This window comes from Myodes glareolus, chromosome 10 (genome assembly GCF_982192425.1).
Source record: "Myodes glareolus chromosome 10, mMyoGla1.1, whole genome shotgun sequence".
NCBI classification, from domain to species: Eukaryota; Metazoa; Chordata; class Mammalia; order Rodentia; family Cricetidae; genus Myodes; species Myodes glareolus.
This window is the reverse complement of record NC_142035.1, coordinates 10,784,702-10,911,365: the sequence shown is the minus strand read 5'-3', so window position 1 is coordinate 10,911,365 and position 126,664 is coordinate 10,784,702. Positions and strand designations below refer to the sequence as shown.

General features: G+C 47.1%; 3 protein-coding genes and 2 long non-coding RNA genes across 9 annotated transcripts; 2 read left to right on the top strand and 3 right to left on the bottom strand.

Annotated features, from left to right (window-relative positions):
• The first annotated feature begins 30,569 nt into the window (after nucleotides 1-30,569).
• LOC148120565 (uncharacterized) lies at nucleotides 30,570-32,217 on the top strand. Of its 2 annotated transcripts, none has more exons than XR_015739134.1 (3): nucleotides 30,570-30,699; nucleotides 30,880-31,146; nucleotides 31,737-32,217. It is a non-coding gene; the product is annotated as an uncharacterized LOC148120565 (long non-coding RNA). The 2 variants fall into 2 exon arrangements; XR_015739133.1 differs by having other exon boundaries at nucleotides 30,631-30,772.
• Nucleotides 32,218-49,712: 17,495 nt separating this feature from the next.
• Nucleotides 49,713-75,477, bottom strand: Adnp (activity dependent neuroprotector homeobox). Of its 3 annotated transcripts, XM_087910964.1 has the most exons (6): nucleotides 72,942-73,116; nucleotides 71,811-71,835; nucleotides 71,004-71,021; nucleotides 58,111-58,223; nucleotides 56,460-56,552; nucleotides 49,713-53,867 (listed from the first exon to the last, which is right to left on the bottom strand). In XM_087910964.1, the coding sequence occupies exons 1-6, from the start codon at nucleotides 73,107-73,109 to the stop codon at nucleotides 50,757-50,759; spliced, it is 3,528 nt and encodes a 1,175-aa protein (XP_087767090.1). In that variant the 5' UTR covers nucleotides 73,110-73,116; the 3' UTR covers nucleotides 49,713-50,756. The 3 variants fall into 3 exon arrangements, with proteins under 3 accessions (XP_087767090.1, XP_087767089.1, XP_087767087.1); XM_087910963.1 differs by lacking the exons at nucleotides 71,004-71,021; nucleotides 71,811-71,835; nucleotides 72,942-73,116 and adding an exon at nucleotides 74,938-75,477; XM_087910961.1 differs by lacking the exons at nucleotides 71,004-71,021; nucleotides 71,811-71,835 and having other exon boundaries at nucleotides 72,942-73,081.
• A 2,246-nt stretch (nucleotides 75,478-77,723) lies between these two features.
• Nucleotides 77,724-97,159, bottom strand: Dpm1 (dolichyl-phosphate mannosyltransferase subunit 1, catalytic). Of its 2 annotated transcripts, XM_048441154.3 has the most exons (9): nucleotides 96,972-97,158; nucleotides 93,713-93,812; nucleotides 90,880-90,913; nucleotides 87,685-87,761; nucleotides 87,438-87,463; nucleotides 84,420-84,515; nucleotides 80,728-80,796; nucleotides 78,684-78,798; nucleotides 77,724-78,270 (listed from the first exon to the last, which is right to left on the bottom strand). In XM_048441154.3, the coding sequence occupies exons 1-9, from the start codon at nucleotides 97,130-97,132 to the stop codon at nucleotides 78,166-78,168; spliced, it is 783 nt and encodes a 260-aa protein (XP_048297111.1). In that variant the 5' UTR covers nucleotides 97,133-97,158; the 3' UTR covers nucleotides 77,724-78,165. The 2 variants fall into 2 exon arrangements, with proteins under 2 accessions (XP_048297111.1, XP_048297112.1); XM_048441155.3 differs by lacking the exon at nucleotides 80,728-80,796 and having other exon boundaries at nucleotides 96,972-97,159.
• Nucleotides 84,917-87,420, bottom strand: LOC146892727 (uncharacterized). Its single transcript, XR_015004237.2, has 2 exons — nucleotides 86,683-87,420; nucleotides 84,917-85,195 (listed from the first exon to the last, which is right to left on the bottom strand). It is a non-coding gene; the product is annotated as an uncharacterized LOC146892727 (long non-coding RNA).
• Nucleotides 97,160-97,251: 92 nt separating the features above from the next.
• Mocs3 (molybdenum cofactor synthesis 3) lies at nucleotides 97,252-99,518 on the top strand. The gene has a single exon (XM_085696982.2). It carries the CDS (start codon nucleotides 97,415-97,417, stop codon nucleotides 98,789-98,791), a length of 1,377 nt encoding a protein of 458 aa, XP_085553108.1. The 5' UTR covers nucleotides 97,252-97,414; the 3' UTR covers nucleotides 98,792-99,518.
• Nucleotides 99,519-126,664: the final 27,146 nt, after the last annotated feature.

The following is a 126,664-nucleotide window of genomic DNA, read 5'->3' as shown; positions in this document are numbered from 1 at the left end:
TCCCTTGTTCCCATTGGATCAGAGACCAAGTTAGGCTCTGTGGAGAGAAGAGTAACAGAAGGGATCTGTGTGGGAGAAAACCAGACAGGCGTGGCTCGGGTCTACAAGGGAGGCCGATGTGGAGCTGAAGTTTGATGCAGGGGAGAGAATGAGAGAGACAGACAGACAGGCACACAGAAGGACCTCAGAGCAGAGCATCCTGGCATGGAGATGGGAAGCTGGGTGGGGCAGGGCAGGCGATGCTGAGCCTGAGACTTGAAGGAAGAGAAGAGCTCAGATCAGCGACTGGAGAGAGAACAGGGTCAAGGCAGAGAGCTAGGGGTCCCCTCTGGCGGCTGAATGGGGAGTGCCAGCCCCCAGGCCAGGCAGAATTGAAGCGTGGTACTGACTCAGGACCAGGTGAGTCGCAGCATGGCCGCGGGGGCCTTCCACGACAGAATGCCACTGTCTAGGCGGGGAATGTAACTCAGGTGGTAGAGCGCGTGCCTAGCATGAAGGAGGCCAGGTGCTATGTCACCTGGGTGTGGTCACACACTCCTGTTGTCCCAGCACTCAGGAGGTGAAGACGGGTAGGTCAGAAGTTCGAGGTTAATCTCTCAGATGGAGTCTAGGACAGACTGGGCTATATTGAAACCCTGTCTCAACAATGCCCCTGTGAGATGGCTAGGTTTGCAGGGCCTTCTGCGTGGTGCTTGCTGGGACTTGGCCAGCTCCTCTGGGCACTTAGAGCACTCCCCACCCCCTCACCGTAGCCTCAGGCCCACCTTGTGCCCAGAGCAGCCGCCTCCTTCAGGACATAAATGGAGAAAACTTCCTTGTTGGCCTCCACCCAGCACTACATTTGACTCTCCTTCCTAGGGCCCCAGTTATCCTGGACAGCCAGCTGACTCTGAGGACCTCAGCATCTTCCGTCCAGACTTCTGGACGGGGACGGGGAGGGGAGAGGGGGCGATGGTGTCTGGGGCTGGGTCTCCTGTCTGTCAGGCTCAGGAGGAACCTCCATTCCTCCTGCACACACAGGTGCCTATCACAAGGCAAGGGGAGTGGGCGGGGATGAGGAAAGCTTGGGTCACTTTCTCCTTCAGATACCTCTGTGAGAAAGAGTATTCCCATAATGTGGACTCCATGTTGGGGAGACTAGGGGGAGCCGTGAGAACAATGGTTAACCAGAGGGCAGATGTTCCCAGCTCCAGCTGCATGCTGTGGGGGCCATTCTTTGAGATTTTCAGAGGAAACTAAAGTCCTGCGCCTTGGAGTGAGGGATCTGAATCTGAGACCCTGGCTCCGTGGTGTTTCTGGTCTGTTCTAACTGATCCATCACACAGCTCGGCCCCACAGTAGTCCCTTTGTCGACCTGAGGCACTAGGGCAGGCTCAGAGGCATTCCTGTGGAATTTTCCACCTCCTGCTGACACTGTGACCTTGAACCAGCTCTCCTGCTGCTTGCTTTTTGGTGTTGTTTTGTTAGCCAAGAGGCAAGACCAGAGCTGTGGTGTTTAGGACCTGTGATCCCAGTACTCAGGGGGCTGAGACAGAAGGATCCTTTAGTTAAAGGGCAGCCAGGGTTACTTAGCAAGACTCTGCATCATTAAACAAAAGGCCAGACACTAAGGCCCGTGTCTGTAATTTCATCACTTGGGAAGTTAAAAGTATCAGGAGTTGGAGGCCAACCTTGGCTATGTGGTGTTTGAGAGTAACCCGGGCTATGTGAGATACTGTTTCAGAAAAACCACAAAAACATGGATTTTCCTTCCTTCCTTCTTGCCTCCCCAATCCCTGCCCTCTGTATCTTTCTCTCTTTTTAAGGTTAAAAAAAATTATTAATTGGGGGCGGGGGGGGGGGCGTGAGCACACAGTGTGGAGTTGAGAGACAACTTTCGGTAGTTGTGCCTTGTTTCCACCTCATACACAGTGTCAGGGACAGAATTTGTGTCAGCAGGCTTTTGCAGCAAGGATTTTTATACGCTGAGCCATCTTCCCCAGTGTGGCAAGCCAGTCTCCATGGAGGGGAGGTTCCCTCTAGTGGGGGTTCCCATTTAGGGGTTTTTAAGAGATAGAGATTCTAGCCTACTCTGTCCTGGAGCTTACTGTGTAGCCCAGGCTAGCTTAGAAGTTACTGTGCATAGCTCAGGCTGCCCTAGGAACTCCGTCCTCCCTGCTCTTGGCTTAAGTAATGAGGTTGCAGGTGTCCCCCTGCACCAGGCTGTCCCAAATGTTTGTAACTCACAAGGAATTCACCTTTTTTCACTTAAACTTAGGTTTTTATTATTATTTTGTTTGGTGTTGTTTGAGTGTGTGGGAGTGTGTACGGGTGTGCATGTGAGTGTGTCACAGCTCCGGTGTGGAAGTCAGAGGACATTCTGAGGGACTCTGTTTTCTCCTTTTCCCAGGGACTGAACCCACGTCCTCAGGCTTGATGGCAAATTCTTGCCCCTACTAAGCCACCTCACTTCACTCTGGAAGTGTGTACAGTGGATGTGGAAAGGCATGCTTATATTTTATAGCTTGGTTTATAATCTGCTGTGACATCATTTTCTCATTCAGCTTACCCCATGCTTAGCCATCTTTTGGGGACACAGAACCCACGGCCTCGCCAGAGTTTAGCAGCCCAGCCACCTCCACAGGTTCCAGCTTCTTTTCTCTTTCGGACACTTTTCAGTTTCTTCTGCTACCACATGCCCCAGCCCCCCTGACGGTCCCCAGTCCCAATCCTAGACCTAGCCTTTGCTCAGTGGACCCACTCTTTATTCAGTCTAAACAGGGTTTCTCTGTTGCTATCCTGGAACTTGCTCTGTAGACCAGGCTGGCCTCGAGCTCAAAAATCTGCCCACTTCTGCCTTCCAAGTGCTGGGACTAAAGATGTGCACCACTACGCCTAACCAGAGTTACCCTTCTGTCAAAGCGGACCAAGTAACGATGTCTGTCCGCAATTACAGGTGAGAGCACCGAGTCCTTAGTACCCTGGGACTGGCCTGGTGAAGTGGGGCAGGTCTAGAAGTCAGATGTCACCTCCAAGACCGGCACGTTGCCTTCTGGGATGTGATGGTCAGCGAACATGGGGAGCCACTTGGAGGAGCTGGGTTAGACACAAATCAGTGGTGTGCATGTCAAAGGGAAAGATGCAGGCAAGCGCTGGGTAGGTGTCAGCCTGTTGGTAGTGAGGACAGAGCTCCTAGGAGCCAGTCTCATAGACTGAGGTAGAAAGAGGAGGAGAAGATAGCACATGCTGGCACAGACCTGTCATTCCAGCTACTGAGGAGACTGAGCCAGGAAGGCCACAAATTCAAGGCCGGTCTGAGCAATCTAGCAAGACCCTGTCCCCAAATAAAAGACAGGGGCTGGGAGATGGCTGCGTGGGTGAAGCCCTTGTTGAGCAAGAGTGAGGACCTGAGTTTGGGTCCTAGAACCAACATAAAAGCTGGGCCCAGCGCTGTATGTGCAGAACTCTAGCCCTGAGGAGATGGAGAAGATCCTGGGGGCTCGCTGGCCGGGCAGCCTGGCTGAATCACTGAGCGCTGGGTGCAATGAGAGACCCTGCCTCAAAATGCAAGGCGTGGTGCACGTTTTTAATCCCAGCACTCGGGAGGCGGAGGCAGGTGGAGCTCTGTGATTCTGGGCTAGTCTGGTCTACAAGAGTGAGTTCTAGGACAGCCAGGGCTATGCAGTGAGACCCTTTCTCAAAAAATAAGGCAGAGAGCAATAGAGAAAGTATTTTTCTTTCATGCACACACACACACACACACACACACGCATGCACACATGCACACACACAGAGCAGTAAATAAAAACTAACGACAGCACCATGTGATGGGACCAGAGGGACCTGAGACCTTCATCGTGAGCCCACCACAGCTGTGCGAGCCGTTCATTCCATAAGTGCTCTTTGTATTTCTCATTTTCTGTTTTTCACCTCTACTCCTGCATCTGGGGCTCGCTGTATTTTACTTTGCTCAGTTGGGCTGGAGATATAGCTCAGCGGTTAAGAGCACTGCCTGTTCTTCCAAAAGTCCTGAGTTCAATTCCCAGCAACCATATGGTGGCTCACAACCATATGTAATGAGATCTGGTGCCCTCTTGAGGAACAGACCTGGTCAGTTGTCCTCATCAACTTAGACCATGAAACCCGATATGAACGAGTTCAACAGAACCGCCATACATGGGCCGCCCACACATGCCTCAGCAATGCCAGGGCATAAATATAATAATATATGATGCTCAGTCAGGCTTTAGGAGTGTTTCTGTTTCTCTTTTGTTTAACTACCCCAAATTCTTCACTGTACTCTGTAGCCATACCGCGTACGCTGCATCGTTCCTACCCTTTCCTCTTTTCACATCTTTATCCCTCCTCTTCTTCTTCCTTTTTTTTTTTTCAAGATAGGATTTCTCTGTGTACCCCTGGCTGTCCTGGAACTAGCTCTGTAGACCAGGCTGGCCTTGAACTCAGAGAATCATCTGCCTCTGCCTCCCGAGTGCTAGCATCAAAAGTGTGCGTCACTGCCTCTAACTTTCCATAATCTAGCAGTTTCTGAAATCTGTGCACCCGAACATGATTCCACTTCCCTCCTAACTACCTTACCTTTATCTTTCCCTTTCAGTGTCTCAGAACACTTCATCTTCTCCTTACCCAGCCCCTTGTCTCCCATTCCTAGCCTTATTAACTAAAAAATTGAGTATTATCTATATTATTTTTGCTTTTTAAAAATCCTTCCTTTTCTTTATGTGTCTAGATGTGCACCTGTAAGTGTGTATGTGCGTGTGTGCACTGTGGGAAGTGACCTGTAAGTGTGTGTGTGCACTGTGTGGGTGCCCATGAAAGCTAGAAGGAGTCAGATCCCCTAGAACTGGAGTTACAGGTGATAGTAGCAGTCATATGTGTGCTGGGAATTGAACTCAGGGCCTCTGCAAGAGCAGCCCGTGGTCTTATCCACGGAACCATCTCTCCAGCAATTATTGGAGCCAAAGGGGCCAGTGTCATTTATTGGCTCCTACGATGGTTGTGTAGTGCTGTCCAAAGGCTGTGGTTGCTGTCACAGTTAGTGCTGTACTTGGGGGGTGATGCGGTTTACACTAGGCACCCTGAGCCCCTGAACTGCACACTAGCACTTCCACAGCTCACACAAAGCACTTCAAATTCTTTAACCAGAGAATAGAGTTGATTAAAACATAAACCAAGCAAAGAAATAGCATCAGATGCGACACCAGGATGGTGTTGCATGCCTATAATTCCAGCACTCAGGAGGCAGAGGCAAGCAGATCTCTGTGAGTTTGAGGCCAGCCTGGTCTACAGAGTAAGTTCCAGAACAGCCAAGACTTTTACACAGAGAAACCCTGTCTCAACTCCCCCCCTCCACACACAATGACTAGAACAAATTTTTTTCCCCACTGTGCACTGGAAGCAAGTCCAGGCTAGACAGGCCCTTCAGTTCTTCATAGCTGTATACCTGGAGGATATTTCTGGATAGACATTGTCCATATTTGGTTGTTACCAGGGCTGGGAAAACTTCTAGCATTGTTCAAAGATGGGTGTTTGTGTAGCCTGAAGCAGGCAGGGAGTGGAGGGGTCCTGAGGTTTCTGGGTGCATGGTTCTTTTTTTTTTTTTTAGATTTTTTTTATTTATTATGTACACAGTGTTCAGCCTCCATGTATGCCTGCAGCCCAGAAGAGGGCACCAGATCTCATTACAGATGGTTGTGAGCCACCATGTGGTTGCTGGGAATTGAACTCAGGACCTCCGGAAGAACAATCAGTGCTCTTAACCTCTGAGCTATCTCTCCAGTCCCCCTGGGTGCATGGTTCTTGAAGAAGAAGGAACTAGGCTGCCAAGTGCATTATTATGGGAGTGGAGGGTGTGCATAACCCAAAACCCAATGGGTGTCTAGGCTATTAACTTCCCTTGCTTGCTCCCACCAAAAGTGACAAGAGAAAAACACAAGGAAGTTATACATATAGGTGGGGCCATCAGAAAAACACGAGATCACTTAAGTGGAACTTTAGAAGCCTGAAGGACTTAGAATAACAGATTTCAATTTCTGAAAGAGAGCTGCCGACCTGAGTATTATACCCAGCAAAGATATCCACAAGAATTGAAAAGGAAAAAGCACAAATCCAATGTTATTAACCAAGGAAAAGCCCCCACCAACCACCCTTTCAAGGAAAACAAAAATCTCAAGCAAATTGTGACCCCTGAGCCAACTCTACCCAGGATGGATACTTACAGGAATCCAGCAGACTGAAGAGAAAAACATAGCCCACCCATGAGGCCACAGGAAAGACTAAGCCATGCCAGAGTAATAGTTCAGCAAATGAGCATGAACAAAAGAAAACACCAAACACAACAAAACCAACAAAATGGCAGCAATCCGTAGACAACTTTCAGTAAAGGCTGAATTAATAATCTCATTCCCCCAGTAGAAAGACACAGATCTGTAGGTGGAGCAAAGTCAGAAGCCATCCGCGTCTCTGAGAAGGAAACGGATTGGGAACAAGCTGGAGCCACCCTTCTACTCCCTGACAAAACAGACATTCCAGTTCTGAACATAGAATAGTGCTGACCTCTGTCCTTGGAGAAGCCGCTTTCTGTAAAGGGTGGAGGGTGGTGGCTAATACACAGGCTGAACCAAAGAGTTGAGAATAAAAGGACTGTGTGCTCAGTCCTAAATACTGAATGTGACATCCATATCATCGACCCCCGCCACATGGCTCAGGGAACATCAAGCAAGAGCGGGCAGAAAGAATGGAAGAGCCGGAGGATGGGGAGGGTCTCTGTCTCACAGCAGCCGTGGTGACCAGCACAAGAACTTACTACCTGGCTAAAGATGGTCTTGGACCATAAAAACGATTCTAGCAACCCTGCTTGCTTAGGGTGGGCAGAGAGGTGGGTGTCTAGGCCAAGTTGGTAGGCTGGGCTTGTGTCTTAGGGTCATCCCAAGTTCAACTTGAGGGTGGGTCAGTTCCCATTGTGTGCAAAGTGTGTGTGTGCAGGTGTGTCACCCCTTGGTCCTCTGGCCCTCTGGCTGGAAGCTGCCTTCATTGCCTGCTGCATGACCCTTTACTTCATCAAAACCAGCAACATGTACGATAAGAGGGGGTGGGCACTCAGCAAGATGTGGGTGACAGCCCTCTCCATGTATTGCGACTCACTGGTCCCTGCTGTCCTCTAGGGAAGGGACTTATACAAGGACATGGGCCCCAGGGAGCCGGGATTGTTGAAAGACCACAAATACATAACAAGTTACACCCTGACCTATGTCCACACTGGACTGACCATGTCCACGTCACAGCATTCGAAGGAAAGATGGCCATCGTGAGGCCATCACTGTCCCTCCCTGAGGCAAAAGAAGGCTGGAGCTCGGGGGCTGGCTTCTGACATCATGCCCATGGCTACCTTGGAGCCCTAGTAGAAATGCAGGTTCCAGGCTGGGGAGATGGCTCTGTTTCTAAAGTGCTGGCCATAAAGGCCGAGTTCAGTCCCCAGAACCCATGTAACACTTTGTAAGGCTATGTGTGGTTATAACCTCAGCCCCAGGGAGTCAGAGACAAAGGATCCTGGGGCTTACAGGCTAGGAGGCAGAGGCAGGTCTGTCTCTGAGTTTGAGGCCAATCTGGTCTACATAGCAAGTCCCAGGACAGCCAGGGCAATATAGAGAGTCCCTCTCTCCCAAACAAAAACAAAACAACCCAAAGTGATCCCAGTGTGGTGACACATGCCTTTAATCCCAGCACTCAGGAAACAGAGGCAGGAGGATTCCCATGAGTTTCAAGCTAGCCAGGGCATAGTGAGAACCTGTCTCAAAAAATCAACACAAATAGGGTAGCTGGCACCTGAGGAGTGACGCTCAAGGCTGCCCTCGGCCTCCACACCCCGTGCACACATGTTCACAAACATCTGCACACACAGACGTACATACACACAGTGCGTGTTGCCAGACAAATGGAATCATGCTAAGGGGAGGAGTCTGAGAGCCGCATCTACAATCCCTACCCTGTGTGGGTTACATGTGAGCCTCAGCACCTAGCTGTTCATTGTGCGCGTATGTACGACCTCACCTTGTAGCCAGGGTGTTGGCCAGTGTGTGCTCTTCCTGCCTCTGTCTCCTGTTGACTGAGATTACAGGTGTGAGTCACCATACCTGACACAGGAATTGGTTTGTCTTTCTCTCTCTCTCTCTCTCTCTCTCTCTCTCTCTCTCTCTCTCTCTCCCTCCCTCCCTCCCTCCCTTCTTTCTTTTCTTTTCTTTCTTTCTTTTTTTTGAGACATGGTCTCATTGTCTAGCCCTGGATGTCTTAGAATGCACTAAGTAGACTACGCTGGTCTTGAACGCACAGAGATCAACTTCCTCTGCCTCCTGAGTGTTGAGACTGTGCATGCTCCCAGCTTGGCTCCTCACTATTAAAAAATAGAGTTAAAAATAAATAAATAAAATGAAAAATAGACTTGGTGGGACTGGAGAGATGGCTCAGCTGTTAAGCACACTGACTGCTCTTCCAGAACCCCTGGGTTCAAATCCCAGCACTCACATGACAGCTAACAACTGTCTCTAATTCCAAGATCTGACACCCTCACACAGACATACATGCAAGACAAAACATCAATGCACACAAAATAAAAATAAAGAAATTATTTTTAAAAAACCCAACAACCAAATCTAGCTAGATGTGGTGGATCTCTGTGAATCTGAAACCAGCCACAACTACATAATGAGGCCTTGTCTCAACAACAACAACAAATACCTACATACATATATCTATAATACATGTAATATACATGCTTATATCTTCAACTGGGCATGGTAGCTCCTTTAGAGAGGGTTCCAGGACAGCCAGGGCTATACAGAGAAACCTTGTCTCAAAAAAAAAAAAAAGCTAAAAAAGAAATAAAAAGAAAAGAAAACTTTGTATTAAAATGTGAATTTGAACCTGGCAGTGGCAGTAAACACCTTTATGCCCAGCACTCAGGAGGCAGAGGCAGGCAGATCTCTGCTAGTTCAAGACCAGCATGGTCTACAGAAAGAGTTCCAGGACCCCAGGACTACACAGAGAAACCTTGTCTTGAGTAAAAGAAAAGTGAATTTGAAGTTTGGATGGTTGGAAAGAAAATGGCCCCCAAAAGGAATGGCACTATCAGAAGGTGTGGCCCCATTGAAGGAAGTGTGTCATTGTGGCAGGCTTTGAGGTCTCTTTTGCTCAAGCTTCCCGCAGTGTGACAGTCAGTCAACCTCCTGCTGCCTGCAAGACTCTCAGCTACAGCACCACAAATGCCTGCATGCCACCATGCTCCCTGCGATGTTGATAACGGACTGAACCTCTGAAACTGTAAGTGAGCCACCCCAATTAAATGTTTTCATTTACAAAAGTTGCTGTGGTCATGGCGTCTCTTCACAGTAATGAAAATCCCAGCTATGATGAAGGAAGCTTCCTTTGAAAACCAAGAAACACAGATAACCCTGGCTGTTTTTCTTCAATACTTTAAGTACTTTGTGTGGGAAGCCCTTGGATACATGTGATTTGGTTGGCATTATTAATGAATATTAGCTATAATTATCAGCTTATTAATATTAATTCTGATCCATTAGAAACTGACTTAGGAAGAGATTTGGGGGAGTCTGTATCTGGGGCTTCTGTTACCAGGTGTTTGGAGCAAGGACTAATTCTTGATCCAGTAGATGATCACTGGGTGGGTTGGGGCCTGCAGGGGAGGAGGCCTCTGACTTGTTCCTGAGTGTGCCCTTGCGCAGGGTACTTGGAACCCTGGCCATTGAAGGGGTACAGTGACTGACTGGAAGAACCCCTCACACACTGCTTTTTGAATCCGGAGTCACACTTTGCTCATGTTGGAGGAAAACATCCCACTGTTTAAGCCTACAGTGACAGAAATGTGTCATGTGTGCGTCCAGGTGGGGCAGCCGGAGTTCCGTGCAGAGGACACGGGCTGTTGTGGGCCCCTTGTCTGCCTGTGTCCTGCTTCCAACAGACTTAGGTGGTCTTGAGAAGTCGAAGCCCAAAGGGGATGGGGTGTGTGTGTGTGTGTGTGTGTGTGTGTGTGTGTACATGTGTGTGTTCTCTCCTTCCACCTTTCATGGGTTCTGAAATCAAACTCAGATGACCAAGTGCTTTTTTTTGTTTTGTTTTGTTTTTTTGAGACAGGCTTTCTCTGTGTAGCTTTGGAGCCTGTCCTGGAACTTGAGGCCAGGCTGGCCTCAAACTCACAGAGATCTGCCTGTCTCCACCTCCCAAGTGCTAGGATTAAAGACATGCGCCACCACTGCCCAGCCTGGCCAAGTGTTTTTAACTAATGAAAAATATGGGGTTTTTAAAATTATGTCTTAAATCTTTAAGTTCTTGTTTCTGTTATCCAGTGTATTTGTTTGGTTGGTTCTGGGGATAAAGTGCAGGGCCTTGGGCATGCCGGGAAAGTAACAATTCCAGCCCTTGGCCTTTTTCTGGTTTCTGGCTTTTGCTTTTTGTTTTTGAGACAGGGTTTCACGTACCCTAAGATGACCTTGAATTCACTATGTAGCCAAGGATGACTAAACTCTTGATTCACCTTTTGGGTGCTGGAGTTAGGATTACAAGTGTGTGTCTCTGCTTGGAATGACTTTTTCCCCCTTTAACCAGAGTATCTTTCACTGAATAGCCCAGACTGGTCAAGAATTTATTTCAGCTGGGCGATAGTGGTGCATGCTTTAAATCAGACACTTACTTGGAAGGCAGAGGCAGGTGGATCTCTGTGAGTTCAAGGCCAGCCTGGTCTACAGAGTGAGTTCTAGGACAGCCAGGGCTATACTAAGAAACCCTGTCTCAGAAGAAAAAATATTTTAAAATCAAACTTCTATGCTGTGTGCTTCTGTAATACCAAGCAGATTGTTGCAAGTTCAAGGCCAGCCTGGGTTAGTGGTGGTGGTGGTGGCAAATGACAGGTAGGTCAACCTACAGTGTGTTCTAAAGGAGAGAAAGAGCTCCCTTGGATGAATTTGAAACATCTTTTGTAAATTTCGGGAACTGGAGAGATGGCTTAGTGGGTAAGAATGCTTGTTATACAAACACAAGGACCTGAATTCAAATCCCTATAACTCATGTCAAATGCTATGCATGGCCACATATGGCTATAATCCCAGTGATGGGGTGGGGGCAGAAACATGAGGACCACCAGGGCTTGCTGGATGCTGGCCCTGCTCCAGGTCCAGTGAGGGGCTCTGTCTCAAGGGATACGGACAGAGAAAGACTGAGCAAGACACTGACGTCCTCCTCTGACTTCCATATACGGACATACACATCTGTATACACACATCCTCCAGGCATTCAACACACACGCATGTGCACACACTTGAACACACCCCATATGCTCTTTAGTTTTTGTCAGCTGAACATAACGAGAGTCACCTGGGAAGAGGCAGCCCCAGCTGAGGAATTGCCTCCCTCAGATTGGCCTGTGGGCGTGTCATTAATGATCAACGGGGAGGCTCCTCCCACTGTGGTCAATGCCACTCCTAGGCAGATGGTCCTAGGTTATATAAGAAAGCGGGCATATTCCTCATGGTCTCCGCTTCAGTTCCCACCTCCAGGGTCCTGCCTTGGCTTCCCTTGGTGATAGACTGTGCTGTGCTGTGGCAGACAGACACCTTCCCATGATGCTTTTGGTCAGTGTTTTATCATAGCAACAGAGACTCTAACACAGCCCCACACAGACACACATGTGGCACATAATTAACAGTTAAATAGATTTTAAAAAGAGAAAAAACAGAAGCACAGACAACTTGAACTCTCATTTCTCTGTGTGTGTGTGTGTGTGTGTGTGTGTAGCTGGATGCACAAGCAATGTCAGAGAACTTTTAGTATCTCTCTCATCATTCTCCACCTTGTGTGTGTGTGTGTGTGTGTGTGTGTGTGTGTGTGCAGCTGTATGCACAAGCAATGTCAGAGAACTTTTAGTATCTTTCTCATCATTCTCCACCTTATTTTTTGAGGCAGGGTCTCTCACTGAACCCGGAATTCACCGTATTGGCTGGGCCAGGCTGTCTTTCAAACCTCTGGGACTGGCCTGTCTCTATCCTCCAGTGTTGGGATTGCATACCTGGCTTTCCATGGGGATTGAGAATTTGAACCCAGGTTCTTTCATTTCCACTGCAGGGCTCTTACCCACTGAGCCGTCTCCGCAGCCTGAGCCACGTTTTAAAGCACTTGAATACTGTTTATCATCAGCGACTGTATATCGACTGCTCTTTAGATTTGTATCATAAATTGCACAGTCTAGTGTGTTTTCCCGTACATCACACTTACGTGGTGGCAGAGGACTCTTCTCCTGCGCAGTGGCTGCACCCTGCAGCGTTCACAGGATAGAGGACGGAGAGAGTAAAGATGGCCGCCCAGCCTCTCAGTCTCCCTCGGTCCCCTCAATACCACTGACTTGGCTCATCCTCATATCTGAGCCTGGACACAGCACATGTGTGTCATCAGACCATCCTCTCCAGACCCTGTCCCCAGGGAAGCAGCAGAGGGCTTTCAGAGTCAGCCCCTTCTCTGTGGTACCCGTAGGAGCCGGGACTTCTGTTCACACCACCAACCATCACTGGCTGGAGGGACTTGGGCTCCGAGTGCAGAGGGATTTAGCTTACACTGATTTAGAGAATTAGCATTCTCATCAGCAGAGAGCTGAGCAGAAAGATAATTAAAACTTTGCCCCGGAATAGCTGATTCATTTGAATTTTGTGGCTCACATATAAAGGAGGAAGGCAAGGGGGAAGAACCGGCTCAATGTGCTGGGGAGTGACCCAGCAGCCCTGCCCTGTGCTTTTCCACCACGGACGTGGTCTGAGGACCTACTGTGTGCTGTTGAGGCACTGTGATAGTGAGAGAGGCGGTCTGCCATGGTCCTGCCCAGAGAGCCACTCAGCAAAACTTGGCCATGTTGATTTTCTGTTGCTATGGTAACAGGCTGCCAACACCTGGCTGGCTTCAAGCAGCATATAGAACTTAGACTGGAGATGTGGCTCAGTAGAGAGAATGTCGGCCCAACATACATGAAACTCTGGATTTGACCCCTAGTACCACACAAACCCAGAATACTGGTGCACACCTATTATTATTACATAAGCCCAGCACTCAGGAGGTGGAGGCAGGAGGCAGAAGTCAGTCTCAGCTATATAGGAGGTGTAAGGCTGGGGAGATGGCTTAGAACTCACAAGCAGGTCTGAACTTGGGTCCTCAGATCCCACATAATAAGTTAAAAGCATGCATTACATCTGTAAACCCAGGACCTGGAAGGAGGTAGGTCCCGCTCTAGTCATCCCTGGGAGCTCCCAAGGAGTCTAGCCTACTTGGCAAAGCTCTGGGCAATGAGAACGTTCCTCCCTTCTCTTCATGACAGGGTATTGCTATGTAGCCCAGGCTGGCTTTGAACTCATCAATTTCCTTCCTTAGCCTCCTGAATGCCCAGATGGCAGCTGTACCGCCACTCCCACTCCCAGTCTTAAATGACTTGATTCTTTTCTTCTTTTTTTTCTTTTCTTTTTCTTTCTTTCTTTCTTTCTTTCTTTTTTTTTTTTTGTAGTTTTTTTGAGACAGGATTTCTCTTTGGAGCCTGTCCTGGAATTCACTCTTGTAGGCCAGGCTGGCCACAAATTCACAGAGATCCGTTTGCCTCTGCCTGCCTCCCCTGGGATTAAAGGCACAGTCACCAGTGCCCAGCTAGATGACTGAATTCTCAGCGCCCTGTTCAAAGTTGATTCTGGTATCCTTCTAGAATATTTTCTGTGCCTGTGAGCCGTCCTTCCTGTCCCCTGTGTCCTGATTTTGCCTGGTTAATGCAGTGCTGGGTTTTGAACTCAGGGCTTTGTACACTAGGCAAGCCTTCTACCAGCTGAGCCAGATAACCAGGTCTGGGACAAACGTACATTTGTCCCCCTGCTGAGAGGGCAGGTTCAGTCTGGGTTCATGTCACCACTGTGCCTTGCTGGCTCGAGGCCCAAGTGACTGCCCTGTTACCGGCTGTCACAGAGTTCAGGACTGCCCTGCCCTCACAGTCAGTGTGATTTGCTGGTTGGAGTTCAGAACCCTCAAGCCAGCATGTGGAGGTTTATAGATGTGGTTAATAAAAATCCAGTGCCTTGGAGGGCTGATTTAGCCAGGACTGTAAGCATGTCACATGTAGGATTCCCAGCAACGTAAGGGGATGACTCCCATGTCCCAACCACAGCAGCTGGGGCACACAAGTGGGTCACTTAGGGTGACCCCTCGGTGCTAGCTGTTGAGACCCTTCCAGGGCACAGCCCCACTATGAGCCTGGGCCATTGCAGCTGATGAAGCTCATCTTCTTCTCTTAAAATGTGTATATGTGTATACAGAGAGACAGAGAATTACATACCTAAGTACTTATCTCATTTCTACACTGCCTCCCTTTCCTCCCTCCAGTTTATATGCACAGTGGTGGTTGGAAAAAAAGTGGCCCCCGCTGGGCATGGTGGCGCACGCCATTATATGTTGGAAGTATGTGACCTGCTTTTTAATTTTAATTTTGTAGGGAACTACAGATAAGAGATTGCCATGAGTCTTAGAAGAGACTTTGGGTTTTGAAACAGTTTGGGACTGAGATAGACTATGGGGATTTTTGAAGGTGGACTGAATGCATTTTTGCATTATGATATGGCCACAAGCCTTTGGGGGCCCAGGGAGTGGAATGTGGTGGTTTGCAAGAAAAAGGCCCCCAAGGCAAGTGGCACTAACGGGAGGTATGGTCTTGTAGAATATTATTTTAATTAATAATAATTAATTATTTTAAAAAGATGTGTTACATTTGTCATGCTGTATAAAGGTGTGTTACTTTAGTTGATGTTGAATTTGTTTAATTATGAAAAGTTGTTTTGCCTTGCCTGCCTAAGGCACCTGACTGGTCAAATAAAGAGCTGAATGGCCAATAGCGAGGGAGGAGAGGGATGAGTGGGGCTGAGAGAATAAATAGGAGGAGAACTCTAGTCTCGAGGAGAAGAACGAGAGGAGGAGAGAATGAGGGAGACACCGGAGCAAAAAGCCAGGCAGACGCCAGCCAGGCATAGAGCAGCAGTGAAGGTAAGATACACAGGAGGAAAGAAAAGTAAAAACCCCGAGCCAAAAGGTAGATAACAAGAAACAGGCTGATTTAAGTTAAAAGAGCCAGGTAGAAATGAGCCTGAGCCAGGCTGAACATTCATAACTAATAATCAGTCTCTGTGTCATAATTTGGGAGCTGGTTGGTGAACCAAAGAAAAAGCCTGGTACAGTGTGGCTGTTTTGGAGAAAATGTGTCTCTGGAGGCAGGCTTTGAGATCTCATATATGCTCAAGTCGTGTTCAGTGAGTCAGTCGACTTCCTGGTGCCTGCAGATTGATGTTACAGCTCCTTCTCCAGCACCATGTCTGCCGCACGCCGCCATGTTCCCTGCCATGATGACAGCAGACTGAACCTCTGAGCTGTAAGTCAGCCCCCGTGAAATGCTTTTTCTTACAAGAATTACTGTGGTCATGGTGTCTCTTCACAGCCATAGAAACCTTGACTAAGACATCGAGTCCAGTTAACGTTGCTCACATGCGTGTATTTAAGGTTGGTCACTGGGATTGGGTGACCCATCAGAGGGTCATCCCTGGTGTAGACTGGTTCTCCCTCCCTTAATAACATTGTCTGTTGCTCTTCACCTAGGGATGGGACCTAGGTGAGATTTCCTCCCGCCATGCTGGCCATGTCAGCTGATGGTGTCATTGCACAGGTCTTGTTTATGTGGTCATATTGTTGAGGTTTCCTGGGAGCAGCGTCCCTGTCGCATTTAGAAGACACCGTCTTCCAGCAGCTGTCCTGGACCTCTGGCTCTTCCCATCTCACGCCTTATCTTCCACGAGGTTCCCCGAGCCTTAGGTGTAGGGGTGTGTTGTAGCTGTATCATTAGAGTTGCCCCCCCCCCACAGTTATCTCTGTGCTCTGACCAGTTGTGATTTCTGCAACTGTCTCCATCTGCTGCAGAAAGAAGTAAAACTTCACATTTCCATCAAGAAAAAGAGTGTGCCCCTCCCCCAGCCCCAGCCACCAGAGAGGCTTTGGCGAGCCCCAGGCCTGTGCTGTGGGCAGAGGGAGTGTTGCTGGCTCCTGAGCCCATCCCATGGCTCAGATGGCCCAGGGGCAGCACAGGGCAGGCTTGGGGCCCTCTCCTGTCAACACTTTCCTCATGGCCTCGACCCCCTTCAGATCTCTCCAGCTAGCATTAGACTGTAAAATTGGAAAGGGCTGCTGGAAGGCAGGCTCCGGTCTCTGCCTCCCTGCCAGATGTGTGGGCCAAGAGGCCAGAAGGTGCCGTCTGTGCGTTGGCATGCATAAGAGTTTACACATACTCATATACATACATACACACAAACACACTCACTCATGCATACTCCCACCTGCAAGCACACTCTACACACAAATGTCAACACATACAAACACACACACACATTCCCAGTCTCTCTCTCTACACACACACACACACACACACACACACACACTATACACACTCACACAGTAGGACCTAAGCCAGCCTTTCAGCCCTGCAGATCAAAGCAGGCCAAAGCAGGTTCCACCATACTGAGTTCATCTGGGTCTGTGCCGAGGCTGCTCTGCTCCGCTCGCCCATCTTAGCGCTCACCCTCCCAGAGGCCCAGACGCTGGTTGTCCTGTGAGCCTCACCGAGCAGCTCCTCTGTGTCCAGAACCCACTGACTGAAAACACTTGGGCAGGAGTGTCAAGACCACGATGACGAAGAAAGTGTGTCTGTACGGTGACTTGGGGGGTCAGGGAGGGCCGCCAAGGAAGGAACGAGACTCATTTGAGGTCTGAAGAACAAACAAGGCCACTCCAGGCATGCAGAGAGGACTGTGGGGCAGAAGCAGGGACAGAGGTCTGGTGGAGGGAGAAGGAGGCTGGGCACGCCTGAGAATGCAGGTCGAAGGTCATGGACTGAGCAGGAGAAGCTAGCTGAGGCGTGGTAGGCACAGGAGGGTCTGCTCCATGTCCGGAAGAGAGGCCTTAAGGGAGCTCTGGCCCCAAACCTTCACTGAGCCTGCCCTGTGGTCTTTGTACTTCCCACCTGGAACAAGGGAGCGGGGAGGCGATGCTACGGTAGCCTGTGCTTTTAACTGTGCACACATGCACACACACTTGCACACATGCCAAACGTAGAGGAAAATGTGAAAAGATAAGAAGCTACTGAAGGGGGCTGGAGAAATGGCTCAGAGGTTAAGAGCACTGACTGCTCTTCCAGAGGACCCGGGTTCAATTCCCAGCACCCACATGGCAGCTCACAACTGTCTGAAACTCCAGTTCCAGGGGATCTGACACCTTCACACCAATGCACATAAAAATAAAAAGATAAATAAATCATAAAAAAAATTTTAAAAAAAGCTACTGAAGTTGTTGACTGTTCCTGAGCCTGCACAGTTTTTTTTACTTTTAAGATGTTTTTATTTTATTTTATGTGTATGAGTATTTTACCTGCATGTATGTCTCAGTACCGCTTGTGTGCCTGGTGCCCAGTGAAGCTAGAAGAGGCTATTAGATCCTCTGGGATTGGAGTTACAGATAGTTGTGAGACACGATATGGGTGTGGGAAGTGAACCTATGTCCTCTGCAAGGAGAGCCAGTGCTCTTAACCATTGAGCCATTTCTCCAGCCCCTGCACTGTTTTGTTTGGTTTCCTTTTAAACTGGGAATTTGTGGCTGTCGAGGACATGAGCTAAAGACCTTTCAGCAGGTATTTAACTGCTGCCCCAGCTTGGGAGAGGTAGAGACAGGGGCATCCCTGGGACTTGCTGGTCAACCAGTCTAGCTGAGTGAGTCAAGGTCTAGGGAGAGACCCTGACCCAGAAAATAAGATGGAGAGTAATGGGATGAGGTGTCTGATGCCGACCTCCTGGTCTCACGTGTGCCTTAGTTGCCCTGCGTAGAATGTTGCCCTGCGTAGAATGGAGTCTGACAACACGTTCACTGTGGGAACAGTTGGGTCGGCAGCCTGTGCTGTCACGGCAGGGTGTCTGAGAACCCTGGGGATCTGAGTCTGGGTGGAGGGAGCCCACTGGGAGTGGTTAGAAGTGTGCTCGGGGCTGGCCAATGAGACGTGGCCTCCTCTAGCTCCTTCAGGTCTTGATCAAGCCACTGGGCACCTTGCTCCCTCCCTAGAAGCCCATGTACTGCAGACAAAGCAGGACCTTAGCGCCTTCCCACAGGCCCTGTGGAGGAGGTTGGGCTTCTTCTGTAACACGGGTAGTGAGTATTACTTCAGCAGCGAAGCCCCTCCCCCCACACCTCCAGACTCAGCAGAGGAGAAGCCTCTGGAAACACGTGGGAAGGGGGTCAAAGGGCACTTTGGTTCTGCCCTGCAGACAGGACTGTCTGGGAGCCTTGCCCGGTCCTCTCGTCTGCACATGCCACCCACCTCCGTCTGTTCGCTTCTTCAGTTGTGGGACACGTGTGCCACAGCACACACGTGGAGGTCAGGGGACCACTGTGGGAGCTGGTTCTCTTCCACGTGAGGATCAGATTGCCCAGTGGTACCCAGTGAGCCATCCTCCTGGCCCTCCATGTATCGAGGGCCTATTGTTTGCCAGATGTTGTTGCCATGGCCAGCAGAAACAGCATTGCCCTCTTGCTGTCCATGTGGACTAAGGACAAGGGTCACACACCCAGGTTGTGATGAGTAGAATTCACCTTCCTGAGCACAGTTCAGCCTGCAGCCGATGGGGAGCAGGGGAGCTGGAAGGTATAGGCTTTCAAGCCTTCCTTCCTCATCTCTGTTGCCCTGGGGCCTCCCCAGGGAGACAAGGAAGCACCATCTTGTCCAGTCACTGGGGAGAAGCTGAACCAGGAAGAGGTGTGGCTGACACCTGGGGAATCTATTCCTGTGCCTACAGATGCTTTGGTTGCTACTGACATCGTGTGGGGATCCACGGATTCCAACAAATACCTCTGGTGCACAGGTCACCAAGGCAGAGCTATAACCAGCGTATGTCAGTAGAGCTGACGATGTCGCTGCTCCTCACACTGTGGTCAGGTTCCTGCCAGGCTCATCGCACCCCCTTCGGATGCTGCTGTCTTTGATACCCACCCCTGCAGTGTCCCTAGGAGGGCGCTTCCCCCACCCCCACTATTTTATACCAGAGGAGACCATGGTTGCCAAGGGCATGTAAGTGACAGGCAGGAGAGAACCTTGGCTTCACCTTCATCTACCTCACTGGCCAGTCTGGCCTCGTGCTCCTTGGATTCCACCTGCTCTGTTGTTCCCCCACCCGCCTGCCCCACAACCATGTTGTGTTGTCTGTCATGCAAGCAGCTCATTTACCATCCTCAGTGTCCAGTTACTGTGGCAGTGTCCATGCGCCCGGTAAAGGGTCTGGCAGTGTCCACGCGCCCGGTAAAGGGTCTGGCAGTGTCCACGCGCCCGGTAAAGGGTCTGGCAGTGTCCACGCGCCCGGTAAAGGGTCTACCTTTGAAGTCACAGGTTGCTACCAGGTGTTGCTCTCTGCATTAAAAAATTTCAGTCTCTTTATTTACTGCATTTAGTGTAGGTGTGTGTGTGTGTGTATCTGTGTGTGTCTGCACACATGTGCATTACATCATGCATGGAGGTCAGAAGGTAATATTACAATAGAGTCAGTTGTCTCCTTCTGCCTTTAGATGGGTCCCAGAGACTGAACTTGGGTTTCCAGGCTTGTACAGCCTTTACCAGTTGGGCCGGGTCACCACCACCACCCCTTTTGGAGACAGTGTTTCATGTAGCCTCTTCCTCTGCTGGCTTCCAATCTGCTGGCCTCAAACTCCTAATCCTCCTGCCTCTGCCTACTGAGTGCTGCAGAATCTGGCCTTTGTCAATGCATTTGTTTGGCCAGGCAGTACAACTAATCTGGGAGACCCAGACTTGCATTAGCCACCCCCCTACCCCGCCCCCACCCAATCTTGCAAGCTTGCTCACTTCCAGAGGCCAGTGATAGCTACCCGGTGCCATCCCTAACTCAAGGCCAGGAGCTGCTGCTGGAATCCTCTGGGATGGCCCTTCTGCAGCCAGTGACAGGGAAGTCATGAAAGGTTTGTCCTTCTTGTCCCTGAATTGTTTGTGTTCCTGGGTGACCACAGGTGGCTCTGGGGCAGTGGTTCTCAACCTTCCTAATGTGGTGACCCTTTAATACAGTTCCTCATGTTGTGGTGACCCCCAGCCATAAAATTATTTTCGTTGCTACTTTATGTCTGTAATTTTGCTACTGTTATGACTCGTAATGTAAATATTTGTGTTTTCTGATGGTCTTAGGCAACCCCTGTGAAAGGGTTGTTCAACCCCTGCAGGGGTCATGACCCACAGGTTGAGAAACTCTGCTCTGAAGAAACATCAGAAAGGGAAGGACAAAGGACTTGGGAATTACTCTTAACCTGCAAATGTCTTGACAGTGGTGGCCCGGGTCCTCCCGCCACCTGTGACATCCCCCATGCCACCACACCCACAGCTGCGCCCGGATTCTCAGACACAGAGGAATCTGAGGGTGGAGGTGAAGGTTAGAGCTGGGCGGGGCCAGTGCCCCCAGTCCCTTCTCCTGTCACGGGCTCATAGGATCCTCATGCTGGGACCTGCACCTCTCACTCCCCATCCCCCACTGCCTTACCCCAGCATTCCTGGAGAGGACCTGTGTGTAGGGACCTGTCTCAGGAAGCCTCCTGCCAGGGAGATGAGTCACAGGGCCCCTGATGCGGTCATGGTCCCCAAGGGTTTGTCTAAGAAAGGTGGAAGGCAGCCGCAGGTGTGTGTGTGTGTGTGTATAGAGCCCTGGCTCCAGGCTATCACTACTCCTAGGGTGCTGCCTGCAGCCCCTCACTACCCCCACAATACAGTCCTGTTCTTGTTTCTCTTTTACAAATGAAGAAACGGTGAAGAGTTGAGCGGTTCGCCAGGGAGCCGGTGAGAGACCCTGGGTCTGAACCTGGTCACTTGGATGTGGTTGCTGCTCTGTTTGCTGCCTGATGTTCTGAGCCCCAGGCCTGCCTTGAAGACTCCAAGACGGCTCTATCTTCCCCGCATCATAGCCAAGCTGCCATGCAGGTTCAAGTCCATGCTTGCCTGCCCTGGGTGGACACTGCTTCTTGTGTCCCAGAACCTCTGGAAGAGCAGCCAGTGCTCTTAACGGCTGAGCATCTCTCCAGTCCCGTGTGCCTCCACTTCAGGTGGGATACAGCACATCCCTTGAGAGAAGTGGCCAGCTGATGCCTTCGGAGTCCAGAATGAGGCCTTGGAGGCAGGACCCACTTCCATCTCCTCCCGCTCCAGGAGTAAGGCTGGGGATTTAGAGAACTGCTATTTTAAAATACTTTTTTTTAACTTAAAAACAAAAGTAGGTGGGGTGGCTGGAGAGACAGCTCCTTGTAATAATTAAAACGAAAGCAAACAAAAAAGCCACCCTCACCGGTTAAGAGCGCCTGCTGTGCTTGCAGAGAACCTGGTGTCTAAAGGTCTCCTGGGGCAGGAGGAGGAGGAGGCCGGAGTGGCTTCTCACAACTGTCTATAACTCCAGTTGGAGGGTATCTGACACCCTCACACAGACATGCATGCAAGTAAAAACACCAATACACATAAAATAAAAATTTATTAAAAAAAGAAGAAAAGGAGGTATAGAGAGGTTAAGTAACTAGCCTAAGGTCACACAGTTGGGTGCAAGGAACCCTGTTCTTAGCCTACAGCACCTTGAGAACTTGTATCTACTGGGAGGACCCCAGGAATGGCCAGAGGCTAAGACTCAGTAACAGCTGTGTCTAAAGGGGTCAAGTCTGGTCTTAGGGCATCAGGGATTGCCTCTAGGAAGGGCTGGGGACACAGAACGGGATGATAAACTCGTTACTCTTGGCCTGTGTGTGCAAAGGCATGGAGGTGCAACTGAGTGTGGAGCTTGAGAAGTGTCGGGAAGCTGAATGTTGGTGGGGGAGTCCAGTGTTCAGAGCCAGAGGCCGCGGGTGTCTCAAGGACAATGCGGGGGGGGGGGGGGGGAGGATAGAAGGTCTTCCAGCTGCGTTACCCAGCTTGAGACCACAGTCTGCCAGGTCTGGGACACCAGACCTCAACAAGCCCATTAAAGTAGCATGCTGTAAGTATATTACAAAGCAGAAAAGGGTGGGTTTACTTAGCGTGGCCACATCAGGAAGATAAAATAATCCAGGGACTTCCCAAGTCCTTCAGGGGTCCTGACCTGAGGGTGGGGTTTAAATAGAAAGCAAGAGATTTGCAGAACCCAACAGTTAAGGTGTGACACCATCCCTCACCTCCCATACCCCCACTCATCCCCCCCACCTCCCGCCCCCCACCCCTTCTCGGCTCCAGCTCTCATGCGTGGTCATCTGGTTAACGGTTACTCTTCCTTCAGATGACCAGTTCCCCCACCCCTCTATTGCCCCAGGCTTCAGCCAATTCTCCCAACAGGAGAATCCCGGGAAAGTTTTTATTTCTTAGGGTCTGTTCTTTCAATAGTCGGAAAGACAGACAGAAACAGGGCCAGTAGAATGTACTGATCGTTGCTAGACAGGCTGTGTAGGGCAGGAGTGGAATCCCCTTCAGAGCGGGTGGCACCACGCACAGATTTTCACCCTGGAGCTCAGCAGGGTCCCTGGATGTCCAAGGTAGACTCCTGCTCCTAAGAATGCCCTAAGCTGGAAACAGTTCATGCTGAGCTCTGAACTTTCCAGAACTCTCACTTCAGGGGTTTGGGCCTCTTGTCCAATTAAAGGAGAGGACTAGGTCAGAGCTCAGCCTCAGACAAAGAGCCTCCCACCCACAGAAGGTTCTGGTTTGTGACAGAGAGCTTGAGAGTCAGGCCTGTAGCTGCGCAGCCTCAGCTGTGCAGAAGACGAAGCCACCACAGCAGGTGCCGCCAGATCCGCAGCCTGCCTGGCTCTGCCCTTAGCTGGCGTGCTGGAGGATCACGCAGGAGCTCACGGATTTGTTGTAAACCTCTGTTTGTTTCTGCCAAGCCAAAATATCTTGTTCACGAGGTGTCACTTTGATTAATTGTCTCCAGGAGAGGCGCTTTCCAGGGAAGGAGACCTCCGGGACCAAGGGCAGAGCCAGCTGGGCCAGTGCCCACTTCCCACACGGCAGTCTGGCCATAGTGGCCTAGCCTGGACTTTCACCCTTGGTCCAAAGGGGCCAGAGGAGATCAGGAGGCCAGAAGATCCCAGTCTGCCTAGGAGGTCAGAGGTGCTGATGGGAGAGAGGACGCTTTGGCCACAACAGCTCAGGGTTGAGACCCCGAAAGCAGTAGGGAGATGGGGCCAGATTTTCCCCTTTAGGGAAAAAATTCAGACATCAGAACTTTTTTGTTTTCTTTGAAGCAAGGTCTTACTTTGTAGTCCCGCTGGCCAGGGACTTGTCACGCAAATCAGGCTGGCTTCAAACTTAGGAGTTTTTTGCTGTTGTTTTGTTTTGTTTGCTTTTTCAAGACAGGGTTTCTCTGTGTAGCTATACTGGAACTTACTCTGTAGACCAGGCTGGCCTCGAACTCAGAAAGACCTGTCTGTCTCTGCCTTGCAAGTGCTGGGATTAAAGGTGTGCACCCCCACTGCCCAGCCAGAAGTTGTTTTATTCATTTGTTTGTTTGTTTTTGTTTTTTGAGACAGGGTTTCAATGTTTAGCTCTAGCTGTCCTGGAACTCACTTTGTACACCAGGCTGACCTCGAACTCACAAAGATCTACCTGCCTCTGCCTCCCGAGTGCTGGGATTAAAGGCCTGTGCCACCACTGCTTGGCAGGAGTTTTATATTATATGAAGATTGGGGTTTGCCTAGCATGTTCAACCCCCAGCCTGCCTTGGATTGGGCATGGTGGTACACTCCTGTAATCCCGGCATTTGGGACGTGGAGGCAGGAGGATCAGAAGTTCTAGGTTATCCTCAGATTAGCGAGAGACGATTTTGAACTCCTGACCTTCCTGCCTCTCACCCCACCCCTGCAGAGGCCACTGAGACCAGGAGCATGGAGGAAGGGACATCTATCTACGAGGCCACACTAGCTCCCACTCACACCTCCCAGCTCTTAGCCTTGGCCCCAGCTTTTGACTTCCTGGACTACTCCAGACACAGGTGTATCCAGTTTATAAGGAACAGACTTCACAGCGTCCCTCTTCCTGCCTACGTTCTGCGCTGAGGTGGACCACAGCCTCCATCCTGACCCTGGTGACAAGCGGCAGGTAGGATTTGGTCCCAGCTGTGAAGTCCCCGTGAGACCTTGGGGGGCATCTCTCCTAAGCCACCATCTGCCCAGTTACATTTCTAGTACCCACCAAGGGCGTGTGCTCTCCCGAAAGGGTTGTGCACCCAGTAGGGACTTAATAAAAGCCAGAGATTTCTGACAGTGTCTAAGGCCCTTGCAGGACTTCCAGCTCTGGCTATTTCTCGGGCTGCAAAGAGCTGGGAGGGAAGCAATGGCCGCCGTGGGCAATGCTGCCTTGCCCCGACAGGCCTGTAGGAGTCGTCCTTGAGTGCTCAGCCGAGAGTCCCTCCCCTCCCCTCCCCCTATCCATCGGGTGAGAGGCTTCGCAGGGGCCCTGCTCCCCCAGCGGGGGCCCCTGGAGGGCCATAGGGTGGAGCCTGCCCGGGCTGGAGCAGGGAGGCCTCTTGCTCAAACACAAATCTGCCAGAAGAGGTTCCAGGCGCCCGCTGGCAGCCCAGAACCGGCTTCCTTCTCCTCCTGCCCTCAGCAGTCCTTGTGGTAAAAACGCAGCAGGACAGATGGCTAACAGTGAAGCAAAGATGGAGGGCCAGAGTCCCACACCTCCCCTGCACCCAGCCTCCTACACAGCCATGCTGGAGTGGTGACTTCAGAGGGGAAGTCTAGGAGCAGGCTGACTTAGAGAGCCAAAGGCATTTTAAAAAGTAGTCTTTGAGGGATTTTATCATATTTATTTGTGTGTGTGTGTGTGTGTCTCTGTGTTTGTGTGTGAGTGACACATACCACAGCACACCTGTAGTGGGCAGAGTACAATTTTTGTTTTGTTTTGTTTTTTGAGACAGAACCTCATTGTGTGACCCCGACTGGCTTGGAACCCTTGCTTTTATAGACCAGGGTGTGTCTTGAACTCACAGAGATTCACTGCCTCTGCTTGTCAAAGGTGAGCACCAAGCACCACCATGTCTGACTTGGAGGATAGTTTGTGGGAGTTGGATCTTTCTACCATGCGGGACCTTGGGAGGGTGGAACTCCATCTGTTGGCTTGACAACAAAGTCCTGTTACTGGCTAAGCCTCCTCACTGCTCCAGAAATATTTCTACATTGTGTTTTTGTTAAAACTTTGAGCAGAGCAAATTGGATGCCCTTGATGACAATGAAGAGATTTTATTTTGGGGGGCTATTTGTATAAACATACTAAGAAGTACCCCACCTTCTTATTTGGTGGAACACACTCAGCAACACCCTCTCCCAAAACTGTGTTGTCCTCTGATGCCTGGGGCTTTTGTGGTAGCTTGTGTGATTAAAGCACCCCACCCCTACTGGGATGCCCAGAACATCTGACCAGAAAGGTGTCAGACACAGCCAGACTCCCCTGGGAGGCCTGACGCCCACCTTGGTTATCAGTCCAGGTGATTGATGGTTGTGGGTAGTGGCCCAAGGCTAAGGGGACCCACCACTGCCCCTCCAGCTTCCTGTAGTAGTTCCCCAAGTGAACAGTTAATTCGCCCTTGCCTCAAAAGTATGAGTGTCCAAATTTGATTTCCAGACCCTGCGTTAAAAAAAAGAATGCGCAGCCAGGCATGGTGGCATGTGTCTGTGACCCCAGCACCTTGCAAATATCATCTTCAGCTATATAGCAAGTTCAAGATCAGTCTTGGACATATGAGACTCCAGTCTAAAAATAAAACCAGTCTGTAGGTAGAGTTTCCCTGTCCTGACCGGCTATTCCCAAATAACTGACTCGGAGACTAATTTAAATTAAAAATTAAATTAAATTAAAAAAAGCTCAGGCTTGTTACTACCTCTTATTTTTTAATAACTTATTTTTGCTTTATGTGTACTGGTGCTTTGCCTGCATGAATGTTTGTGTGAAGGAGTTGCAGTTGTTTGCCATGTGGGTGCTGGGAATTGAACCCAGGTCCTTTGGAAGAGCAGTCAGTGCTCTTAACCACTGAGCCATCTCTCCAGCCCCTAACTCTTACATTTAAATTAACCCATATCTCTTCAGCACTTGGCTCATGAGTTGTTGCCTCATTTTCTACATGCCCTGCTTCCTCAGAGGCTCCCGCAACTCCGCCCTTCTTCCCATCATTCCATTTAGTTGTCCGGCCCATAATTCCTGCATGGCTACCCGGACAATCAGTGTTTTAGTAAAACCAATTCAAGTGACAAATCTTTACAGTGTAAAAGAGGATTAGTACACAACTCCAGTCAAGCCGGGCGGTGGTGGTGCTCATCTTTAATCCCAGCACTCAGGAGGCAGAGGCAGGGGGATCTCTGTGAGTTTGAGGTCAGCCTGGTCTACAAGAGCTAGTTCCAGGACAGGCTCCAAGTCTACAGAGAAATCTTGTCTTGAAAAATGAAAAATAAAAATAAAAGTAAACAGGGAAAAGTTCATTCTCCTCCAGCAAGGCTGTCTCTCAGGAAAGCGGAGAGAAATGATGGATGTGGGTGTGGGATTTCTAGGGTTGTAAGCAGAGAGGTACCCAGGAGGAGGGGAGCCTGTAAACTGGGATGGAGGACTTTGAAATTCAGAACAGGTGCTTGTTGAGTAGGGATTAGGGAGACCTTGATATGCTAATGGAACCGCAGGTGTGTGCAAAAGGAAGCGGCTGAGGCCCCTTTTGCACCCTGTTAGGAGGATGCTTCCTTTTGCCAGCAGAAGCTGTTTTCCCAAGTTCCCGGAGGGGGTGCTGGCTTTTGTCCAAGTGCCAGAGAGGAGAGAACAGACTCCTGACAGTTCTCTTTTGGCCTCCATTTGTGCATTCTGGCACACACACACACACACATTGGGAGGCAGAGGCAGGTGAATCTGCCTGTGAGTTCCAGGACAGCCAAGTACTGTTAACACAGAGGAAACCCTGTCTTTTTACTATTATTATTATTGATTTTTCAAGACTGGGTTTCTCTGTAGGGTGTTTTGTTTTTGTTTTTTTTTTAAAAGCTTGTCCTGAAACTAGCTCTTGTAGACCAGGGCCATAGGGTGAAGCCTGCCCAGACAGCCCAGCTCAGAGTCAGGAGTTTTGTGCCTGGCCTCGAATTTACAGAGATCCTCCTGCCTCTGCCTCCCGAGTGCTGGGATTAAAGGCGTGCACCACCACCACTGTCCTGCGGAAACCCTGTCTTGAAAAACAAAACAATCAAACAAACAAACAAAGTTTGCCTTGTCCTGACACTTCTGTTGGAGTGAAGTTTCTATCTTTGTGACCCTGAACATATTTCTAATACCTATGGTTGACCTCTGCCCTTCACATGTATACACACATGAACACGGTAAAGGATCATTAAAAATTGCTGCGGGGAAACACTGCAGGGTTCCCAAGTGGTGGCAGGCAGGGGGCAGCGGGTCCCTAGGCAGGGACTGAGCACGGGACCTGGCCTCCGAAGGTGGCTGGTCCCAGGTGGCGTTCCATGTGGCAGTGGGTGAGAGACAGATGGATAGGCACATCATGCAGAGTGAGGGTAGATATTTATTAGGGTTATGGAGAGGGAAGGGAGAAGAGCGGAGGCGGGGGGGGGCGGGGGAAGAAGTCTGGAGAGGCAGAAGCTGCCTCTTCAGAAGAAGATGGAAAAGAGAGATTCAGGCTGGAAGCTAAAGATCAGCTTGCCTCAGCGGATGGGGGAGGGAGTGGGCATGGCTTGTCTCTTAAAGAGACAGATCATTGCAGACACATGGACACATGTGTATATAGAGTTTTTCCTCCCTGCCCTGAGACCGTATGGGAATCTGTTCCTCCCAAGGAGGATGTAAGGCTGGAGTTACTCCCACCCCGCAACTTCCTACTCAGCACCCCCACCCTGCTACCAGGTCAGGACAGGTTCTCAAGGTGGGCACACACAGCCCCACCCTGAACCCTAACATCCTTGTTAGGACATAAATGAACCCATATAGTGTGAGACCTGCTCCTTCATTGCCTCAGAGGTACTTGAGTTCCTTTTGTCTGTGCTTAATTTTTTACCAAAAAATTAAGCAACATGTCATTAACAGCGGGTTCCCTAGGTGTCGACTCTGGCAAGTCCTTTGTCCCTTTGCCAGACCCAGAGTCAGGGACAAAGTTCCTGTAACTTGGAAATTCCTAATAATGAACCCGGGAGCCCCCGGGAGCAAATGGAGTGAGAAGCAAGGGCAGGGAAGCTCCTATCTCCAGACCCCTAAGTACCCACTGGGACTTGGGCCGAGCACTGCAGCTCCCCAGCCTCCATCCCGCCCCTTCCATGCCCATGTCTGGCTATTCTTTGCGGTATGCACCCTGCTGCAGAGACCCTGAGCAGCATATCCCTTGGGTGTATTCTGGGGACTTTCAGGAGGAGCCCTGGTGGCAATGGTCCGTCCGTCTGTGCTTCGGGAGAAAGGGAGGCCACAGGGAAGAAGGAGGCTGCTAGCAGGTTTCTGGCATGACTCTGCCCAGGTGGCCTGCTGTTGCTCCCCCTGTCTGGCCAGCACCTCCTGTGAGCCAGGCCTTCCTACTGACAGAGCCAAGCCTCTTAATAGCTGAGAAATGTCCCAGAGCGGCTCCTCCTGAGGCACCTTGTAAATTACAGCTCGAAGCCTGCCCAAACCAAACCGTGCAACTGTGATTTAGTCTAAGTGTTCTCATTCATTTTAATTCTAAAAACGCGACAACATAAAACTACACACCTGTTCTGTTCACGAGCTAATGATGGCGTTTAAACCAAGCGTGAGCTCTGGGGCTGTAACAGTAATGAAATTAGCAGCATTCACTGAGCGTCGCTTTCTAAGCACCTTGCGGTTGAGTGGGGATCATACTCAGTGAGGTAGGTGCCTTCGGCAGCCTTGGCCTCCTGGTCTGAGAACAGAGAGAGTTTGGTAACTTGGCCAGAGTCACACTGCTAGAGAGAGGGCCAGTGGGCTGGTGAGATGGTTAAGTGGGTAAAGGTGCTTGCCACCATGTCTGCGTGCTGTTTGATCCCCGTGGGGCCACATGGCAGGCGGAAGAACTGACTGAAATTGTTCCCTGAACACATACACACTCACCACACACACACACACACACACACGAAAGAGATGGGGATCTTGGTAGTGGGACACAGTTCACTGAGGTGGGTGAAGAGACCCCACTCCTGGTACTAACTGCTCCGTGGGTGGGTGCCAGAGTGCAGATCTGAAGTCCTCTGTGACTGGAGTCTTCATTCCCACCCTCATTCTGTGAGCCACACAGGATGGTTTGGGGGATGGTGGGCGCCTCTGTGAGGCAACTTCAGCAATATTCTCCACACACCATCTCAGCTTCTAATGAGAGCATCCATAGTAGGAGGTGAGCCTGAAGACACCCTTCAGCAGGCTACGCTCTCTGCCACACTCCCTGAATTCTTCAGTTCTCTCAGTCCTGCCTTCCCCAGCCGGGCCAAGCTTAACTTTTTCATTCCCAGATATTCATTCATCCATTCATTCACAAACGAGGGGATTTTTTTTTTCAGTCTTTGTGGTGCAGGGTGGGAGTGGGCTTGCTAAGACAGCTAATGGCCCAGAGTCAGGAGTTTTGTGCAGGACAAAGGTCTGGAGGCAGAATGGTGTCTGGGATACGGGACCTCTGGGAAAGAGAAAGATGCTCGGTTTGGTAACTGTGAGACCTTGTCCTAGGGGTGTCCAAGGTGAGAGGAAAGTTTCAGATTTGCATGCAATTTGTAGGGGCCTGGGAACCTGGGTAAAGTGACTCATGGATGAATCCCACCCAGCTCTCAGAAGGCTGATGCAGGAAGATTATGAGTTCAAGGCTAGCCCGGGCTACGTAGTGAGTTGTAGGTCAGCTTGATCTAACTAGCAAACCTGATTCCTGCAGCAAATGCAGCACACCAGGCTGTGCAGGTGCCCAGGCTTATGCTGTGTGCTCATCGAATCCGCCAGTCTCCTTGGTCCCCCTTTTGCCTTTATGTATGTATGTATGTATGTATGTATGTATGTATGTATGTATGTATGTATGTATTTGTGAGTGCCTCTGGCCTTGACCTCTGCCTCCACCGCCCACCCATGGGTCAACCCCCAGGTAGTCTGTTTTACATCTCCAATAGCTGTACCAGGTTTTGGTCTTTCGAGACAGGGCCTCATGTAGCCCAGGCTGGCCTTAGGTTCCCTATGCCCTTGAGAATGACCTTAAAGTCTTACCTTCATGCCTCCACCTCCTCAGTGTTGGGATCCCAAGCCACCCTATTTGGTTTGCTTTTTAACCACCCGAGTCAAGATGCTCAGAGGGAACCTCGAGACAACCTTCTAGACTCCCCTTGCCTTCCTCCACTTTTTGCAACACCCATCGGCCCTCCATTTCCAGAATGTCACCATTTCAAACTGTTCTATAAATGGATCCCACAGCCTGGCATCTGCTGGGACTGGCTTTTTGTCTCAGCCGATCTCCCTGGAGATTCTCCCAAGATGCTGTGCGAGTTCAGTCGACTGGACGTTTGCAGGCGGAGTAAACAAGACAGACTGGGGGCAGGCGCTGTCAGGTGGGGATCTGAAGGTGGAATGCTGGGCCCGGAGGCACCCAGTCCAACCCTCCTGTAAGATGAGCCCCCAACTCACTTGGAACTGCTAAGTTATAGATGGCCTTCTCACTGGGGACAAAGCGCTGAGGTGGTGGAGACAAACCAGGGCTTGTAGTGGGAGGGGCTGGGTCCCTAGGGAGTCAAGGGGGCTTGGAGTATTTTCTGAACCTCTTTTTTTTTTTTTTTTTTAATCAGCTGACAGCGAGAAAGATGATTTATTGTACACAAGTTACAATTGGCCACAAGTGAGGACAGAACTAGTCCAGAACGCCATTGGTCCAGGGCAAAGGGCCCACAGGGCTGTTGTCATGACGGCAGGCAGTCTCTCGGTGGTCTCTGCGAGCAGGGGGTGAGGTCGTGGGTCCAGAGATTTCTTCCGACAGCAGCTCAGTCCGACTTGTACCAGTGTCCGGACCTCCAGCGTCCCTTACTTCTGCTCCTTCGGCCTTCATGGATGAATAGGCGAGTTTACTTGAACCTCTGCCTCATCTTTCTTCTCTTGCGCTTCAGCCTGCGCATTCTCTTCTTCCTCCCCCGCCCCCCCCCCCCCTTGTGGCGCAGGAGTGTCGAGGAAGATGGCGCTAAGGCTAAGAGCTGAACCTCTTTTCTTTCTTAATTTATTTTTATTTTATGTGCATTGCTGTTTTGCCTGCATGTATGTCTATGTGGTGTGAGGGTGTCAGATCTTGGAGTTACAGGCAGTTGCAAGCTGCCATATAGGTGCTGGAAATTGAACCCAGGCCTGGATATAGTGGGAAGGGCCTTGGTCCTTCCTCAGAGCAATGTGCCTTGCCCTCTCTGGGGATTGGCTGGAGGGTGGAGTCGGGGGGGGGGGGGGGGGGGGGGGAGGATAGGTGGAGGGAATGGGAGGAGAGGAGGAAATGGGAACTGGGATTGGCATGTAAAGTGAAAAAAAATGATAGTCTGTTTTCTTTTTTAAAAAAAAATAAAAGAAATTAAAAGAAAAAAAGAAAAACAGTCAGTGCTCTTAACTGCTGAGCCATCTCTCCAGCCCCGTGGACCCTTTTTCTTGATTCTTCCTCTCTTTGCAGTCACAGAACACTTAGAAGCCAGCACTGGGGCCCAGGACTTGTGTCCAGGTGGAAGAAGGGACGGGAAGCCAGAACCCTGTGCACGCCAGCCAGCCTCACCCTCCGTAACAGGCACAGTAGACTCGTGTCTCTCAATCTATCAGACTATTAAAACAACAGACCCTAGAGAAATGGAAACCTCATGCTGAGAGAAGAAAAAAGCACCTGCCACAAGAGAGATGTGTCTCTCAGAAAAGATTTCACACAGGTCCAGGGGATGAAGAGGCTGAAACCCAGATGCCAACAGGTCAGTGGTGGATGGGCCACAGCTGGACTTAGAGCCCACCTCTGCCCAGACTGCCTAGCTATGCGAATCCCTGACTTCTCTTCAAACTTTGATCTTACTTCCGGAACAGTGGATTTGGGGGCCTTTGCTGGATCTCTTTGTCCTTTTTCTCAGCGTGGCCACATTGAATAAATCTTTTCTACTTTCTATTTTAAATACGGTTCTTTAAATTGGTTTAGTGAGGCCGGGCGGTGGTGGCACAGGGAGGCAGAGGCAGGTGGTCTCTGAGTTCAAGGCCAGCCTGGTCTACAAGAGCCAGTTCCAGGACAGCTAGGACTGTTACACAGAGAAACCCTGTCTAGAAAAACAAACAAATTGTCTTAGTGAGGACAGGTAGCTGGGCCTGACTTAGGGCACAAGTTGTGACCCCTAAGTTGAATTACACACTGTTAAGCCACAGGAGTCTTGATACCTGGCTGTCCCTGTGCCCAGGGTGTAGTGGCCAGTGTTCTGCAGATCTTCAGGTTGTCTAGGAACTTTCCAGTACTGCCTGATGAGATGATACCTTCTGTGCAGGTTGCTGGGGTCAATGCTTAGGGAACCCCAGTGGCCTTCCTGTGGATGCAGGGCAAGAGTGTTTCCAGGCAGACTCTGAGGTTCGTGGTGAATGGGAAGGGGCCTTCCTAGAGCTGTCTCAGAGTTTAGAAAGATGGCGGGCCAGTCAGAGACACCAGTGCTCCAAGCCAGACAGCCAGGTGTGGTCCCTGAAGGAAGGACAGGCCCAGAGCACAGAGAAACCCAATTTTTGTTGTTGTTTTGTTTCGTTTTGATTTTTCTTTTTTGCAACAAGATCTCTTTATGTGCCCTGGCTGTCCTGGAGCTAGCTATGTAAACCAACATCCTGGAAAAGAGATCTGCCTGCCTCTGCTTCCTGAGTGCTGGAATTAAAGGCATATGCCACCATGAAGGACGGGCCCAGGAAGAGGCCAGTCTGAATTCCAGCCCAGCCGTGTGGTCCCAGCTTTCCCAAGCTGTCTCCCTTATTAAAAGCATGTCTGTGTTGCAGTTCCTAGCTCCGGGACATTGTGTACCTAGCAGACACCATGTGATGTGACTGCAGTTGCTTCCCACACCCTTGGGGCTCAGGGCAGGTACTAGGAGCATACTGGCCTCCAGCCAGCAAACTCAACAGTCTCAGGGAATAGCCGTGGCCACCTCAAGGCCCACAGGCTCCACAGGGCCTGCAGACAAGTTAGCCAGGTAGGGAGACTGAGGCATGCTGAATAGACAGACATACTAAACAGAGTTGTTGACCTGCTCCCTGCACCTCACAGGAGTACAGTCCTGGTGTGCTCTCTCAGGCAGCTGAGAGCTGCACCTCTGTTTTGTCTTCCTGTATAGCCTGGCGTTAGCCTTGAACTTACTATGTAGCCAGCTCATACTGATTTGAAACTTTCTCCTGCCTCTGAGTGCTGGGACGACATGCATGTGGCATGTAAGTGCTGGTATGACAGGCATGTGGCACCATGCTCTCTCAGCTTGAGCTTCTGAATGGAGATGGGCGCTGGATTGTTATTTGTTATGTCTCTAAAGATGGCTTTGAACTCCTGATCCTCCTGCCTCCACTTTGAGTGCAGGGACTACAGGGGGTGCCGCACAGTGCAGACCCGAGGCTGCGAGGGCATAGTCTCTGAGTGCTGAGGGGACCTCTGGGTCCTTGAGAAAGTTCATCCCAACCCCTTGGGGCTGCTCCAGGGTTGCCCCGACACTGCAGCCAGGCGGGGCTGGAATCAGATGCCAGCTACACCAGTTGAGTCAGTGGCAGTTATGGCCCAGAGATGCCCCCAGGCCTCATGTTCCTCTGTTGCAGAGGGAGATGAAGCTTGCCTGTCTCTCCCACAACTGACATTTCTCCCCACCCCAGGCAGGGGTGGCACCGCCCCACAATGGGCTGAGCCCTCCCCCATCAATCACTAATTAACAAAATGCCCCACAGATTTTTATGTGGCTGGATCTTATGAAGGCACTTCCTCAATCAAGGTACCCTTCTCGCAGATGACTCCAGCTTGTGTCACGTTGACATAAAACCAGCCCACATAGACGGGCAGTGGTGGCACACGCCTTTAATCCCAACACTTGGGAGGCAGAGGCAGGTGGATCTCTGGGAGTTCGAGGTCAACCTGGTCTACAGAGCGAGTTCCAGGACAGGCTCCAAAGTTACACAGAGAAACCCTGTCTTGAAAAGCAAAGCAAACAAACAAACAAAAGTCAGCACACCTATTTTTTCTAAAGATTTCTTTTATTTTATGTGTATGAATGTGTTGCCTGCATGTATGTATGCACACTGTGTGTGCCTGATACCTGAGGAGAAGAGGCTGTCGCATCCCCTAGACCTGGAGTTACAGGTGACCATGAGCAACCATGTGGGTGCTGGGAACCCAACTGGGTCCTCTGCAAGAGCAGTAACCGCTCTAACCCTCCAAGCCATCTCTCCAGCCTGTTTTTTCTTTTTTTTAAATACATTTTTAGAATTAAAGAAGCATTTTTTTGCCGTGGCCATGCTGTGGCCCGTGGGCTGTCACCGCTCTCCTATTAACTGCAGTACCTACTGTTGGTCCGGGTGCTCCTATCCAGGAGCCCTCAGTGGGAGCAGCTCCCCACAGTGAAGGGGGGTGGATGGGTGCTGCTGCCTTCCCTGGGGCCACTTCCTCTCCAGGACACCACACTGCTGTCCAGCATTAGTTAATTGTGTTAGAAACAAAACAGATCTTTGCCTCCTCCGGCTTCCGGTGGCGTCTCTGAATGTGGCTGGAGCTCGCCACTGTGCGGAGGAGTGGAGCTTGCATGTTCCTACAGTGTGCTCCTTCAGGACTTCTCTGGCCTTTTCCTCCCGGCTAGACAAGGAAGGCGGAAGAGAAAGGCGCCCTGGCCCCATCACAGTCATGGACTTGTCCCGGTGGGTGGCGCGTGGCTGAGGAGCTGTTTTCTGGACTATCCTTCCCACCTCCTCCTTTCTCTCTCCTGCTCCCCAGAAGCCAGTCTCTGAGTGCTTGAAGGAGCAGGACAGTCAGGCATTGGGACCTGTTGGGCTCTTGAGTGTTTTGTTTTGGGAGTGAAACCTAGGGCTCTGTGTATGCATACTTCTCTACCACTAGCCCTACCTCCAGCCCTGGGTTTCAGGGCATGGGATCTTAGCTCAGGCTGCTTCTAAACCCGTGATCCTCCTGCCTCCACCCCCTGAAAGCAGGGATTTGTTAATGAGTCTTTGGGATTTTTGTTTTGTTTTGTTTACTCAGATAAGGTTTCTCTATGTAATAGTCCTGGCTGTCCTGGAACTAGCTCTTGTAGACCAGGCTGGCCTTGAACTCACAGAGATCCACCTGTCTGCCTCCTGAGTGCTGGTATTAAAGGTGTGCACCACCACTGCCCAGCAAGTCTTTTGGGTTTTGAGATTAGCTTATTATTGTTCATGTACATGGTGTGTGTGTGTGTGTGTGTGTGCACCCGAGCATGCACGCATTGTGACCATGTGCAACACAGTGCTTGTGTGGGGGTCAGAGAACAATTTGAAGGAGTCACTTCTCACTTTTCTGCCTTTCTGTGGGTTCTAGGGACCAGGCTCAGGTCATCAGGGTTGCCCTGCCAATGCTTTACCTATTGAGTTGTTTTGCAGGTCCAGAGGAGTCTTGCTGCTGGAGGCCAAGTGCTCTGCCCATGCCATGACATCTGTGTGGCCGTGGTGACTCATTACGACAAGAGTCCTAGCAGCAATACAGTCAGGCTCGACAGAAACCCCGCTAAGTGGCTCAACCAGCTATGTTTTGTTTTTCCACCTGTAGCACAAAGCCCTGAAGTGGCCATTTGAGTTGTTCGGGTTTCTTAAGGAAATAGCCAGGGACATATACTTCTGGTTGTTCTGTTCTCTTTAGTGTGTGATGTTTGTCCTCTTGGTCTCAAGGTGACTGCAGCACCTCCAATATCACTACCGTACTCCAAAGCAGACTTGGTGAGTTTGATGGTACCACCCTCATCTGCACAGGAGGAAATTGAGGCTTGGAGGCTGTGAACCTCTAACTGAAGGAGGGCTCGGGGGGTTGAGGTATAACGCATCCAACTTGGAGTCAGGATAGTTATTGTCTGACAGTGGGGTGGGCTTCTCTCAAGCTCCCTGGTTCAGGGTGCCTGGCGACCTAGGGGGCAATGAGATTGGACCCTGGTGTTTGGCACTCCAGCTCTTGTGAGTGGAACTCAACTCCTGGGAATTGATCCAGGGGCTGTGGGTAGGAGGCTGGGCCCTGGGACTGACCCTGGAGCTCTCCGAGCCAGGCCAATGAGAGGGTTTCAAGGTTGAGGATGCTGGCATTGACCTGGGCTTCCTGCCTTGTCCCGCTGAGTCAGAATACATGGACCGCAGTGGCTAAGCAAGGGCTTCTGAGCAGATTACATTCAGGTCCAAGACCAGCTGGCAAGACAACCTACCCCCCACTTCTGGCAGCAGTGCCTGGTACCCACAATGCAGTGCTCTCTTGTCTGGAAGCTGGATGAGGGTGTGGCCATCTGTTCAGGAGGACAAAGCTCTGGGACCAAGTCTGGCCCAGCACTGTTCTTGTAAATAAAGTTTTACAGGGACACTGCCATGCCTTTGGGAGACAGGACTTTACTATGTAGCCCAGGTTGGCCTCAAATTCATAATCCTTAGGGTCTTGAGTGCTAGGATTACAGGCATATGCTGTCATGCCTGGCTCCAGCTGGGCCTGTGTTTGTGGATTGACTAAGGCAGCTTTGGGATCACAAGGGCAGAGTTCAGTGGTTGGGCCGGCAACCACATGGCCCACAAGGCTTATCATACCAACTGTCTGGCCCCTTGCAGACAGAGCTGCTGGCCCTGGCCTGCACAGAAAGCAGCTGTGATCAGGATTGTGGGTGGGGCTTCTCAAGAGTAAGGTGGGCTAGAAGAGATGGGGAAGGTTTGGTGTGTGTGTGTGTGTGTGTGTGTGTGTGTGTGTGTGTGTGTGTGCGCGCGCGTGGGGGACAGCAAAGGCCCTGAGGTTCGGGCTCTATCTTATTAGTACAGTTTCAGAAACTCCTATCTCTTCAGTGTCTGAGGCTGGCTTGTCACACCGTAGGACAGCCATTTGGGGGGTCTTTGTGAGAAAATGAGCTGCTTGGTGGTACAGTCCTCAGAAGCTAGGGGTGGGTGAGTGTGGGGAGGTGGGGGTGGGGTGGGGAGTGTTGGGGGTGCCTCTGAGCCTCTGTCAGAGGGCAACTGCCTCAGACAGGCCTTTTTGGGTCTGTGGCCCTAGCAGATCAGATCATACGATTTTCTAAGAGAAGCCAACTTGCAGTTGAGTTTCTGGGAAATCTGGTTTTTATCCATTGGCAATTAATTGCATTTTTATGAAGTCACGAAGGGAGCAGGCAAAGAAATGCCTGGTTTGCAGGCTTCTGGAGGTAGGGAACTTGGGGGTGGGGTGGGGTGGAGAAAGAATGGCTCGTAGGCCAGGGCTGAGCCCCCCTGGTGTAGCAACAGCAGGCTGGCTAAGGCTCCAGTGCTGGGCAGGATGGTGTCAGGTTTCTAGTCTTGACCTAGCCCACCCCTGAGCAGTGGAGCATTCCTGCCTGGGAGTCTGGGGTGGGGGTGGGGAGCCAGAGCCCAAAGCCTTCTGCAGTCAACCTGTAGTCCTCTCTGGGGAACTCAGGGCTGGAGGTGTGGCTTTGTGACTCTGTCATCCAGGAGCCTGACAGGTGGGTGACAGGCAGGAGCTGAACACCAGACTCGTGGTTAGGGCTTCCCTCGGTGAGGTCCCACTTGCCAGACCCGAAGAGGGTGATTGCAGCATCCTGGACCTGCCCGCTCCTGCGGGAGCTGGCTTTCACGTAAGCTTTCGCATCCAGGGGGATTTCCTATAGCCTCAGGCGGAGTCTGAGACTCAAGTGACAGCCGATTCTGGGCAACTTGGCTGAAGCAAAGACATTCCGTGGCTCCAAAACAGGAAAACTTCCAACGTGGGGCAGAATCGGGTCTTGAACTCCAAAAGCGGTACCTGGCCACTGTCTTGCCCATGGCCCCACTCTGTATCCATGGGTGCTGCGTTTCGTGACCAGGCCCTCTGTGGCGACACTCCTGCAAACTCTGGGAGAGTAACCCAGTGACCGCCTGAGGAACCAAAGGTAGCTTCTTATTGGACCTGACTGGTCACGTGCTCATCTGGCCCAGTAGCTGTGGGCCAGGGAAGGCTCTGCTGCTGGAGAGTTAAGCCAGGCGAGCTTGGCCAAGAGAAATTGGAATGCCATCCCAGAAGCGGAAGTGTACAGACCACGACAACTCTCGGCCTGCACCTTCTGCAGGAGGGCGTTTGAGGCCGAAGAGGACATGACGAAGACCTTTGGTTGCTCCAATGCAGCTTCTCCAACCACTTAGAATGGAGATCACTCCAGTATGATCCCCAAGATGGTGCCGGGGCGCTGCTTCCGGTGGAATAGAGCTACATCAGCCTCCACAGCCTTTCTTAGTGTCCAGGGTGGAGAGACCCTTTTGGAAAAAGAAAGCCAGCTTGGTTGGAGGGACTTGTTTCTGAGGAGATCCCCCTTCTTAAACTCACAAGCTCCAGAGTGTAACATTTGGTGGTGATGAAGTGCTCCTCCCCCAGCCCCTCTTGTCCTGCTTTCCTGAAGCCAGTGATGGCCTTTCTTTCCATTACCAGGAAAAAGCCTGGTGCCAGCCTGCCGAACTAGCTCATCAGACCTGAAGCAGGATCCTGGCACGAGCTACCAGGGCCTCCCGTTGCTGCTTCTGGGGTCCAGCCGAGTTAGGTCCAACTTCCTTTTCTCTTGGAAGTCTGTCTCCCTCTTAGTGGAACCATTTCTGGAAGGAACAGGGGATCTGGGAGTGGTGGCTGGTGGTGATGGCCTACTGCCAGCACCCGGGAGCGGGAGACTGGAGGATCCAGCATTTTCAAACCCAGCTTCAGCTAGGGAGTCCAGACCAGCCCTGGATACATGAGACCCTGTTTCAGCCCTCCCCAGCCCCTAAAGGGATCAAGGTGTTCCCGGTACAGGTCCTCTGGAACTGGAACACTGACTCTGGCCTGACCCTGATATTCTGCTGGAGACCACCAACCAGCCAGGCAAGAGGTGCCTGGTGGGAAATCTCCCTTCCCGAAGTTACAGTCACCATAAGCCCGAAACTGGTTGTGTGGAACTTCAGAGGTTCCAGTTTTGAAAAGCATGAGGTTGGCAGTCTTGTGCACGAATGAGTCCCTGGGGACAGACGCTGGAGACACTACTGGCCATCACGCACATGGATGTGAGTGTAGGCACACACACCCAGGTGTTCAGGCCTGGCCTGGAATGCAAGCAGTAGCAGGAGACTCGCACTGTCTCTCCAGGTCCTTCTCGGTCAGAGTTGGGGTTCTGGTCCTGACCAACACCTTAAGAGTCTTTTGCTGTGGTGTGGTCCCCATGTTGGTGGCCTCAGCTCTGGATGTGTTGGCGAATGGCTCTGGCTGCCATGGGCAGTGCTGTACAAGATCCTTGGACATATTGAGACTCTCTGGTGGTGGGGTAACTCCTGGCACCAGAGCAAGTGGATCCCAATTGTGACATGACATCTTGGCTTTTGTCATTCGAGGAGCCAGTGGGACCAGCACCCCTGACATGTGGGCTGCCCCAGCCATACAGGACAAAAGGCTATCTTCCTCTGGGTGCCTGGGAGGCAAAGCCTGAAGTCCCCTGACTGTTAGCATTCAGGGTGTGAAGGAACTGCACCGGAGCTGCTGGTGATTGCACCCCGACAGTACAATGCTTGCTCCTTGAGGGGTAGGAAGCAGCCATGGGATCTGACAGAGAAGCAAGACATGAATCAGCCTGCAAAGGCCTTTTCTGTCAGTCGCCAGGGCCTGGGGTGAGGGCTGTTGCAGGCAGACCTCTGCCTGACCCTGTCCCTTGAGTCACCCCACTAAAGGTATCAAGAGGTCCCTTGGGATCCAGATGGCAACCGTGCAGGCGAAACTTTCCTTTTCCTGTGTTAGGGTTTCTCAGAGGCCACCCATCCTGGCTAGGGCAGACTGGGTCTCCACAGACCTCTGTCCCTAGGTGCTGGCTTCTCTTCTGCAGATGGGCTTCTGGTTCGTATCCTTGCCAGCCAGGTTCCCCTACAAAGCTTCCACCTGGGCTAGACATCTGGAATTCCACTTAGAGGTTCGAATGCTCACACATGTGCCGTGTCATGAGACAGGGTCTTACTGGGTAGCTCTGGCTGACCTGGAACTCACTGTGTAGACCAGCCTGGCTCCAAACTCATAGACGCCTGCCTGCCTGCCTGCCTGCCTGCTTTGTTCTGGAACTAAAGGTGTGCACCTCCGCATCTAACTGCTGCTTCTTTTTCTTTATGAGTGTTTTGCCTGTGTGTAATTCTGTGCATCATGCACTTGCTTGGTGTCCATGGAGGCCAAAAAATGTCACCAGATCCCCTGGACTAGAGTAGCAGGCAGTTATGAGCCACCATATGGGCAGGGAATCGGACCCAAGGCTTCTGGAGGAGTAGCCAGTGCTCCTAACTGCTCAGCCACCTCTCCAGTCTGCATGTACATTCTTTTTCCTTTCTGTGTATGGGTGTTTTGCTTACATGTATGTCTGTGCACTATGTGTGTGCCTGGTGCCAGAGGATGTCAGAAAAGGGCACTGGTGGTGCAACCTTTAATCCCAGCATTCGGGAGGCAGAGACAGGCAGATCTTTGTGAATTCAAGACCAGCCTGGTCTACAGAGCTAGTTCTAGAACAGGCTCCTAAAAGCTACAGAGAAACCCTGTCTTGAAAAACCAAATAAATAAATAAATTAATTAAAATAAAATAAAAATACACATGCAGGAGGCTGGAGAGATGGCTCAGAGGTTAAGAGCACTGATTGCTCTTCCAGAGGACCTGGGTTCAATTCCTAACACCCACATGGCAGCTCACAACACCACCCCTACCAGACATACATATAGGCAAAACATCAATGTATGTAAGACTTTAAAAAAAATGCACATGCAGGCCAAGTGGTGGCACACAACTTTAACCCCAGCACTCAGGAGGCAGAGGCAGCATATCTATAAGTTTGAGGCTAGCCTGGTCTACAAAGGCAGACAGATCTCTGCGAGTTCAAGGCCACCCTAGATTACACAAAATTGATCCAGTCTCAAAGAGAATCAGAGTTTACACAAAGATGATCCCAGCACTTGGGATCCCATGCCTTTAATCTCAGGTCTAGGGGCGTGGGGACAGGAGTGATATGGCTGAGTGGAGAGAGGAATATTATAAGGTGGGAGGGGACAGGAGCTCAGTGCAGGCTGAGGACAGGATTGACCTTTCGGTCTGAGCATTGGTAGAGATAAGAACTCTAGTGGCTGGCTGCTCTGTTTTTCTGCTCTTTCAAGTTTTGCCACTAATATCTGACTCTGAGTTTTTATTATTAAAAACAATTAGAATTCGTGATACACTTTGGTTCTTAATTTTTACTGTTCTGTTCCTGTTACTATTGTTTTGGAGATAGGTTCTTACTCTGTAGACCAGGCTGACCTAGAACTCACAGAGATCCACCTGTCTATTCCTCCTGAGAGCTGGGATTAAAGACACGTGCCAACCATGCTGGGCCTAAATTGTACTGTAAATGTTGAAAACTGGAAAGTTGGCCCACCTGTTTCTTTTTATCTTTTTATCTATTCATGTATTTTATGTATATGAGTGCTCGATCTTCATGCACACCAGAAGAATGAACTTAACTCCTTTACAGATAGATGGTTGTAAGCCACCATGTGGTTGCTGGGAATTGAACTTAGAACCTCTGGAAGAAGAGTTCAGTATTCTTAGCTGAGCCATCTCTCAAGCCCTCAGCTGTTGTTCTTGCATGCAGAGGATGTGGGTTCCATTTCCAGAATTCACATGATTGCTCACAACTATCTGTACCTTATTTCAGGAGACCCTACACCCTCTTCTGACCTCTGTGGGCACCAGGCACACTCATGGTGCACAGTTATACATGCAGGCAAAACACTCATAAGCATAAAATCATCTTTAACCCCTCCCCCTTTTTTAGACAAGGTTTCTCTGTGTAGGTCTGGCTGTCCCAGAACTTTCTCTATAGACTAGGCTGGCCTTGAACTCAAGAGATGTGCCTGCTTCTGCCTCCCAAATGCTGGGATTAAAAGTGTGCACCACCACTGAGTGGCTAAATATTTTTAAAATAAATAAACTTGAAATAGTGCTGATTTTGGCTATCAGGAGCCTGGCAGATAGGACAGGACTCTTGGTTTGAGATCAGTTTGGTCTATACATTAAGATTTAGGCAAGTTAGGGTTACACAGTGAGTCTATCTCAAAATAAATAAATAAATGAAAGGTTACTGGCAGGAGTGATGGTTCAGCAGTTAGGCGTTTCCACTTGCCACTGCTCTTACAGGGACCTTAGTTTGATTCCCAGCACCCATGTCCTGTAGCTCCCAGCTGTTTGAAGTTTCATGGGATCCAATGCCATGTGGTTACAGACTTTTCCTGGGGAGAAGTCTCACCCCAGAAAGGGAGCCCTCCACAGACCAAAGGAACAGTTACACCAATGCCTGATTGTTGAACCAATGACTTTTATTGGGGGTAATAGGGTTACTTACAGGAGCAGAAATGACACAGACAGCCACATCACCAAAGGTCCACCCCAGCACAGGTGACAGCTCATGAGGAGGAACCTGGAGCACACTGCACAGCCCACAGGCAGTGCCACAAGTTGCATAGTGTCCTTTCCAGGTGCCTCAGTTGGTCTGATCATCCTCTTTCAGGTAGGTGGGCTGGTCTCAAGAATTTTCACTGTAGCTTGGCTGGTCGAAGAGTGACTCTCAGCAGTCCTTATTGCTTGCTTCTGTGAGGGAACGCCTACTGAATCTGGTCAGTTTCAGGTACTTCCTAAAGCTATTGAGCTGTTTGTCTGCTGCACAAAATGTTCCAATCTGGGAAGAAACTGCGACACATCACACTTGACATAGTTTTAAAAAATAAACCTTTATTTTTACTTTCATTTACTATTAATGTATTGTGTGTGCATGTGTGCCATAGCTTAAGTAGAGAGGGAAGAGGAGCAATTGTGTGAGTCAATACTCTCCTACCACAGAGGCTCTAGAGAGTGAACTTGGATGGTAAGGTCTGGTGGCAAACACCGTTACCTGCTTGAGTCATCTCTCTGACCCCAACAAAATGTTAATCATATTCAACACTCATGTTAGAAAGGTTTAACTGAATATGTTAACAGCATTTTACATAAAAAATTAAGAAAATGGACAAAGGATATAAGCAGGCATTCCACAGAAGTACAGACACTAAGGAACTTGACCATAGTGACTCTAAGAAGCCTGTTTTGATCCTTTGTTCCTGTGTGAGTGTGGGTGTGCACATGCCATGAAGCATGTGTAGCGGTTGGAGGACAACCCTGGGTGTGAGCCCTCACCTTCTGCCTTGTCCAAAACAGGGGCTTTCATTGCTGCTGTTTGCCAGTGTATGCGGGCCATGAACCAAATTCTCCAGCTTCTACTTCCCCTCTCACCACAGGAGCCCTAGGTTTATGATGTGTACTACAACACCTGGCTTTATGTGGGTCCACAGGAGTCCTCACTCTACCCATGGAGCCATCCCCTTAGTCCTAGTTTTCTGAATTATTTATTTATTATTTATTTTTTAGGTTGGGTCTCACTATGTAGCTCTAGCTGGCCTGAAACTCATGTAGTCCTGACTGACTTGAACTCAGAGATCTGCCTGCCTGTCTGCCTGCATGAAATCACTGTGATGGACCAGGAATGTCATTGAGTGCCCATTGGCTCAGTGGTTGGGCACTTACCACTAACTTATGTCCATAGCTTTTAGGCTGAGATGATTAAATTGCCTGATGGCCTTGCTGATGAATTTTGGTAAGTTACATCCTGTTCCCTGAAGATGGACACCCCCCCCCTTTTTTTTTTTTTTTTTGGTTTTTCGAGGCAGGGTTTCTCTGTGTAACAGTCCTAGCTGTCTTGGAACTAGCTCTTGTAGACAAGGCTGTCCTTGAACTCACAGTGATCTGCCTTCCTCTGACTCCCGAGTGCTGGGATTAAAGGTGTTGAACACACCAGTGGACACCATTCTTGTGGACTGGCAGTGTCTGCCAGAAGGAGGACTGTGTGGAATCCCACCTCTAGGAAACCAGCTCACAGACGTTTCAAAGAAATGCCAGTTGAGCATGGCTACTCCTACCTGGTCCCCGCTCCTTGAGGGGCTGAGGCAGGACAATTCTGATTTTAAAGCCAGCTACATAGTGAATTCCAGGCCAGACTTGGCTGCACAGTAAGACCTTAAAACAGGAACAAAAGACAGTGCAACTGTCTCAGTAAAGCCAAAGGCAGTGGAAGAGCACTTGACTAGTCTGTTCTGTTCAAGGTTCTGGATTTATCTTTAGAATTCAAACAACATAATAAAAAGATTATCCACTGTGCTTTTAATAGCAAAATGCAAGACAGAACCCAAATGTTTTTTGTTTTTTTTTTCTGAGACAGCTTCATGTAGGCCAAGTTGGCCTCAGACTCACTATATAGCAAAGAATGGCCTTGGGATATCTGACCTTTCTTCCTCCTCGTGACTGCCAAGATGACATCCAGTTCACTTGGTGCTGGGGATGGAACAGAGCTTCCTGTATGCCTAGCAAGTGCCCTTCCGGCTGAGCCACATCCCAAGTGTTCCCCAAGGGGGAATGTTCCTGTCCTGGTCCACAGGGTGGAGTGTTATAGAGTGGAGAAGATAGATCAGGAGTTCCTTATGAGCTGATACAAAAATATTTCCAAGATATGAAAAGGTAGTATATAGGCAAACTGAGCAAGCATAAGAAGGAGATGCTTTCAAGATAAAACTCAGTAGTTCTGTTCTGTGGAGTTCTTTTCATTGCTTTCTCCTTTCCTTTTTGGTATTTTGCTGTGTTTTCCTATTCAAAAACCTATTTCACTCAGCTAATCAAAAGTTCCTATTCAAAAATATCTGCCTGCAGATCAGTGGTGGTACATGCCTTTAATCTCAGCACTTGGGAGGCAGAGGAGGGCAATCCTCTGTCATCTGTCAGTTCAAAGTCAGTCTGCTCTATAGAGGGAGTTCCAGGACAGCCAGGGCAACAGATAAACCACGTCTCAAAAAAACAAAAGAATCTGCCAACAACTCCCACCAGGATATCCCATATAACATGGGTAGCTACAGGGCTGGGGAAATCGCTCAACAGCTGAATGCTTGTTTTTCCAGAGGACCCTTCCCAGCACCCACACTGGGCAGCTGACAACTGCCTCTAACTCCAGCTCCAGGGTATCTGAAGCTCTAATGACTTGATTTTTGTGGGCACCTGCATAGGGGGCAATATTAAGAAACAGTATCTGCACCCCAGGGGCGTGGCAGTTATTAAGCATGCATATGTGGGTGCTGGGAATTGAATTCTGGTCCTCTGGAAGAGCAGTACTCTTACAGGCTGAGCCATCTCTAAAGCCCTGACTATGTGTGTTTAGTTTAGAAGGACAACTGTCCAGATCCCTTCAGCCTTCCTGCACCTGCTGGCCCCAGTGGGTGCTGGATTTGGCATCCTTACCACTAAGGAGTTTACTCCAAGAAAACTGGTGAAGAGACACTTGGGCAGTCTCTGGTGTGGGATCTGCATACATGCACTCTCCAATTCTAGCTGTTGGCATTCTGGCTGGCATCTGTCTGTCCTGGCACTTGTTGCACTCCAACCAATCCCACAAGCAGTGTGGAGGGACTCAGAGTAGCCATAAGGCTGCCCAGCATGTGCTGCTCAGGAGACATACTTCCAGCTGGCAAGGGACTACAGAAGACGGAAGACTATAGAGTATAGCATTCCCATCATCTCTCCTATCTTTGATGCTCACATGGAGCTGGCTCAAACTTGTTTCTGATTTGTATCAATAGACTCCACCTCAGCCCCAGGGTAGGGACCTAACAAATGGCAGTCAGGACTTCTGTCCACTGTGCTGAGGGGTAGTGGCTCTTGGCTTCCAGGCTAACTCACTCCACCAAGCAATGAGTCAATTCAGGTATTTTGCTCAATACTTGCCCCTTCTTAGGATAGTGATGGAGATGCACCTAACAGGTGTCTGCCTAGAATGAAGGCGGGGCACTTAAGACCCTGAGCTGTTGTTGATGGCAGTCACCCGACACAGTCAACTGCTGTCTCCTTGAGCTTGAGCTAGTTCCCTGTAGGGAGGGTCCTGGGTATCTCAGAGATCTAGGGGTCAGAAAGGTGGCTGTGGATAAAGGCACTTGCTGAGTAGGCCTAGTGACCTGAGTTTGATCCCTGGAGCCCAGGAAAAGAACTGATACCATCATCCTCTGACCTCAAGTACCATGATGTGCCTGAGTTAACCTGGGTCATCACTGCTAAGGAAGCCAACTTGCCTGGAAAAGCACTGGAGCACTAGAGCCCTTCACCTTGCAATTCATCTCTAGTGCCACCTACCACGCCAGAGTTCAGCTGCTGAGTAGAATCAAGGGGAAAAACTTCAAATGGACTATAAGCCCTAGACCCCACTTTGATTTTCCTTCATACCATTTTCCTCCCTCAAATGAGATGAAGTCTGGGTATCCCTGGGCTTCAACTTAAGAGATCTACCTCTACCTTCTCCGTGCTCAGAGCCAGCACACGCTGGGGAGATGGCGCAGCAAGCATAGTACTTGCTTAGCATGCAGAAATGCTGGGTTCCATCCCCAGAGTCAAACAAATCTGCATGGTGATTGGTGCATGTTTGTCACCTAGCATTTGGGAAGTGCAGGCAAAGGATCACAAGTTGAAGATCATCCTCACAAAGCAAGGTAAAGGCCAGGATGCAGTGTTAAGACCCTGTCTCTTTCCTAAAAAAAGGCATGGATATTGGGAACAACTAAGGAGCTTGTCTTCCATGACTGAACCCTAGGTTTAATCCTTGCCCCCACACCAGAAAAGGGCTGTGGTTTCAAACAGGAGGCAGGAAGTTCAGTCAGAGGGTTTAGACACACCTTTCCAGTCTCAGCCAGGGAAACCTAAGTCAACAGATCTTCAGGCAAGGCTAAGGCTGCAGGGTGTAGCTGAGACTGGGAGCCGTGGGGACTCCCTGACGTTGTGGGTTGTTTTCCCTTGTCTGAACCTTGTCACCAGGCCCTGGCCTGGCCTCCCTTCCAAGGAGTATTATTCCCTTTTTGTCAGGGAGGAGCAGAGTGTGACAGCCTTTGGGGGGGGGGGCTCCCCAAACTTCCAGCTTTTAGAACTTCATCCCATCCCTGCCCACTACTGGAGGCCAGTCAGGGTGGACCTTTTCCAGAACCTGACAAGGGATGCCAGCCTGCAGCTGGATGTGCAGCCAGAGCAGCAGGCACATCTTGGAGGCTGCCCCAAGGACACAGCTGTCACACTGGGCTTAGCAGCCAGAACACTGGAAATGCACTTTTATTTCCAGCCACTTTATTAGCTCCCAAAAGGAGACCAGTATACTGGGGTATACATTTTTTTCTCCTCCTAAGACCTAAGGGTACACAGGATCGTAAACTGTAAATTCGTATAAATGGTCTCACACCTGAAGGTCCGGATGCTGCACTGGAAAGGGGGAAAGTCATATGAAGGTAATATCTGAATGGTGATGGTGTCTTTTTCTGTCTTTGCTTACAGAACTTTGAAAGTGCAACCTGAGGATTCCCAGGGGGAGTACTCTGACCACTTTTACCTCCGGTCATTCCCAACAGAGTCCTGAAACCACACTACAGTAAACTTGAGTCTTGAGTTCAAGTTCTAGCTGAGGGAAAAGTAGTCAGATGCTTAGTGGCAACTCTTGAAGATAGAACTGGGTGACATTTGAAGCCAGTTTCCCTGCAGCTGTGGAGAGATGCTGTTTTAGACGGAGAGTCAATTGTGAGCTGCCATGCTGGAATGTTGTCTCAGGCAATCTTCACCCATTATGTCTAGTCTTTGAGGTTTTCCAGATCTTTCATACCAATGTTGTATTGAACCAGGCTTCCAGGTGGTACTAGCTCTGAATAGCAGGTTAGAAAGTCACAATGGATGGAACCAAACACCGTTCAAATATGATCCTCTGCGAAGTTCAGTCAACATTAAGAAGAGATTTTTCATCATCTCACGCTAAGGGCAGAGAGCCACTTGGAGATTTTTGGGCCCCATTTTGGCAGTGAGGTAGAAGCAGAGGAAGGACTTGTGAGAGGGATCACTTGATGAGTAGCCAGAATACTCACTTCTTCAAATGGTTCAGCTGGTGAATTCCCCATCTTTAAATACTTGACTCTCACCATGCCAACAGTAAGCACTGAGATCAAATGACCATACTTAGGCAAGTGATCCTCTGACTCTTGCTACTTGTATTTCAGAGAAACAGTTGGGACGAACTGATGGGAGATGCAGAGAAACAGCAGTCTCCTGCAATTGTGAACTAATATTTACAGTCACAAAATTTCAAGCACAAAAAGGCAATGACCTCTGGGATTAAAATTTCTTAGAAAAATCTATAGAATCTTTAAGCTTAGAGTTCCAGGCGGTTTCTAAAGTGCAAAGTGGCAGCCTGTGTGGTGAAGGTGAGAGACTGTCAGATTCCACCGAAAGCAAACAGGAGTGATGGGGTTCTTTCAAAATGGCTTTTATTGAGACACATTCAGAGCTTCGGCATTAGAGTTTCCATTTGGGAACCCATTTCCATTGCGGTGGCTAAACCCTTTTTGGTGCTGGAGGTCTCACACCCATCCATCCACTTGGCAAGGCAGCACCAGAACTCAGCTGTGATGTTCAGACAGGGCAAGACCAACCTCATTTCCATGCTACCTGCAACCATTTTATTAGTGTTCCTTGCACATTTTATGCTAAATTCCCAGAAGTGGGAGGTGGCTTAAATACCAGCTGGTGTTTCTGATTGGGTGTCTGTAGCATGTAGTGATGAAGATACTACTCTCTGAACCATAGTTGTTGCACACATTCATAATGTATCCTGGCAAGACTGATTTCAGAAAGCTCATGCTAGAATTGTACATTTCTGCTACTAAAAGCTTTTCTTGGAAAGAGGTTCAGGAGTCCTGGAAGGTAGCCTGAATTCTCTAAGGAGATGTTGCTGAGAGATGGCTGACCTACCCTACCCCAGTATGGAGAAAAGTTCTAAGCTAAATGCTAGGCCACTTCTGCCTCTTTACTGCATTCTGAATTTAGCCTGGTCTTGGAATTCCCTGCGCAGTAAATCTACCAGCTCCTTTGGTGCCAGTGCCCCCAAACGTGTGCTCTCCAGTCTTTCTTTTCAGAGCAAAATGGCCAAAGGACTCGAGGCAAAGCAGTTGCCTGTTTGGTACAACTGTTGCCATAAGGCGGGAATGAACGGTATGTTGGGAAGAAAGACCACCGGGGGCCAACATACTTCTATCTGTCACCATCAACATTTACATAGACCCAAGTTTTGCTCCTTATCAAAGGGGAACAGAAAACCTCAAGGATGTTTACTTTTGCAGCAAAAGGAAACATATACACACATGAAAACAATTTATAGCTGGCACCTGGAGAGAGAGCATACTTTAGGCAAATGACAGATCGTGGTTTCCCACAAGTTTTCTTCATAAGCGTGGCTTCCATCTCTACTCAGGGTGCTGGGGCATCAAACAGCATAAGATGTAATGGACACACAGGGCTGTCTTGTGTAATAAAAGCAAATATTTACATTAAGCACAATACAGCAATTTATTTAGATGCTTAAAATGAATACAAAGGGAAATAAAGACCACAAAATCATACATACTACAACAGTGTGTCATATATTAGATGGTATAAATGAATACACCCAGCGGTGCTCAACTAAAGAGGAAACTAAATATCCCAAATGTAGCACTCAAACCGTGCTTGCTGCTCTGACACAACACTCTTACAGATCTAAAAGGTGTCAAAATTAGTAGCTGTAAAATCAATTCTTGCATGTTATTTTAGCTTAAAAGGTCTCAGAAAGAGATCTGAAATATCAGTTTTGACAACTGTAATGTCAAGGATACTCAGAACAAGAAAAAAAATCCTATAATACAGGAGAGTCCAGATATATATCTTATGTGGCTGGCCTCTGTTGCAAGATTGTACAAGGTTATGTGCAAAAACTAAGTCTGTCCAAAGGTCCATACTATCGCAGGGTCAAGCTTCTGCTAGGTAAACTAGATATAGCATTTATCACACAGCAAGGGCAACACTAAAAACCAATCTATGACGGGCACACAGTAACAGTGTCATAAGCATCACTTGAGGTCTAAAAGACTGTACAAATATACATTTCAACTATTCAGAATGAATACATGAAAAAAGGTCCATGTTCCCAAGTCTACTAGACACACTGGACTGGTAGCATGTATGCCCGCCCTGCACTACTATGTGATCAGGGTAAGGCTTTCCCAGGACAGTCAACCAAACATCTTACCAAGGGAAAGAAATGCTGGAAAAGCAAACAATGAACTGCTTTTCCCTGTGGCATTCATGAGCCGCCAGCTTATTGGTTTTTCACACTTCATTACTGAATCTACCAGAGAAGGGTCTGAAGCAAGATCAACCAATCACATGTCATAGACATAGAAATAACCATTGGGACTGTAGAGGTCATATGTCCCCAACAGCCTGACCGACCAGTCCTTGCAAGGCAGTGCCAGTTAAAAGACAGCTCTGCAATCAAAACAGAGGTCCAAGATGCAACTTGGCCCATGTGCTGGGGTGTGCCAGGCCCCTCAGGCTTGCTGGCTGCTCAGTTTTACTCCAGTTAAGCTGCCATGCATGGGATCAGCAACTCCGTCAGTCATGCTGTCAAACTGCTCCCCATCCTCACTGTCAATTGTGCTATTCTGCCACTCAATCTGTGGGTTTGGTAAGCGCTCTGCATTCTCAGATGCATTTTCCCACTGTGACTGGTCCTTGGACCAAAACCCTTCAACTTTTCCATAGGAACTATTCTTCCATTTCAACTGCTCTGTGTCATCTTGCACCGTAGCCTTTTTTTTGGCAGCTGGCTTACTGCTCCTTGCATCTTCACTCTGGGAAGACTCATCAGACCAGGTTCCTGGTTTCATCTCACATGTGTTATCCTCAAAGTCAGAGATCTGTTGGGAACCAGGTCCACTCTCAGATGGTGAAGCACCATCTTTCCACTCAACTACATCATCTTGGTCTACCTCACTGTCAGAGGCATCATGCATTAGTTTAGTTGGCTCCTCAGTCAAATGGATAGTTTCATATTTTGAACCATCCTCCTCCTCTTTTTGGTCTAGCTTCTCAGATTCCAAAGCATCCTCAGGAATGACCTTCGGTACATGCTCCTCTGGATTATCACTAGGAATTTTAGGCTCAACTTCAAAGACAGGGTCAAAAGGGCTGTGGCTTCCATTGGATTCTTCTTCTAAATGCTCAAAACTATCTGAGAAGCTGTCGTCTTCCTTCCCAAGGCTAAGCTTTTTGTCAGCAGTCTTACTAGCATTGACTCTTGAGTCCTTCTCGTCATGATTTTCAAACAGCCACTCAGCATCAAAGTCCATCTCGTGTTTGACTTTATTTAATTCTTTCATGTTAAAGCCTAGCAGCACACCGGGCTTGTACTTCTCACAGTCACGAACACACTTCTTTCTCTTGTTACTGAAGTGGGAAGCAATGTCACTCTTCCACAGCCATAGACTGGCGGCTAACTTCTCAATTTCTCTCCTGGAGGGATAGGGCTGTTTGTTGAAGTATTTTGTGAGGAAGCTTTTCCTAGCTTCGTAAGAATCATCTTCATGACCCTTGGGGTCTAAAGCTAAAACAACAGGCTCTTCAGGCTTCTCTTCAAAGCAGCTGGGAGAATCACTGTCATCCTCCAGCTTTCGCTTTTTTAGCAGAGGAAACTCCACCTGTTCATAGGTGCGCTTCACAGGAGCCAGGCCTGGAGACTGATTGAGCCGAGAAGGTGCGTTTGTTTTGTCCTGGCCATTCTGGGTTTTTCCAACACCCCTGCAGTGGACTAGATGCAGAGTGATGGTTGAGGCTGTCATGTTGCTAGTATACACACCAAGGCAATGGATACATTTGTAGGTTAGCTTTTTCTCAACTGGATGAACTGTCTGAATAACTTGGTGTCTTTCTCGTAAATGATGTGCAAGTGCATCAGATATGGGTCCTTTTAGGATTGAAAAGCAAAGAGGGCAAAGGGTTTTCCCAACATCTTTTTTATAGGGCACTGCAGCTTGAGGTGAACTTTTAACAGGGACATCTGCTTTTTCCTGAACTTTTGGCTGTGGCTTTGGAGGAACCGGGGCATTATTTTGGGCATGGTAAGCAACTGATTCGGCTGGGGCATCCCTCAGGTTGTATGTGGTCACCAGGAGATGGATGTTGGTGTGACTCCCCTGTTGCAATGTCAAATCAAAGCTCAAAGTAGAATCGGTTTTAGGTCCCATCTCTTCATCAATGTGAACCATTCGCATGTGTGCTGCCATCTTTTCCACATCATTGAAGGTTGAGCGGCAATATGGACAAGACAGACCATGAATTAACATATGGTTGAGCAGGGTATCTGTGGGCAAATAGCGATTACAATAGAGGCATTTGCTAGTAAAATTGTGTATTTTCATAATGTAGTTAGCTACTGCTGGGACTTTCTCAGCTTTATGTTCCTTTTCAAAGTGAACACTATAGACATTCTCAGGAAAAAGCTCGTTACAGATTGTACATATTTTCCACTTCTGAGTAGCACAATGGTTGCTTGGAGGAGGGCCTGTGGCTGCTGGTGGAGGTTTAGAACCGGATTGACCTAATACTCTAGAAGCCTGTGACTGAGACACAGAGGGAGACTTCACCTGGCCCGGGGGTAGAGAGGTGGTACTGGCAGTCTGCAAGGAGTACCTGGCCGCTGCTGGGGGCCTCTGCTCAGCACCAAGCCCATACGACCTCCCATTTCCACTTGGAAGTAACTGTTTCACAGACTGAGACTGCTGAGGGATGGAAACTGGAGCATTGCCACCTAGACCCAGTCTAACTGACTGGCCAACACCATAGCTCTGGCCTACAGATTTGACTCCATAGTTGTTTTGCTGCAGATGAACATTGGACATCATATTAACTCCTGCTGAGTTTAAGTTAGGCTTTGGTATTGACAATCGATTCACCATCTGCTGTGATGGCAAAGACCGGACATTTCCAGAAGCAAGGGAACTGATTCTTGGTGGTAGTCCCATGCCCTTTTTCTCTTGAGGTTTGGGAGCAATTAGCATCAAGGGTTTGGCCCGGGGAACTACAACATTTGTGTGCCCAATCATGGCAGTGACCTGATAGCCTATCCGTTCATGGTCCTCAATGACATGCTGTACCAAAGCTTCATAGGACTTGGGCATGAAAAGGCATCGCTTGCAGTGGATGTTACACTCTTCTCGGGCATTTGCACCCAGGGGGACAGCACCATTGAGTGATTTTTCTCCTGCCTTTGCTATGTACGGTGCTGCTACATGCTGAAAATGTTCCCTGTAGATGTGCTTCCTGACAATCTCATATAGAGGGTCTCGGTAAGTGCACTTCTTGCAGTAATACACGGCTTGCTCTACACTGTCAGCCTGCTTAGGTTTAAGGCCATCGTTTTTGTTTTTATCTTTGAAAGTGCTGAGGCTGCTACTCGGTGCGCTGGAGTTTGGAGCATGAAATATTTTAATGTGTGTTTCCAAAGTCTTTTTATCTGCATTGAAGGTACAGTAAGGGCAATTAAGGAGAATCCTATTTTCAAAGTCTTCACTATGAACATTCCGGAAATGACTTTTGTAGGCAGAGAAGAATTTTGAGGAAAACGGACAAGCACTGCAGCAAAAAGGTTTTGTCCGATAGTCCTAAAAAATAAACAAAACAAAACAAAATAGAAACCAGAATGAGAAGGCCACTTGAGGCAGGTAGTTATAAATTTTAGGCACCTCCCCCCAGGGATTCCCAGAAATTCTTCAAGGCAATGATTTTTAGGTTTCTCCTGCCGGAAAACTAGAAAGAGAAACTCAAGGAACTCAGGTGCATTTTGAACCAAATACCTTTATTTGTGTCCCTGTGTAAATTAAACTCAGTGCTAAGTTCTTGTCAATCCTCTAAAAATGGCTAGTCATATTTGCTGGCTGGTTTCAGAGAGATGTCAAAAGCAATAAAAACAAAACAAAACAAAACAGGTTTCATGAAAAAATATTTCATCACTAAAAACAACCAGCATAAAACCATGTAAATCCCTCAGTCTGTGGTTCAGTAATCTGCTCAGGCTTCACACACGGGAACTCATAGGTCCATATACCTTTATAAGCAATACAGGTATACTTTTCTCTTTCCCGCCATCCAACAATTTTCATTAAAAAAAAAAAATTCTACAGTTTCTTCTCCAATCTAAAGCACAGTGAATTTAGACTTCGGTGTGGATCAAAAGGCTCCAGACTGGAAACAGTGGCCTCTTTCTACTTCTTCTCTGGCAGAGCAGCTTCAAAAAGGCCAATAAGGACTGGAGAGACAGTTCAGTGGTTAAGAGCACTGGTTGCTTTCATCACAGGGGATCTGGGCTTGATTCCCAGCAACTACAAGGTAGTTCATGCAGTTTCATGGTATTTTCTTCTGACCCCTGAGGGCAGCAAGCATGTACACAGCACACAAATACACATTAAATCAAACACACATCAAAACTTTTTTTTTTCCCCTTCAAAAATGCCAATGAAAAATCAGATTACGGTGGTGTAGGCTTTTCATACCAGCACTGGAGAGGCAGAGAGGCAAGTGGATCTTTGAGTTTGAGGCCAGTCTGGTCAGGACAGTTTCAGGACAGCCAGGGATACAAAGAAAAAACTTTCTATCAAAAAACACCAACCAACCAACAAATAAATGCCCAATGAATTAATTAGCAGCTACTTTAATTCAGCTAAGAAGTTATCTGGAGACTGTCTTATAGACAGACGGCAGAGTGTTCAGAAGCCATGGTGTACTACAGAGCACACTGACATTAGGGATCAGTTTTCAGAATTAAGACGTCAAATAGGTAAATATATACATGAGAAGCAGTCATCTTTTCTTGTGTGTGTTTCATGAACTGTTTTGAACCAAAAGGAGTTTCTCTGCATTCTTTCAAAGCTCCTCAGGTGATGTAGTGGTCTATGTCTTTAATCCCAGTCCTAAAGGCAGAGACAGGTAGATTTCTGAGTCCAGTATAGCCCAGGTTAGACAGACCCTGCCCTCAAAACCAAACATTATCTAGGAAGGCCTTCTCTTAAGAATGCTGCTCAGCAGCTTTCCGTAGGGCATTAAGTAGAGTTCAAAAGCACAAAGTACAGAATTAGAAAGGGAATTCACATCCACTTTTTCCCACAGACAGAAATACCATTTACAATACTATTGTCATATTTTTTCTTTTCTTTTCTTTTTTGGAAACAGAGTTTCTCTGTATAACAGTTCTGTCTGTCCTAGAGCTCACTCTGTATATCAAGCCAAGCCAACAGAGATTTGCCTGCCTCTGCCTCCTGAGTGCTGGGATTAAGGTTGTGTGCCATCTCCACCTGGCCTATTATCACATCTTAATTATGGACACACCAGCATCAGCAACTATCCTGAATGCAAAGGTACAAAAAAATGTCCTGTCACTGCCATTCTAGGGGATCACCTACTACAGCATCTTATAAAGATTAGGTGTCATCAGAGGGATAAAGAAGTGTAAATAGAAGGCTGAGTGTAACCCAGTGGTGCTGCCAAACGCCTCTAATCCTAGTACTCAGGAGGCAGAGGCAGGCGGCTAAATTGGAGGCCAGCCTAGTCTACAGAGTGAGTTCCAGGGCAGTTAGGGCTACAAAGAAAAGTTGTCTCAAACAACAATGAAACAAACAAAAACACTGATCTTGACTTTTCTCTAGGAAGCAAGGGCAGCACTAGAGACAGAACAGCACGTGGGTGGCTGCACACACAATGCTGAAGAGTGTTCCTTAGAAATAGAAGCAGAAAGGCACCATGGAGGGAAACTCATACACCACAGGTTCCCCAACTTTGCTATTTCAGTTTTTTTGAGACACAATCTCATTTGCCCAGGATGGTCTCAAATTTGTTACACAGAATGCCCCTGACCTTTTGATCCTGCCATCAACCCTCAAGCACCGGAATTAGAGGCATGTGCCGCCAAATGTGGTTTATGTGGGGCTGGAGATCAAAACCAAGGTTTTGAACAGGACAGGGAATGCTCCAACTACTGAGCTCCAGCCTTGGTTCCAACTTTAGAAATTTAAAAAACAAAATTTCTGTTCTTTCTTTTAGCTTGAAGTTTCTATCTAGCAACAAGCGATACCTCAGGGGTCTCATACTCAGGAAAATGGGATGCCCGCGCTATTATTCTTTTTCCAGGGTGGGCCACTGCCTGGTCAGAGCTGTCATCATGAAAGGCTCAAGTGGGAAATGGACATTCCTAGGAGACTTACCTGATTTTTTGTAAGTGAAGGGTCCCACAGTCCTACATCCTCCCATGTAGTGTTTTTCAAATAAAAGTCATTAGGTTCAAACTGTTTAAAATCCTAGAAAAACAGTGAGAGAAATTAAAAAAACATAATGGTATCAAGCCCAACCTGACTTGACACCTAAATTCTACCTCTTTAACCAGTGTGAAGGACACAGGAGGGTCAACCACTGAGAACTAATGCAGTGGGGCCGAGGCTCAGCAAATGTGAAAGGCACATGGCCAGGATTCCAGAGGAACTGCCCAAGTGCAGATGGGAAGACTCTAGCCCTATAGCAGCTCTATTAACCACGTAACTCACCAGCCACAACACTGGGTGGAGGAGGGGTGTGTGCTAATAGCTCTGGAGGAGCAAGAGTCTAGCTTGGCAACACAAACAAACAAACAAACAAACAAATCAATAAATAAATAAATGGAAGGAAGGGTGGATCTAGAAGAAAATTCAGATTTTTAAACCAAGAAAGTAAGCAACATGCCGTTCAATTTACACTCTAATGTGAGATCCCCCCTATGACTAAGAAGAAAGCAGCGTGAATGGTTCACAGCTGTTGGTAGAAAGTTAAACACGTGTAAACTTCAGAGTACCTATTAGCTCTAGCGGGAGGAGCAAACCCAGTACAGGATAGGAAAGATACTTGACTATTTGCATATCTATTTGGAAAGGTTTCACCCACCCCCAAGTACAGATCCACGTGTCTCTGAAGAGTTACTTCCACCCTGGAACAAATCACTAGAAGCCCATTTTTGAAAAGCTTTGGTTTCCAGGATACACCCCTGACTACTCTGAGTGGGATTCAGGAGAAGAGACCTTGTTCATGAATGAAATATCAATTCTACCCGACCCGTATCCTTAGCAGTTGTTCCATGCCAAGCATTGTGCTGGGCAGTAGTATAAATGACTAAGCAAGGCCACTTTAGTCTGGCCAGTAGAAACCTAAACTGTGGGGGAAATCGCTTTAAACGCTTCGGTTGGAGGTTGGGTCCAACTAACTGTAAGATCTGTAGCAAGGTGATCTGGACAAGGAGGAGACGCCTCTGTCTATCCCATGGGGCTTGAAAAAAGCTCAGAATAAAAAGGCTAGGGAACAGTCTGGAAAGGCCAAACTGCTACACAAGGGCAAGATAAGTCTTTGATGGGTCAGAAGGCTGACAAATGCCAAATCCTAAGGAAAGAGATGACAAACACCTAGACAACCATGCCTCAACAGTCAGGTCAATGGAAACACCCAGGCTTATGAGAAGGAAAACAGGCTCTGCAGTCCCCAATGCCTCTTCCCTAACTGTGAGCCTGAAATCACTGCTTCCATTTCATAGACTGGAGATAAGAATTCCTAGAGTCCCCTGAAGTTATTTCAAGGACCAAGTTCATATACAGTTTTAAAGCACCTCTTGCACTGTCTGTGTATATTTTCCATGCTGTAACTGTTTTTGCCTCAGGATGCAAAGATGAACACACTTCCAGGAAAGGGAGTAAGCTCTACTAAATAAGAAGGTCTCGTGAAGCTGAAAGTGCAGTTAAATTCACCCTCACACCTAACAGTGAACATCTTGCCCATGGACACAGTAACGGTCAGAAGCTGAGTCACATTAAAATTTAAAAATGGCATGCTACTTACTTCTATATGTTCTTTACAGTATTCCAACCCAATGTCACTAAGTATTTTTTTCACAGTTTTCCGGGCTTTTCTTAAACTGCCAAGATTGTTGACAGGAAGTTGGAACATAGTTTCTATTGGAAAAAAAAATTTAAGTCAAAGTCAAAACATGAACAACTTGTCAAAGTTACTAATTCCACTGATGACAGGATCCCAAACCCTGGCTCCTTCAGGTGAGAAGATGTACTCATCTAGTATATGGAGCACTTAAAGCAGGCAGACAGGCAAAAGTGAGTGCTTGTCAGCCTTTCCTATCTTGTTAGAGGACATTTTTACCACGAGTCTAGACGCACAAGTCTGATTAGGCTTTAACAACCCTTTAAGAGATGAATTTGAAGTTGGAGAATGAAACAGCATCAGTTAGCTATCTCAAGTCAAATCAAGTGTGTTTCTCCTTGTGATGTCGGATCTACAAAACTAGAAAGCCACTCAGAACACCACAGCGTCACAGTACCGCACAGCGCTGAAGGGAAGACTTTGCTTTCTGAAACGACAAGGTGACAACACTCTCACAGAAGCAACATGACATTCAATGACTGTTTCTATCTCCTCAAATCGAAGTTCCAAATGATGGATGGTGTGATCTGTTCCTTAGGTGTCAACACACCTGGGCAAAGGACTCATATGGGGCTATGGCCGAGATATTAGATGGGGAAAGCCATGCTGTGGCTTCCGAGCACATGGTGACTGCTGTAGGCTTTCTGGGATCTCTTAAAAAACAAAATGCTTGTTGAGTGAGTGTGTGTGAAGCATGTAAGGAAATCAAAAAGCTGTTTGACTCTCCTAAACACAAAAGCAGAAAGAAATGGAGACCCATTTTCCAAGTTTCTTAAAAACAAAAAGTACTTGTGTTTTAGAAAACTGAATTAGTACAATTTGAGGTGAGATTTTTTAAGTCTCTGAATATGACCTAAACTGTTTAAATAGTCTAAATTCAACATAATTTTGCAGAATAAAGTAGCTTTAAGACCAAAGTCAGAAAAAAAAAAAAACCACGCCAAAGCACCAGCGGTTGGGATTTAACAAATCTCAAGTTTTCTAACTATAACCATCACCTTTACCGGCCGCAAGCCTGAACCTGGGGATGTTCGTGTACACAAGTCCCAGACACTCTAATATAAGGTACCAAAGTTTGCTGGGTCTCCCAACATTAAAACAGTCACTGAAAAGCAGCATCCCCAGCCTCATCATTCTTCAGACGAACTCCTGTAAGTTGAAGACCAGGGACTAGAGTGAGTAGTCCTTCCCCAGAAGGGCAACAAATTATCATTTCTCCTTCATACTCCCTGAGCCTTATACCAATCCAAGGAACAACGTTTCAATGAAAATACTAGTCCATGTGAATTACTACATATGACATGAAAAAGGACTCAAAGGTTCCCTATGTTTTTTTCCTCAGGCCACTATCTTTAAGTACTTAAGGGTCAGGCTGGGCTAGGTGATAACACATTGGCAACCCCAATCCCAGCACTCAGACGGATAAGGCGTGAGGACCATGAACTAGAAACCACCTATACCCTAAATGAAACAAGTTGGGCATAGTGACACATTGACCAAAAATAAAACAAAACAAAATAATAATAAAAAAGGAAGTTCAAATCAGTAGTTGGTTCCAGAATTTATTCATGCTACCCATCTAATTTTTGTTTAAAAATGTGTAAGAAGAACCCCTCTCCCCCAGCCTCAAAACCTTTTTGAACTAGAAACCTCAACAAGGAGACTGTATTTTAAAAACAGAGAGAAAAAACAAAATCCCTGCAATACAGAGTGGCAGAGTGGTGGTATACTTTCTCCCCTTTATCAATGGCCCCCAAGCCCTGCTCAGCCTTTTGGTATGTTATGCTGGCAGTGTCTAAGAGGTCCTTACCAAGGAGACTGTCCTTTCAGCACAAGGTACTTAAAGTGCAAATTGTCCAACCTAACAGAACTGCACTCTTGTTCATCTATCACTTCCAGGACATCTCAACTTTGCAGGTCATGCTGCTGGGAGCACACAGTAGGCCCTCACGCAGCAGGTTTTACACACAGCTTTGTTGTTCAGCCTCAGTTGGAACAACTGCCACAAATGATGTCTTGTCAGTCAGGACTCAGGTGAGGAACATCTCTGCAGTACACAAAGCTGTTAATGTGCTGGAAAGCAGAGAGGGAAACGCCCGAGGCAGCAGTCTTCTCACTGTGCCCACATCTCTTTCTAGACATATGAGTAAATGTGTTTAAGCTTTGTTGCCACCCAAGTCTTTGCACAATCTACAGGCAGTGGAACACAGAAGTGAAATTAATCAAAGGAAAAATGGGATTGAGGAGAAGTTTGTCAAAACATTCAGTAATGTCCCGACAACCCAAATTAAAATACTATATAAATTCAATTGCTAAATTCTATAATAATTCTGGGAGCAGACCAGTTAGTTCAGTTGGTAAGAACATGGTGCTAATAAAGTAATTTTGGGAACGCTCAATGCGAGTGTCTTAGTCACAGCCATGTACTAACCGGAAGAGATGCACTATATAGGCTGACCTCCAGCTCACAGACCCTGTTTGCCTCTGGGGTGCTGGACTAAAGGCATGTGCCACCTCTCATCAACTTCTGAGAATGATTTAAATTTATTTTGAATGAATGAGTCACACTCCATTCTCAATCTCACCTATACCTGAAGAGGAGGGCAGGAACACCACAGTTTAACCAAGGTCAAATTCCTACTTTTTTGTTTTATTAGAAAGCAAGAGTTTAATGGCTGCAATGAAAATCTGAGATTCATCTTGGCCCTAAGGCTATATATAATTAAAACCATGTAAATAATATAGTATGCCTGATCTCTGCACCCCAAATTATCAAAAGCAATTACTTCAAACGCCAAGAGGGTAAAGAAAAGACAGTCCAGCTGTAGACCAACCCTGTACAGGGACAAAGACCATAATCCAGTATTGGTACTGGGTAATACTGAGCAGGACCTATGAACTGAGAGACTAATTACAGCTTCTACCTGGAGAAGGATCCAACAACAGTGACAGTTTAGCTCAAAGAAAGGTCTACAGACCGGAGAGGAATGAGAAGCACTAGTAGGGATTGTCTAAATCAGGGTCCCTGCAGAGCCACCAAGTCAGAATGGCACCAATGACCCTTATTTTTAGAACTACAGAAGATCAAACAACAAAAACAAAATGACAGAATACAGACGGGCTGGCAACTCTAGAGTAAAGCAGTTGTACAGTGTCCAGGAAGCCATGAATTTAATTCCCTGAATCACAAACAAACAAACAACCCACAAACAACTCCATCAAGTAAAACAAACAGAAAGGAAGGAACCTTTACAACTAGGTGGAAACATTTTGTCTGAGTACAGCAAGAAAAAATCCTCAACCAATCAGTCCAGGTTACACTGAAGCTACCTGGAGGATGTAACAGTGTGCCCTTAAAGCCATCTTGTTTCAATATGCAGTAAAAAAAAAAAAATTATGTACTTCTGTATATGGGTGGTTTGGTCTGCATGTACATTTGCATACCAAAAGAGGGAACTGGATCCCAAGGGACTACCATGTGGGTGTGGGAATTGAACTCAGGACCTCTGGAAAAAGGGCTTTTAAGCACTGAGCCATCCCTCCAATCCCCTCAATATGCACTCTTACTCGATGTTTCTAGACCTCTGAGTATCCAGGCTAATTGAACAAACTCCAATCGCAATATAATAGTCAGTCAATTAACCATTCCCCACTATAGTCTTTCTCTTTCACCTTCTTATCTTAGCCACAGGGATCTAACACTTCTCTATATAATAATTTAGTCCACAATTGGTGGTGAGGCATTATCTATAATCCCAGCACTTGGGAGGCAGAGACAGTGGAGCAAGCATTCAAGGCTAGTTTAAGCTAACTATATCAAGCTAGAGGTTATGAGAGAGGCAATCTCAAAACAAAAACAATAACAAAAAACATGGTCACATAGGTGAGATGGCTCACTTGCTGTGCAAGCCTGTAGACCCGAGTTTGCTCTCTAGAACCCATGAAAGAACCCACTCCTGAGATCTGCACTCTAATTTTCAGATACACTACACTTACACTAAAGAAAATACTAAAACTATTCTAGGATCTGCATCTGAAGCAATGAACACATAGGCTATTTAAAAAAAAAGATTTATTTTTATTTTATGTGCATTGGTATTTTGCATGTATGCATGTCTGTTTGAGGATGTTGGATTCCCTGGAGGTAGTTACAGGTAAGCTGCCACCGGGGTTCTGGGAACGAAACTCATGTCCTCTGGAAGAAGGTTAGTGCTCATAATTGCTGAGCCATTACTCCAGTCCCCATACCTTATTTCCTACTAATCCCATGTTTGAATTAAAATACCAGTAAGGCTTATATATTTGCACTTACCTTGTATAGGGTTTTTCTTCATAGCTCTGGCTGTCCTTGAACTCAAGATACCCACCTGCCTCTGCCTCCCCAGTGCTAGGTTAAAAGACATGTGCCATTACAATGTATTTGTATTTTTTTTTCTTTGTAAATAAACCCTACAAAGCCTTGCTAGAACATTTCACATCTAGCAAGTCACCCTATCAAAAGGCTCCTTTCAGTCTGGAAGCGATCACCTACCACTGGGAAGCAGCTCATCCTTTCCTGTCAGCATGGGGAGAGCCCTTCAGCGGCTCTGACAGAAGCTGCTCTAACATCTTTCCCTCTATCCCCCTTCTCTACTCACCAGTGACTGATTGTGGCCACCCAGGGGCAGAATGTCCTTGATTAGATAAAACTGCAACAAGACAGATAAAATAGAGTCCAGGAGCTAGAGAGACGGCTTAAAGGTTGTTTTCCAAGAGGACCCAGGTGGGATTCCCAACACCCACACAGCAGTTCACAACTGTCTGTAACCCCAGTTCTAGGGGATCTGATGCCCTTTTAGGGTTTCTGAGGTCACCAGGTACAATATAGTGCAGACATGCAAGCAAAATGTCCACAAACACTAATTTAAAAAGTGAAGAAAAATTTAAGTCTAGGGTTAGCCAGTTGGTTTGGTCAGTTAAAAAAAAAAGATACTTGTCATGGCGATTTGAGTTCAATCCTTGGGACCCACGTGATGGAAAAAGACAGAACGCACTCCTGTAGTCAATTCTCTGACCTCCACACGCGCCATGGCACCCGCAATAAACAAATGTATTTAATTAAGCCTGTGATGACACAAATGTATTGTTTTCAGAACTGTTAGCCATCAAACTGTTAGCCATCAAATAAAAGACATTTCCCTCTTCTTAGCTCTCCCACCTAACTGATCAATTCTTTTTGCCAACCCTTGTCACCTCCTCAGTGATCTTCAAGTCATTCCTCAATAGATTTGTCAATTTTCCTGGTTGGCCCCATGTGAACCGCTTACTCTGGATGTGACAAATGCAGGTGACAGAGAGCGACACTAATTCTAGACATTACTTTAATTTACAAGTAACTAGGAGAGAAAATACCATACCTGAGGTGCTGTGCCAGAAACACCACTGCCACAGCTGCACCAGTCCTAAACCCAGTAGTTCAATCAAGAATCTGCACACATCTAAGGTCAGCTAGTTGATCCCATAACATCCAAAAGAGAACAAGGGTACAGCCAAGGACAAGGCGTGCTCTCACATCAGCTAGGATGCTAATGGCCACTAAGTAATGACACTGAAGGTTCTTTTCCTTTTTCTTTAAAAAAAAAAAGTTAAATTTGTGAATGTAGGGCACACACGGGCAGATCAGAGAACGGCTTTTAAGAGTGGGTCTCAGGAATGAGCCATCTTGAAGAAATCTTTCTATTCAATTCATAATGTTATTGTTTCAGAAACAGAAAATGGTATCCCTGACAGTTTTTCTTTTCTTCAGTGCTAGCTGAAATCCAGTGTCTTATACTCTACCACTGAGCATTACACCCTCTCCCCCAAGCACGTGACAACTTTTCAAAAACCAAATGTCTTCTATCACTCTAAACTACTGAACTGTATGCTATAACTGAGAAAGCTGTTACCAAAGCAACAAAACCCCAAAATATAAAGTAAAATTCTTACATCTGACAACACAATATAGAATCTTTTAGATTTTTATGCACATTAATTAAATTTTCTTTTGTGTTAAGAGACTAGACCCATATTATTGCATAGGCTAAGTGTTATACCCCAATAATGTTTTCCTTTTTATAAGCTATTTGGGAGAGCATGCCTGTAATCCCAGCATTTGGAAAGTGAAGGAAAGAACACCAGGAGTTTAAGTCTAGCCTGGACTACATACGACCTGATCTCAAAAGACAAATAATCTACTACCAGAGATGGGTCAGCAGTTAACTATACTTGCTGCTCTCGCAGAAGACAAGGCTTCACTTTCTAGCACCCACAGAGTGGCTCACAATCACCTGTAACTCCACTTCCACAGGCAACTGGACAACCTCTAGTGGCCTCCCTGGACATTACTTCACGCATGTGGTACACATACAGACAAACACATATTACAAAAAAAAAAAAAAGGCTGGCATTGAGATGGTCAGTGGTTAAGAGCTAACGGCTGTTTTTCCAGAGGTTCCCAAGTTCAATTCCCAGCAACTACAAGGTGGCTCACAAGCATCTATAATGTGATCTGATACCCTCTTCTGTCACGCATGACATGCAAATAGAGCACTCATATACTTAAAATACATAAACATTTAAAAGCAAAACAATTCAAGGCCAACATCAACAACATATGTACGCATAGCCCTGGCTGCCTTCCTATGCTCAGAGATCTACCTTCTTTTGTCTCCTGAGTGCTGGGATTAGAAACTTGTGCCAACACACTCGAAGCCTGAAGGAGATATTTGTGTTTTTTTTTTGAAGATAGGGTTTCTTTCTCTGTGTAGCTCATGTTGTCCTGGAATTCACCCTGTAGACCAGGGAGATAATTTTAAACAGTAGTCGGTTGGTGCTCAAAAATCTGGGGAATCACTGACGGCTCTTAGTCAAAAAGGTGATTACTATACACCTGTTAGGATTTTCTGGAATAGGATGAGTCTCTAGAGTAATATCCTGGATACAATCTAGAAGGAAGATCTTGGCACATATACAGAACACTCTAGACACTGTTAGTGAGTTACTTTGTGGAAATAAAGCAAATGGAATCATCTGTCTGGGTGGCCCCAAAACCTTTAAGTACTAAACAAACAAACAAAAACAAAATAATTCTAGCCTGCTTTCTTGGCAAATTGGCTCCACTTTTAGACACCAAGAGCAATGCATTGTGTATCATTAACAATGAAGGCCTTAATGCCCTCTGCCTCAGAAGAGAGATTACAAGTTTGATCATGCTTTTGGCAAAATTGAGCATGTGAATTCGCACAGACAACCCGCAGAAAAATCCCATGTGTTGAATTTAAATTTCACTCTTCATTTCTTTGTAGTTGTTTCAGTTTAACTTCAATAGAAGGGAAAAGTGAAACGGGAGCATTCTCAAGTGCACAGACCCTCACAACTTCTGCATACCAAGAAACTACCCAATGATAAACTACTTAGCGATAACCTGCTCCTTACATTAACCATCAGCAGTTATCAAAATTACAATGACAATGTTTTAGCAGTTTTCATTTTAAATGATCACCATGGGTGATTTTAAACATTCAAATTTTTTGTTGTTACTTCATAATTGTAATTTTGCTACTGTTAAGAACTGTAATATAAATATCTGGTATGTGAACCCTTTTGGGGTTGAGACCCACAGGTTGAGAACAGCTACCCTAAGATATAAGACATATTTCCTTATTCAAGACAAATACCACCCATTAAAAAAGACATTCTTGACATCCCCGCCACCTATTATTAGTGGCTGCTACAAAGCAGGAGCTCAAGAAACAGACCAAATGAACAAGGCTTTGCCCGCTCAAGGCTCACAGAAAGGACACCCACAAACACCAACAGTAAAAGGAGTACAAGTCAGAAACATCTTCAGAAGTAGTAGCCGCTGATGGGGCCTGCCTCCAAGCTAGTGAGCATGGTCGTGGTGCCACAGGCAGGGAAGTCAAGTCCTAGCAAGTCCTGCACTGAGTTTGAATGGCCACCCTGCAAAGGCAAAGTTGGAAAAGTGGGTTGATGATTAGATAGGGGCCCTGAATGTGAGGTTACAGTCTGGTGCCAGGTCTACTTACAGGAAAAAGAAAGCCACACACACCAACACACTAACATGGGTTTTTGTGTGATTAAACCCAGACAAGTCAGGCAAGGACAAAGTTATATTCCCGATACTCAAGAAGTGACATTTTAAAGGCACTTTAATAGTTTCTGGTTGTCTGTGATACCAGAATTAGATGATGTGAAAACCACTCAAGGCATTGTTAAGACCATTCAACTCCCTCACTCTCTTTCAAAGGTCTGCGAAGCTACCAGTGCATTAAGTGTGAGGTAAGAGAGTGAGAGCGCAGCAAAAGAAGGGCACAGAACTATTTCAGTTGTGCAACTTATAGCAAAAATTTAAAAATAAAAATTTTTTTTTGAGACAGTCTCTATGTATACATAGCTGGTCTGGAACTTGCTTTATAGAACAGACTGGCTTTCAACTCTGCTGACATTAAAGGTACACTTGTCTTGAATCAAAATTTTTGTCTCTTTCGGTAGGACAGTTGTGTTTACAGACCAATACATATCTGGTTTGATATATAGACTTCAATGTCAAACTTCTTGAGAGAGAGGGTTGTTAACAAAGCTGCTATTTGCTAGAAAATTGCTAGAAAAGATGGTAAAATGCAGTAAGCGACTGAAAATCTACTCAGGAGCCAAATAGATCTGTGTTGAGTTCCTTGCTCTGTCACATTCTAGCTCTGTGACCCTAAAAATGTCACTTAGTCTTTAGAAGTCTATTTCCTAAAGTGATATATGACAGGGCTGGATAGAGTGATCTAAGCTCTTGCAGGACTCAAGCTTGGTTTCCAGCACTTATGGAACCAGATATGTTTTTCTAGACTCTACAGGCACCCACAGAAATATAGCACATGCTCACAGACATACAGACAAGCACATTAAAAATAAATCTAAATCTTTGTCCAGTGTGGTGGTATATAGCTTCATTCCAGCAGTTAGGAGAAAGAGGCAAGTGGATCTCTGAGTTTGAAGCTAGCCAAGACTATACATTTGAGGCCCTGCATCAAAAGAAAAACCACACACAATCCCACTGTTCAAATGTCAGGATTAAGCCAGGCCAAAACAGTTCTCATTATTTCCTGAAGCCAGATCAGATACTTTGAAAATTCTAATAACCTTGTAGAAAGCCTAGCCTATCTTATTCCTGAGAACCAGCTGTAGTTGCCACAGTAACATCTCTCTGTAGACAGTATAATATGCACCTGTACTCAAAGACACACTTCAGTATTTTTTGGCAATAATTTAGGCAGACTTATCTGAATCATTCATGTTAGCACATTCTTGTCTTAACATCCAGTGGTACCTCAAATGCTTATCTAACGGAACTTTTGCACACACCTCACACCTAAATAAGTAACTTTTAAGATTCATATTCCCACCAAGGAACAAAGTGAAACAGAGACAATGTGAAAGGTGAGAAACAAGGTCTTCCCTTAGCCCCTCATCAATTTAAGAACTATTATTTTATTTGAAAAGATGACATCTCAGTGAAACCATCTTTAAAAAGAAAATCTGGATGAGGACGCACATTAAGAGATAGATGTACCTAGACTTAGTGCATGATAGGGAAGGCACCAAAACCCATCTCATTGTAAACATGACTGTACAAGGCAGGGACACATCAAGAGTAGTCAGATGCTTGGAGACACTTCCTTGTCAGTATAGTACAGTGACAACCTGCTTTAAGAGGAATCTGAAATAAAGCAATCTGAAAACTCAGTTCATCTATGCACAGCAAGCGCTCACGAGAGCAAAGCATCCTTGTATCTCAAAGTTGTGTGACTAAGTTATTTTAATACTCTTAATTTATCTATCAAAACCACTCAAGGAATAACTTTTCACAGCAATGAGAAATTATTTTCTGCTGTGCTATCAAGTTGTTTTTCTAAACCACCCCTCAGAGTTAAGGCATGTTTTTGAGTCAGGGTTTTGCACTTCTCAGGCTGGCCTTTAACTTCTCATGTAGCTGAGGAAGACCAGTAACTTCCCATCTTCCTGTCCCTACTTCTTGGGTATTGAGAGTACAGGAAAGTCATGTATACACACAGGGATTCTGCAGTGCTAGCAATTCAAGGCAGCCCCCCCCCCAACCTATTGGAATGTAGCGGTTTTCACCACTTGCTGGCACAACCAGAGGCTTTTCATTTGCCTTTTGTGCCTGCTGTTTTTAATGATTTGGGACACTTTTTGCACCAGAGCATAGCTCACCTTTCACAGGAGTAAGAACTCTATCTACTCAGAATTCACAACTGCAATTTAAAATTTAAATAGAAGCTGCACAGCACCACATGTAAGGCTTTCCTGGTATATTGTTTCAAGAGACCAATCACAAAGCTCTCCAGTCAGCAGCTCCTACCAGAGAGAACATTACAGACTCCCACAGGAAGCACAGGCTCAGTAGAGTTCAGAAGGAGAGGACAAAAGCTGCGATTCTAAGCAAAGTCACCCTCAGCAGAGTGAAAGTAGGAACCAGACAACCCAAAGCGTTGGGGGAAGCAGCAGGACCTAAGCAAGCTTCCCTTTCAGACCTTGGCCAGGTTAACTCCAGAAGCACTACTGCAAACCACACATCTCACACCCAGACTCTCGCTGAGGTGTGACCTGGTTAATCAGAACTCATGTAGGTCCATGAGTGTAAGTAGACAGCAGACAACAAGTCAAGAGCTTACAGAAGCGTCTAGTGTCCCAAGCACTGCTGGAAAGATGGCTCAGCAGTTATGGCTTCTCTAGGACCCAAGTTGAATCCCCACCACCCACAGTTCATAACTATCTGTAACTCTAGCTTCAGGGGATCCAACATCCTCCTTCCAACTTCCACACGTATCAGGCATACACACGGTTCAGACATGTACAGACAAAACACCCAGACACATAAAATAAAATAAAAAATCCAATAAATAAATAGCCTTAAAGTGTTCCAAGCACAGGCCTGGACATCTGACAAGAGCCTGTGGCTCACTACATTGATGTACATAGTAGAACTTTGATTCTCTACTTAAAAAACAAAGGTAGTGTTCAAATAATGGTTTTTTAAACACTAAAAATCCAAACTGATAAAAAACATTTACATTTTACTCTTCTTTTTACTTATTTTTAATTGTGTATTCATGTGTGTCTGTGTGGGGGTGAGGGCATATACCTATGGAGACCAGAAGGTGGTGTTGGATACTCCGGAGCTAGAGTTACAGGTGATTTTGAGGCCCATGACAAGGGTACTGAGAACTCTGGTTCTCTATAGGAGGACATATCCTTAACCACTGAACCATCTCTGCAGCCCTAATCTTACTTATACTCTAAAATTGAGTAATGGTTCCCTATCCCTACCAAAGGCTACCAGGCATGTCACATGAGAATTGATACCTAACTCCCACCAGGAGTCAATGACAAATCTATACCCTAACCTAAGGAGAAAGTATCATGATGTATAGAGATTCAGCCTTCCTTCAACAGTTATATCCCAAAGTCTTATGCACTCTTCTTATTTCCCAAACACAGTTCTGGGTCATTGTGATTTCCTTCCCAAGTTCCAGGACTGTTCTACCAAATAAGGAAGGGAAAGATAAGCAACACTAGGGAAACATGGGACTGCCTCTCAAACGGCAAAGGACTATGATCACACGTGGAGATGGAGGAACCTGAATAGTAAAGTACTCATCTTATACTTTTCACTGACAAGACGACTGTGGCTCACATTCTGTCTGAGACCACCCTTCCCGCCCCACACATCCTCTGCACAATCAAGTTGATGTAACCACCACTAATTTTAGGAAGCAGGCTAATCCGTTAGAATCTTTCCTTACAATGGGACAGAATATCTCACTAAATTGGAAGATAGAAAGGCAGGTCAGTGGTAAAAAGGGCAGGTGGGAGGAGCACTAAGACACTCAAAAACAAGGAACAAACGCCAACCCTCTACCTGAACAAGGTAAGTACACAAAAGCCCATGGCCACAAAGCCTGAGCAAGACTTGGATGGCTTACTTAAGTGGGAGTTTCCACAAAAAGATAGGAAACGCCAATTTGCAAACAAGTCAATAACCCTGCTGAAGTATCCATTTGGTTAGCTAGCATTAGCATATACTAACTTCATAAACCACATTTCCATACTGACAACATGATAAACAATACAAACTTCAGCAAGGGATGTGACATTAGCTGCAGGGGCAACAGCACAAGTCTTTACAAAACCCAGGGAAAAGTCTTCCAAGTTTATGTAATAGCAACAAAATGTCAAATTCTTTCAGTCTCACTAAAACTATCCACATTAGGGAGCAACTTTCCCCCTACATGTCTTCTGGGCAAGCCAATGAAAATTAAACTCTTACTGAAAAGTATTTTAGCTTCCAAAAAGTACAAGAGGCTTTATGACATGCATGTTTTGACTTGAACAAGTAGCTTACTGTAAAACAGTCAAGGACACTATGGGGAAAACAACAAATGAGCTTCTAGTATTAAAAAATTAAAGTTTCAATTTTTCTTTATGTCATGTTAAGAATTACCAGAAACCACATTTCTAATACTTAAATATTTTATTTGTATTGAGAGTGACAATCATTCTCAACTCTTAAAAAAAATCCCGTTTTTTTAGCTGGGTAAGAACACATTCATATACACCCAATTAATGAACTCAAAATGCTAGGGCTTCAGCTACAGTAATGCAAAAAAGACATCACTTAAATTTGTCAAGTTTTTCATTCTTTTAACTACCAAATATTAGCCACTACTTTTTCATTTATAATAAACCAGCTATTTCTGCTATAACTTCTCACAACTGAATTTGTATTGCAGATGCCAACATTTAGATAAACAGCCACCATAATTCTGACTATTTTTGTGCTTTAAAGACTGAATACTTTTTAACAGATATTTAAGAGATTTGCTACAAGGAAGTTAACAGTTTCATCTGTGGTATACTGTATACATCTACACTTTCAGTAATTAAACTTATTGGTCAATTACTTTTAAGCTTTTGTGGAAACAAAATCTATTCAACATTCTCAAAAATTTTTTTTCTGACTTTTGTTTAAGGAGAAAAAGAAATCTAAGCAAAATTAGTCCATGTGGGTGTTTTATAAAACCAACCGATGACTTCAAAAACCCTATTGACAGCATTTCCTATGCAAGGTCTTGAGAACCAAGATTTAAGAACTGGTTATTTTCAACACCCAGCAGAACAAATCAAGATAAGAAAGTTAAACAGAATACTCACTTTCCCACTCTAGTCAACTGAAGCTGTTCAGAACATCCTTAGTTCATAGACTATAAACCTCAGCTTTTACTGGGCTAGAGATGGCTCAGCTCTTAAGCACACCGCAGCTGTTGCAGAGGACCAAGCTCGATTCCCAGCACCTACGCGGCAGTAACTCTTAGTTCCAGGGGAATCCACTGCTCTCTTCTGGTCTCCACAGGCAGTGCACGCACACAATGCACATAAGTACATATAGACAAACACACACATCTAAAAACAAATTTCCACTTTCAAACTCAAACAGTGTTAGCCCTCCCCCCTTTTCATGTCAAACCCAGTTAACTGCTCAAACTGAGGAGTACTCACATTCTCACAGCTCACAAGGTTCTCTGAAGGAAAAATGACCACCACAAAGATATGGGCTAGCACTATATTTCACTTATTAGAACAAAATCACACCCGCAAACATGTCTTCAAACATATATTCAAACTTTATTATTATTCATTTTAAGAATTAGGTAACTAGGGCTGGAGAGATGGCTCAGCAAGGTTAAGAGTATTGGTTGTTCTTCTAAAGAACCCAGGTCCCATTCCCAGCAGCACCCACAATGGCAGTTTACAATTGTCTGTAACTCCAGATCCAGGGGGATCTGGCATTTTCACATAGGCACAAACTCAATGTACATAAAAAATAATTCGTTAAAAAAACAAACAAACAAAGCTATCAAATAGTAGCTTACAGGTCAAAATGACATGTCTAACAAATACTAATATAGTATGTCAAGATCCCTAACAAGCCTATTTGTATTTAATGTTGGATCCCGTAAATATGAAAAATGAGTGAATGAATATAGTGTGAATCCGATGCAGTCTCTTAGAGCAATACTGGCAGCAAGGCACCTCCTTTTCACTCAGTAAAATGTTGCTTGCTGGTAACTAACAAGGAGAAAAAAATCATCTTCAGGAACTAAATGGCTAACTATATATCATATATATCCATTTGGAATGCTGTAAATTTATCTTGGCATGTCTATGTAGGAGGTTTGTACTAGTAGAATAAAGTAGCCACAGGTGTATCAACACTCACTGTCAAAAGTCCCAAGCAAAAACAAGTTGCATGGAAATCAGATCAAGTCCAGGGCTCCTACCAGACTGTCTCCATTTCTACCCATGATCCATTCTTCCCAGTCCCTTTGAATCAAGTAATTAAGGCTTTCAGAAGCTTAACAAGCCTTGAGTTTAGCTATTTAAAACTCCATGTCCAATAGTGTAGAATGCAAATGATTATAATGACATCATCAAGTTAAAATTTTCTCTTAAAAGAGCCATATTTCTTAAATGTTCAGAACCTACTACTGCAACCAGCTCTAAATGGTTCCTTAAGGAACGTGGCTAAGCTAGAATTTTGGAAGTGTAGGTTTGGTGGTGACCAAGGAGGAAGTCTCCAGCTTCCCAGATGCCGCAGTCCCCACCCTCCAAAATGATATACCCACCGGTGTGAATTGACAATGTAGTCCAAAGAGCAAAGCGGGAACGGAGTCCAGATCCTCAAAAATGGCAGTACAGGGAATAACCACTAGGCCACCTATCAGTTCAGTACAAAAAGTGCAACCCTGTGCATCACGGCATAAAAGTTGGGGCCTAGGTTTCATACTGTGCATCTCACACCTATGGAAATAACAACAGGAGTAAAATCTACAGAAATCCACACACCCTAAGAAAGTGGGTGTGCACTAAGACTGGTGTCAACACTTGCAAAGGCAGTTGGCTTCTGAGATAATGTACTGCTGGAAGGCTGAAGTTGGAAGGCAACAAAAATTTGCAATCAACTCTACTAAGTTAGACAATGAAGAACTCAATAGGGACCTGATGTTTACCAACAAAGCCTTGCAAATCATGACACCCATCTCTAAAGGCTATGAAAATCACCCCCCCCAAAACCTTTCAAGAATGACTTTTCACTCTCAAAAGAGTTGGAGAGATTTGGACTGACCAGTGTTACTTCAAGCCCATTACTTGCAGGTTTTAAACAACTCCCTTTACCACCTGGCCTAGGAAAGAGAAGTCGACACATTTCAACCTTAAGGTGAAAGGATTCTTGAGAAAGGGAACCTATGACCTAAGGATGTGCACCAAGATGACTGATCAGCAACCAAAGTTTGAGGGTGAATAGTTTGGAAAGAGTAAAAAGGAACTTTCCAAACGTTGAAGTGACTTTCTTAATGAAAATCTCTCTTTAGACTCACTTAATCCTTCGCCATGTTGCTGTCAGCTCAACTAAGTGCAAGTCTTGCTGGGCCCATTTTCGCGTGGTCTGTAGAAGGCGCTGTTAAGCACATCCTGTTCTAGTTCTGGGGCCCTTCCCCCCCCTCTGCAGCCTTACCCAATGCAGAGAATGCGCCCCCTACTGACTCCAACACTCACTGCCTTTAACCGACTTGGCTGCGGTGCATTTTGGGTGGGGGCTGATATTTTCTTCATGGCCATAAACCAGAAGCAACAATGCAGATTTATAAAGAAACTGCACAAAGCTATCCAAGAGACACCCCCCCCCACACACACCATTTTGAAGGTTCAAGACACAGGCACAAGAAACATCAGGGATGGGAACTGGGCGTCTGGGGCTGGACAGCATTAAAATGGCTAACACAGGAAACAGTCTGGTTCTTTTTCCCTCCTAAGCCTTTGTCTGTGAAATGGGGTTATGACAAGAACTGTCCAGAGGAACTAGTGGCTGAAGAGCACTGAGAAGATACTTGGGGTGTGTGGCAGGGAGCGAGGCTAAAATGGGTATTAGACTCCAGAGCCCGAGCTTCGACAGAAGAGGAAGAGAAGCAATCGCGCCTTTTCTACGAGACAGGCATCCAGGTTGGGGGGTGGGGGGAGAGAAGGGTAGGCAGCCCAGAGGAAAGAGGAGGCGAATAAGAGGGTGCTCAAAGAACTACTCCCCATTCATTGCATTCGACAAACATCTTTTCGCGGCTTTCTGGATTTCCATTTTCTGACTGCAAAGTTGAGGCTCAAAAAAGCTCTAAAAAGGCAGTGCTGACCAGGAGGCCGAGATTGAGAGCAGGGCTGGTGAAGGACTGTGGTTGGTAGGATGGGAGGGAAGCTGGCATGTTGTTGGGGTGGCAAAGACTTTCACTCCGTGCCATGCACTCCCCGCCCCCCGGGCCTTTCCCCTCCCCCCCAAGCCTAGGGTGGGCAGACCTGGCAGAAGGCAGGTTCCGGGGACTGGGGGCGTGCGTGGGGGGAGAAGGGACGGGAGGGGATTAGTTCTGGGGGGGACGAGAGAGCGGGGTACTGCTGGGGGCGGGGTGCGGGAAGATGCCACTAGCCGCAAAAGCCTTGGGCGGCCGGCGGCCTCGCGGGGCGGAGAAGGGGGTCGGGCTGCAGGAGGGCAGAGGCCGGTCCAGAGCGGTGTGTGCGCGCGGAGTACAATGACCGCGCCCGGGGCCGGAGGCTGACAGGGCAGGGCCGCGGGCTTACCTTGGCTCGGCCTCGAGGCGTGCGCGGGGCCGGCGTGCTCCGGGGCCCGGCGGCGGGCGGGCGGCGGCACGGCGATGGCGGCGAGGACGCGCCCGGGGCCTCGTCGCGCGCGGGCTCCGGCTCGAGCCGCGGCCGCGGCTGCTGCCGGGGGGCGCGGCGGGCGCAGCAGAGCGGCGGGCGGCGGCGCGGGCAGTGCAGACAAAGGAGGGGCGGAGGGCGGCGGAGGGCGTGGGGCCGCGGCTTCACCGTCGCGGGCGGGCGGCGACAGCCGCGCGGCTCTTCGGCGGCGGGGACCGAGAGAGGGAGCTGTGTCTGAGGAGACGCCAAATCCCCCCGAGCGCGGCGGGAAGGGGGAGGGGGCCAAGATGGCGGCGGCCGGGGGGCGGGCGCTCAGCTCATGGGTCCCGGCGGCGGCGGCGGGTAGACCGGGTCGGTGGTGGTGGCGGCTGCGGCGGGCGGGGGAGGGGGCTGGTCCCGCGTCTCCCCTCAGCAGACAATACAAGCGCTTCGGTGCGAGTCCCCGAACCTGCCCTAGCCAAAATGGCGGCCGAGAAAGAGCGGAAGTGACGTAAGATCCTCATTAGCATAAGAGGACTCATTGTCCAGCTAAGAGGGGGGGGGGGGCCGGGAGCCAGCGCCCCCTGTACGGGGACCCCCCCAGGGACTGCAGTCCGGCCCTCTGCTGTGCGGACCCTTACTTCTCTTGTGGGCGGGTGCCTTCAGCACCCCAGCCTCGCCTGGGGAGATTATATAATCCCCACTGAGGGGGAGCTCTCGCGAGAACTTGGAGGATTTGCCATTGACCCACTAGGAGGCGCCGTGGATAATGGCCGCAGTGCGCTCTTGGGTGCCTTCCTCTGGCCGCAGCGCCGCCGGCGGAGGCAGAAGCAGTGGGCCGCAGCACAATCAGTCAGGTGGCTGTGCTGGGGATCCCTGCGCGGGCCCATCTGGGCCTGGACTACATCTGGAGGGAGGGTGCACGGGCAGCCCCGAAGCTCCACGTGCTCACAGAGCGTGCTCTCACAGGCTGAGAGGCAAGGCGATGGGTTGAGCCTGATGCCTCCAGCCTTAAACGAGGTGTGATGCCCTCGAGCTTCACACATTTCTCTTGAGATGACATAGCTCTGGGGCCAGCAGCTCTTCCAGTGGACTGGTGTGGGATAATGACAACGGCTCAAGATATTCTTGCGAGTCATCAGATGGCCAACTTAAAAGAGTTGAGGCCATTGGATTGGCAATGCCTAAAGGATGAAAAGTTCTGGCGCTCACCCTCTGTAGTCATAGTTCTCCTACAATTTGGGCATACATGGATTGTTGACTTTGTCTCTTTGGATCTGCCCCAACCAACACACCATGCTATCATCAACATCCTTGAGTCCACTTTAAATGAACAGTAATTACCCTAGTGTATATGGATGGCTAAACGCTCTGAAAAGTAGCAAGTGAAGTTGTGAAGGACTGGCCACACCCACTTTTTCCCCTATAGGTGGGCTCCATACTTCTTTAAGTTACAAATTTGGAAGAGCCTGACAAACTAGATACAGCTCAGTGTCTAAGAGTTTTGTCAGGAAGTAGAACAAGCCTTCATCCGAAACTATTATTTTCTGCAGGTATTACAATGTATATTTAAAAGCATAATCAATGGCTCAAAGGAAAACAAGGGATAGAAGTTGTTTGAAAGAGGTGGGGTAAGGCCTTTCATCAAAGGCCTAGAGTTCTGGAACCTACACAACGTAGAAGACAGGCAAAGGGAATATGAAATAGGCAAAGTACACTGTGCTCTAGCTTTCCTTAGATCCTCAGATTTCCTATGGTGCCTTTGAAGCACAAAAGGTACTGGATTCAGATGGAGGGGTTAAAAAAAAAAGACGTCACCAGAATTAGTACAAAAATGCAGCTAAAAATTAGGTATCATCCTGCTGTAAATGACTTCTGAATGGTGGTGTTCACTGCTCAAACATGCCCAGTCAAACTCCAGCAGTGACAGAGTGACTATGAAGCTAAGAACTGAGACACCTAAGAAGACCAAAGTTCCTTGCTGCAATGAGGTGTGAGGTAGCAGTGCTGTGTCCACAGTGACTTCTGATGTGGCTACTTAAGTTCTGCTCCATGTACTTGACATTGAAAATTTAATGCTAGGTTCAGGAGAACAGATAGATTCCTACCACTCAAGAGGTGAGGGCAAGAGAACCAGTAATTCAAAACCAGTCAACTACAGAGGAAGTTGGAAGTTAGCTTGGGGTCTATGGTACCCGGACTCTGTTCACTAAATGTGATTATCAAGTAACCTAGAGACAGTTTTCTTAAAAGGAACAGGCAATCTATCCCATGTACTTATTCAAAACCTAAATCATGTTGCATGACCAGAAAACTATGCTACAGATAGATATTCACTGACTTTTAAGAGTTAGAAAAGGTTGATAATGGAGTACCTGCCCCAGTTGCATGGAGCAACTTATCCTTCATTTTAACAAGTACAACATTTTTCTGGATGAAGAAAAATAGTATACATTTGTGTTATGGTGGCAAGTTTGTGGAGGTATTGAAATAATGTAAAAACAAGTATTTTGATATTAAAACAAGATAAAATAATATTCTTTCCAACAGAAGTTAGTGCTCAAAAGGAAAAAGAGAACACCAGCTCTGAGCCAACCGCTGCCAAGCTCTTTTCCACTTCATAATGTACACTTTGCAGTTTGCTTTCAGTGGACAAGCATTCTCACCAGGCTAAGTCTGCATGCAGAGAGCACTACTTTATTTATCTGGTTCAGAAATCTGAGATGTACTTTAAGGTCAGAGATTTTATTTTATTTTTTCCAGTTCATACATAAACTGCCTATAATTGTAATAACCTTCCCTTTCTATTATCAGGGTAGAAAGAATATCAACCTAGTTATACAGAATATTTCATATTCTTTTTCATAGAAACTCTGCACCAACATATCTGATGAAAGCAGCAACATTTTTTTTACACAAAACCTATATACATTTATTTATAGGTCTTAATACAGTACAATGTACATGAAAATTGAGAACACTGCTCATTAAACCATTAGCTTTAAATTTTAATTTGAAATATAAAATGGAGTTTCTCCAGAGAAATGATCCGTAGGAAATGCACCTTACCTTTGGCTCATGTGTTAAAAGAACATTGATAAAAATCAGTGACTTGGGCTTCTCTTTCTTTTAATTGAAATGAACACAGAACTTATAAGTGAATAGCTTCTTTTATGTCGTAGCAAAGAGAGTCAATAATCCTTTCAGGAAAGAGACTATTTCATTTCCTCCCAACTTGGATTCACCATAAACTCGATCCACAAATGATATTGGAACCTGGTTAAAAAATACACATACATTAAAGTCAGTCTTCAAGTGATGGCATCACCAAGTTAGGATTACAGCATTACAAGAGCAAATCCTCAACCTGCAGCACCAGTCTGACATGGACATTGATAGTCGTAGTTCTTCAAGTAACTGACCTTTAGAATATTCATTATCTAAAAATAAGCCATCTAACCCAAATCTATAGTTGTCTAAGAAGCACTGATCCCCAATATGATGTTTGTCCATTCAAATGTCAGTTTGTATTTCCAGAAAAACCACACTTAAACCCATCTGAATGTTCACATTGTAGTATATAGACACCCCAAATAACCAAAAGTCTAAGACACGGACAACTCAGCACTAGGAAAGCTGTGCTTTTGTAAACCTGTTTCTGGGGAGTAGGACACATAATAGTCACTCACCTCACCGATGGTGTAATTCAACTGTCTTGCTCGAACGATCATCTCCATCTGAAAGACATAGCCTTTGGAGACACATTTTTCTATTAATTTCTGTAGAACTTCTTTTCGGTACAACCTGTAAGAAAACAGAACATTTATGAACACATGGACATTTGCCTGTCATCCAGATCCTGAACTCACAACTCACTGGTGTCTGTAATCTAACTCAGTAGTCCCTGCTGCATAGACAAGTTCTTAGAGTTTGTGATCATGTGTCTTGGGCAAGAAGTACTTGCTAAGAGCCTGGAATACTTTTGAAAATGAGTTATTTGTAGCACAAATAATAAAACCCCAGACACAGATATTGGGGTTCAACCTGAAGAACAGAAAAGCAAAGCGGCCAAGCCACTAGAGAAACCTTTTAACTTTACCAAATCTTCAGACCAAAGGGGTGAGCTTGTCTCCACAAATCCTCAAACTCCACACTCCACTGACTTCCTTCCTGCCTTTTCCCCTTTATATTCCTCTCTCTGCTCAGCCATATCACTCCTTTCTCTACCTCCCTTGTCCTGGGATTAAAGGTGTGGGATCCCAAGTGCTGGGATCACCTTTGGGTGAGCTCTGTTTCTCTTTTAGACAGATTTAATCTTGTGTAGCACAGGGTGTCCTTGAACTAACAGAGATCTGGTTGTCTCTGTCTCCCCGAGTCCTGAGATTTAAAGGTGTGAGCCACCACTCCCTGGCCTGTATGGTTGACCAGTGTGGCTGCTTTGCCCTCTGATCTTCAGGCAAACTTTAACTATTAAAACACAAATATACCACTATGGTTCTTAAAGTCTTTTTGAGATTTATACTATCAGATATTATGAACTATGGTAAATTAGTCACCTGATACACAAACACCTGTACTTTTGAAATTACTTTTGAAGTGGACATGCTGGAATGGCAGAACTGACAGATGAAGTTATTACATGTACCAAAGTGATGAGCAGCCCAGCAGTTAGCAGGCTTGACTACATGGATTAAGGTCCTGAGGACAATGAGGTAGTCCCAGGAAAAGCAGCTAATACTATAGGTGAGCTAGGTTAGACTAGGCATCACAGGATGGAGGCCAGTCAGCAGACTTCTGTGAACAACTGAGGTCACAAGCACTTGCTGTATGCAAATCCCTTAGGTCAAGCACACCTTGACATTCAAGCACGTAGCTCACTTAGTTTATAAAGTAAGCAGGGGAAGACAAGTGGGGAACAGAATCCAACCCTTTTGTTCAGGAAATCCAAGCAGCAGGAGGCATCAGTCTTTAGAAGGGGTTTTACTTATTTAAAACAGTAGGCAGGGAGGCTACCACCTCTTTTTAGATTTTAAGTCTCTCTCTCATGTGCACACACATGCACGCTGAAGTGACAATTTGGCATAGCTATATTCTCTGAAGATCAATGGAAGGGAGTCATCTAGATACTAACTCTTCCTTCAATCTTACCCTAGGTTCCTGTATCTTTTAGATTTTAAGCATGGGTAAAATAGACTACACAGACTCATTTATAGAAAAGCAGGAATGGTAAGGGTTGCAGGCTTTTCTGTAAAGGATGCTGTGGTTGGGATATGCACATGCTGTCCTCCAGAGTGCACCAGTAATAGCCATGCTTCCAATGGGCAGCCAAGCCCAGCACTGAAGTAAACAAGCATGCCAAAGCCCTATATTTGACTTGGAAAGCAAGAGTCTAACACACTGCCTTTAACAAGGTTCTCTGGAGTTCCAGTCTGCTGACCAATCAGGGTGTGGGATGTTGAGACAGGATGTTGAGGGTCTCTCTATGTAGCCCTGGCTGTCCTGCAATTTACTATGTAAACCAGGCTGGCCTCAATCTCTGAGATTCTACTGCATACCTGCATACTGGGATTAACATGCTCATCTGGGAAAGCAGTTCTCCTAACAACTTCTCTCTCTCTCCTCTCTGATTTTCAAGGCAGGATCTCTCGGTGTAGCCCTGGCTGTCCTCAACTCATATAGATCTGCTGGGATTAAAAGGCCTCTTAACAGCCTTTTAAAGAAGAAATACTGTACCTGAAGCTTCCTGTTAAGTCTGATGCTCCCGGTCTCAGCAAAACCTGAGTTATAAAATTGGCCCCACGGCTGCCAAATAATCAGATTTTTCTTATTAATATATTTAGTAACAAGAGAAACAATGTCACAAATTCTAGTCATTAATAAATGTGATATCAGTTTCACACAAAAGTTAATTCTCTAAAACAAAGAGACAGTGCAATGAGATCTGACACTTTTCAGGAAAGAGTAGAATTTTTACTTTGTATGTAAGAAAGTAAGATAGAGAAGAAACCTGAAAGTGACTGCCCTGCCTTCAGGGGCAAGATTGCTTACCAGCATATATACATAAAGGCCTGGGCTCCATCCCCAGCACTGCATGGACAGGGGTGGTAATGACTGCCGGGGTTACAAGAGACACCGAGTCTCTCTTACACACACACACACACACACACACACACACACACACACACACACGAACACACAACTCACTTCTCTATCTCCAAACAAACTTTAGATAGGAAGAAAAATAAGTCATTTAAATCTATAAATGCTTTGACAGAAAAGATTTGATAAAGTTTGTGGGTAGAAAAAGATAAAGTTTCATAAGAAGTGTCTTTTTCAGATTTCAGTAGAGACTGACTTTACATCGCGCATGGTGGCTCAAGTCTACAATGGTAGCACTCAGGAAGCTAAAGCAGGAGGATCACAAACTCTGAAGAAAAACAGCATAAAAGCGGGGTGGGTGGTGGGGTGTGCTCCAGGTGTTATCTGGATACCATACATTGTACTCTGACACACTATACACTGACTTAAACTGGAAATGTATTCCAGTTTTTGTAGAGAAATTAAAAAAGCAAGGTGCTGGGAAAAGTGGGTGGAGTGGTGTTAATTCCATTAAAGGGATCATCCCATTATATTCCCAACTAATCACCTCCCAAAGACTCCAGAACACTGGGGTGGGGGTGGAGGGTCTCCTCTAACACTCAGTCCACAACAATGGCTCTAGACCAACAGAACCCACTGCTATATTAGCATTTCAAATGGCGTCAAGGGTCTGAAAAATGTGACCTTAGCAGGGTGGCCATTTTAGCATCACAGGTTCAGAAAGGTTTGAGGGTGGAGCATCACATTCCAAAGCCCAAAACCAAGGCTTCCTTAGGGAAAAAACAAAAATAAATAAAAGAAATAAACAAAACACCCCAAACAAACAAACAAACAAACAAAAAACCAGGGCACTGGTGGCATTAGGGCCTCTACAAAGCAAATCCCAAGACAGTCAGAGCTACAAACCAAACCAAAACAAACCAGACACCATAATGTCAGAGACAGCAGCTGGGATGATGGCTACCAATGAACATTTTTCTAGTTTTCAGTTGCATCTAAAATCTGTGATACTATTCCAAGACACAGTGCCTTCCTCTAAAACAGAAGCTTTAGAGAGCTTATGTTACATTGTTGTGGCACTTTAAAATGAGAATGAAGTTGTGGTACTTTAAAAGAGAATGACCCCACAGATTTATACATTTGAATACTAGGTTCCTAGTTGATAGAACTGTTCAGGAAGAATTAGGAGGTGTGGCCTTGCTGGAGAAGGGTGTCACTAGGGGTGGGCTTTGAGGTTTCAAAAGCTCATGAAAGGCCCGGGTCAGTCAGTCCTTTTCTCTCTGCTCCAACTTGCCCACCTGCCTGCCTGCCTGCTGCCATGCTTCTTCCTGCCATGATGTTCATTGAACTGTCAGCAAGTCTTCAGTTAAATGCTTTCCTTTATAATTTGTTATACTAATGGCGTCTCTTCACAGCAATAGAATACTACTGAAGACAGAAGCGTCTGTCTGTATTACTGTGTAAGATTATTTTTGGTTTGGGCTTTTGTTTTGTGTGAGACAAAGTCTTTTACCCAGGCTAGTCCTGCCCCTACTTCAGTGGCTGGATTAGAGAAATGGGTTGTTACATGTAGTTGATATGCTAGGGACTGTCAGGTCTTCCTACATATTAGATGATCATCTCCAGCCCGCAAACAATGTTTCTATTTTGTTTTATTTTCTATTTATTTAAGACAGAATCCTGTTATGCTGCCCACGTTGGTCCCCAAAGCCTGTATTTAAGTCACCCTCCTGCTTCAGCCTCTGAATATGGGGGGACAATAGGCACCTGTCACACTGCCCAGTGATGGTGGATTTTTAATGGACGAGTGGAATCCCTGTATGACCTTGAATTAGAATGTTTTGATTAAAATGTGTTAAGTCACTTAATCTGTGTTTGAATTCATTATGGGCCACACTAAGGAGACCTAGGGGCTATACATCACAGACAGTAACTACTATTATCAGATGCAACTAAATGCCATGACTAAAAGGTCAGAATGTGCTCATGATTAACTTCCCTAATTTTAATTAAAAGGTGAATGAATGAATGACCAAGTTCAAAATGCCTTTAGAGATTAATATAATTTATTTTTAGCCTCAGTTGAGCCTGCCTCCAACCTCTGGAGACTCCCGGTCATATAGTCTGTAGAATGGGTTTGAGAAGGCCAGAGTAGCAGTGTGTGTTCCTTTCCTCCTAAGATTTCAGTGTTTAGCAGTATTGAAAACTACTACTTATCCAATCTCTTTATTTCACAGAAGATTAAGTCTCTTAAATGTTTTAAATGACTACCCCAAGATTCCACAACTAAGGTGAACTTAATCTTCAATTAGATGAGGCAGTGACAGAAGATATTACTGGTAGGAACAACTCTCTCCTTCCTATCACCCTGACAATGAGTGGGGTACACTGGGTATCTAAGTTTCTTATGGGTCTTCACACCAAGAGCCAGACTATTATTCCCCTATGTGTTTAAAGAAACACTGATCTACTGCTAGGAGTCCTAGCAGCAGATGAAGGGCATGGGGGAAATGGCTCAGGCATAAATGTGCCGGCCTCAAATGCCTAAGACACCAGTGGGATCCTCAGAATCCTCACTCAAAGACAGGCAGAAACCCCATCTCAAAATAAAAGGTGGAAGGTGCCTGACACCTAAACACCTGTGTTGCAATGCCCCTGGCCTGTCTAAAACACACACAGACACGCGTACACACAGAAGCAGCCATCAGAACTGAGATGTCCCAGTCAACCAACAGCACTAACCGCCTGGTGTGTGACCTGCTATTTTAGCCAACCCTGTGTTGAAGGAAGCGAGCTGCAGGTTCAAGGCCAGGGGAAGGCAGTTGAGGGGCTGCCAGCCAGCCCATGGAATCCTACTCAACTTGGAGATGGGTTGTCAGATAGTATCAGAAAACTAGAATGCTGGCTATACGATGAGCAAGCCTTTAAAAAAGGCAAATATACAAGGTAATACAATATTGAGAAACATAATTTTAACCAAGGTCTGTCTGACTTAAAAGCTGCTATCATCAAGTGCTGGATTTACTAAACAGTTATTCCCAAACTGTATTGTACAAAACTGCAATCAAAACAGTGACTTGACTGTTGCAGACCAGGGCTATCAATGGTTCTAATACAGTGCTGATTTCTCCCCAGTCAAAGAAAAACTCTTGGCAAAGGAAAAACTGTAGGTAAGACCTTATCTGGGAAGTTTTGTCATCAGTTATAGCCTGATCCTACAAACCCACCAAAGGCCCTAACTGTGGTAATCCAATCCTAGAATTCCATCTACTTTTATAGTTCCCCTGTAGAGAAATCACATAACATGTACATATACACACATGTACCTGATTAGCTTTCTTTTCAAATCCCAGCCATAAACACCCCCATTTCCTTTGTAGCGAGTTCCAGAGACAATATCAAAATTACCCTCCTTTTGTTTCCTGTGGGGGAAAAAAAAACTCAATTAGATAAAGTTCTTAGGCTTTCAGCAGGCCATCTTCACAAACCTCACAGTCATGTTTTAAGGGAAGCAGAGGCAAAGCATCAAGTCAAACAGATGTCTCGACTGTCCAAATGAGTCTTTCAAATCTAAACTGATCTTGAATTTTATTAAATTTTTTTTTTTAAGTTTTTTGAGACAGGGTCTCTCTTGTGTAGCCCTGCCTGTCCTGGAACTTGCTCTATAGACCAGGCTGGTCTTGAACTCAGAGAGATCCACCTGCCTCTGCCTCCCGAGTGCTGGAATTAAATGTGTTTGCGCTAACATTGACTAGTGAGTTTTATTAAAAATTTTAAAAAGTTTTATGTGTATGGGTGTTCTGCCTGCCTGCATGTCAGCATACCATGTTTGGCCAGAAGAAGGAGCTCGGTCTCCTGGAACTGAAGTTACAGACTGGTAGTAAGCTGCCACATGGGTGTTGGGAATTAAACTCGGTCTTCAGGAAGAGCAGTTAGTGCTTGTGACCAGTAAGCCATCTCTTCAGTCTCTTTATTTTTCTTATACTGAAGCATGAGCCCAGGGATTCTATCTGCTGACTGTACCACATGCTGGCTCCAAGCCCTTCTCCACTGCCCAGGCCTCTTCTGCAGGAAAGGGCAGGAACCTCCAGGGTTGTTGTTCCTTATACAAAACAACAAGACATCCATTTTCCCACTAAGAGTTTTGTTGTAATCATTAACTTACAATCCAAGTAAGTATCAGCATAAATCAATAGAAACCTTTCTGATTCTTAGACTGGGACAAACAACACTAATAATAATAAAAACAAGGTCTCACTATATAGTCCAGGCTGGCCTTAAATTTATAGCACTTTTCCGGCCACTGCTTCAGCAATGCTGAGATTACAGTCGTTGTCGCTGTGCCCAGTGCTTCACCTTCCCCGTGTTGAGACAGAGTCCATGTAACCCTGGTTGTCCTAGAATACTACGTTGACTAGGCTGGCACTGAACGACAATGATCAGTTCAGTTTGCTTCTGTCTCCCTAGTGCTGGGATTAAAGGCTTGTGCCACTATGTCTAGCAAGTCCACTTTTTTTTTTAAGACAAGATTTCTCTGTAGTTTTGGTGCCTGTCCTGGAACTAGTTCTTGTAGACCAGGCTGGCCACAAACTCAGAGATTCGCCTGCCTCTGCCTCCCTGCTGGGATTAAAGGCATGTACCATTTTTGACACTTGCAAAAATAGTCCCATTCAACTCAAATACTGGTTGTTTTTTATTACCTTGATAGAAGCTAGAGTCATTAGAGAAAAAGAAACCCCAACTAAGAAAATGCTTCCATCAGACTAGTCTGTGAACAGGCCAATGGGGTAGTTCATGATTGATGATTGCTGAGGAAGAGCCTAGCCTACTGTAGCTGGTGGCATCCCTGGGCAGCAGTTTTGAGGTACATAAGAAAGCAGGCTAAAAGGTCAGTTATACAGTGTTCCTCTATGGCTCCTGTTTCAGTTCCTGCCCTGACTTTTCTCAGTGATGGCATGTGACCTGGGATGCAAGATGAAATAAATCCTGTTGTCAGGAGTTTTTTTGGTACCGCCAGCTCCCTGATAATGACACGAAGACTTATCAATTTGGTTCAGGCTTCTTCCCAACTAGCTCCTCTAAGTTAAAGTAACCTGTTTCTATTAATCTACATTCTGTCACGTGGCTCTTTACTGCTCCTCCATTCTGTATGTCTAACTTTCTGTGTCTTACTGGCAAAATTCCTGAGCCTAGATTCATCCCCTCCCTTCCCCAGTTCCTCTCTTCCTGGAAGTCCCCCATAACCTCTCCTGCCTAGCTATTGGCCATTCAGCTTTTTGGTAAACAAATCACAGTGACACATCTTCACATAGTATAATAAAAAATTCTGAAACAAGACCCTCTCCTCCCTAAGTTGCTTCTGGTCATGGTGTTTGTCATAGCAATATAAACCTGACTAGGACAGGAACTGTTTTCACTGTCTCACCTCAACAGAATCACAACCAGTAACGCCAGAATTAAATTTCTTTAAAATAATCAGCATGCTCAGACTTTCAAATGGAATATACTAAAATGGCTAAGACAAAGCTCATGCATCTTGATGATGTATTCCCACACTTACTTCCTAGAGAGGCTCTGTCCATGACTCACCTCCTTCAGCAGCATCACACATGTCCAGCTTATCATTTTACTGGTTTTTTAAAAGCCTCCACCTCTGACAGACTTAACTGGTGACAGGCACCTTCACGATCCCAACAGGATGGACTTCTCTCATGCTTTACTGGCCACATGGAAATGATTTCCTTTAATTCCCTCTTTTAAGCTGTGGTCGCTGACTGACAATGCAGTGAGGGATTACATTGTGGAGTCAAGATGTCTAGAATCCTGGTACTCCTGGACCAAATCCTATGGTTTATGGTCTTTGACTATAATAAGTCAAGCCTAGTTCTAGACAACAAGGACTTCATCTTTTCCATGTTCTGAAAGAAAAGAGAATAGAACCACCCATTGATGGTTCCTAACAGCTCCTAACATAAGTCATTTAGTCACAGGTCTATATTTATGAGTTTCAAATCTCTATGTTAGTTAAATTTTTATAGAAAAGTTAAAGTGGCATGTATATTTTAAATGAACAAACAAACTGAATCTTAAATTTCTAATATTAGGAATATTAGAAACAAGGCTGAAAAGATGGCTCAGCAGTTAAGAGCAGTGGCTGTTCTTCCAGAGATTCTGAGTTAATTCTTAGCAATCACATGATGACGTATAGTCCATCTGTAAAAGGATGCCCTCCTCTGCTATGCAGGGTGCTCACATAGAGCACTCATATGTAAAATATAAATTTAAAAAAAGGGCTGTTTCCCCACCACCACCACCAAAAAAAAAATACTAGAAACAGTACCTACCTGATAAATTCAGGTATAAATTTGGGCTGAAATTTGGAAAGAATAAACAGTAAGTCAGCAACATATGACAAGTCTCATAAACACCTAATCAAGAAAGGCAAACTAGGTGTGGTAGTGCATACCTGTGATCTTAGCATTCAGTGCATAAAGTAGGGGAATCCCCGCACTTTTTAGACTAGTCTAGATGACATAGTAAAGCCATCTCAACATAGAATAAAACAGAACAGAGAGTGGGGAAGCCACTTACATGGTGTGAGAGGTCAGCATCCATAATGATGACATAGTTTCCTGTGGCATGTTTTATTCCATGAATATAGGCAGTTCCTAAAAATGAAAGTAGTTAGACCCATTAACAAAAATAACCAGAAGGGCTTGGAGAGCTGGCTTAGCGGTTAAGAGCACTGGCTGCTCTTCCAGAAGACCTGGTTCTAGTCTCAGCACTGATATGGCAGCTCATAACCACTGTAACTCCGGCTTCAGTGGATCTGCTGCCTTGTTCTGGCCTCTGCAGACAATTCATGCACATGAGCATAGACATACACAGAGGCAAAACACTCATATATAAAATTTGAAAAACAAAAAGCCTGAAAGGCTTAGATCTACATTTAAATAGGAAAAGAAATCACTTTGCATCCTAAAAGCAAACATCTGTCTTCAAAAAGTGACCCTAACCAGCTGTTAACTCTCCACGTTCAGCAGGGCTTTACCCTTGTATTACAAAGAGAATCAAGAAGATAGTTGGCCACCCATCTTCCATTCTGAGGCCAACTTAAAAAACAAAAACCCAACCACCCTTATATTTAAAATTAGCAAAAAAAAAAAAAGTTTAATACAAAAGTCTCTTTTTTTTTTTTTGAAGGGGGGCTAGGTGGGGGTTTCATTCCTTGAACTCAGGAGATCCTTCTGCCTCCATCTCAAGCTAAGAGCCATTATGCCAAGCTTCCAAAGTTTCAGATTATATAAACATCATTAAATGCTTATGCTCCCTGTCCCCCCTCCGCCCAAAAATAACCCCCAAACACCAAACCTTCTTGCTAACGCTTTAGTGTCTTCCTGAGACAGAGGCCAGGTTTCTCAGAGTTCCATATGTACACATCAGATTCTAGCCACGCCATCTTAACTATTTCTTAAACCTCAAACATATTCCAATGACCCCCCCCCAACACGTCCTGGCCCTCTAACAAGCTACTGCGCAGTAATGGCACCAGGTGTCTGACTGTGCCACTCACGCCCAGGGAAGGCTCTGAATTCCTGTTTCTGCCAGCGACTCCCCACTGTGACAAGGCACACTGCTTGTACAGCCCTAGCTCAATCTTTCACTACTCGGCCTCCACCTTCCTGTTGCTCTAGGCATTACCTTCTGGTCCCAGTTTCATTTCCCAGCCAGTTTCCCTCCACTCCAAGTCAGGTTCCAAAGAGCTGTCTACTGAAGGTCAACTTGCATTTTGTCAGGCACACTAGGCCCCCCTAGAACACGTGGACAGGGGCCCAGCTATCATATTTTGCCATATCTGTGCAGAGTCTCCCATTCAGGGCTTGCCTGACTAGCTATATTGGGATGACTGAGAACCCCTGCACTCTCTATCCCAAGCACCATCACAATCCACAGCAGCCTGGTTTCAATGACTGATACCAGTTGAACATTTCAAAATGAGAGACTTCCTGACTTTTTTTTTGGAGACAGGATTTCACACTATGTTGTCTGGAATTTGTTATGTAGACTAGGCTGGTCTCAAACTCATAAAGATCCACCTGCATCTACTTCCGAGTGCTGAGATTAAAGGCATGCACCACCAAACGTGGTTAGGGAGGCTTTTCAACGTCCCAACTCCTGAAAAATGACATGTTTGAGATGTAGAAATTCCAAGTTTCTTATCTGAACCTTGTACACTGTACACAGAGGCTAGTGTCACAGTGTGGACAGTTACTGAGATCAATGAAAGCAGAAACAAGTTTTAAAGACAAAACATCACAAACATCTAATTTAGAGTGCTGAGCTTTCCGAACAACTCCGACTGACTGACTCTAATGTTTTCACTGACTGCTCAAAAACTCTGGCTCTTTTTGGTGGCATTTTCCAGATCATTCAGTATCAGAGAATCCATGGATTTAGAAGCTCAAGCACTTGATGCTGCTAGCAAGTTCATTCTTCAGGACAGAAACCTTTTCTTTTCTCTTATCCATGTGTGTTTGAAGTATGCATGCTTTCCCTCTTTGTGGGAATGAGGTATGCATGTGTAAGCATGTGGAGATCCGAAGTCAAACTCAAGCCTTCTCTTACCTCATTACTAATGCAGGGTTTCTCAATCAAATTCAGAGCTCACTGATGTGCCTAGTCTCACTCCTCGTTCTGGGGTTGAATTACATACAGGTGAGCCACCACATACACCACATACACCCAGAATTTCTGGAGATCTGAACTGTGGCCCTCATGTATTGGCAAGTACTTTCTTTAACTACGGAGCCATGTCCCCAGCCTTAAGATAACAGCTTCCTCTGTTAAGGACTATGAATCGAAGGCATTTCAAGTTTCCTCTCAGAACCACTGGGCTCATCTGAAATACTCTAGAACAGCGAGCGGTTTTCAAACCACGTGGGTCTCGACCACTTTGGGGGTCAAACAACCCTTTCAACAAGGATTTAGTATCAGATATCCTGGCATACCAGATATTTACATTACAATTAATAACAGAAGAAAAATGTTATAAAGTAGCAATGAAATAATTTTATCATTGGGGTCGCCATGACATGAGAAACTGTATTAAAGGGTCAAAGCATTAGGAAGGTTGAGAATTACTGCTCTAAAATGTTCTGTTTAAGGTGAAAACCTTTTCATTCTTAGAAATAATCACCTTTTAGACTTACCATTTAAAGACTTTGCAAAGTATATAACTGGTCCCAGATGTATATCCTCAGACACATTCCCTGGCTCTTCCTTTATCCAAGCTACATTATACAGAACCCCACTTCCCAGGTTCTTGTCACTTGTGTTCCAGAGTTTTGGGAGGCACAAGTAAAGAGCGCCAGGAGAAATCAGGGACACCTAAGTAACCCCCTCTGCATGGCATCTAGTGTCAGCTGAGCAGCTCCACACCCACCTAGTCCTTCCTCTAAACTAACCAGGTTTCTGAGTCCTATCCCTCTGTACCCTCCAGCCTCCTGCCCACTGCAGCCCCTCACTAGTCAGTTTTAAATCAGGCTTCTGAACAATGATTTCCTTGTTAACTAGAATCCCTGTACTAAATATCTGATTTGGACAGAATTACAACGGCTTATGGTTCGCTGAGTCGGTCCTGATTGATACAGCCAACCCAAGTAAAACCATTAGGATGTCGTGGAGATCACTCAAGGTTGACTGTACTAGAGTCTTTTTCCAAACTGGGAAAACAGTGGCAAATATGACTAGGGCAGGTAACAGGAAAGGGTTAAAGCCCCCACCTACCAAGGCCCAGCTTTTTCTCCCGTGGTCTTAGGAGCTGCAAGAAAAAGAAACAACAAATCAACACAAAAAGACAAAAATATTTTAAATTTTATTTTACTCCTATAAATGCATACTCAAGACTATAGTTTCAAGAATCATTTCTTAAGTTTGTTACTATAAGTGCAAAATCATTTAAAAAGATTAGTTGACTTTATTAGACCTTGAAGCAGAGTATATTCAACATTTTTGCCCAAAATTAAAAAGGCGTTTGGGGGCTGGCGATGAAGCCTACTATCACGGAGACCCCAACCCTTCTTAGCACTGTGTAGACTACAGTGTAATACCAGCAATCCCTCTCCCTCTCCTCAGCACTGTATAGACTACAATGTAACACCACCAATCCTGCTCTCCTCTGCACTGTATAGACTACAGTGTAACACCACCAATCCTGCTCTCCTCTGCACTGTATAGACTACAGTGTAACACAAGCAGTGCCAGTGTTTGGGAGGCAGAGCTAGGAGCCAGGAGCTCAAGCTCAGAAAGGCTGAGCCAACCCAGACATTAGGATGCCTATATCTAACAACAAAGCAAGAAAGTAGTCATCACGCCAGCTAGTTCAACAGTCTCTCTGCAGCTCTTTTCTGTCTTCTGTATTCCTTTACTCCATCTTCCTCTTCCATGCAGCTGCCAAGACTTACAGTTTACTCACCCTGAAGTCTTCTTTTAAACCTTAAAAAAATTGTCCTCAAACTTAAAACAAACAAAACTCTAAAACAACAGAAACAACCAGTCATAAAATAATAAATACGTGTTAGTTATTATAGTTGTAAGGTTTACACCTGCAGTTCCAGCACCTGGAAAGCTGAAGCAGGAAAAGTGCAATGAGTTTCAGGCCAGCCTGGGCCCCGAGGGGGGTGGGAGGAGAAAGGAGGACTGTCTGGCTATCCAGGGAAATAATGATTATAAATGCAAATTTTCTCCTTGTGTTTTGTTCGTTTACTGTTGAGACAGGTTCTGACTATGTACCTTTGGCTTGCCTGAAACTTGCTATGTAGATCAGATTGGTCATGAACTCAGAGATCTACTTGTCTCTGCCTTTTTCTTGAGTGTTGGGACTAAAACAGTATACCACTACATCCAGAAAGGTATGTGTTGAGGCCACCATGGACAACTTATTGGTAAGACTCTGTCTAGAGGGTTGGGGATACAGCTCAATGGTAGAATAGAGCATCTGCCTAGCATATGAGGCCCTAGGTTCAATTCCCCATTACCACAGGGAAAAGGCTCTAGTTTTCCTATGTTGATCAACTACCATTTCTTAAAAGACAAGTATCCAGAGAGTCTCCAGAGGCTATGTTTCTCTGACAATGGTTTTCTATCCAGAAAAGGGACAATGTTGTCCCCAAGGGGACAAATAACAATATCACATGCATTTTAGGTTGCCAAGAAGGGAGGGAAATTGCTACTGGCATTGCTGTGGGACAATGGTCTTTGTACCCTGTAATAAATTATCACTTGTATTGGTTTAAAATGCTGATTGGCCAGTAGCCAGACAGAAAGTATAGGTGGGATGACCAAAACAGGAGAATTCTGGGAAGAGGAAAGGCTCAGTCTGCAGTCATCACCCAGATGCAGAGGAAACAAGATGAGAATGCCTCACTGATAAAATGTACCAAACCATGTGGCTAACACAGACAAGAATTATGGGCTAATTAAAGATGTAAGACTTAGTTAATAAGACGCCTGAGCTACTAGGCCAACCAGTTTATAATTAACGTAGGCCTCTGTGTGTTTCTTTGGGACCGGGTGGGACAGAAACCTCTGTCAACATAGCGTCTTGTGGGTAGAGGCCAGAGATGCCACTAAACATCTACAATAAACAGGGCAGGTTCCCACAGCAATCGTTCAGCAATATGTGCTAACCAAGAAATCCTGGACTGTAATGAACTGCAAACACAAATGACACTGCACAGCTAACACCAAAACATGTTTTATAAATCTGTATTCAGATAGCTTTTGATCCAAGCTATCCAAAGCAGAATTCACAAATAAAACAATTCACAACAACTGTTAGTGAAGCCAGGTGTTCATGTGTGTTTGTGTGCTGGGGTTACAGGCACCTGAGTTGCCTGATGTGGGTACTAAGATCTGAACTCAGGTCCTTATAGAAGAGCAAGAGCTTTCTCCAGCCCACATACCCCTCTCTCACCATCATACTTAAAATCTATAGTAAGAATATCTTCTACAAATGAAGCTTGGAACACCTTTTAGTAATTATATTAAAAATATCTTCTAGTAAGATCTAACTCTGTTTCAAAATGATATCGAATTCATGAAGCCACTATAAACTTGCCTCTGTGTCTGCCCAGGTCGCTCCTCCAGGAGCACAGGCCTATGGTGGAGTGAGAATGTCAAGTCTGGGATTTTGAGATTCTGGAAGTATTCCCCCCACTCACTCTATAGGAAGAAATGTAACTGCCTCAAGCCCTGCTGTCTCTCTGCCAACAATCACCTTTTTTACCTACAATTTCCGAGCTACAGGCAGTACTGTGCACAAAGCATATGCAGGCCCAGAGAAGGGAGTGAGCAAGACAGAAACCCAAGAACCATTTCCTGATCAGTTCTATAACATATCTCCCAACACAGTATCATATTTCAATGTTTTAAGAAAATTTATCTTTAGAATCCATCATAAGCCCAGAGGTAAAGCCCACTCTTTTGTTGCAAAATTACTACTAGTCTACATATCAGATACATAATTTTGATCTCAAAAGGGTCTGTTGCCTCTCTTCTTTCCAGACTTTGCTCCTTACCACCCTTCCCCAACAGAGAAAGGAAAGGGTCTGTGACTTACAATTCTGTCTGGCCCATAGATCTTTTCCAGTTGTTCAGCAACTTCTCTTGTCCCATCTGGGCTTCCATCATCTATGATTATAATTTCATAGTTGATCGCACTAAAATAAAATTTAAATTTATATTAATGTTGGGTGATAATCTCTCCAATTTTTAAGTAACTTAAGTTGAAAGTCAGGAGAGTCAGGATATTCAAGGTCATTTCAGCTCTAGTGACTTTCATAGACAGCCTGCAATACCAGAGACCCTATTTCAAAATAAACAAAGCAAAACAATACTTTAAATGACACTAGCAAATTTACATTAAAAAAACCTGAAATTTATCTGACTTGATTTCACTTTTATTTTTATTTTTTTGGTTTTTCAAGATAGGGTTTCTTTGTGTAGCCCTGGACCAGGCTGTCCTGCAATTTAAGAGACCCACCTGCCTCTGCCTCCAGAGTGCTGGGATTAAAGGTGTGAGCCACCACTGACTGGCTATTTCACTCCTAAATTTACTTTCCATTATATTCACAGAATAGTTTCTACTCTAAAAACCAATGAACATTTGTTGTCTTGAGGATAAATCCTACCTGCTGTACACATAATCACCATTACCCACCCACCCCCTTTTACATAAGACATAAAGGGGAAGGAAAAGGAAGCAACACCTTCCTCTTGCCCCTGTTTGGTTGGAAATCAACCAGGAAACAACAGACTGTTAAAGGTTGTGAAAGTTAGCCCCGGCAAACTTGGCAGGGAAGAAACAAAACCTCAAAGTCAAGAACAGGTGCAACAGGGACTGGGGAGATGGCTTGGTGGGTAACAGCACTTGTTATACAAGCAACAGGACCTGAATTTGGATCTCTAGCAGCTACAAGAATGGGTATAACTAAGCACTCCTGTAACTCCAGCACTGGGGGTGGGTGGGAGATTGAAAGCCTCCAAGTAAGAAAAGCTCTAAGCCAAGAGAGACCCTGTTTCAAACAATTCAAAGTCGAGAGTGAAAGAGAAAGGCAGCAGGTGTTCTCTGCTCTGCTAGCCTGTGTACACGCCCAGCCCACAACACACACACGAGTAGGGACCCTGACCACAACACAAAAGATGCTGATTTTGGAAAAAGGTACATCACAAAGTGAAGCCTTTTTTTGTTTGGTTTTTTTTTGGGGGGGGGGGTCTGAGACAGGGTTTCTCTGTATAGCTTTGGAACCTATCCTGAAAACCAGGCTTGCCTTGAACTCAGAGATCTGCCTGCCTCTGCCTTGATGCCACCAATGCCCTGTTTTCTGTTTGTCTGGAGTGCTGTGATAAAGCGTGCTCACCACTGTCTGCTGTGAAGTCATTCTTAAGCAAAATTCCTCCATTCCTGATTTCAAACAAGCCAGAGGGTCAAATAAATGAAAAAAAAAAAAAAAGAACCACATCTGAGATGTAGCTATTCCTATTAAACCTCATTTTGATTTCAGAACATCCACTTCATTGGCAGAGTTTCATTCTCTAGCACAATGGACTCCCAAACCACAAAAAAGGGTACCCCAGAACTTTAGAAGCTGAGGCATTCCAGCACAGACCAAGGTTACAATGTAATGAAAGGGAGCAGGGAACTGGAGTGGGGAGGTACAGAGTGTTGGACTCATAAATTAAACAGGGCAAAAATACCGTAAAAACAGTATACAAAGTCAGAGCATATCAAAATGTTACAGTTAAATTCTCTAATTTGGAAAAAGCTGGCAGAACCAATTTAAAAAATAAAACCTAATGAAAAAAGCATGTTATTACCCATGGAAGGGCCACTATATGCAAACTGATTTTTATTCAGATATAATCAAAAGAACACTCCCAAGCCTGGCCAGTGGTGGTAGCAAGCCTTTAATCCCACTTGGGAGGCAGAGGCAGGTAGATCTCCAAGTTTGAGGTCAGCCTGGTTTATAAGAATGAGTTTCAGGGCAGTCAGGGCTACAAAAAGAAACCCTGTCTCAAAACACCAAAGACTTAAAACAAAATGAAAACAACAATAGCAACTCCAAATACACAAACAACATAACAACATCAAGCCCAGCAATCCTGACCCTGAGTGGTGGTGCAACCTTCAGGTCCATCCAGCATTTTAGGAGGCAGGCTGTTATGAATTCCAGGCCAGCCAGGACTACGTAGTTCTGAGAACTTGTCTCAAACAAACAAGGCAGTGTATGGCTTTTGCCAATTAGTATGGTGAGTTTAAGTTTTCTGGGAAGATAAACTACTCATCAAGCATTTTGTTTTGTTTTTCTGAGACAGGGGCTGCTAATGTAGCCCTAGCTGAACCTGAACTTGTTACATACAATCTGTCTGCCTCTGCCTCCTTTGCACCACCCAGCTTGGCATTTTTCTGACTGCTAGACAACATGGGCACAGCATCCTCGTTTGTCTTTTAAAAGCCAACAAACAAACAAAAAGCTCTGGAAACAACCTGTGTTCTCTGACACGACTAGTCTAAATAAACAGCGCTCTGCTACGGCATCCTACCTAACTTGCAAAATTACGTTTGTGTACGCTGATAGGAAAAGATCGCCCAAGATTACCACAGCATGATGCCACTCATCTGGCCGCCAAACAACTGACTCCGTACTGCTCTCAGGAGGCATTTCACTTAGTTTAACTTAGGAGACCTTTATAAAAAATTGCGCTAACACTTCCAATGTCAAAATTCCCGTTCCTAAGGGACAGGAATGGGGCTCAGTAGAACTCTGCCTAGCACTGAGCAAGGCTCTGTGTTTCTGAACACAGCAAACACACAAACTAACAAGATCCAGTTCCTAATGTTGGTGCCAAACAGCGCTGCGCTGGGCGAGGGTGCTCTGTGCCTGCTCATCAGCACTTCCCTGACAGCGCAAACATCAAGCTTACATAAGCGCTCGGCCCCGGGGTGCGGGCGAGAGCGCCGGCTCGGGACGCCCGGCTCTGGCGGCCGATAGTGAGCACCTGGAGAGGGATGAGGTCAGGTTTCAGCCTCACCCCCGAAGTAAAAGCCGAGCCAGTCCTTTCAGGAGAAAGGCGGGGGTGGGGGGAGCGGAGGCCAGAGCGAGCCGTCACTAGTGAAACGCAGATCTCGCAAGAGACCTGGGCGGGAAAGAGAGACGCACGGGAGACAGCCGCGGGGCTGTCCGCCATGGCTTTCCTCGCTGGGGAAAGCCTCGAGCAGGCTCGGGCGGGAGCCGAGGCCTGGCCTCGGTGGGTCTCCTCGTACGGCCAACCGCCGCCGCGCAGCCCGAGGCCGGCAACGCGCGAGAAGCTTCTTCTACCTCTCGGAGAAGCTCTTCACCAGCAACCACACGATGAGTGGCAGGTTCTCGCGCTCGTTGTAGGTGGGCAGAAGGACCGAATACTTGTCCTGTCGCGAGGAACGAGCCTGCGGCGGCCGGTGAGACGCAGCACCGCGGCGACTCGCCCCCGTGGAGGCCATGACGGGTCTGCGCGAAGCACCGGAAGCGGAAGTGCGTCACCCGGCGTGGAGCGTACCAAATTCCGGGGCCCGAGAGAGTCTTGGCTCTCCTAGGCCTCATTGTGGTTTCCTGGAAAGACTCCGATTCTGCGACTGTTTCAAGTCGCCTCCGAAGGTTTCCTGAGGGAACACCCATTCGTTTCATGTCCTCAAGCTCTAGGAAGCGTCTTAGTCTTCCCGTCGCTAAGAGATGGGTAACCGGAAACGGAAGTCACTTCCCGGCTACTTCCGGAAGAGACTGTCATGGCCGCCCAGGAGGACGTAGCGGCGTTACAGGATGAAATTGCCCGGCACGAGGAAGAGCTGGCTTCGCTGAAGCGGAGGCTGACTGCAGCTCTGGCGTCTGCGCCGGAGCCCGAGCGTCCAGTCCCGTTGCCGCCGCTGCTGCCCAAGGTCGAGCTGTCGCGGGCCGAGATCCTCCGCTACAGCCGGCAGCTGCTGTTGCCGGAGCTGGGCGTGCGCGGTCAGCTGCGCCTGGCATCGGCTTCGGTGCTGGTGGTGGGCTGCGGCGGGCTGGGCTGCCCGCTGGCGCAGTATCTGGCGGCGGCCGGCGTGGGCCGCCTGGGGCTGGTGGACCACGACGTGGTGGAGACGAGCAACCTGGCGCGCCAGGTGCTGCACGACGAGGCGCGGGCCGGCCAGGCCAAGGCTTGCTCGGCGGCAGCCGCGCTGCGCCGCCTCAACCCGGCCGTGGAGTGCGTGGCGTACGCGCGCGCGCTCAGCGAGGCCTGGGCGCTCGAGCTGGTCCGCGCCTACGACGTGGTAGCCGACTGCTCGGACAACGTGCCCACGCGCTACCTGGTGAACGACGCGTGCGTGCTGGCCGGCCGGCCGTTGGTGTCGGCCAGCGCGCTGCGCTTCGAGGGCCAGCTGACCGTCTACCACTGCGACGGCGGTCCCTGCTACCGCTGCGTCTTCCCGCGGCCGCCCCCCGCCGAGACGGTGACCAACTGCGCCGACGGCGGCGTCCTCGGAGTGGTGCCCGGCGTGCTGGGCTGTGTGCAGGCGCTCGAGGTGCTCAAGATCGCCGCCGGGCTCGGGCCGTCCTACAGCGGCAGCCTGCTGCTCTTCGACGGCCTCGGCGGCCACTTCCGCCGGATCCGACTGCGGCATCGCCGGCCCGACTGCGCCGTGTGCGGGCAGCAGCCCACCGTGACCCGCCTGCAGGACTACGAGGCCTTCTGCGGCTCCTCGGCCACCGACAAGTGCCGGGTCTTGAAGCTCCTGGGCCCCGAGGAGCGGATTTCCGTGACCGATTACAAGCAACTTCTGGATTCTGGAGCGCCCCACGTGTTGCTGGACGTCCGTCCTCAAGTGGAGGTGGACATCTGTCGTCTGCCGCACGCCCTCCACATCCCTTTGAATAAGCTGGACCGGAGGGATGCTGACAGCCTGAAGCTCTTAGGGGATGCCCTCCGGGAAGGGAAGCGGAACTCTCAGGAAGGGGTGGCTCTCTCTGTGTATGTGATCTGCAAACTGGGGAATGACTCCCAGAAAGCTGTGAGGGTCCTGCAGTCCTTAACGGCAGTGCCAGAGCTAGACTCTTTAACCGTTCAGGATATTGTAGGGGGACTCATGGCCTGGGCCGCCAAAATTGATGAGTCGTTTCCACAGTACTGAGGGAGCCGCGTGCAGGTCACATGGATGGTTGTGGTAACTCAAAGATCTTCAGTCATGTAGGGAAGAGCCTGGGTCCATGGCCTCTGAACAAATAGACTCTTGCAAGGAGGTTTTTGAGAAAGCAGCCTAAAATTGTTTGAGAGCTGCCTTGTGTCTGGGGCCCTTCTACAGTGTGCCTTCAGCCTATAGTGTGGGATGTAACAGGGTTTTTGTTTCCTCTCTGTGGCAATCAAAATGCTCTCTGGGCCATCCATTTTATATCTGGAATTAATTAGGACACAGTTTTACTTCCTCTGAGTCTAATTGGATTACTCACAGATGGTACACTTGCATTCAGCCCATTGAGGTATTCTTTGGGAGGCTGGAGAAGTGACTTAGCATTGGCTGCCCCCTCCCAGAGGGGATCACTCTTGTGCTGGCTCACAACTGTCTGTAGCTCCAGTCCCATGAGGTCAGATGTCTCCTTGCCTTCTCCAGCACCAGGCAGGATCTTGGTGCATAGACATACATGCAGGCAAAAACACTCATAACGTTTTAAAATCTAAAAAAAAAAAATGTTTAAAAAAGATATTTGAGTCTTATTTCTAATTAAAGTGATAGGATATACACTGTAGACATAACTACAGAGTCTTTCAATTATCTGGAAATTAGTCATTCTAAAACCTGCTATGAATATCAGAGTGCAATCTTGGTAGCAAAATAAAGGAAACTGATTTGTGGACCATCAGCTTCCCTTAGAAGTTGCTAGCATTTTTCTAGTACTTAGCTTCTGTGCCCACCGTAATGCCCTACACATGAGACATTTGCGTAACTGTGCATTGTGGTTGTTCTGCTTTGGAATCTTCTAGTCCAAGTCCCATCCTTTTGCTCCTATCCCTTTGTCTACTTTGATTTCATCCACTTTATTTCTGAACTTTTATGTAGGTGTTTTTATATTTGTTTACAAAGTAAACAGTTTCACTAGGCCTGTTGGTGCAGGTCAGTCTACCCAGCTACTCTGAGGCTGAGGCAGGAGGATCACAAGTTCAAGGCCTATCTGAGTGTGTTCAAGGTCAGCCTGGGCAACCGAGGGAGGCCTGTCACAAAAAGTAAGAAGTGGGTAAGAGTGTAGGTCAGTGGTAGCAGGCCGAGGAGTTTGGGCTTCATTTCCAGTACCACAAAATAGTTCAGTGAGCTGGCAGACAGTCCACACTACTTCCAGTGTGTATAACAGGTCATTGTTTTTCGAGGCAGGGTTTCCCTGTGTAGCTCTGACTGTCCAGCCCTCTGTAGGTCAGGCTGGCCTTGAACTCAAGAGATCCACCTGCCTCTGCCTCCCAAGTGCTGGAATTAAAGCCGCTCACCACCAGTGCCTAGCTTCTCTGGCAATTTTTTTTTTTTAAAAGGATAAAAGCACCGTAGCTAGAAAAAGCCCTCTGCAGGCCTGAGTTACCTCTTTGAAAACACTAATAGTTGTTTTTTTTTATTTTCTTCTTTAAATAAGAAAGGGATTAGTAAGAGTCAAAACTAGGCCACACTTTACTTTTGGCTGTGAGACACTGCCACACTGACCAGGTTCCCTGAACATCATGTGGGCTGGAGCAGGTGCACCAAGACTACTCCCAGGTGCCATGCACCTGCACGTCTTTGTTCTGTAGTCTTTCATTTACTTTGAGACGGCCTTGTTTGCTGTCCAGGCTGGCAGGCTTGTGCCTCCATGTCAGACTTCTCTGCTGTTTTGATGAACTGCTGATGGCAAGTAATTTTTTTAAAATGTTTTTGTAGGTTGGAGAACTGGCTCAGCAGTTAGGAACACTGGCTGCTCTCCCAGAGGTCCTGAGTTCAATTCCCAGCACCTACATGGTGTCCCACAACAATCTATAATGGGATCTGATGCCCTCTTCTGGTATGCAGATGTATGTGCAGCCAGTATGCCCATAAACATAAAATACACAAGTATAAGCAAATCTCTTTTAAAAAATTAAGTGTTTGCAACTGCCTGGTAGACTAACCAGATTTAAAGTGAAGGCATGGGAAAGAGAGTCATAAAGGTAGTTTTGGAATTTTGCACTTGTGGTGTTTTATGCCAAATTAAATCCATGAATTATTTCCTGGTAGCAGCAGGAGAGAAGAGCCAAATGGGTTAGGTTTAAATCTACTGGAGCCTTGCGGTGGTGACACATGCCTTTATTCTCAGCACTTAAGAGGCAGAAGCAGGAAGATCTCTGAGTGGCCAGCCTGGTCTACAGAGTGAGTTCTAGGACAGCTAGAGCTACATAGAGAGACCCTGTCTCAAAAAACAAAGCAAAAAACTACGGGAAAGTGGGGTCTGGAGAGATAGCTCAGCAGGCAAAGGACCCAACTTCAGTTCCCAACATCCACATGGTGGCTCACAACTGCCTGTAACTCCAGTTCCAAGGGATTCAACAGTGTATTTTGGCTTCCGTGGTGACTACACAGATGTGTGCAGCATGTATGTAGGCAAACACTTATACAAATAAAATGAAACAAATAAACCTTAAAAAATAAAAAGAGGAAGAAATCGGCTTCTTCCTGTAGTTGGAACCTGAATGTTGCCTGCAGAGGAGAAGCTTTTTTAAGGATGGGCAAGTGCTGGTGTGGACACAGACAGGACAGGTGGCCCCTTCAGCATGTGCCCCAATCCTGGACATGTCCAGCAGGCATCACACCAGAGAAGGTACAGAAAACACACCAGTTGAAAACCACACGGAGACACACTCCCTGGGAATTGAACCTAGAGCTTAATGCAACTAAGCAAGCCCTCTTTCACAGAGTCCTCTTTCAAAATTATGATATTCTGAGCTACGGTTTCACTAAGTTGCTCAAGCTTTTCACAAGTCGAGCATACTTGTCACCAGCTCTCTCTTAGACAAAGAAGCTCGGGGATTCAGGTGTCCCTTTCCCCTTCCAAACCTTCCCCCATTCAGAAGGAGACAGCACAGGCAGTGAACCTATAGGGAGCAGTCACAGGCTCACTCTCCAGACAGGGTCTCACTGTGTAGCTCTGACTGGCATGGAACTTTATATGTAGACCAGATCGGCCTTGAACTCAAAGAGACCTGCCTGCCTCTGCCTCCCAGTACTGGGACTAAAAGATGTGCCATTATGCCCAACTAACAGGTTCTTTATTATGTAACTCATTTCCCAAGGTGTAGCCACACTCATTAAGATGCATCAGACCCTTCAGACTTATTACTCTGATTATTAGGTCTTCACTTTAAGTGTCCAGGGTCAATAACTTCTCCCAGGGCTTCTGTGTGGTCATAGCTAATCAGATTCTGAAATGGCTGCTGAACCCCTGGTATTTACAGATGGGCCAACAGTTGAATGGGTCAGGGTTAATGCGTAGTGAACTGTGCTGCAGCCAGTGCAGCCTGGATAGCCAAGACTGGCGGGTGTGTGTGTGTGTGTGTGTGTGTGTGTGTGTGTGTGTGTGCGCCGGGATTGAGACACGGAAGCTTCTTTTCAGGTGGAAGAACAGCAACCTTTATTTTACCCAGCAACCTTTTATACCTCTGCTCCTGTGGAGACCCACTGGCCAGAAAGAACACAAACATCCTTGTCAATTACAGACCACAAGGAAGTTCCGCTGTAAGTCAGGGGGAGTGAGGGCAGCTGGATCACGACAAACTGGACAGAAATTAGTTTACATCTGGGGACTGCCACTCAATTTAGCTGTCATGACATATGGTAGGCCACAGGCGAGGCCCACAGAATACATACCTGTCTATACCTGCTGCTGCTCCACAGGCAAAAGGGCTTTGGAAGAATGTTCTTGAAGCCTAGGGGCAGTGAGCAAGTGGGTAGAACTGCTTTTGCCTCTGGACTCTGGTTGTCCTTCCTCATTAGACTCAGCCTCAGCCTCCATGTAGCTTCCCTGAAAGTTTCCACCACCTTCTGTTCCCCAGCAACGGACTCTGAAGTGACCAAGGCAGACACACTTTGTGCTCTCCCAGAGCTCCGGGCACTGCAGAGGAGAGTGAGTCCTTAAATCCCAGGGACAGGGCTGGGTAGTGGTTGTGCACGCCTTTAATCCCATCACTCGGGAGACAGGCAGGCGGATCTCTGTGAGTTTGAGGCCAGCCTGATCTACAGAGCTAGTTCCAGGACAGCCATAGCTATACAGGAGGCCTCTAGTACTCTCCATTCTTATTTCTTTGAGACAAAAATCTGTCCCTCTCCCTCCCTCCCTCCCAGACTGACCGGCCAGTGAACTCTAGGGAACTTTTCAACCCTAGAGATACACACTACAGCGACGGCTTTTCATAAGGTTGCTGTGATCTGAACTCAAGTCCTCATGCTTGGCCAACAGGCACTTTCCTCACAGAGCTACCTCCCTAGACCCTTGTTTTTGCTTCTTTGAAACAATGTCACACTGTAGCTCAGGCTGCTCTGGAACTCACAATGTTACTCAGGCTTGCCTCAATCTTACAAAATTCCTGCTGCCTCACCCCCCGCCCCCCCAGCACCGGGATTGACTGGTGTGCCCACCATGTTAGACCATTTTTCTTGTACATCCTGAAGTGCCTCAGCCCTGGGCTGGAGACGCATGCGCTCATCAAGACAAAAGCTACTTAGTATTCTGTTTTGAAAATGAATTGCCTGTTATTCTTCCCACCTTAGGTTACACTGAGCTTTGTTCTATTGCTCTTCAGAGGTTTGGGAGTGGATTAAATAAACTCCGATAGGAAAAACCAGCAATAGATCCAGGTTCTAATAGGAAGTCTTTATCATAGTCCCTGGGTCAAGTTCGTGTCCAAGGGCTGCCCTGTGCTTTGACAGTGCAAGTGCACTCAAGTCCCAAAGGGTAAAAGGCTGAGCGCCAGTGCCCTTGCCCTGTGAGTTCTGAGATAAAAGCAGCCGAAGTCCAGATTCATTTTCCCTAGTTGGTTATCCTGTCCAGTCCTGGCGGTGTGGGGTCACGGTGCCAGGCGGAGGAGAAAATCTCACAGCAGCAGCCCAGGCTTACTCTCCCAAACAACAGTGTCAGCATCTTAAAGGGCAAGCGAGCCTATGGGACCTCTAAAGGGTGAAAGAAGGGAAGCAAGCACAATCAAGGCCGCCTCCCTGCCCATCACTACCCAAGGGCGCCTCCTCCAGCCATGAGCCCAATCAAGGCTGCCTACCTGCCCATCACTACCCAAGGGTGCCTCCTCCATCCCTGAGCACAATCAAGGCTGCCCGCCTGCCCATCACTACCCAAGGGCGCCTCATCCAGCCCTGAGCAGGAGCCTGAGCAAAACCGTGCTTTCACTACCTGCTTCTTGCAGAACCCAGACCCACAGACGGCGTTGTTAAAACAGCAGAAAGCCACGTATGGGGCCCACACCTGCGACCCACAAAGGCAGGGGGATGACTGCAAGTCCCAGGCCAGTCTGGGGTAAATAGCCAAACTGTCTCAAAAACCCAAAACATGGAGCTGGGAAAGATGGCTCAGTCTGTGAAGCGCCTGTCTTGCGCAAGAGCCTGAGTTTAATTTCCAGAACACAGATTAAAAATAGAGGCAGGTGTGGTGGTGGGGGTGGTGGTGGAGGAGGTGTGTGTGTGTGTGTGTATTTGGTTTTTCAAGACAGGGTTTCTCTGTGTAACAATCCTATCTGTCCTGGAACTTGCTCTTGTAGACCAGGCTGGCCTTGAACTCACAGAGATCTGCCTGCCTCTGCCTCCCAAGTGCTGGGATTAAAGGCCTGTGCCACCACCATTGGGTGGTGGTGTGTGTTTGTAATTCAAGTGCAGGGAGCCAGATCCCTTGGGCTCACTGGTCAACTAACCTTGTCTACTTGGCAAAATCCAGGCCAGTAAAAGACCCTGTTTAAAAGGGAGGAGGACGAGGAGGAGGAAGAGAAGAGAAGGAAGGAAGGAAAGAGGGAGGGAGGAGGGAGGGAGGAAGGAAGGAAAGAAGGAAGGAAGGAAGAAAAAAACAAAACCTAAAGAAATGTTGATGGCTCTTGAGGAATGATGCTTGAGGCTGTCCTCTGGCTTGTGCACATGAGTGCACATGCTCAAACACACACATGTACATACACACTGATGTGCACACACTCATGAACACATGAAATGACAACAAACATGAGAACACGTGACAACAGAAGGAAATAACACTGTCCCCAGCTGTCTTCATTAGGGTTTCCATTGCTGTGAAAAGACACCATGACCAGGGCGACTCTCATAAAGGAAAACATTTAGCTGCAGCGTTCCATGTACAGCTTCTGAGGTTTAGTCCTTTATCATCATGGCGGAGAGCATGACAGGGTGCAGGCAGACCTGGTGATGGAGGAGTGTCACATGCCGATATGCAGGCAACAGGAAGTAGTCTGCCGTGGAACAGTCTGTACACTGTGTATATGTACTACTCTCATTGGTTAATAAAGAGCTGATTGGCTGATGGTTAGGCAGGACAAGGTTAGGCATGAGAACCAGGTTAAGAGAATGCTGGGAAGAAGGGCAGAGTCGGGGAGTCATGAGGAGTCTCTAGCCAGACTGGAAAGAAGCAACATGGGAAGTTCATAGATGAGGTAAACAAGTCTCAGAGGAGCACGTCTGTAGGCAGAGACTGCTCATTCGTTCCGGCTGCCCAGACCCAAAATAATCACACAGAAACTGTATTAATTAAAACACTGCTTGGCCAATCACTTAGGTGTATTGCTAGCTAGTGCTTATATCTTAAATTAACCCGTCTCTATTAATCTGCGCATCACCACAAGGTTGTAACCTACTGGCAAGGTTCTGGCAGGCTTCCGCGGGTGTCTTACTTCTTCGGTGGCTACGTGGCATCTCTCTTACTCTGCCTACTTTCGCCCAGTATTCAGTTTAGTTTTCCTACCTAGCTCTATTTTGCCCTGCCATAGGCCTAAGCAGCTTCATTACTCATTAACCAATAAAAGCAACACATATACAGAAGGACTTCCCACATCACACATAGATGAAAAGAAATGGGTTAATTTAGGGTGTAAGAGCTGTCTGGAGACAACCCTAAGCTATTGGCTGAGCATTTATAATTAATAATAAGTCTCTGTGTGGTTATTTGGGAGCAATTGCCAGGACATAGAGAAATTCCGCCTACAACTATCTCACTGGGAGTAGCTTGAACATAGAAGAAGCCCACCCTCACAGTGACACACTTCCTCCAACAAAGCCACACCTACTCCAACAAAGCCACATACCCTCTAATAGTGCCATTCCCATTCAAATCGCCACACCAGCTTTGCCAGGAAGCAAGCAGTCTGTGTCCAGCATCTACACACACATGATAACCTTGAAAATATAAGTCTGGTTAGAACAGAACCAAGATTTTGGGCTCCCAGGCTGCAGATCGCCACAGTGGCTGCTTACCTGTGCCCTTGCAGTGTGCCAGTGATCATGGGAAATCCCTAGACAGAGGACATGGCCACGTAACAAATCAAGGATGGGGTGTACTGTGGTAATGGCTCTCACCAAAAGACGGCTTTTGTCCTTGGGCGTTCATCGTTGTTCCTGAAGAAAATAAAAATCTGTATGTTTGTGTTAGAGTCTGCACTTTCCAGTGGATACCCACGCCTGATTCAGGCTATGCGCTTTCCCGAACTTGGGCCCACGAGAATGGACGATTGTCCTGAGGGTTAAAAAAGAGACACATACAAAAGAGACCTTTGCTCATTTACCAGAGTAAATGGCCCTTTATTAAACTCAAGTTGGGTATTTATACCAGTGGGCAACCAGGATCAAAAAGGCAAGGCCTCCTCCCAACAAAAGCAGGAAGAAGAATAAAGGCCCCAGTAAAGGAAAACTCCTCCCACCCAGAGGGGGCTGGGGAAACTGGCCTTTGTGGGAGTTTTTCCCCAGGCAGGTGGTCGAGGGTACAAGGCAATGCCAGACAGATTAGATGGGCCTAGGCGCCTGAGCTTCTTTGAGGCAGGTTGAGAAATTACCATTTTAAAGTAAAATAGATCCCTCAGGCTAATGTACCAGGCTGTAGCAGAACCAAGGACAGAACTAGCAGGAAGCTTAGCTGGTTAGTGTAAACATTATTTGCATCCAGTATTTTGGTCTCAAGGATCAGGGAGGACAGGGTCCCACATGTTTGTGTATTCCTTTTTCAGAAAACAGTGGCCCAGAAGTTTCCATTTGGGGGAAAAGTTTTAAAATATGAAGGTCTTCCCAGGCACGGGGGTGCACACCTTTAATCTCAGCACTCAAAAGATAGAGACAGATGGATATTTGAAATCTAGGCCATCTTAGTCTACAGAGTGAGTTTCAGAACAGCCAAGGTTATGTAGAGAGACCCTGACTCAAAACAGCAAAAATAAAATAAAACATTAGGGTCTTTAAAAAATATTTTGATCATTTCTGACATTTGAGGGAAGGAACTTGGTTGAAATCTAACTAAAAGAACTACCCTGTACAGAATGAGAGACACTGACCCCACAACAAACCCTGACAGCAATGTCTCCTGGAAGTTGTGACCTCTGGGTCAAAAGAAACTCTGGCTTCCTTGTTCAAGGTCCACAGGTCACAGAAGGAGTGCTGTGTACTCGCTTCCTTCTCATGATGCAGAGATGCGGTGGCTTCTCTGAGCACCAGACTGCAGCTAGCAGTTGGATCTAAGCCAAATCCACTTCTCGGTGAACAGGCTGTTGGGGCAGGGCCTCCTGCCACAGGTACAGCCATCAGGCTATGGGGAGGGGAGTCCAACAGCTGGATCTAAGCAGAGTCCACTTCTCAGTGATTAGGCTATTGGGGCAGGGCCTCCTGTGACAGATACAGCCATCAGGCGATGGAGAGCCCTTTCTGTAGGGGTCGTCCTTCCACGCCACCCACATCCCACGAGTTCCATATTGTCCTAGGGGTTAAAGCACAAGACGCACACACACAGATACAGAGTTCCAGTCATCCTCAAGAAGAGAATGCCCCTTTATTTAACTAAATCCAGGGTTAAAATACCTTTGGCCCCAGTAAAGGAAAACTCCTCCCACCCAGAGGGGGCTGGGGAAACCGGTCTCTGTGGGAGTTTTTCCCCAGGCAGGTGGTCGAGGGTTCAAGGCAATGTTAGACAGGTTAGATGGGCCTTGGCGCCTGAGCTTCTTTGAGGCAGGTTGAGAAATTACCATTTTAAAGTAAAACAAATCCCTCAGGCTAATGTACCAGGCTGTAGCAGAACCAAGGGCGGAACTAGCAGGAAGCTTAGCTGGTTAGCGTAAACATTATTTGCATCCAGTATTTTGGTCTCAAGGATCAGGGAGGACAGGGTCCCACAAGTCCCCCTTTTATATAAAATATGATGACTAGCACCTTGTCTTAGGTGGTGATGGCCAGGCAGACTCTTTACCCATCGTGGAAAAAGTATTCCAGGTCAAAATACCTTTCTGTCTTAGGTCAGAGTCTCCTCCCATTCAATCCTTACCCGTCTTTGGTTACTAGTCATACATTGAGTCCAGCCAGATTATGCTGAAAGATATTTTGAGGCGAATGCCAAAAGGACTTGACCTGAGTAGTCCTGACTCTGGCTTCATGAGATCATGAATGTCATGCTCCAGCATATACAAGCATTCCCAAAGGAGATTGTGCTTTGGCACAATCCTGAAAACTCTGCTCAGAATAGAGCCCCTTTAAGTAAGGTCTCAATAGCACTGGTGTAAGGTCCCTGGAAAGCTAACTAGAATAAATGACAGCCAATTAGTAAATTTTGTATTTCAGGGACCATGAAAAACAGTAAAAATCCTATTCTGTGACCAGCAAAGGTCAAAAAACCATATCCAATCTGTCAAGATTAAAATCAGTATCCAAATTCTTAATTTGAACAACCATGGCATTTTGCAACCTGCTTTGAAGATACCCATAGTGCTCAGCAGAAATAGCTGACAGGATAAGAAAAACTGATAGCAAGCAATAACTGACAAATCAAGGAGAAATCCAGCAGTACAGCAATTGTACAGCAATAACAATATAGCAATGTACAGCAATAACAGTACAGCAATAACTGATAGAACAAGGGTAGGAGCTGGATCATTTTTCAGGAACCTGCCAGCTCTGCAGCAATCAGGTCAGACAGCTCCATAGCAGAGGCTTTGACCTTAGGCCTCTGGACAGATGAATCCACAGCATGAACAGTACCCAGATGCATGTCAGCATTCCTAGAAAAAACATAAACAAAACTCTTCTCCCAAATTAACATTTAAGAGTACTAAAAAACTCATTGTAAAAATTCAGCACAGTCAGTACTGGAAGTAGGCTGGTCTTGAACTTAGAGACCTGTAGGTCTCTGCTCCAAAGAGCAAATTCTATTGGCCTGTGCCATAGCAACTGGCCTAAATATTGGTCAGAATTAGCCAACCTCAAAACATTATTTTTTTTTTATTGGCCTGCACCATCATAGCAGGTCTTGAACTGGGCTGAATGGTCAGCTCCAAAACATCTTTTACAATCAGTTCCACCTGGAACTTTTCCAGGGGCAGAAAATTATTATCTGATCCAGTACATGAGCACTTACACAACTGGACAGAATTATAAAAATTGCTACCTTTAATGGGGGCACATTGCCTCCCGCCAACATTAGAGAAATAATTAATAGGATCGACATATCTGGCTACAGATTTGGAAATCTTTGTCAGTCATCAATCCATATAAAAAATATAAGGACTCTATAAATTAGTCCTCCAAAGAGCAATTAATCAAATAAAAATATATGCAACAAATTTAAACTGAAAACTCTCAATAGACAAACTTAAAATGCCTGAAAGACATTTAAAAAATCCTCAAACAATAACATCTTTAATCATTGGAGAAGTGTGAATCACAATAACTCTTGACTCTACCTTATCCCTTAAACATGATTACGATCAAATACTGTTTATAACTTGTACTTAAGAGAAACTCCTCCACCACTGGTGGAAATGCAAACTGGCACAGTTTGGATTTTTAGGAAATTAGGCAGCAAACCATCCCAAGATTTAGCTAATCTCTTTTGGGTCTGTAAAACCTTTGAATCTATTACAGTCTCCATTTAAAACTGCTGAAGCTGCACTGCACAGCGGGGGGCGGGACACAGACCCCTCCGCTCTGTTTGCAAACTGTCACCTGAGTTTAGGCAGACGGATTTTAACTATTCTTTGTACCACCAAGGCCTGGCTATTGTCGCTTTTTGTGGGCCGTGTGCCCATGTCTCTCCGCCCTCTTCTTGGGGCGCGTGTCCAGCGCTCCCCTTTCTGCGTTGCCGCTTGGCTTGTGCAAGTTCATCGCGCCCCCATCACCGTCGGCTACCTCGGCCGCTGTGAGAGCCCGTGCACGGTTCTGTGACCCGCATTCAAACATGCATGGGAGCTTTCTAGTCTCCCTGAAAGACAAGCTCTGTGAACTGTTCTTTTTTACCCAAAAACTCTTAATAGAACTCATAAACATCTTTTGAATCTTCTCTCAGCCCGTTCTCCTCAACCAAAATTAAAGCCCCGTGCTAGCAAAGCCAAGGATTGAATTCTCTCATAAAAATTAGGCAAAATATCACCTCAAGAAGCAAACTGTCGTAATGAACTCTCATGTGGTGCCATCTACCTTAAAATATTGGTGCTTCTCCAAAAGCACTGTCAATTGACCTCAATAGGCCTCCCGGTTCCGAACAAGAACAGAGATACTTACATTTCAAAATCCCAATACACCCTTCTGGCTAACCTTTTTCCTTTCAGGGTGACCCCATAGGTTTACCTTTCCAGAAACTCGTGGCTGCTTCTTCTTCGTATCCCAGTGGGGCCTCCATCTGTAGGGGTCGTCCTTCCACACCACCCACATCCCACGAGTTCCATATTGTCCTAGGGGTTAAAGCACAAGACGCACACACACAGATACAGAGTTCCAGTCATCCTCAAGAAGAGAATGCCCCTTTATTCAACTAAATCCAGGGTTAAAATACCTTTGGTCCCAGTAAAGGAAAACTCCTCCCACCCAGAGGGGGCTGGGGAAACTGGCCTCTGTGGGAGTTTTTCCCCAGGCAGGTGGTCGAGGGTTCAAGGCAATGTTAGACAGGTTAGATGGGCTTCTTTGAGGCAGGTTGAGAAATTACCATTTTAAAGTAAAACAAATCCCTCAGGCTAATGTACCAGGCTGTAGCAGAACCAAGGGCGGAACTAGCAGGAAGCTTAGCTGGTTAGCGTAAACATTATTTGCATCCAGTATTTTGGTCTCAAGGATCAGGGAGGACAGGGTCCCACACCTTTCAGCATCACCAGGACCTGGATGAAGTGGATGGATATGCCCTCAGCTGCTTCGTCCTGCCCACACAGGAGCCATGTCAACTTGGTCACCACCTACTTCCTCCATTTATTAGTTACTCTTCTCATTGTGTGATCAAATACCTGGAGAAGCAACTTAAGGGAAGAGCGGTTTAACTTTTTTCTTTTCTTCTTTTTTTTTTAACGATCTGTTTTATGCACGAGTGTTTTGCCTACATGCATGTATGCATGTGAGTATGTGTATGGTGCCAGTTGAGATCAGAAGAGGACATCAAATTCCCTGGAACTGGAGTTACCAATGGTCGTGAGAGAGTGCTCTTAACTGCTGAGCCATCTCTTCAGGCCCCCCCCCCCCCCCAGTGTTTATTTTGATTGACAGTTTGAAAGAGTACAGTCCATGGAGGTGGGCAAGGCACACCACTAAAAGCATGGGGCATCTGGTCACATGGTATCTGTTGTCAGGAAGCAGAGAGCTGACAGGAAGTGGGCTGGAGATGAGTCAACTGTTAAGAGTGCTTATTGCTCTTGCAGAGCCACAGAGTGGCTATAACTCCAGTTCCAGGGATGTGGGCTGTCCTTCTGCGCATGTGTTGCTTTTACTGGTAGATGATTAAAGCTGTTTTGGCCAATGGCTTAGTAGAGTAAAGCCAGGGGGAAAATCCGAACATACAGAGAGAGAGAGAGAGAGAGAGAGAGAGAGAGAGAGAGAGAGAGAAGGCGGAGTCGAGGAGACTCCATGTAGCTGCCGAAGGAGAAAGATGCTAGAACCTTACCCATAAACTACAGCCTTGTGGAGATACATAGATTAATAGAAATGGGTTAATTTAAGATGTAAGAGCTAGCTAGAAATATGCCCGAGTCATTGGTCAAAGAGTATTGTATTAATAAAGTTTTTGTGTGATTATTCAGGTCTGGGTAGCTGGAAAATAAAGATCAAGTTTCTGCTTACATTGAGGAGCTCCAGTGTCTTCTTCTGGCCTCTGAGGACACCAGGCATGCACACAACACACACATGCACACAGCACACACATGCACACAGTGTGCACATATTCATAGTGCACACATACACATAGTGCACACATACAGTGCACATATACACACAGTGCACACATACATACAATGCACACATACTCACAGTGCACATATACACATAGTACACACATACTCACAGTGCACATATACACACAGTGCACACATACATACAATGCACACATACTCACAGTGCACACATACTCACAGTGCACACATACACATAGTACACACATACTCACAGTGCACACATACACACAGTGCACACATACACATAGTACACACATACTCACAGTGCACACATACTCACAGTGCACATATACACACAGTGCACACATACACATAGTACACACATACTCACAGTGCACATATACACACAGTGCACACATACACATAGTACACACATACTCACAGTGCATACATACACACAGTGCACACATACACATAGTGCACACATACTCACAGTGCACACATACACACAGTGCACACATACACATAGTACACACATACTCACAGTGCACACATACTCACAGTGCACATATACACACAGTGCACACATACACATAGTACACACATACTCACAGTGCACACATACACACAGTGCACACATACACATAGTACACACATACTCACAGTGCACACATACACATAGTACACACATACTCACAGTGCACATATACACACAGTGCACACATACACATAGTACACACATACTCACAGTGCACACATACACATAGTACACACATACTCACAGTGCACATATACACACAGTGCACACATACACATAGTACACACATACTCACAGTGCACATATACACATAGTACACACATACTCACAGTGCACATATACACACAGTGCACACATACACATAGTACACACATACTCACAGTGCACACATACACACAGTGCACACATACACATAGTGCACACATACTCACAGTGCACACATACACACAGTGCACACATACACATAGTGCACACATACTCACAGTGCACACATACACATAGTACACACATACTCACAGTGCACATATACACACAGTGCACACATACACATAGTACACACATACTCACAGTGCACACATACACATAGTACATACATACTCACAGTGCACATATACACACAGTGCACACATACACATAGTACACACATACTCACAGTGCACATATACACACAGTGCACACATACACATAGTACACACATACTCACAGTGCACATATACACACAGTGCACACATACATACAATGCACACATACTCACAGTGCAATATGCACACAGTGCACACATACACACAGTGCAGACATACACATGCAGGCAAAAGAAATTCATGTACATAAAATAAAAATAAACTGTCTTAAAAAGCAACAACAGCACTTTAAGCACTTTAAGGCCCCCCTTTGGTGAGATGTCATCCAACCAGGCTCCATTTCCTGGTTTTCACAGCCTCCCCAGACAGTATCCCTATCTGGGGACCACATATTGCTGCACCTTCAGGGGACCTTCCCCATACAAGTCACAACACTCCCTATGTCACTGCGATGCATGCACCCCTCAGGTTACAGATGCACCTGTCCACAGAGCCCAGTGCCATTCAGCACGTATTAGTCTTGTTCTATTGGTACAGGTAGTTTTCATTCTTCCTGGGTATGACAATTTATGCCTGCATATTCCAGCCACTTGGCAATTGGGGGTAGAAAAATCACATGTTCCAAGTCAGATCCAAGACTACAGAGTAAAACTTTGTTTTCAGAAAGCTAAAAGTGGGGACTGGAGAGATGGTTAAGCAGTTAAGAGCACTGATTGCTCTTCAAAAGGACCTGATGCCCAGTGCCCACATGACCATCCACACCATGTGTGATTCCAGTCCTCTAGGAATCCTGTGCTGTCTCCTAGTCTCTGTGGGAACCACATGCATAGGGTACACATACATGCAAGCAAAATGCCCATACACATAAAAAAACCCCAAAACGGCTGGGCAGTGGTGGCACATGTCTTTAATCCTGGCACGAGGGAGGCAAAAGCAGATGAATCTCTGAGTTCAAGGTCAGCCTGGTCTACAGAGCAAGTTCTAGGACAGCCAGGGCTACACGGAGAAACCTGGTCTCACACCCCTCCAAAAGAGAGAGAGGGAGAGAGGGGGGAGGAGAGAGAGAGAGAGAGAGAGAGAGAGAGGAAAAGAGAAAGAAAGAGGGAAAAGACAAAACTAGAAAGCTGTTTAAGCGAGAGTTCTGGTGTGTCTGGTGTGCACTCTTCACCTCACCCTTTCCCTGTGTCTTTGTTAGGGTTTCTATAGCTGTGAAGAGACACCATGACTAAGGCAACTCTTATAAAGGAAAATATGTAACTGAGGTGGCGGCTTACAGTTCAGAGGTTCAGTCCATTAGCAATATGATAGGGAACATGGCGAATAGGAGGCAGATGTAGTGCTGGGAGAAGTAGCTGAGAGTCCTATATCTTGCAGGCAGCAGGAAGTCAACTGAGACACTGGTTGGTATACTGAGCATAGGAATCCTGAAATACCACCCCCAAAGTGACACACTTCCTCTAACAAGGCCAAACCCACTCCAAAAAGCCACACCTCCTAATAGTGCCCTTCTCTATGAGATTATGGGGACCAATTACATTCAAGCGACCACACAAACTGTGTCCTGGTGGAGACTGAGTCGCTAGGAAGTGAATGTGCTTACGTTTCTGGCCTCTCACCTGCCTTGGTCCTTTTCAAGGCCCTTGGTGGGACTTAAATTTTGTTATCATAACTTTATAATAATTTTATTAAAGATGGCCCCTAAATGATAGAAGCATTCCATAAGCTCAGTCATGTCCTGTTCCTAACTTTTAACAGATCCCTGGAGGGCTTATGATGACTCCCTGCCTGGGCCATAGAAGTGGAGCGTGGGAGCCAAGCCCAGAATGCTTCCACCGCAGTCTGTTCCTGATCACGGATTCCACGTGACACACGGATCCCACGTAATGCTGCCTCAGGCTCCTGCTGCCTTGAATTCCCTACTATGACGGACTGGATCTGCCTACTGGAAGCCAGAATAAACCCTTCCTCCAACAAGTTGCTTTTGTTGGGTTATTTTTATCACAGCACCAGAAAAAAAATTCTGTCCTGGCTGGTTTTGTGTGTCAACTTGACACAAGCTGGAGTCACCAGAGAGGAAGGGCTGCCATGAGATCCAGCTGTCAGGCATTTTCTCAACTAGTGATCAATGGTGGGGAGACAGCCCATGCTGGGTGGTATGTGCCCAGGGTGTACCCCACCATTTCTAAAGTAGCTCACCTGCTTTCCCTCAAATCTCATCCAGGCACAGTTTCTGCCTGTCCAGCACTTGGAGGCCAAGATCGAATCGAACTTAAGGCCTTGTATATACTAGGCAAGTGCTCTACTGCTTAGCACACAGCCCAGCTTCCAGCCCAAAGATAAACTTTATTTATTTATTTGAGGGTTTTTTTTTAAAGAATTTTATGTTTGGGCGTTTTGCTTGCATGTGTATCTGTTTACCACGTTTATACCTGGTGCCAGCAGAGGCCAGAAGAAATAATTGCGTCCTCAGGGACTGGAGGCACAGATGGTCGTGAGCCACCACATGGGTGCTGGGAAATGAACCTACGTCCTTTGCAAGAACAACCTGTGCTCATAACCACTGAGCCACGTCTCCGGCTCTCTATTTTTCTGAGACAGGATCTTCTGTGGCCCAGGTTGGCCTTGAATTTGATGTGTATCTGAAGACAACCTTGAGCTCCCCATCTTCTTGTTCGTGCTGGCCTGTGGCATCATATCTGATTAAAAAGGGATCCGAAACAGATAAACTCTGCCATGAGGTGCGAGAGTAAAGGTCAAGTTGGATGCAGAGAGAGTTGGGGCTGGTTTTCTGCTGGGTACCAGGTATGGAACAGTAAACAAGAACCAGGCGGTGGTGGCACATGCCTTTAATCCCAGCACTTGGGAGGCAGAAGCAGGTGGATCTCTGTGAGTTCGAGAGGCCAGCCTGGGCTACAAGAGCTAGTTCCAAAGCTACAGAGAAACCCTGTCTCGAAAAACCAAAAAGAAGAAGAAGAAGAAGAAGAAGAAGAAGAAGAAGAAGAAGAAGAAGAAGAAGAAGAAGAAGAAGAAGAAGAACAACAACAAGAACAAGAAGAAGAACAAGAAGAAGAAACAGTAAACATGAAGGAAGCAAATGGAGGGAGGGCAGATTGGTGGCATCTATTGTAAGGGGTGACAGTCAGCCTTCAGAGGTAATATTTGAAGAACTGTCTGGGCATGGAGAAGCATCAGGCTGTTGTGGAATGTTTTATTCTTTTGGCTAACTTAGGGAGCCCGCCACCCAGCTCCCAAATAAATCACACACAAAGACTGATTCTTAATTATGAAAACCTGGCCTTAGCTGGGCTTGCTTCTTGCCAGTTTGTCTTATTTTAAATGATCCTGACTGCCTTTTGCCTCTGGGCTTTTCTCTTTCTCTATTTCTGTGTACATTTCTTTACTTCTTTCTCTGTGGCTTGCTGTGTAGCTGGTTCCTGGAATCTTTCTCTCCTTGTCCTCTTGTTCCTCGTTCTTTAGTCTCCCAGATTTCTCCTTCTTTTTATCCTCTCTGCCTGCCAGCCCCGCCTACCCTTGCTCCTGCCTCGCTATTGGCCGTTCATCTCTTTATTAGGGCCATCAGGTGTTTTAGACAGGCGCAGTAACACAGCTTCACAGAGTTAAACAAAAGCAGCATAAACAAAAGTCACACACCTGAAAATAATGTCCCCCAGCTTCGAGCCCCCGCAGAGCTATGAAAGCTTGCACAGGTCCTGGTTTGGGGTCTGACTTCTAAGTGGAGGTAGGAATGGGTTGGGAGGAAGCCAACCATGGATGTGGAATGCTTGTGAGCGACCGCCCAACTGTTCCCTGCCCATGCAGAAAGGCGCACAAACACACACACACACACACACACCCCACAGGAAATAAAGAGCTGCAGAGAGAACATCTCCCAGATGTGCAAATGTGTGTACACTTAAACTGGGTGTGGTGTGCACACCTGGAATTGCAGTATACGGAGGTGGAGGTGGGGGCAGGAAGATCAGAAGTCCAAGGTCACTGCTCCAACGTGTAGTGAGTTTTAGGCTATTCTGGACTATATGAGATGCTCTTTCAAGAATAGAAGCAAAAGCACAAATAAGCCAGGTGGTGGTGGTGCATGCCTTTAATCCCAACACTCAGGAGGCAGAGACAGGAGAATCTTTGAGGCCAGCCTGGTCTACAGAGAGTCCCAGGACAGCCAGGGCTACACAGAGAAACCCTGTCTCAAGCCAAATCAAACCAAACCAAGCCAAACCAAACCAAACCAAACCAGCCTCTATGCTTTTAAGGCAATGTATGGAATCTGGCTGTTTACCAGCAGGGTGGCTATTTACGTCCTGATCTGAGTTGTAACTTTGAAAACTATCAGCAGGTGGCAGTAAAGTGCAAGGAATGAACTTGTCTCAATGGCTAGGCAGGGGAAGCCTGGGAACTTCAGACTATTACTTGTCCAGGTCCATTAGTGTATGTGCACTAAAGAGAGAGGCACAGGAACATGAGTGTAAATCAATAGAGATTGCAGAAGATGTTTTAGTTTGGGTTTCTAGTGCTGAGACAAAACACCATGACAGGTCAGGAACTCAAACAGGGCAGGCACCTGGAGGCTGGAACTGATGCAGAGGCCCTGGAGGGGGCTGCTTATTGACTTCTTCCCATGGCTTGCTCAACCTGCTTTCTTATAAAATCCAGGACTACCAGTCCAGGGATGGCCCCACCCACTGTGAGCTGGACCCTCCCCTATCAATCACTAATTAAGAAAATGCCCTACAGGCTTGCCTATGGCCTGATCTTATTGAGGCATTTTTTTTCTTTTTCTTTTTTTTTCATTTATTTTTGTTTTATGTACATTGGTGTTTTGCTTCCATGTATGTCTGTGTGAGACTGTCAGAAACCCTGGAATTGGAGTTACAGACAGGTGTGAGCCACCATGTGGGTGCTAGCAATTGAACTAAGAACTTCTGGAAGAACAGACAGTGCTTTTAACTGCTGAATCATCTCTCCAGCCCCAGGAGGCATGTCTTAATTAAGGTTCTCTCCTCTCAGATGACTTTAGTTTGCGTCAAGTTGACATAAAACTAGCCAGCACAGGAGGCTGAGGTATTTTCACAAGCAAAACCCACCCTCTTTCTGGGGTTCTGTAAACCAGGGCAAGCACATGTAGTGGCATTTCATTTGTGTTTTAATAAATAAAGCTTGCCTGAAGATCAGAGAGTAAAACAGTCCCACTGGTCAGCCTTACAAACCAGGCAGCAATGACACACATCTTTAATCCCAGTAGCCATGCTAGCTTGCCATAGAAACCAGGCGGTAGTGGTGCATGCCCTTAATCCCACAACTAGAGAGGATTATCAGATGGGAGGACATAGCTCTCAGCCTCATTCTGAGGTTTCCTGGAGGCAGGCTCTCTATTTTCAGACTGAGGTCGAGGTAAGAGCCAGTGACTGGCTGTTTTGTTTTTCTGGTTTTCAGGTTGAACCCCAATTTCTGTCTCTGAGTTTTTGTTAATCGTGCTACAAGTACCAGGAGGTGGAAGAAAGGAGAAACTTTGAACAGGGTCAAGCACTGTGGAATCTCATGTACCTGCACTTCCCACTCTGGGGAAGAGAAAAAGGTAGGAAGGGGTGTTTTTCTATTCTAAGAAGGACCACATCAGCCGGATGCCTTTAATCCCAACACTCGGGAGGCAGAGGCAGGTGGATTTCTGTGAGTTCGAGGCCAGCCTGGTCTACAAGAGCTAGTTCCAGGACAGACTCCAAAGCTACAGAGAAACCCTGTCTCGAAAAACCAAAAGAAGAAGAGGAAGAAGAAGAAGAAGAAGAAGAAGAAGAGGAAGAGGAAGAGGAAGAGGAAGAGGAAGAGGAAGAAGAAGAAGAAGAAGAGAAAGAGGAGGAGAAGAGGAAGAGGAAGAGGAGGAGGAGGAGGAGGAGGAGGAGGAGGAGGAGGAGAAAGAACCACATCCCAGAGAAGCCACAATAGACAGTAACAAGGGTGCTGAACCTGGGGGCTGCTAAGAGGCTGTTGAGACTCAGCTGTACCTGTAGCTTCTGGTGGCAGACACTTAATTTTGTCTTAGATTTTAGACAGATCTCAGAATGGTTAGGAACTCACTATGTAGCCCAGACTGGCCTCAAACTCTCAGCAATTCTCCTGCCTCAGCTTCATGAGTGCTGGGAATCTAGACACATTCCACCATGGGCAGAAATCCCCTCTCCCTCTTTGACTATCTCTATTCTCTTCCCTCTCTGTTTTCTCCCCACTCTGTTCTTTTTGCCTTGTAGTGAGCAGCTCTGCTCCCCATCCCCTCTAGCCCCCCTCCCAACCTTTGTTGGCTTTGCAACAGGCTCTAAGTGGCAGGCCAAGTAATATAGATAGAAACTGCTGAAATCATGACCGAGAGAACTTTCCTCCTCCAGGCTGATCTTCTGAGATGTTTGATCTTAGTGGAGAAGCTGGCTAACGTGGTGAGGAAGAGCCTTCCAAACTGGGACTGTGTACCTAATGGTCTGGCCAGAAGAGACCCCCTCAGCCTCAGCAATGGCTTCCTGCTTTTAGTTACCTGACTCCAAGCACTCACGTGCCAACTCTAGCCTGTGCTGGTCTCCTCTGTGAACCAGGGATGATGGTACCTGCAGAGCTGGGTGTCCTCACCTGCTTTCTGTTTCTCTAAGAAAATTCCCCGAGGCTGGGTCTTACATCATGAAAAGAAATGATTTGACTCATAGTTCTGGAGGTTCAAGGGCGCGGTGGCAGCATGTGCTGTGCCCAGGGGAGAGCCCCTTGGTTAGGCCACATTTTAGTGAGTGGTTGACATTATGCTGGTGGTTGTATGTGGAAGAAAGGGGGATCACATGCGAGGAAGTCAGAGAGGGGGGTGGGACAGGCCTACTCTTTCTAACAGTTCACTCTCATTGGATATGAATGGGGTCTCATGAGAACTGCTGTCATCCCTGCCAAGGGAAGATTCCATGACCGATACCCTCTTTTTAGGTCCTGTTGCTTCCCAACACGGCTACTCTGGAGATCCCGCTTCCTGTCCATCAGTCCTTGGGGAATAGGCAGCATTCAGACAGCATTCTCTACCCCGGGAGAAGTGACCTTTAGGGACTGCATTGCTTAGGTGCCCTGCTTTGGTTCTGCTGGGTCTGCGAAGGGGGAAGGGCAGCCACAGATGGGACTAATGGCTTTCTTCCCATTTCCTCCTTGTTCCTGGGCGCAACCACAGTTTTCTTTCCATTCTGCGAGGCAGGCGTGTGAGTCAGTTAAAATCTTCATTCTGATCCAGAACAGAATTCCTTTAAATACCAGGCCTTTACACTTAGTGCAATACCAACCTCTCTCCATAGAGGGCAATAGAAAGACACCGTGGGCTCTATGGGGTTTTATCCCATACCTGCTTTCTGACCACAGCTCCGGGCTCTCCTCCATTGGCTCAGGACTGGGCACGTGGTGTCCAGACACAGCTAATTCCGGGGATTATATATGTAGCAGTTATCTCAGCTCTTGGGCTTTCCTCTTGGAGTTGGTCTTGAGAAGACGAGAGTCTGGGCCTGTGGCAGCCACGTTGTCACCATGAGGGAAGAGTCTGGAGCGGGCAGCAATCACCACGGGGAATGTAAGAGTGAGATGAATATAAGGAGAACTGTACAATAGAAAGGACTCCGCATGGCATGGTGCAGCGTGCCCATGTGAGGCTGGCATGGCCCTGGTCTTTACAATCGTATGAACTTAAAGCTGGCTTCTCTTCCAGCTGCCTCCCTCACCGTAAGTTTTCCTCCTACAGCAGCTTTAGTTGGGTTTTGGATACTCGGGGACACAGTGGTCCTTCCTAAATGTGACTTTGGAAAGGATCTCTACTTTTTCAGACGGTTTTCCTGTGCCTCTCACGCACTTTCCCTCATGCCCCCACTTGGTCCTTGGTGGGAAGAGTATCAATACCCCTCTTCCTTCTTTTCCTTATTTTTTTTGGGGGGGAGGGGGTCAGTATCTCATTAGCCCAGGCTGCCCCCAAACCTCCTACCTCAACTTTTCAATTCCTAGGATTGCAAACACACCTTAATCACTATATCCAGTTTATGCAACGCTGGGGATTAAACCTAGAACATACATACTAGGGAAGGACTCTGCCACCTAAATGACAGATCTAGCCAATTATCTCCACTTTCCAAAAAACAGAGCTCAGAGGAGTTAAGTAACGAGCTCAAGGCCACCCAGCTTGTGAGTGACAGACAGAGGGTCACTCAGCCCTTCATACCACCGTGCTTTGCCTCACAGAGGAGAGACAGTCAAGACTCCATGTCTCCTGGGGTCAGAAGGGAGCATCTTGGAAGGACACCCAAAGCTGGACTCTGACTGTCACCACGGGGGAAGGAGGATGTAACCTGGAGGCTGAGCAAAGGAGGCAAAGCAGCTTGTCTTCTAAGTGCTAATGAAAAGCTCTCCGGCTGCTTTGCCAAGTCTGCTATTGAGGTGCGAACATGCATTGGCAATTAGCAGCTGGGGTGCAGGCAGATGGAGCATGTGTGAAAGCCTTCAGGGTGCCATGGCAGCTCAGCTGAAGCAGAACTCCTCCCCCTCCCTGCCTGCCTGCTGGTAGTTGACCCGAACCAGACCTTCCTCTGTGCCTGTCTGCTCCTTGAGGGACAGCTCAGAATGGGGTGAGGCTGGGCAGTGGGGGCGCACGCCTTTAATCCCAGCACTTGGGAGGCAGAGGCAGGCGGATCTCTGTGAGTTCGAAGCCAGTCTGGTCTACAAAGTGAGTTCCAGGACAGGCTCCAAAGCTACACAAAGAAACCCTGTCCATTTTTTTTTTTTTTTTTTTTTTTTTGGTGGTGAGATCTCCTATTCCATGAGCAATTCCTGGGGACCACACTCTTGCTGGGCCTATCACATTTTGTCTTATTTCATCACATCACCAATGCTGGCCAATTCTGACAGAGTCTGTTTTTAAGAACTGGACTTCAACAGAGGACGGCGGCTCTCGACTGAGGCAGGAGGATCAGTAATTCAAGGCTGGCTTCACCAGCAGAGCAACTTCAAGGCTACTTGAAAGCCTGTTAGTAAACAATACCAATTAACTGAACAAACAGAAACCCCAAAGCAAACAAAACAAAACAACCCCCAAGGATCATGTGCTGGTAGCACTTCCTTTGTCTGTTAGTCTCTTCTGTGAAAGGAATTGGCCTAATTGCTGGTGCGCCTCTGTTTATAGGGAGAGAGCCAAACCCACTCTCCTGGTTTCCCTGCTACCTTGCTGGTGTGAGCATGAGGAAGTGAACCCTGATGAAGCTCTTGGGAGACTCTGTGGGTCCTGGGCACACTGGAGTGGGGGGGTCTCCCTCCGAGGCAGAAACTGAAGGTACCGAGCCATTCTCAAGTGAGCACCATGGTGACGCTGGAGCTGGGGTTTATCTGCGGCCTCCTCCTGGGAACCCAGAGCAGAGCTGGCATCCCAAAATAAGCTCCACTTCTGCACCAAGCCTGGGACCCACGATCGGATTGTTTGTCTCACTATGGGCTGCCCTGATGGGTTGTGCAGGCACCCCCTGGCATCTTTTAGTACAAAGGTCTTCTCTCCTGTGGGGATGGGGAGATGAGACTCTTGAGAACACATCGTTGGAAACCCTGGTTCCTTCTCTTCCTTTTTGTTTTAAATTGAAAAAAAAAAAAGGTTTTTATCTGTATATGAGTGTTTTGCCTGCATGCTTGTATATGTATCAGAAGGTGTTGGATGCCCCGGAATGAATGGTGAGGCATCATGTGGGTGCTGGGGACAGAACCTGGGTCCCCTGAGCCCTCTTTCCAGCTCCTAATTTTATTTGTTCACAGGGTCTCACTATGTAGCCATGGCTAGCCTGGGACTCACTATGTAGATCAGGCTGGCCTTGAACTCATAGAGATGTTGACCCCTAGCCTAGGCACTGGCGGCTTCATTCCCCTAGGTGCCTGGGACATATCCAAGGCAGAGAGCAGGCAGAAAGCCTCATCTTTCCACAGGGTGTCCCCAGCGGTTCTAAGCTGGCTTTCTCTAAGTAGCCACAGGATCATGTCTTTCTGGTATCTCCTTCGTGAGGGCAGATGAACTTACCTCAGCTGGTGCCACCCCCAAACTGACCCTGGGATGAGCAGGTGGGGCTGTCGAGGGACAGAGGGGAGCAGCATCCAGTGAGCAGCAATGTCAGTCACTGCTCGGCCATTACAAGTGACAGTGACCACCCCAGTCTGTCTGTCCCTGCTCCTGTTAGGACCTCATCCGGGGGACGCAGCGCTCGCCAGCAGGGCCACCTCCATCACTGTCCCCGGCTGCACTTCTATGACAACGCTGCTGTTGTGCTGGGGACTGGGTGGGTAGGACCACTCAGGTTCTCGATACATGAGCTTCAGGGTGTTGGGGGGTCTGCTTCTGGTGCCCCCTCCACTTTATTTCTCTGTGAAATGAAAGCCCTCCCTGGGAGCTCTGCACCAGCTGAGGCCAGAGGATGGAAGCCTGGCTGCATTCTCATGGGTCTCTCTCCCCTAGAATTCTGTCCCCAGGTGCCTTGGTGGGGGGTCATCACTCCACGGGTGTCATTCCCTTATACTGCGTTCTCTCTGGATAAGCTCAAGTCACCTATTAGCCTGACTTGTCACTGAGGACAGGCGTTCCTCTCTCGGCCCCGTGTGTACTGAACAGGAGTGAGTGACACAGTACGAGCTGCAAAGACACCTGACCTCCGGAGCTAGTCCCCGCTCCCCTCCTCCTTCTCTCCCCCCTTCTGTTCTCTCCTCTCCCCCATTTCCACCTCTACCCTCCCCTCCTTTTCTTATTTTTTTTTTAAGCAGGGCTAGTTGGTGACTTTAAATCTATTTCCAGCCAAGTCCGGACATTTACTTGTCATTTAGGTAAACACTGTTCTTTTCTGAAAAGCAAGTTAGAAACTTGGTGGGACACGAGCCCCGCAACATCTGCTCATCCATTTTGACTGGATATAAAAGGCAGTTGAAGAACAGTGACCCTTGTGGGGTGGAATTCGTCTCCAAGCAGGATCCCGGGTGACTTGGCAGAGGTTGTTTGCACAGGTATCTTTTGGGCCTCTTTTTGCCGGTGCTTTTGGGCCTGGCTCTGTTCCACACAAGGTGCTTCTGGGAAACTCCCTGTCTTCAAGGGGTTGAACATCAATGGGGACAGAAAGGTCACAAATAAACAACTGTGCAATATATTATTTGGTAGTATGACTTTTTAGAGATGGGTAAGGAGGTGTTTAAAATCCAAGCTTAAGCCGGGCCTGGTCATATAGGCCTGTAATCCTAGGGTCGCTGGAGGCTGAGGCAGGGGGATCACAAGTTCAAAGCCCACCCCGGAAGTGAAGCTTGGGGTAGAGCCCCTGTCTAGCATGTGTGAGGCCATGGGTTCTGCCATGAAATATATGAGTACAGGCATGTGAGGACAGCATGTCAACATGTCATGGGTAGAGAGCGTGTCACTGGAGAGTAGCATGATCCTCCAGGGGAAGGGCAGAGATGCCAGCGGTCAGGAGGCCCAGTCAGGGGCTTTCCCTGTCGTATCTGTGTGAGGACCAGATGAGGAAGGGCAGGTGGGCAGACGTGGGACTGATTTGCTTGAGGAATCTCAGCAGTCTCTGGGTCAGAGGGACTGTCCCTAACCACCTGGTGCCTGGTTCTAATGGCACAGGAGCTGTGTGCTGGGGTGGGTACCCCACCCAGGAAGTGGTTGGGTCAGGGCTCTGGAGGTGGATTTGAAAATGACTGTCTCTGGGGGCTGAGACCCAGGAAGTGGCGACTGTGCTTGGTCTTTGGTGACTAGAGAAGCAGCTGGTGTAACCAAAATGGAAGAAATGTCCAGAAACGGCGTGTGTGTGTGTGTGTGTGTGTGTGTGTGTGTGTCACAGGCAGGGGCGGGAGTGCCCAGAGATGGGGTGTGTGTGTATATGTGCATGCGTGCGTGTGTGTGTGTGTCACAGACAGGGGCAGGAGTGACCAGAGATGGGGTATATGTGCGTGTTTGCATGTGTGAGTGCGTGTGTGTGTGTGTGTGTGTGTGTGTGTATCACAGGCAGGGGTGGGCGTGCCAAGCAGGGCTGGGCTCTGAGCAGATGTGAGAGACCTGACAGGGTCCCTGGATTGCAGGGCTGAGGACAGGAAGGAGGAAACAGGGAGGCCAGGGAGGTGGTGCCTGCAACACCTCAGCTGGAAGGTGATGGGGTGGACCTGGGAGAGGGTGACAGAAGCAGGCAGGACACCTGAAGAGGCAAGAGGGAAGATAGTGAGAAATGGGGGCAGCATGCAGAGAGAGGGATGCTAGGCCTTTTTGTAGGAGGAAGTCAGGGGCCAGGCCCTGATGCCTGTATAAGGTGGCACCCGAGGAGGCCCAGCAGTGTGTGTGTGTGTGTGTGTGTGTGTGTGTGTGTGTGTGTGTGTGTGTGTCTGCCCTCAACCCTCTTCTAGACTGGTGAAATGACCCCCACCCTTCTCCCGGCTTGAATTGTTGCTGTCTGTATTTCTTGCCACCTCCTCTGTGAGTCCTTCTCTGAACACACATCTAAAAATACTTTTTTGAGGTATTAAAGCTAAATCCTGGGGCCTCAGGAATGCTGAGATACTACCCCCACCCTCTTTGCACTTTGCGACAGAATCTTACAGAGTGTTCCCAGGTTGGTCTTGGAGGTGCTCCTGGAGCCCAGGCAGGCACTGGATAGACAATGCCTCTGCTCCAGTCTCTGGAAGTCAGGGTTACAGACTACACAAGTTAAGGGGCTGTGTTCTGCCTCCCCCGACCCTGGCGCTCTGTGAAGTCACCGGCATCACCAATGGTCAGCTTCTTTTCTGCCAAATTCTCATAGTGATGATTTCTCTCCCTATCACCGTGTGAACCTCACAAAGACCAGGCCTTGGTTCCCAGTGTGGACTGCACAGAGGTGCTGCTCCGCTGATCCTTCTAGAAGGATGCGAACGGATGCTGTGCCCTCATGGAGACAGCTCTGGCTACATAACAGTGTGTCACCTGGGTACACTAGGGCATCGGGACAGGATGGGAGCAAGTGTCGGGGAAGTCAAAGTCAGATTTGATTTTATGTAAAATCTCGACATGTTCTTCATTGTGCATTTTTGGCAGCATTTGGATTCTAAAACTGGAAGCATTGGAGTGTCTGAGTCTTGATGGATGGGTCCTCTGGTCCTTCCACCTCTGCTTGGTGTCAGAGACAGGTACCCAGTCACCTCACTTGGAGGCAGGGCTGGGATTCTGCTCTTGTCTGCTGTGACTCTGAAGTGTCTGACAGGTCCAGGTGGGGACAATCATGGGACTTGGAGACTGACAGCGGATTGATTTGAGGTCTGATGCCAAGTCTTCTAAAATCTTCTAGAGTCCAGGTTTGCATACAGGACCAATGGGGTCAGCACAGAGGCTTGGCCGGGTGAGGCAAGGTCGCCAGGTCACACCAGACCAATGCATCTCTCACCTGGGTCTGACGGCAGCTGCCTTGCAGTTCCAGGCCCACAGTGTGTCCCTGGCTAAGAGGACAAAATGCCCGGCCTCTGTTCCAGAACAGTTTGCTGGGTGTCCTAGGTGCCCTGTCTCTTAGTT

Bases quoted from the DNA above. Each gene is read 5' to 3' on its own strand.
- Dpm1 (XM_048441154.3), bottom strand. From the start codon at position 97,132: ATGGCCTCCACGGGGGCGAGTCGCCGCGGTGCTGCGTCTCACCGGCCG. The intron at 80,797-84,419 runs GTACATGTGTGT...ATTATTTGGCAG, and splicing joins TTGAAAAGAAAGCTAATCAG to CCGTGGGGCCAATTTTATAA. The intron at 78,799-80,727 runs GTACAGTATTTC...GTTTTCTTACAG, and splicing joins GACTTAACAGGAAGCTTCAG to GTTGTACCGAAAAGAAGTTC.
- Mocs3 (XM_085696982.2), top strand. From the start codon at position 97,415: ATGGCCGCCCAGGAGGACGTAGCGGCGTTACAGGATGAAATTGCCCGG.
- Adnp (XM_087910964.1), bottom strand. From the start codon at position 73,109: ATGCACAGTATGAAACCTAGGCCCCAACTTTTATGCCGTGATGCACAG. The intron at 56,553-58,110 runs GTAAGTAGCATG...CTGTTTTTCTAG, and splicing joins ACTGTAAAGAACATATAGAA to GATTTTAAACAGTTTGAACC. The intron at 53,868-56,459 runs GTAAGTCTCCTA...TTTATTTTTTAG, and splicing joins CTTCACTTACAAAAAATCAG to GACTATCGGACAAAACCTTT.